This window comes from Pan paniscus, chromosome 16 (assembly GCF_029289425.2).
Source record: "Pan paniscus chromosome 16, NHGRI_mPanPan1-v2.0_pri, whole genome shotgun sequence".
NCBI lineage: Eukaryota > Metazoa > Chordata > Mammalia > Primates > Hominidae > Pan > Pan paniscus.
In genome coordinates this window covers 40,955,497-41,060,584 of record NC_073265.2, presented here as the reverse complement: position 1 = coordinate 41,060,584, position 105,088 = coordinate 40,955,497, and the positions used below count along the sequence as shown (strand labels likewise).

The 105,088-nt window shown below is 41.8% G+C and overlaps 2 protein-coding genes across 6 annotated transcripts; one reads left to right on the top strand and one right to left on the bottom strand.

The window, feature by feature from the left end:
* Window positions 1-7,310: 7,310 nt before the first annotated feature.
* TMOD2 (tropomodulin 2) lies at window positions 7,311-74,680 on the bottom strand. Of its 3 annotated transcripts, XM_034938755.3 has the most exons (11): window positions 74,500-74,680; window positions 73,010-73,251; window positions 59,646-59,840; window positions 57,787-57,943; window positions 52,533-52,655; window positions 49,403-49,489; window positions 45,251-45,381; window positions 43,589-43,696; window positions 25,302-25,445; window positions 17,152-17,296; window positions 7,311-15,253 (listed from the first exon to the last, which is right to left on the bottom strand). In XM_034938755.3, the coding sequence occupies exons 3-11, from the start codon at window positions 59,769-59,771 to the stop codon at window positions 15,219-15,221; spliced, it is 1,056 nt and encodes a 351-aa protein (XP_034794646.1). In that variant the 5' UTR covers window positions 59,772-59,840; window positions 73,010-73,251; window positions 74,500-74,680; the 3' UTR covers window positions 7,311-15,218. The 3 variants fall into 3 exon arrangements, with proteins under 3 accessions (XP_034794646.1, XP_034794645.1, XP_034794647.1); XM_034938754.3 differs by lacking the exon at window positions 73,010-73,251 and having other exon boundaries at window positions 74,500-74,640; XM_034938756.3 differs by lacking the exons at window positions 52,533-52,655; window positions 73,010-73,251 and having other exon boundaries at window positions 74,500-74,654.
* A 122-nt stretch (window positions 74,681-74,802) lies between these two features.
* Window positions 74,803-103,301, top strand: LYSMD2 (LysM domain containing 2). 3 transcript variants are annotated; one of them, XM_008953168.5, is made up of 3 exons: window positions 74,803-74,941; window positions 101,258-101,589; window positions 102,721-103,301. In XM_008953168.5, the coding sequence occupies exons 2-3, from the start codon at window positions 101,258-101,260 to the stop codon at window positions 102,761-102,763; spliced, it is 375 nt and encodes a 124-aa protein (XP_008951416.1). In that variant the 5' UTR covers window positions 74,803-74,941; the 3' UTR covers window positions 102,764-103,301. The 3 variants fall into 3 exon arrangements, with proteins under 3 accessions (XP_008951416.1, XP_014197006.2, XP_034794648.1); XM_014341520.4 differs by lacking the exon at window positions 74,803-74,941 and adding an exon at window positions 88,698-89,033; XM_034938757.4 differs by lacking the exon at window positions 74,803-74,941 and adding an exon at window positions 89,307-89,443.
* The last annotated feature ends 1,787 nt before the right edge of the window (window positions 103,302-105,088 follow it).

Here is a 105,088-nt window from a genome sequence, read left to right as displayed (position 1 = left end):
CCGCGCCTGGCCTCCTTGTATTATTTGAATTTTTTATAAACATTTATTGGCTCGAAAACAATATATTGTTTTTTCTAGGTTATCTAGCCAATGGATTCCTTCTTGATATTTGTAGTAATTGTCAGCTTATTTTCCTATTTGCTTAAAAGTCTTAAATAATTGTTTCTTTTTGTCTTTTACTAAATTCTTATTGATACATTATAATTGTACATATGCATGGGAGTACATGTGATATTTTGCTACATGATACAATGTGTAATAATCAAACAAGGGTAATTGGTCATCATCTCAAACATTGATTATTTCTTTGTGTTGAGAACATTTCAAATCTCTCCCAGCTATTTTGAAATATGCAATACATTATTGACAACTACAGTCACCCTACTGTGCTGTTGAACCACTAAAACTTATTCCAAGGGTATTTTTGTACCCGTTAACTAAACTCTCTTCATTTTTATCCTCCTTAAGTTTTTAATTTGTTTGTTTGTTTGTTTTTAGATGAAATCTCGCTCTGTTACCCAGGCTGGAGTGCAGTGATGCGATCTTGGCTCACTGCAACCTCTGCCTCCCGGGTTCAAGTGATTCTCCTGCCTCAGCCTCCCGAGTAGCTGGGACTACAGGCGTGCACCACCACGCCCAGCTAATTTTTTTGTATTTTTAGTAGACACAGGGTTTCACCATGTTGGTCAGGCTGATCTCAAACTACTGACTTCAAGTGACCCACCCACCATGACCTCCCAAAGTGCTAGGATTACATGTTTGAGCCATCGCACCCAACCAGTTCTTTAGAGAAGTTTTACAAGTGTTTACCCTTCAAAAAGCTTAAGGTTCTATAAAAATGTTATGAACCTTTCCTAAATTCCTGGCTTTTAAAGTGATGCATCCATAAGTGAGCCTAAGTACATAAAAGAAACTTGTGGTATCAGGAGGCTGGGCCAAAATGTGTGCATTACTAGAACATGAAAAGCACCATCAGGGGATTACTTTTTAAATTTCTTTTTCAGGTTGTTCATTCTTGGCATATAGAAATGCTACTGATTTTTATATGTCGACTTTGTTTCCTGCAACTTTACGGAATTTTTTTTATCAGTTCTAATAGTTGTGTGATGGCATCTTTAGGTGTTTCCAAATGTAAGATTATGTCGTCTGCAAACAAGGATAATTTGATTTCTTCTATTCTAATTTGGATGCTCTTTATTTATTTCTCTTGTCTGATTGCTCTAGCTAGGACTTCCAGTACTATGTTGAATAACAGTGGTGAAAGTGGGCATCCTTGTCTTGTTCCAGATCTTAGAGGAAAGAGTTAATTTTTTCCCATTCAGTATGAAACTATCTGTGGGTCTGTCACATATGGTTTTTATTATGTTGAGGTATGTTCCTTTTATACCCAGTTTTTTTTTTTTTTTTTTTTTGAGATGGAGTCTCGCTCTGTTGCCCAGACTGGAGTACAGTGGTGTGATCTCAGCTCACTGCAAGCTCCGCCTCCCAGGTTCACACCATTCTCCTGCCTCAGCCTCCCGAGTAGCTGGGACTACAGGTGCCTGCCACCACACCTGGCTAATTTTTTTGTATTTTTTAGTAGAGATGGGGTTTCACTGTGTTAGCCAGGATGGTCTCAATCTCCTGACCTCGTAATCCACCCACCTCGGCCTCCCAAAGTATACTCAGTTTTTTGAGGGTTTTTATTATGGAGGGACATTGAATTTTATCAATTTTTTTTTAGCATCAATTGAAATGACCATATGGTTTATGTCCTTCACTCTGTTGATATGGTGTGTCACATTGATTGATTTCTGGTGGGTTTTTTTTTTGTTTTTTGTTTTTGTTTGAGTGAGATTCTTGCTCAGTCACCCAGGTTGGAATGCAGTACCACAATCTTGGCTCATTGGAACTTCTACCTCCTAGGCTCAAGCGATTCTTTCACCTCAGCCTACTTAATAGCTGAGACCACGGGTGCACACCACCATGCCTGGCTAATTTTTTGTTTTTTGGTAGAGACAGGGTTCCACCTTGTTGTCCAGGCTCCCAAAGTGCTGGGATTACAGGCGTGAGCCACCACTCTTGGCCTGATTTGTGTATGTTGAACCATCCTTGCATTCCAGGGATAAATTTTACTTGGTCATGAAGAATGATCTTTTAAATGTCTTGTTGAATGCAGTTTGCTAGTATTTTGTTGAGGATTTTTGCATCAATATTCATCAGAGACACTGGTCTGTAATTTTCTTTTTTTGATGTGTCTTCGTCTAGTTTTAGTCTCAGGGTAATACTGGACTTGTAGAATGAGTTTGTATTCCCTTCTCTTCTATTATTTTGGAGCAGTTTGAGTAGAATTGGTATTAGTTCTTCTTTAAATGTTTGGTGGAATTCAGCAGTGAAGCCATCAGGTCTTGGGCTTTTCTTTACTGGAAGACTTTTTATTATGTCTTCAATCTCGTTACTTGTTATTGGTCTGGTCACACTTTGGATTTCTTCATGGTACAATCTTGATAGGTTTATGTGTCTAGGAATTTATTCATTTCCTCTAGGTTCCCAATTTATTTGCACATAGTTGCTCATAGTAGCTACTAATGATCCTTTGAATTTTTGTAGTATAAGTTGTAGTGTCTCCCTTTCCATTTCTGATTTTATTTATTTGGGTCTTCTTTTTTTTTCTTAGTCTGGGTAATGGTTTGTCAATTTTCCTAATCTTTTCAAAACACCAACTTTTTGTTTCATTGATCTTTTATGTTATTTTCTTCATTTCAGTTTCATTTATTTGTGCTCTGATCTTTATTATTTCTTTTCTTCTACTAATTTTGGGTTTGGCTTGCTCTTGTTTTTCTAGTCCTTTAAGATGCCTCATTATTTATTTGAAGTTTTTCTTCTTCTTTTGATGTAGACACTATAAACTTCCTTCTTGGTAATGCTTTCACTGTATCCCACAGGTTTTGGTATGTTCTGTTTCCATCATCATTTGTTTCAAGAAAATTTTTCAATTTTCCTTCTGATTTCTTTATTGACCCACTGGTCATTCAGGAGCATATTGTTTAATTTCCGTGTATTTGTATAGTTTCTAAAATTCTTCTTGCTATTGATTTTTAGTTTTATTCCATTGTGGTCAGAGAAGATGCCTGATATTATCACAATTTTTAAAAATATATTAAGACTTGTTTTGTGACAAAGCATCTATACCTGAGAATGATCCATATGCTGCGAAGAATGTGTATTCTACAGTTCTTGGATAAAATGTTCTGTAAATATCTCTTAGGTCCATTTGGCCTATAGAGCAGATTAAGTCCAATGTTTCTTTGTTGATTTTCTCTCTGGAAGATGGGTCCAATGCTGAAAGTGGGGTGTTGAAGTCCCCAGCTATTATTGCATTGAGGTCTCTCTCTCTCTCTTTCTCTTTAGTTCTAATAATATTTGCTTTGTATATCTGGGTGCTCCAGTACTGGGGGCACATGTATTTAAAACTGTTATATCCTCTTGCTGAATTGACCCCTTTATCATTATATAATGACCTTCTTTGTCTCTTCTTACAGTTTTGTCATGAACTCTATTTTGTCTGATATAAGTATAGTGACTTCTGTTCTTTTTTGGTTTCCATTAGCATGAAATATCTTTTTCCATCCCTTCATTTTCAGCCTATGTGTATCTTTAAAGGTAAAGTGTTACCTGTATGCAACAGATCAGTCAGTCTTTTTTAAAAATGTTATTCAGCCCAATAAAAAGATAGTATGTCTTTTTACTGGGGAGTTTAGTCCATTTATATTCAATGTTATTACTGTTAAGTAAGGACTTACTCCTGCCATTTTGTTGTTTTCTAGTTACTTTATGGTCTTCTCTTCCTTCTTTCCTTCCTTCCTGTCTTCCTTTTAGTGAAGGTGATTTTCTCTGGTGGCATGATTTAATTTATTGCTCCGTGTGTGTGTTTTTGTGTGTATCCACATTAAGCTTTTAATAAACTAAAACATCAAAGTCTTTCTCCACACAGATGGCAGTTGAGTTATATTCTCCTCATGCTACTTTTTAAGTTGATTTTTAAAATTAAAAGTAAAAAAGAGTACTATTACATCTATTAAATTTTATCCAATTAGATACAGACTTATATTTTGGCCTGTCCATATATTTTTGAACCTATCAAAGTATTCCTTGTCCCTCCCAGTGCCTATCAGCTGAACACCTCATCAGCGTTCTATCAGTATCACACACCGATCAACTGCTAAACAAGACATGTCTAGGAAAGAGCCTTGTGGTGGCTACTAAGACCTGGTCAAAATTAATCCATCCATTAGCATTTACTTATGATCAATTGTCTAAATCAGTCATTTAACTAGTTAGCCACATTGGGCCAGGTGCGGTGGCTCACGCCTGTAATCCCAGCACCTTGGGATGCCAAGATGGGCGGATCACCTAAAGTCAGGAGTTTGAGACCAGCCTGGCCTACATGGTGAAACCTCATCTCTACTAAAAATACAAAAATTAGACGGGCGTGGTGACAGGCGCCTGTAATCCTAGCTACTCAGGAGGCTGAGGCAGGAGAATCTCTTGAACCCAGGAGGCAGAGGTTGCAGTGAGCCGAGATGGCGCCACTGCACTCCAGCCTGGGTGCCAGAGTGAAACTCCACCCCAAAAAAAAAAAAAAAAAAATTCAAGATAACCGGTAAACCAGAAGAGATGCCAATAAAACAGGTGTAAACCAGACTCCATCTAAAAAAACAAAAACAAAAACAAAAAAACAAAAGAACAAAACTAGTTAGCCACTCTCTGTTACGTAGCCCGTATTTCTCAAGGATGCTGTGAGGCTTTGTCAAATGTCTTGCTGTAATCCAAACACAGTGTGTTTTTTGTCTTTGCTCTCAAGATTTCATATCAATTATTTTAAGTGAATCTGTGCTGGCTTTTAGAGGTCACTGCTTCACTTCCAACTGCTTACAAACCACTAAAGTGGAGAATACACTTTTCTAAAATTTTGCTCTGCATTTATATATCCAGTGGTCAACAGTTTGTAGAATCTCCTCCCCACCACCACACATTTTGAGTCATACGCCTGCCTGACTTTCCAACATAATCTCCCTTCTTAGATTGGTGGGGCCGGAAGCATAGCCCAATCTCATGCAAGCACACAAACTTCTAGTTCTAGTGAGGTCCTTGGATGTGTGGGACATTTGCCAGAGGCCATGGTATCTGATTGTGTTCCCCGACTGCTGGGAGTAGGCAGGCAGTGGGTTGGTAACCAGAGAAGAGGGGACACAGGGCACTACTTCTGAAAGCCATAAAAAAAGGCTATCAAGCTGAGAGAGGTTGGTCCATAACAAAGTCAAGTCTAACACAAAACAGATGTGAAATTCAAGGAGTCACTCCAGAAGCCAAATGGGCAAATCCAAAAGAGGATACCCACAAGGCAGAGCAAGCCTAAACAAGGGAAACATGAGGGAAATCACCAGGGCTGAGCTAATGAGAAGGTGGGTCAGGAGTAACACCTGCATCAGTTCTCTTATTTGTATTCAGTTCTTGGAGTGATGGGGGAGGGCCTGTGTGCTAGAGGGGAATGGTCAGTAGACATTTAAAAATGAGTAAGATTCACTCGATCCTGTTTAAATTCTTGACATTGTTGGCATAAAATGGAGAGCTTTGTTGGCGTTAATATCCATGTGATACAGGAGTGCTGGGAAGGGAAGAGTGTAGTCCCTTTAAATGATATGGAACAGGGTTAGGGAAGTGCTGGGCAGAGGTCAGTGTGGTCTCTGGCTAGGGGGTCCACCCCCACGGACCTAGGTGAGGACAGGCACTCCTGCCTTCCCGCCCAAATGTTGCATTTCCCAAGACCACCCTGGCCCGCCACACCCCCATCCTGGGCCTATAAAAACCTGAGACACTGGCAAGGCTGAGACACAGGCGGCTGGACTTAGGAGAGGGTTGGTGGAAGAAGATACAAGTGGCTGGCTGTAGATAGGCCACTGAGGAGAGCACATCGGAGGAATAATACACTGACATGCATCAGGCAGGCCATGCGGCCATCCACCAGTGGGATGAGGTGGAGTTTGGCCAGGGCAGTCGGAGGAGAGCCGGCCGAGCAGCCAGAACTCCAAGGGAAAACCATCTCCCTCTGGCTCACCCATCTGTGGAGAGCTACTTCCACTCAATACAAGTTTGCACTCATTCTCCAAGCCCACTTGTGATCCAATTCTTCCGGCACACCAAGGCAAGAACCCAGGATACAGAAAGCCCTCTGTCCTTGAGGCAAGGTAGTAAGTTCTAACTGAGTGGTTAACACAAGCCGCCTATAGACGGCAAACTAAGAAAGCATCCTGCAACACGCCCACTGGGGCTTCAGCTGTAAACATTCACCCATAGACGCTGCCGTGGGGTCAGAGCTCCACAGCCTGCCTGTCTGTATGCTCCCCTAGACATTTGAGCAGCGGGGCACTGAAGAAGCGAGCAACTCCCCCTGTCGCATGCCCTCCAAGGGGGACAAGGGAACATTTCCTGTTTCACATAGATATTTATTTAGGTTAGAATTTAAAAATTCTAAGTGCCGTCTATATCTCGGACACTGTTCTAAGTGTTTTTACACATTAATCTGCATAACAGTACTACCGTGAAAAATGCTATAATTGTTACGACTTTACAGATGAAGCTGGGGCTTGGTAATTTGCACAAATTCGTATAACTAATGGAAGTGAGATCTGAACCAGGCAGGTGTGACCCCAGGGTGCACACTTGTAACCACTCTATTCATTATAATCCAATAGGCTGAAAGGGAGAATCTTTTAAACAAAATAATTACTATACTTTCTTGTCCAAGAGAAGGTGTGAAACAGCAAATATAGAAATTAGACACTGGCCCTTTATGTTTCTCAGTTGAACCTTATCAGTCTAAACTGAAATCCAAGGGTCAAAGAGTTGGGACAGAGTTCAGCAGAAGGGCAGGAAGAACAGTTTTTCCTGTTTTTCCAGGGTCAAACCTTTACAACATAACTTCATCATTTTTAGTGTTCAGTATTACAAATTATCAGAAGAGCTTTAAAAAGAATAATAATGTAAATCCAAAGTTAGTGTAAAAAATTCAGGGTAAAATAGTCAACCTGTTTGGGCTTTCCGTATTCCTGTTCCCATTCATTCTAACAAATTTTTAACTATTTAGCCAAATGTGTTCATTTTTGTTCGATAACAAGTTATTTCTCTCTGTTATGGCTACTTGCAGTTGTCTTGTTTCTTCATAATAAGGGCATTTAATAGTTTTCTGCAAATGTGCTCATCTAAGAACATGATGCCAACCATTTGTTTTAAAGAAACACTGTCTAAAAATTAGCCATATAAAACCAGTCTTTACTTTTACTTTGAAAGGAAAGTTTATTAATTCCCAATGTTCTTTACATTTTCATTTGGAAATATCATTCCTGACAGAAATAGATACATTATACCTTCGAAAGCAGAAAGATCTTAATTAATTAAAACAGTTTACATTTACCTTAGCATTAGGTCTGGCTGGCTAATTTCAAAGGATTAAAAATTGCACCTATTTGGGCCAACTGGGGTCCTGAATAATTATCCAGGGTAAAAGTATAATATTTCATACTTTATACATTTTGCTTTATCACACATTTACTTTCCACACAGTGTTCAACTTCACATTTAAAAAGCAAATTAGTCTTTAATTCCCTAATGAATATAATAGTCTTGATTTGATTGAAGTTTCAAATGGAAAATAAAACTATGCGGAGTTTTCAATAACTGCTTAGCCCAATAAATGTTGCCAATAGAAGTTTAAACACTTGTTTAAACAGTTTGCAAAGTATTATTTCCTTTATTCTCTTCAAAACAACACAGACACACATAAAGTCACACATTACAGGCATCTGAACTGGTAAAATGTTACAGATTAGTGGCATGCAGGTATTTTACATTTTTAAGTGCAATGAAAAATGCTGCTTATTCATTTTGCTTGAATGGATGAAAACAACTAAAATAAATGCTTAATTAAAATATAACTATTCCATGTATATAAGGGTTTTTGTTTTTAAACCAAAGTGGCAGAGATAAGAATTTTAGGTCAGAATAACTTACTTCTTAACTGAAGATTGTCACTGGCAACATTTGGTACTAAAATAAAATTTCCTCAAAAAGCACATTTCCTATTGATCTCATTTCGCCATATGGCCGATTCCTATCTACTCACAGTTAGATTACCCACAGGAAGTTTTAAATCTTGGGCCAGCCTCTCTCAATTGCACAGTATACTTTTGATTGACTTCTCTCTTTTTCCCAGTCAATACTTACTTAGAAACACACACACACACACACATTTTAAATAGGAGCCTACAAAAAAATGCTGTGTTTACTATGCTCAGTTTCTTTCTTTGCCTTCCCTCTTCTTCCCCACTGGTTCTGAGGAGCAAGATAGTATATATTTTATTTTATTTTTTGAGATGGAGTTTCGTTCTTGTCACCCAGGCTGGAGTGCAGTGGTGTGATCTCGGCTCACTACAACCTCCACCTCCTGGGTTCAAGCGATTTTCCTGCCTCAGCCTCCCCAGTAGCTGGGATTACAGGCTCTTGCCACAGGGCCCAGCTAATTTCTGTATTTTTAGTAGAGACGGGGTTTCACCATGTTGGCCAGGCTGGTCTTGAACTCCTGACCTCAGGTGATCCACCCACCTTCGCCTCCCAAAGTGCTGGGATTACAGGCATAAGCCACTGGGCCCAGCCTAAATAGTATATATTTTTAAATATCCTTTCAGAAAAGGCCGCTCATCCAGAACTATTCTGAAGACAGTAAAGAACTGCTGAAGAGGAAGAAAAAACTGGCTGTGCAATAGTCAGACCTCCTCTGAACAAAGCCTCCTGGAGAGAAACAGCTGCAGTGGAGGCATTACTCACCCATGTTCAGAGGCAACGGAAACGATTTAGAATCACAAGCTTGTCAAGTATTGGAGCTGGAAGGGACCTTAGGGAGCATCGAATCTACTCACTTCATTTTACAGATGAAATGAAGACAAGATAGATGGAGAGTCTTGCCCAAAGTCACATATAGCTGGCATCCAAATCACTATTGTTTCTCAAAAATATCACATGGTGGCAAATGGAGCATAACTCTGTGGGGCTGGACGACAGCTAAATTCAAGCAACATTTGTTCATTAAGCACCTACTATGTACAAGGCACCTTACAAGATGGTACTGAAGATACAAAGATGGATGAGACACAGTCCTGCCTCCAAGGGCTTATGAAAGTCGTTGGAGGCCATGCTTCAAAACCTTTCTTAGCAGAAATATTACTGACCAGGGCTAAGGTTGCTGGTGATAACAAGGCAGCTGCTGCCCTGGAGAGGTGATCTCACAACAGGTGGCACTTTCTCCCCTTCACTATCTATCAGAACTAATGCCTGTTACTCAGCTGCTAGGCATTAAAATTCTTGAAACCCTAAGGACACTCTTCTCTCCTAGGCCTCCAGTCAAACCTGAAGTCTTAGCCTCTCCCACCCACAGCAATGACAGGAGGGCAGTAGCGCTCCAGACCCTCCCCTCAATTCTTAGTCAACTGTTTGCTTTCTCCCTTGTGCCCAGCCTAGGCCCTCTGCAAGGATTGACAATTTCCCAGGGTACTGTCAAAGTGACCCAGGAAGATGTCCTACCATATACATCGCTGGTATCTAACTTCCACTGCCCCATCAACCACCTCTCCCACCTCTACGTGGGAGCTGAAATAACTCCAGTCCCTGATGACCCACCCAAGCCTCAATTACCCATACTCCAAAAGATGAGGAAGATGTAATGGTTGGTTAGAATAAAACTGATTCAAGAGGCAGTGGAAAACAGTCATTTGATAATAAAACTGATCTCTCACATTTGTACGGCGCTTTCCAGTTTATATAGTGTTTTTATCCAGTTATCTGATTATATTCTTACCACAACTCTGTGAGGTAGTTAGTGAAGTATTATTCCCATTTTATAGCTGAAGAACCTTAGGCTTGAGAGACCAAGTGGTTTGCCCAAAGTTACCCAGCTAAGGAAGTGTGGAGCCAAGTGTCCAGGTTTCTTGACTCCAAATCCAGTGCTCTTCCCCCTATATAGTCTATAATTGGCAGGCAATTGAATGAATTGCCCATGATCATATACCTGCTAAGTGTTGGTGATGGGATTAGGTTTCAGTCTCCAAATCTGTTAGTACGGTGCCCCTTCACCATACCAACTAACTGGGCCAATGTGCTCAGAATGTCTACCATGGAAGAGATCAGAAGAACATCTAGTTAGTTAATTACTGTTTTCTATGTCTAGGTCATCAGTTCTCTCCTTCATCCTCCCCCAAGTCAACAATGTATCCCAACTGGCAAAGCCTCTAAAACATGCACTATTCCTAGAACAGAACCCAGAGTCAGGTTACAAATTTAAACTTGCAACTCCTCTTCCATTGGTCTACTGATTATTCAGTCATTGCTATTACAGACAGATGGGAAAGAGATAAGATGAGCAAATCTCAGTTCTGCCATTAAACAAATGTAAACCTTTAATTTCCATCATCCTTCCCCACCTCGGTCAGCAATTTGACTTCTTAACTCCTGAACTACAAAGTAAAATCCAATCTGATCTAGGGTTAGGGAGCAAGAAAGCAATGAATAATATCCCTGAAGTTCTTGGCGCTTTTCTCTGGCTAGTATATTACAACAGGAGGCCCTATCGTCTGATTTTCATCCAGTGGGCTCAGCTGGATGCTTCCAAGCACTCTCACACCTTTCCTTTGTGTGCATCTCAGTACTTTAGCTTTAGGATTGGTTGAGTAGCAGGGATATTTGAGATGAAAGCAATAAGAGGAGGTAAAGGGAAGCTGCGAGTGGAAGGCAGAGCTAGGACCTTTCCTCTTAGTTCTCTGCTCGTTAAAATGAAAACAGCTATTATTGCATCATTAGTGGAAGAGGGGAAGGAAGCTTCAGGATCATGACTTAAAACCTGACTCCAGAAACAGTTCTACTGAATACAGGTAACATAGCACAGAACCTAGTGTTCTCAACTTCCCGCCCTCTGCCCATTTTTGCTAATGCTATAAATACTTGAATTAAATATGGGATCTTCTTTGTAAAAAAGGCACTCAGTCTACTCCCCAATCTCAGAAACACATATAAAATTATATTAGTCCAGAATTTTTATGCTTCCTCTGTCTTCTTCGTAGTGCCTAGGAGGGGGCTGAGTACATCATATCTGTGAACAAGGAAATAGCTGCACATGTGTTTGTAAATTCCAAAGGGCTATCTTACACTTAAAGCATGCTGATGCTTAATATTGGTTTTAAGAATTTTCAGTTTGAGCATCTGAAATGTTCTCATGGCAGCTATTCGGAGGACATTGGTTTCCCTAATGCTGGTGCCCTGTCAGGGGCCATGTTTCTGTTGGAAGAGAAGCACCTGCTCTTTGGGCTGGTGTGCCAGTCTTCCCTTAGGGAAATTGGTTTGAGGAGTACAGGCACTGGGATGATTTCTGAGTTTTTAAATGAATGGGCTTTTATTGTAAGATGAACTGCATGCCCCTCCAGGTTGGTAATCTTCTAACCTGGGCCTGCAGCAACTTGGACAGGGACGAGGGAAGCAGGGCTGGGAGACAGCATCTCCCTCCAGTCAATTTTCCAGATGAAGCCAAATACCTCATTATGGTATTTGATGATCTTTATGTACAAAATATTTATATACAATGTGTCCTACAAAGATGGAAGAAAGGGGCTTCATCATGTTGATGAGGATGGAATGTTAAATACATTAGGCAAATGGATAGATTTGGTGCTAGAACAACTAAATGATTTCTAGGCTTCTAATATTTATTTCCTAAGAGTCATCCTCTACATAGCTATAAAATGTGGTGGTTGGTAACATAAACTGCAAAGCCTAGGGAGTAATTTCATATTTAACCTGGGCCTGCAGCAATTCTAAAAAGGACAAGGGAAGAGGACTGGGGAGAGAGCATCTCCCTTCAATCAGTTGTCCAGATGTAGCCAAATACCTAGTTAGATATCTGACAGTACACACACACATACACACACGACACTTATTTACATTATACCCTCCAAAGATGAAAGAAACTAAGTCATTTAATCATGCTGATGAGGATGAAAGAGCTTCCAGTTATACACTATAAGCAGATGGGGAGCTGCAGTGCTGAACTAATCATATGATTTCTAGACTTCTAAGGTTTTTCTCCTAAATGTCATCTACATATGCCATAATAGATGTTGGTGATACAAACCCACAAGTCCAGGTGAGTGATTTTACACTTAAAGTGGACCTGCACAACTCTAAAAGGGGGAGGGAGATAGGCCTGGGGAGAAGTTATCTCCCTTCAATCAGTTATCCAGATATTGCCAAATATCTCAACACAGTATCTGGCAAAACAAATCATAGAAAAATATTTTATATACATTATGCCCCATCACAATGGATAGCAAAGGATTAACTGTGCCCATGATCATGAAAGAGCTACCACTTCCACACTTTGGGCAGAGAGGGAGATGAAGTCCTAGGCTAATTAAATGATGGATAGGCTCCTCAAGTGTATGTTTTTCTAAGGGTTATCATCAATATTTGCACACTCATGGAAATGCCACCTTTCAAGCCACTTTAAAAACACAGGTAATAAGAAAACAAACTGATTAGTAAAAAACATTTGATTTCATAGACTCTGTTGCATGCAACCCAACTATTTTATAAGGTAAAAACAGTGCTATTATTTTTGATAATGTCCCATTATCTTGCTTTAATACTATCAACAACTGCTTGTACAAAAGAAACAGCCATGATTGAATTCTGATTTTTTTTTCTAGCTTTCTGCCAGAGTTTGCCAAGAACTGCTTTAGCCCCCAGCCCACAGCACTGTGGGGCTGCAAGGAATGCTCTATAGGGTCCAGGATTTTAAGAGTCAAGGCAAGAATGAGAGTAAGAAAAAAAAAAAAAAAAAAGGAAAAAGGCTTACTTGGAGAGGCAGGTCAGGGACTCAGCACTTAAACAGGTTTGTAACAAATCCAAAGAGGAGAAAAGACATCTAAGAGAAATGTTCTTCCCTTTGGCAACATGATAAGCAAAACATATGTATAAAAAAATGTATAATTTCACCCAGTGGTGTGCTGATGAATGTTTATCAACCAGCAATCTGGAGAGGGAGAAAACCCCAATTTCTTACATATTGCTAATTTCTGTGGTGTAAATATTTCTACCATGGCCAATTTCAAGCCACTGTAGTAACAAGAAGGTAGTGAACATGGAGTTGAGAGGATACGTTCAGTGGCATACTATTTGGTAATATTTCTACATACATACCTACTAGATGTAAATAATCTAAGAGGTTAGAAAATAGTAAAATGTAAGATTTTTGAGTACAGTATTTGTTACTTCTGTCCTTAATATAATTCATTCAGTTGTAAGTGCACATCATTTAATTTTAAATAATGGCTGTATTGAACAACCAGTTTGCAAAATTCTTGAAAATATAACAGTTGGCAAGCCTGTACAAGTTGACTCCAACACATCACACCTAAATGGGTGAAAGGGAAGGAAAAATCAGACTGAAAACCATAAAACATTATTTACTATGTTTTTTAAATAGATAAGGAGATGAAGCCATAAACTAATTAAAGGATTTTCAGGGGCCAAAGGTGTTAGAATATTCTGCTTATGGTGTTCTCAAACATTAAAAAAATTTCAAGATAATGAGATGTTTCAAAGGACTTCAGAGACACAGATGTGGGTACTTACAATACAGGTAAATGTTCAATTTTACAAGGGCTATCTTAAACAGATTCCATGTGTTTTACAAGCTAAATAGAATAATATATTAATTATTTTCCTATTCACTTGTTTTATTGCTACTAGGCAACTCAGGAACACTCAGCTACTAAACAAATTCTGGAATTTGTTTAGTAACAAATTACAGAGAAAAGAGGAAAAAAAAGACAATGAATTGGAAGAAAGGGAAGGGAGAAAGGAGGAATAGAGGGTGAGTTGCCTTGGGCAGTGTCAGAGTGTCACCAATCACAACCTCAGGCACTGACAGTTATCAGAGTTGTGAGCTTGAGCCAAAGGCTGCAGTCACCTGCTTCATTAGTTTAGCATTGCATTTTTACACCACTACATTGAAAGATTAATGCATACTACAATGCAACCATCTCGGTTGTACTTTCACAGGCTTTGTCCTTGAGATGACATGCATCTGGATAAATAATTCACATTTTTCTCCTGACGTTTGCAAATGTCTGGATGGATCATATACTGTGGACAAAAATCTAGATAATTAACCTGAATGTTTATATTTAATCCTGTGATCTTGTTACACTAAAGACAAAGCAATAAATGCTTCTAAAATTTGCCAAAAAAATGCAATCATCTGCATCAGACAGCCTTGATTAAGATACAATATTGTTGTTTTATTCAGGAATGTACTGTTTTAAAAGCTTCTCTCTTACTAAAATTTAGAAAATTTCTATCATGTTTGAAAAACTTTAAAACAGCTTTATAAATAGCCTTTAAAGTCATGTTAAAGATTCAATTTATGTTGAATAGTCAGTAAAAGTAGGTGTGTAATTCATTTTGCTACCTGTGAGTCTGGCTTGATGCTACATTTGTGGGTTAATAAATAGACTTCTTTGCTACTGTTTTAAAGTGTCATAATGTTGTCTTGCTTTATGAAGATGACACTACTGATCTCCAATCAACAGGGCATGTGCATTTACTGATTTTTCTGGAACTAAGAGAGAATTTGTGCTAAATTGGTCACATTTTCACATGCAGTGAAAGATTGGCAATACTAACTTCTTATGTGGTCAGTAGAACACTTCTGATGTATTTAGCCTAACTCAAAGCTATGCATGTAAACAGAGATAGGCCTCTATCATAATCACAGTTACAAACACATATTATTCACTAAATTCCTTTCAGTGATTAAAAAAACAAGTACATGTAAGAAAGCAAGACAACCCAATAAGAAAGTGGTTAAATTCATTTTCCATGTCGTCACTCTCTAAAATCTGCATCGGTCCATTTGTCAAGTTGCCAGAAGTGCCCATGAGCAAATAAAACAATTGTATATATTACAAAATCCAAGATAAATAAGTAGTGCTAAAAAAGAATAACAATTAAATTATTAGTTATGTGGTTAACGGAAATGAACGAACTTTGATAAAATGGTCCTGATGGGGAAGAAGAAGAGTTTTTGTTTTTCAATGGCCATACCACAGTGAAACTTCACTTCTCCTCAAGGAAGTTTACCTTCGGTCTGCTTCAACTCTCTTCTTACGAACTAGGTAAGAAAGAAAGGAACAAAAAGACAAATTGAAGGGATATTCCTTAAATTCCAGATAAACAACATTAATCACATAAGATGACAATCTCACACACTTGAGGATACAGTTATCTTAAATTTTAATACTTAACCATGACAATCAATGGAAATGATAAAATCATCCAGTGTCTGGTGGAATTTACATTTAAATACAGATATGTCTGATAGTTGGGTACTCGAGTGTTAGAACCTTTGAATTTCTATGGGATAGAAATTCCAGAAGAGACCCGTGAAACAGTGCACTTAGACTATTTTCATGGCCGTTTATCCACGGCACTTGCAACTCTGTCACCAACTGGCTTTAACTAACTCTTCAGGTTAACACAATCACAATCTTTTAATTCTGATTATGGGATGAAGTCTGGAAGGAGCTGCAAATAGTTCAAAGTTTCTAAAACTCTTCTAAATAAAAACTTCTAAATATCAACCTACAGGAAGATGTGATTCACTTGGCAAGCAAACTCAGAGATTAATGTTCTTTTAACCTGATGTTTAGAACCGAAGAAGTTGCCGAGACTGCCATTTCCCAGTTCCTGCAACCCTCTTCTTCCACCTTTCACTCTCCCAACTGCAAGCTCTCCTGGTCACTGGGAAGAGGGCCATTTGAACTTTCTTGGATTTGGCAAAAAGGTGCCCTGGCTGTGGTCTTGCTCTAACTCTCCACTTTAAATAGCCTAGCTCCTGCCTAGGCTCTTGCCCACAGTTGCTGCTTCTTGGACGTAGGCTGCCCTGTCCATTTTCTTCAGACCTCTCATTTTGCCTGTTTTCCTTTGGTCTCTATATTGTTTGGTTGTGGACCCAATGTGCTTTTCCTAGGTGCCTTCTGACTGCTGCTTCCACTCTTCCCCAAATCCCTATTTGCCTGTCTGTCCCTTGGCCTCACCCTGTGCACCCCCCAGGTAAGCACTGTCACGTGTCCAGCCAGCTTCCTGATGCCACACACTGCACCTTTCCTATGCCTCAGGGTCTTGGCAAAGCCTGTCTGGACAAGGAATTGGACACTAACCTTTATTTGCCCCTTCCCGTTCTAACCTTTAGCTTCTATCTTGCCCACTATCTGAGTCCTCCTTGAGGCCAGCACTGTACCTGGTGGAACGCCTTGCCCAGTTCCTCCATCCAAGATCTGGCATTCTGTCCCTGAACCTCAAACTGGGGATTGAAGCCTGCTATTGACTGACTGACCACTTGCCAAATGGATGTCTGCTCCTGGGTGTCCTTTTGCCAGGCTGCTCCAGGTGGCTGGGATATCCTCAGACCAAGCTTTCCCAGTTCCTTTCTTCTTTGCTATGGTTGATCAGGACATGCCCCACCTCATCCTAACAGAAGAAATGCCAGGGATCCTCAGCAACAAGTGGCCACACGAAAAACTGAAGGGGCTAACTGAAAAGGCGACCTGTGAGTTTAAACTTCATAATGTAGCTCCATGTTTATATCACATGTAAAGTGCCAAAGTATCAGACATATCCATATTTAGAACTAAGTACCAAAGCAGTCATAAGTCAAACATAATTTGGAATCTCAGTGTCCTTGTGCCCATTTTCTGGTGCAGATAAAAACAGAAGGAGATTACATGTAAGTAAAAGAGAAACAAATACACAAAAGAAATCAAGCAAAAATCAAAGACTGCCTGGAAAATAGAACAAACTTCTTTTTTGAGAAAATGCTATGATGAAACTTAACACTGCGAGGAGCACAAAGACTCCTATGACCATGTATTATAATAATGTGTCTTATATGAAGAAGTGAGTGACATCACAGGCCAGTGGAATGGTATCTGTGAGATGTTGCGTCTGAAGTGGAGAAGTGAATGCTCATGCTCTTCTAATTGTTAACAGCAAATATTATGGCTGAATTACCCAGGTCATTATTCTTTGTGATGGCAGCTGCCACCCTTGTTCGTGGCCCTTGCTTGGTAAACTGGTATCCAAACTTGAGGATCCTTGAATTCTCCTCCAGCATCTGGGCAATTTCCATCTCTACAGCTGTTCCCAACTGCTGCCTCTGGTTGCAGGTGCCGACACATGCACAGGATGACCAAGAAGGAAGAGGAAACAGTTACTTGCACAGGAAAAAGACAAGGCTACTTGCTGGACAAAAAGGCAAAGAGGCAAAGGTCTCAAACTGAAAGGGACAGCGTCACTTGAGATGTTTTCTCTCACAGTCATTTGAGTCCTGCTCCTTGTCTAGAAGCAAAATCCAACAGACAGATAGCTGAGTTTGCTGGTGTCCTGCAGCTGAAAAAAACTAAGCAAATTGTTTATGAAGGAAAGGATAATTCCAGAATTAAAATGAAAGCAAAACTAATATTTGGTGTTTTGAATTCATCCCAGTATCTGTGGTTTAAACAAAGGGTGTTTTAAAAAATAATGAAACTATTTTGTAGCAGCCAATCCAATTACTAAATTTTTATTTTATTTTTTACTTTTTACTTTGGGAATTCTTACTTATTGTGGTAAAATACACATAAAATTTTGCCATTTTAAAGTGCACAGTTCAGTGGCATATAGTACAATCACAATATTGTACAACCATTACCTTTATTCATTTCCAATACTTTTTCTTCTTTTTTATAAAATGTTTTTATTTTTGACTTTTGTGGATACATAGGTATATAATATTTATGGGGTACATGAGATATTATGACCCAGGCATACAATGCATAATAATCACATCAGGGTAAATGGGGTATCCATCACTTCAAGCATTTATCCTTTCTTTGTGTTACAATCAATCAAATTCTACTTTTTTATTTTAAAATGCACAATGTTATTGTTGACTATAGTAACTCTATTGTCACTGTGTTGTGTACACATTATATTTGTGCTATCAAATATAATTTTTTAATTCTGGGATCCATATCCAATGATAATTAAACATCTCAACCTATGGGCTGTTGTCTCTCAGCAGAATCTTGCTAGGTGATTCTGAGCAGCTTTATTGTGGTTTGAACCATCTACACATTTGGATGAAATCAGCAAACTCTGAAGGGGGTTCCTGGACTACAAAAAAATCTCCAACTTGTTTAAGTTGGTGGGAAGAGGTTTTTTTGTTTGAGACATAAACTAATGAAAAAATTAAAAATAGAGGTTTTTTTTTTTTTTTTTTTTAATAGGGAGGCCGGGCACCATGGCTCCTGCCTGTAATCCCAGCACTTTGGGAGGCCGAGGCAGATGGATCACTTGAGGTCAGGAGTTTGAGACCAGCCCGGGCAACATGGTGAAACCCCGTTTCTACTAAAAATACAAAAAATTTGCTGGGCATGGTGGCATGCAAATGTAGTCCCAGCTACTTGGGAGGCTGAGGCAGGAGAATCACTAGAATCTAGGAGGCGGAGGTTGCAGTGGGCCAAGATCGCGCCACTGCACTCCAGCCTGGGGACAGAGTGAGACCCTGTCTCAAAAAACAAAAACAAATGAGGTATGTAAATATGGGAATTTACAATTTAATTTAAGGGACAAAGTATATTTTTTCATAACACAGTCATCACATTTTAAAAAATAAGGCTAGGCTCAGTGGCTCACATGCCTGTAATCCCAGCACTTTGGAAGGCTGAGACGGGCGGATCATGAGGTCAGGTGTTCGAAACCAGCCTGGCCAATATGGCAAAACTCTGTCTCTACTAAAAGTACAAAAACTAGCTGGGTGCGGTGGCAGGCACCTGTAGTCCCAGCTACTCAGGAGGCTGAGGCAGGAGAATTGCTTGAACCTGGGAGGCGGAGGTTGCAGTGAGCTGAGATTGTGCCACTGCACTCCAGCCTGGGTGACAGAGTAGACTCCATCTCAAAAAAAAAAAAAAAAAAAAGTACAGGCTTGTTTAGAAAACACAAATTAAAATGTATATAAAATATGCAAGTCTCCTTACTCCAACATCCCCATTCCCCACAGAGAAAGCCAGATTGGCATGCAGTATGTAGTGTTCTAAACATTTTCTATGCATTCACGTATCTACACAATCACTTGTACATCTATGCTTTTTTTCACATTAATGGATTATACTAGCATATTGTTTTGAAGTGTGTTTTTATTTTTCATCTAACATTAAGGATATCTTTTCATGTTGGTAAATATACATTTACCTCATCCATATAAAGAACTATGCCAAATCCCATTGCAGTGATGGATCATAGTGTATTTAGCCAGGCCTTAGTGACTTACTGTTACATCACATTCTATTTCCACTATTCCAAACAAAACTGCAGTGAGCTTCCCTCCCCCAGTGCATCTTGGGGCATTTCTGCAAGTATGCCTGTAGGACAAATTATAGCTGGGTCAGATGGCAAGCATGTTTCGAATTCTGATATATTATTGACTTATTGTCAAAGGTTATGACAGCTTTTATTCTTGCTAACTGTACGAGTGTTACTGCTTTCCCTACCCTAGCCAAATAAGATACTACTAACCTTTTTAATCTTTGTCTATACAGTTGGTGAAAATTTATATTTCTTTTATATTTATTTACTGCCTTAATTTGCATTTGTCAAATGATGAATAAGAACAATGAATTTTCTTACAGGTTTATATTTCTTTTTTCTCAGGAACTACCAATCCATGCCATTTGCCCATTTTTCTATCAGCTTACGGTTCCTGTATTTTGAGTTTTTTAACTTGATTTGTAGGTTTCTTGTATGTTAGGAAATTAGCCCTTTGTCAAATGTGCTGAAAACATTTTGCTCTGTTTGTCTTTTGACTTTCTTTTTGATCACTATCAGGACTTTTCTTCATTTTCATATGGTCAAATTTATCAATCTTCTAGATATCATGTTTAGGAAGCCTCTCTACTCTTCCTGATTTCTTCCATTTGGTTTATGATTTAATATATTTTAATGTTTAAATCTTCATTTCATCTGGAATGAATTTTAACATAAGAATGAAGATAGGGCCAGGCATGGTGGCTCACACCTATAATCCCAGCACTTTGGGAGGCAGAGGCAGGTGGATCACTTGAGGTGAGGAGTTCGAGACCAACCTGGTGAACATGGTGAAATTCTGTCTCTACTAAAAATACACAAATTAGCAGGGGATGGTGGCACGCGCCTGTAATCCCAGCTGCTCGGGAGGCTGAGGCAGGAGAATCGCTTGAACCTGGGAGGCGGAGGTTGCAGTGAGCCGAGATGGCGCCATTGCACTCCAGCCTGGGTGACAGGAGTGAAACTCCACCTCAAAAAGAAAAAAAAAAAAAAAAAAAAAGAAGATATAGAGACCCAATTTAATTTTGTTCCAAAATGCTAGCAAATTATCCCACCATCTTTTATTTCATTCTTCCCTGATTTGAATATGCTTTATTGCTCTGCTAGTATATTTTTGTGCCAGTACCATACAATCTTGATTACTTTGTAATAAGTTAAAAACATATACCTTTTAAATTTGGAAAATTTAAGTATGGAGTGGATGAAGAAGAAAAGTTTATGGAGGAACTCTTGCATCCCAAGCAAGTTTAAGGCTTATCTCTTTGCTTCTCTCTTTCTTGTCATCCAGCAACCCCTCAAACGAGTCTCTCCTCAAGAACTTAACACAATGTGGTATTTCCAGTTAGACAATAATAATTATGGTAGAGATTAATGCTCTAAGCATTTTGAGTAAATGGGAGGGAGTGGCAGCAAAAAAGTAAGAGATGCTGACCTCAGAGTTTCATGAGCAACTTTAGCAAATGACATAGTTTAGAAGAGTGGGACCGTATCAAGGGATGAGCCCTGAGCTAAGGTTAGGGCTGCCACTACTACGGCTTGTGCCCCTGGAGCATTTGAGTCCTGGACTTGGATAACTTGCAGTGTTAATGCAGTGGTCAAAAGTTACCCCAAATCACCTATATTCCCAAGTATCTGAGTCCCTCCTCTCCAAGTAGCTGGCTATTTTCCTAGTAGTTTAAATTCTGCTCAGCATCCTTACAGCTGCTTTGTTTTGCAATAAAAGACAAATCCATACTTACTCATCCTTGATTTGAGTGTTCTATTTATATAGACATCAACTGTAATTTCTTTAGGGTTTTCTCTATTTTGTAATGAATCTTGGATGACATTCTGGCAAAGTAGTGAAACAGAAACACCAACTCTGCTTTTATATTAACTTAAACCATTAATATAATCTGGAATCAAAAATAGGAAATATTAATAATAGAATAATAGCTTTATTTTTTTTTTGAGGGGGAGGAAGGAGATGCTAATAGCTGTATAAAAGACATAGAAGCTGAAGAAAATTAAATTGGGGGGCATATAAAAAAGGGGAGGAATTAATGTAACATACACTATGTTTCTTCCTCAGCCTGCATCTTTTTTTGGATTTGAGGTCTTACATAAACCCAGGACAATAGATGGGCATCAAAATTTCTTATAATTTGGATATACAGTCTTTATATATACTTAAATTATCTAAGTATGTAGTGTATTAAATTATATAACTTTTATTATGTTATGTTATATTATATTATATATATATTTTAAAGATGAGGTCTTGCTATGTTGCCCAGGCTGGACTCGAACTCCTGGGCTCAAGGGATTCTCCTGCCTCAGCCTCCTAAGTAGCTGGGACTAGAGGCCCAGGCTCTTTTTATATTTTAAGTCACTAAACACAAAGGGGGAAAAATAGAAACAAATGTTTAAGCATATCTTCAAATCGCCTTCTGTGTTTTTCTAAGTGACCTCTTTTATCTACTCAAATTTATTTAGCAGTTCCCCATCTGTTTCTTTAATATGCATCACCGATTGTTCTTCCCATGGGGGCACCTGATTAAATCACTGCACATTGACCTGGAGCCTAGCCACAGCAGCCTGCCCCCAGTGGTGGATTCTCAGCAGGCCTTCGTTTTGGTGCAGCTGCCCATTGCTGTGCTGTTAAATTGGTCTTGGCTTCTGGTTCTGCCTGAGGAAACTGTCTTACAGATTATTTTATTTCAAACCCCTCATTAGATAGATAAGGAAACTGAGGTTACTTCTAACAGTCTATGAGTCAATGAACACAATTTGGATGCAAGACAAGTTTTGACCCCGAATTCCCTCATTTCTCAAGTAAAGCAAACAATTTTTTCCAATTCCTCTAGAAAATCTTTTCTTAGAGAGAGAGAGACAGGGTGAGGGTGTGTGTGTGTGTGTGTGTGTGTGTGTGTGTGTGTGTGTGAGAGAGAGAGAGAGAGAGAATGAATATACAGGGTCTAGCTCTGTTGTCCAAGGTGGAATGCAGTGACACATCCATAACTGACTGCAACCTGGAATTCCTGGGCTCAGGTGATCCTCCTGTCTCATTCTTGCAATGCATTGGGATTACAGGTGTGAGCCACCACACCCAGCCTCTCTAGAAAATCTTAATCCTCCTTGTCATATACAAATAAAGAGAAGCCAGGCTAGGCGTGGTGGGGCTCATGTCTGTAATCCCAGCACTTTGGGAGGCTGAGGCAGGAGGATGGCTTGAACCCAGGAGTTTGAGAACAACCTGGGAAATATAGTGAGACCCTGTCTCTACAAAAATTTAAAAATTAGCTGGGCATGGTAGTGTGTGCCTGTAGTCCCAGTTACTCAGAAGGCTGAAGTGGGAGGATCACTTGAGCCAGAGAGGTGGAGATTGCAGTGAGGCCACATTGCATCACTGTACTCTAGCCTGGGCCATAGAGTGAGACCTTGTCTCAAAACAAACAAACAAACAAAAAACAACAACAAAAAAAGAAATAAAGAGAAGCCATTTCAGAAGCAAAATGAAATACTAAAGTTGAAAAACTACACAAATCCATTCCTAGATGGCTGAGGAGGGGTGATGAGGTTGATTTAGAGGGGATTTTAGGGAGCAAATTCTTTGTACTTCAGGGTTTTTTTGTTTTTTTTTTTGAGACACGGTCTTGCTCTGTCACCCAGGCTGGAGTGCAGTGGCATGATCTTGGCTGACTGCAATCTCTGCCTCCTGGGTTCAAGTGATTCTCACGCCTCAGCCTCCCCAGTAGCTGGGATTATAGGCGTGTGCCACCACGCCTGGGTAATTTTTGGATTTTTTGGCAGATATGGGATTTCATCATGTTGGCCAGGCTGGTCTCAAATTCCTGACCCCAGGTGATCTGCCTGCCTCGGCCTCCCAAAGTGCTGGGATTACAGGCTGTACTTCAGGGTCTTCTTTATATGCATTGTCAAAAGCTGCTCTATTCTAAATTTTCACAATTCTAGCTCATTCTAGGCTAATTCTAACTCAATACTAGGCATAGAGTTGCCAGGTTTAGCAAATAAAAATACAAGACACCCAGTTAAGTTTGACTTTCTGATAAACAACAAATAATTTTTTTAGTATAATATAAGGTATTCCATATATTTGATGACACATGCTAAAATTTATACATCATTTATCTGAAAGCCAAATTTAACTGTATTTTATGTGGCAACCTTAGCTAGGTGGTATCTTGTAAGGAACTAGGGACAGAGTGTGTGATATTATTTCAGATATGGGGTTTCACAATGGCCTAAATCCGTAAACAAAGTTAAATATACTTTGGAACAGGGTATCCACTTCTGTGTTAGTTTCCCTGGAAATATTTACTAAGTGCCCACTTAGCTTCTTCCTGATATGAGTCTATTCAACAAATATCCCTGAGTGATCACTTCTGTTCTCTCCCTTCATATTTCTCTCTGGCTTGTTTCCTTACTCCCCCACACCCTGATGCCACTTTCTAATTTACTAGCAGCTGGACATATGCTAGGATACACAGCATCGAACTTCCTGAGTGTGCAGGGCCCTGTGTGGCACATCCCCTGGGGTGCTGCCTCCACATCTCTGTGTCTAGGAAAGCTGTTTTGTTGGCACATTCCTTCTGGCAGGATGAGAATGTAAAAGTTCCTCTCTCCTAGTGGGCTTTCTGTGTTCCCCTGGCAACAAACATCATTAGTCCAGGGCCAGAGGGCCTGCACTGAAAACAGTCTGCTTGTCCTGGTTAGCAAAGACAGAGAATAGAGCCTCCATAGGAACTGTTGATGGTTTCCAGGGTTAGGCAACAGTCCTGGATGGCACTCTGCGGCTTTATCAGATCTTGGAGGGTTTGGACCAGGAAATTTCCCAGAGATGGCCCCCAGACATGCAAAGGATGCTCTGAGCAGTCACTTCCCCAACTGTCTCTCCCACCATCCCACAGGGGAACGAATGCTCATACCACAAGTCTCCTTGGTCTCTCCTTTCCAAGGCCCTTTCTTTTCAAGATATAGTGTCTGGAACCCCATCACAGACCCTTCCCCATGGCCAGAGGAGCAGGGCTCTACATCATGGTTGATCACTGAGAGTTGCTGTCTGTGGGCAGGAGTTAGCTGAAGCCAGCAGAGCAACTTGGAAGGCACTGCAGGCTGATGCTGGGAAAAAGAGGTCGCCAGGCAGGAAGAGGTGGCTCTAGGGAAAAGCACCTTGCTTTGGCTGCAGATGGGAACCTGAGAAATGCTGTGGTCATGATCAATGAGACTGTGATCAGACCACAATCTCATGGGTGTGGCCTGCTACTCTAAGCCAGACCATCTTCTAGAACCCTGATTCCTTTAAATAGGCTCTCTGCAGCCAGCATCAGACTGCAGGAGCCTGCATCTGCTCTTTTGGTTCTAGAAGTCTTCAGCCAAGGAAAAGAAATCTGAATCTTTGGCCACGGCTACCCTGCTTTCTCTGTTAGCAACAGTCCCAGTGAGAAGCAAAAGTAAGGCTGGGATAGTACAGGGCAGAGATACATGCCAAAAGGCAACAATGATGAGACTGAATAAAGCAGCTGTCAACACCTCTGCCACCACCTCCTCGCTTTCTCTTCTGGAGCCTGACTAGCCTAGGGTTGTGGGGTAGATGGCTCTTTATGTCCCAGGCTGCCCCACTGTACATTGTTTGATTAGTAACATGCTCTTCTGCACATCCTCCATGGGCCAGAAATGGTTCTAAAACTTACAGGAAATCCAGTACATCAAATTGAGTCACACACAGAACTGTGTCTTTTAACTCATTCCTTGTGGCATTTCCCCCGCTCACTGCACACCCTGTGAGTTGGCTTTGCCTATTCTCTGGCCTTCCTTACCTGGTTGTCAATCTTGATTTCTGTCAAGGTGTCATTTTCTTTCAGTGCCTCTACCAGGGCCAGGATCCCAGTTCCAGTGATAAAATTGGATTCTATGTTTAGACTTGTCAAGGTCTTGTTTACTTTCAGCATGTCTGCAAAAGCCTTATGATGCAAAAAGAAAAAAAACTTAGAATTAAGTTAGAATTTCTAAAGATTAATTTACTAAACCCCTCACTCCCAAATTAAATACAGATGTTTTCTAGCACTTAAAGAAAACCTTCATCAAATCATACTTTCACCTCCAAGTAACAAAGATACAATTTAAAACCACAATTAAAATATTTCAGTCCAGCAGTCTAGACATAAATTTCATACTTGCAAAAACTATTTTTAAAAAAGATACTGACATAGGATTACAGATTTTTTTTTGTTAAGTAGAGACATTAAAAAAAAAACCACTACTGTTTTTTTTTTGAGAAAACACATTTTAACATTAGAAAAAAGGTAGAAAGGACATAATCCCAGAAAACCCAGTTTTTTTCCTTTACTATGAATTAATTTAAAAAAAAACTTTACCATTGACTAGCACTTGGAAACTAGTGATTTAGTTATATTATTTCAGATCATCTATAAATCAGAATTTTTAAAAAATAACTTTTGGAACAAAATCACCACTGAGGGTGGCAAACCCATGGGAGACTCCAGTTTGAGACAGCGGACTGCACATGTGCACCTGCCGGCTCTCTTTACTCCCAGAGTTTCCCACCACCAGGAAGAAATAATATAATTTTTAAGAGACTGGAATTCTCACAGTGCAAGAAAACAAAACAAAACAAAAGGCCATTATCTTGAGAAATTGCTGAAATACAGAAAATAGAAAGATTCACAGATAAATTAGCACAAGCAAGTTGTTGCCTGAGCTGCTAGAGATAGGTCCCATTTGGGGCAATTCCTTAAAGAACTGCCTTAGGAACAGATGGAACAGCTAGGGCAGATGGAGGGTACACTATCCCTCCCAGCACCTTCCAGGAAAAAGAGCAGCTGCCAGCACAATCAATGAAGTCTCCCAGGAAGAGCCTCTGGTGAAGGTGCTGCGACCTGTGACAGAAGCAGTGCGGAAACGGAGGCGCCTCCAGACCTTCACACCAGTACAGTGTAGGGGGAAAATGGGAAAGGCAGCTCTGCCAGGAATGAAGTACAGCATTCCCTGCAATCTGTGGTTTCAGTTACCTGCTGTCAACCGCAGTGGGAAAACGTTAAATGGACAACCCCAGAAATAAACAATTCATAAGTTTTAAATTGCATGCTGTTATGAGTGGTATGATGAAATCTTGTGGTCTATGTCGCCCAGGAGGTGAATCATCTCTTTGTCCAGCATCTCCGTGCTGTCCCTGCCTATGAACCAATGACACTGTCTGCTTTTGACATCCAACCATTGACATCGTCATGGCTGGATGAGCCAGGATCACCGGAGGCAGATGATCCTCCTTCTGACAAATGGTCAGAAGGGCAACAGTAGCCTAACGCAGTCCCCTTGCCTATGTCATTCACCTCACTTCATCTCATCATACAGGCATTTTACCATCTCATGTCATCACAAGAGGGAGGAGGATAGTACAGTAAGATATTTGAGAGAGACCATATTCACACAACTTCTATAACAGCATATTGTTATTATAATTGTTCTATTATTAGTTATTGTTATTAATCTCTTACTGTGCCTAGTTTAAAAATTAAACATTATTATAGGTATGTAGTATAGGAAAAGACATAGTACATATCGGGTTTGGTACTATCTGTGGTTTCAGGTATCCACTGAAACCTCTGCAGATAAGGGGACTACTATACATTAAAAGGTGCCCCTCCCAGAATGAAGTCCTCCTAACTGTAGCGATTGCAGGGGACTCTCAGGCTGCCTGTGAGCTCCTTATACACACACTGCAGAGAAGGTGGCAGGTCAGCACACCTGCTGCTGAAAAAAAGCTCTCACTCATACATTCAAAAAAGACTATTTGTCAGGCTTCTACTGTGCTCTAGCAGTAAGAGAAAACAAAAATCCTTGTCCTCAGAGAGGCTTATATTTGAGCAAGAGGGCAGAGTCAATAAATTAATAAATAAAATATATAGCTTATCAGATGGTGACAAATGGAGAAAAATAAAGGGGCCTCCTTTTTAAGGGAGAGGTCTGTTGGTAAAACAGATAGATACAACTGCAGGAGAAATGATCCTGGATTATACAAACCAACCTTGCTCTCCATTCAAAAATATAAACAGGGAACCAATAATTGCCAGACATTTTAAGAAAACCAACATCGAGCACTTTGGGAAGCCAAGGCAGACCGATCACGTGAGGTCAGGAGTTTGAGACCAGCCTGTCCAACATGGTGAAACCCCATCTCTACTAAAAATACAAAAAAAAGGGACACGGAGACCGGGCTGGAGCCAGACGAGCTGTCGGGTGGCGGCGCCGCAGCCATGGAGGGAGGCGGCGGCGGCGGCTTGGGTGGCTGCGCTGGGAGGCGGCGATGAGAGGCTCGCACGCCTCCAGCCCGGCCCCGGCCCCCCGGGACGGAGAGCCGAGCAGCCCCGGCTCTGGGCTACGGACTATGGGCGAATAGCTCTGACCACCCGGCGAAGCATGCCGCCTGCCTTGGCCTCCCAAAGTGCCGAGATTGCAGCCTCTGCCCGGCCGCCACCCCATCTGGGAAGTGAGGAGCGTCTCTGCCTGGCCGCCCATCATCTGGGACGTGAGGAGCCCCTCTGCCTGGCTACCCAGTCTGGAAAGTGAGGAGCGTCTCTGCCCGGCCGCCATGCCATCTAGGAAGTGAGGAGCGCCTCTTCCCGGCCACCATCCCATCTAGGAAGTGAGGAGCGTCTCTGCCCAGCCGCCCATCGTCTGAGATGTGGGGAGCGCCTCTGCCCCGCCACCCCGTCTGGGAAGTGAGGAGCGCCTCTACCCGGCCGCGACCCCGTCTGGGAGGTGAGGAGCGTCTCTGCCCAGCCGCCCCGTCTGAGAAGTGAGGAGACCCTCCGCCTGGCAACCACCCCATATGAGAAGTGAGGAGCCCCTCCGCCCGGCAGCCACCCCGTCTGGGAAGTGAGGAGCGTCTCTGCCCGGCAGCCACCCCATCCAGGAGGGAGGTGGGGGTCAGCCCCCACCAGGCCAGCCGCCCCGTCCGGGAGGGAGGTGGGGGGGTCAGCCCCCCACCCGGCCAGCCGCCCCGTCCGGGAGGGAGGTGGGGGGGGTCAGCCCCCCGCCCGGCCAGCCGCCCCGTCCGGGAGGGAGGTGGGGGGGTCAGCCCCCCGCCTGGCCAGCCACCCCGTCCGGGAGGGAGGTGGGGGGGGTCAGCCCCCTGCCCGGCCAGCCGCCCTGTCTGGGAGGTGAGGGGCGCCTCTGCCTGGCCGCCCCTACTGGGAAGTGAGGAGCCCCTCTGCCCAGCCAGCCGCCCCGTCCGGGAAGGAGGTGGGGGGGGTCAGCCCCCCGCCCGGCCAGCCACCCCGTCCGGGAGGGAGGTGGGGGGGTCAGCCCCCCACCTGGCCAGCCGCCCCATCCGGGAGGGAGGTGGGGGAGTCAGCCCCCTGCCCGGCCAGTCGCCCCGTCCGGGAGGGAGGTGGGGGGGTCAGCCCCCCGCCAGGCCAGCCGCCCCGACCGGGAGGGAGGTGGGGGGGTCAGCCCCCTGCCCGGCCAGCTGCCCCATCCGGGAGGTGAGGGGCGCCTCTGCCCAGCCGCCCCTACTGGGAAGTGAGGAGCCCCTCTGCCCGGCCAGCCGCCCCGTCCAGGAGGGAGGTGGGGGCGTCAGCCCCCCGCCAGGCCAACCGCCCCGACCCGGAGGGAGGTGGGGGGGTCAGCCCCCCGCCCGGCCAGCCGCCCCGTCCGGGAGGTGAGGGGCGCCTCTGCCCGGCCGCCCCTACTGGGAAGTGAGGAGCCCCTCTGCCCGGCCAGCCGCCCCGTCCGGGAGGGAGGTGGGGGGGTCAGCCCCCCTGCCCGGCCAGCCGCCCCGTCCGGGAGGTGAGGGGCGCCTCTGCCCGGCCGCCCCTACTGGGAAGTGAGGAGCCCCTCTGCCCGGCCAGCCGCCCGGTCCGGGAAGGAGGTGGGGGGGTCAGCCCCCCGCCCGGCCAGCCGCCCCATCCAAGAGGGAGGTGGGGGGGGTCAGCCCCCCGCCCCGCCAGCCGCCCCGTCCAGGAGGTGAGGGGCGCCTCTGCCCGGCCGCCCCTACTGGGAAGTGAGGAGCCCCTCTGCCCGGCCACCGCCCCGTCTGGGAGGTGTACCCAGCAGCTCATTGGGAATGGGCCATGATAACAATGGCGGTTTTGTGGAATAGAAGCGGGGGAAAGGCGGGGAAGGGATTGAGAGATCGGATGGTTGCCATGTCTGTGTAGAGGGAGGTAGACACGGGAGACTTTTCATTTTGTTCTGTACTAGGAAAAATTCTTCTGCCTTGTGATCCTGTTGATCGGTGACCTTACCCCCAACTCTGTGCTCTCTGAAACATGTGCTGTGTCCACTCAGGGTTAAATGGATTAAGGGTGGTGCAAGTTGTGCTTTGTTAAACAGATGCTTGAAGGCAGCATGCTCGTTAAGAGTCATCACCACTCCCTAATCTCAAGTACCCAGGGACACAAACACTACGGAAGGAAGACCAGAGACCTTTGTTCACTTGTTTATCTGCTGACCCTCCCTCCACTATTGTCCTATGACCCTGCCAAATCCCCCTCTGTGAGAAACACCCAAGAATGATCAATAAAATAAATAAATTTAAAAAAATAAAATAAAAAAAATAAAAAATAAAAAATAAAAATACAAAAAAAAAAAAAAAAAAGAAAACCAACATCATGAAAGAATAAAGTTGACCAAGCAGGTCAATATGCCATAGAAGAAACAGACACAAATTTAAAAATTCTAATTATGTATTATTTTCCTCCCTGCCCCACAAGAAAAAGAAAAGGAAAGAAAGAGAGAAAAAGTCGGGCGGGGGGTGGGGGGCGGCGCAGGGAGAGAGAGAAAAGAAAAACATTTTGAACATTTAAAAAAACTACATTGAAATAAAAGAAAATAATAGACATCTAGAATTACAAAATAAGCATGGCTGAAGACCAAGTTGGTGATCTAGAAGATAATACTGAGGATATTTCCAAGGATATACAGCAAAAAGATGAAGATAGAAACTATGAGAAAACCTTAAGAGATGTGGATGAAAGATGCAGAGATTCAACATTCATCTAAGAAGAGTTCCAGAAGGAGAAAGAAAGAAAGAAAGAAAACAGAAGGGAAGAAGTTATCAAATAATTAAGGAGGAAAAATAAATTTCCCAGAGATGAAGAAAGTTATGGATCTTTATCTGAAAGAAATAACTAGACACTCAGCAGAAAGAATAAAAAAAACTTTTTTTTTTTTTTTTTTTTGAGACAAAGTCTCACTTGACATGTTGCCCAGGCTGGAGTGCAGTGGCACTGTGTCGGCTCACTGTAACCTCCATCTCCTGGTGCAAGCAATTCTCCTGCCCCAGCCTCCCGAGTTGCTGGTACTACGGGCATGGGCCACCACGCCTGGCTAATTTTTTTTATATACTTGTAGTAGAGACGGGGTTTCACCATGTTGGCCAGGCTGGTCTCGAACTCCTGACCTCAGGTGATCCACTAGCCCTGGCCTCCCAAAGTGCTGGGATTACAGGCGTGAGCCACCGCACCCGGACCAAAATGACTCTTAAGTGAACAGACAAGTGAAATTTCAGAATTCCAAGAGGAAAGAGAGTACTAAAAATTTCTAGCAAGGAAAAATAAGTTACCTGCAAAGGATCAAAAATCAGGTCAGCACTAGTCACTAGATTGTAAGGCCCATGAGAATGGAGATTTATATTTATATAAGTCATATAATTGTAAATGCTGCTAATAGGTTAATTTTTGGAATCAATCTATATACAAACACAAAATATAATTACAGAAAATGTATAAAGCTCAAATGTGTGAAAATAATGGAATATCTACAGTTTGGAAGTGGAAGAGAAAGGAGGAATGGAAAATTAAGTATAGAACTATCCTCATCTTTTATAATAGAGAATAAAAAATTTTCTAAGATGATAAATGAAAAATATAAATTTCTGTATATTAGTGGTTTTCTACATTGACCACACATTAGAATGGCCTGGGAGCTTTAAAAAATTTACCCCAGATGAATTAAATCGGAATCTCTGAGGCTGTGGAATGGCCATCTGCATTTCTGAAGAGCTCTCCAGGTGAATAATGTGCAGTTAGGATTGACAACCACTTTTTTTTTCTTTTTTGGTGTAGAAACAGGTCTCTCTCTGTTGCCCAGGCTGGTCTCGAACTCCTGGCTTTAAGTGATCCTCCTGCCTCGGCCTCCCAAAGTGCTGGGATTACAGGCATGAGCCAGTAACCACTTTAATTAAAGTCATAAAGACAACAACTAGAAGAATGAAAAACAAACTGCTAATAGTGATTGCTTCTGGGGAGTAGAACAAAAAAGTTCTGAACTATTTTAATTGTTTTTACAGTGGAAAAGACAGGAAGAAGGAAGACGAGAAGTCCCAATATTGGATGAGAAGAGGGTTATTTAACCTCAGTATGACTGACACTTGGGGCCAAAGAATTCTTTGTTGTGGGAGGCTGTCCTGTGTATTGAAGGATATTTAGTAGTATCTCTGGCCTCTGAGACTCACTAGATGTCAATAGCACTCCTCCCCATCATGACAACCAGAAATATCTCCAGATGCTGCCTATTGTCCCCTGGAGGGCAAAATTGCCCTAGGTTGAGAACCACTGGACTAGAAGAATAATCCTGTATCTTGGTCAGGCAGTTGTTTGTACTGCAAAGAAAGCTCAACAATTTGGATTTACACTATCGCATACCATGTAAATTAAAGTGCATTTATTCTGTGCTAGGTCCTTAATTAAAATTAAATCTATACATTTTAATCTGATCACCAGAGAGGGATGCATCAGGACTTTCCTTTTGGACTCTCCAAGCTTTGGGATTTACTCTCATTATTAGAATAACAAAATGTCAGAGCAATTAGGCCTTTACAGAAAGTTGCAGGACCTCCTGGCGAGTTGCCAGGATCTTGCCAATTTCTTTTAAACTTGAGAAAACACTTTCTTTTGCTGAACAAAACAGGGGCGAGCCAGCCAAACACAATACTGGGCTGTAGGCCCAGGTTCACTTCAGTTCAGCAAATATTTGAGCATATTACATGTGCTGGGAATAATAACATTAGTAAAACAAAGACTAGATGTTTTAAATGTAATTGAAGTGGAGTAGAAATACATCTTTAAAGAGAAGGGTTTGCTGTCTGTACTTTATAGGATTGTATGGAAATGCAAATTTCTGCACTGGCCAAATGGTAGCCATGAGAAATGTGGCTACTGAGCCCTTGAAAACTGGCTAGTCTGATTTGAAATGTGCTGCAAACATAAAACGTACTGGATTTCAAAGATGTAGTATGAAAAAAAGAATGCAAAATACCTCATTATATTTTCAAATTACATTTTGGATATATTGGTTTAAATACAATATAGAGAGTCCCTGACTTACGATGGTTCCACTTTCCATTTTTGGAATTTACCATGATGTGAAAGTGATACTCATTCAGTATGCTCCTTGACTTATGATGAGGCTATGTTCAGATAAAGATCTTCAATTTACAATAGTTTTATCTGGACATAACCCCATTGTAAGTCAAGTAGCATCTATTTACTACTAAAATTAATTTTGTCTACTATGTATTTTTTTTTTAATGTGGCTACTAAATAATTTAAATTTATACATGGGGCTTCCATTTGTGGCTCATGTTTTATTTCTTTTTTTTTTTATACTTTAAGTTCTGGGTTACATGTGCAGAATGCGCAGTTTTGTTACATAGGTATACACGTGCCATGGTGGTTTGCTGCACCCATCAACCCATCACCTACATTAGGTATTTCTCCTAATGTTATCCCTCCTCTAGCACCCCACCCTCCACAGGCCCCGGTGTGTGATGTTCCCCTCCCTGTGTCCATGTGTTCTCATTGTTCAACTCCCACTTATCAGTGAGAACATGCGGTGTTTGGTTTTCTGATCTTGTGATGGTTTGCTGAGAATGATAGTTTCCAGCTTCACTCATGTCCCTGCAAAGGATATGAACTAATCCTTTTTTATGGCTGCATAGTATTCCATGGTATATATGTGCTACATTTTCTTTATCCAGTCTATCATTGATGGGCATTTGGCTTGGTTCCAAGTCTTTACTATTGTGAATAGTGCCGCGATAAACATATGTGTGCATGTGTCTTTATAGTAGAATGATTTATAATCCTTTGGGTATATGTCCAGTTATTAGATTGCTAGGTCAAATGGTATTTCTAGTTCTAGATCCTTCAGGAATTGCCACACTGTCTTCCACAATGGTTGAACTAATTTATACTCCCACCAACAGCGTAAAAGCGTTCCTATTTTTCCACAACCTCTCCAGCATCTGTTGTTTCCTGACTTTTTAATGATTGCCATTCTAACTGGCATGAGATGGTATCTCATTGTGGTTTTGATTTGCATTTCTCTGATGACCAGTGATGATGAGCATTTTTTCATATGTCTGTTGGCTGCATAAATGTCTTCTTTTGAGAAGTGTCTGTTCATATCCTTTGCCCATTTTTTGATGGGACTGTTTGCTTTTTTCTTGTAAATTTGTTTAAGTTCCTTGTCGATTCTGGATATTAGCCCTTTGTCAGATGGATAGATTGCAAATTTTTTTCTCTCATTCTGTAGGTTGCCTGTTCACTCTGATGATAATTTCTTTTGCTGTGCAGAACCTCTTCAGTTTAATTAGATCCCACTTGTCAATTTTGGCTTTTGTTGCGTTGCCATTGCTTTTGGTGTTTTAGACATAAAGTCTTTGCCCATGCCTATGTCCTGAATGGTATTGCCCAGGTTTTCTTCTAGGATTTTTGTGGTCCTAGGTCTTACATTTAAGTCTCTGATCCATCTTGAGTTTATTTTTGTATAAGCTGTAAGGAAAGGGTCCAGTTTCAGTTTTCTGCATATGGCTAGCCAGTTTTCCCCAGAGCATTTATTAAATAGGGAATCTTTTCCCCATTGCTTGTGTGTGTCAGGTTTGTCAAAGATCAGATGGTTGTAAATGTGTGGTGTTATTTCTGAGGCATCCGTTCTGTTCCGTTGGTCTATGTATCTGTTTTGGTACCAGTACCATGATGTTTTGGTTACTGTAGCCTTATAGTAAAGTTTGAAGTCAGGTAGCGTGATGCCTCCAGCTTTGTTCTTCTTGCCCAGGATTGTCTTGGCTATGCAGGCTCTTTTTTGGTTCCATATGAAGTTTAAAGTAGTTTTTTCCAATTCTGTGAAGAAAGTCAGCAGTAGCTGGATGGGGATAATGTTGAATCTACAAATTACTTTGGGCAGTGTGGCCATTTTCATGATATTGATTCTTCCTATCCATGAGCATGGAATGTTTTTTCATTTGTTTGTGTACTCTCTCTCTTATTTCCTTGAGCAGTGGTTTGTAGCTCTCCTTAAAGAGGTCCTTCACATCCCTTGTAAGTTCTATTCCTAGGTATTTTATTCTCTTTGTAGCAATTGTGAACGAGAGTTCACTCATGATTTGGCTCTCTGTTTGTTCTTGGTGTATAGAAATGTTTGTGATTTTTGCACATTGATTTTATATCCTGAGACTTTGCTGAAGTTGCTTATCAGCTTAAGGAGATTTTGGGCTGAGACTATGGGGTTTTCTAAATATACAATCATGTTATCTGCAAACAGAGACAACTTGACTTCCTCTATTCCTATTTGAATACCCTTTATTGCTTTCTGTTGCCTGATTGTCCTGGCCAGAACTTCCAATACTATGTTGAATAGGAGTGGTGAGAGAGGGCATCCTTGTCTTGTGCCAGTTTTCAAAGGGAATGCTTCCAGTTTTTGCCCATTCAGTATAATATTGGCTGTGGGTTTGTCATAAACAGCTCTTATTATGTTGAGATACGTTCCGTCAATACCTAGTTGATTGAGAGTTTTTAGCATGAAAGGCTGTTGAATTTTGTTGAAAGCCTTTTCTGCATCTATTGAGATAATCATGTGGTTTTTGTAGTTGGTTCTGTTTATGTGATGGATTATGTTTATTGATTTGCATATGTTGAACCACCCTTGCATCCCAGGGATGAAGGCGACTTGATCATAGTGGATAAGCTTTTTGATGTGCTGCTGGATTCGGTTTGCCAGTATTTTGTTGAGGATTTTCACATCAATGTTCATCATTACTGGCGTAAACATTCTCTCTTTTTGTTGTGTCTCTGCCAGGTTTTGGTAACAGGATGATGCTAGCCTCGTAAAATGAGTTAGGGAGAATTCCATCTTTTTCTATTGCTTGGAATAGTTTCAGAAGGAATGATACCAGCTCCTTTTTGTACCTCTGGTAGAATTCGGCTGTAAATCGGTCTGGTCCTGGACTCTTTTTGATTGGTAGGCTATTAATTATTACCTCAATTTCAGGACCTGTTATTGGTCTATTCAGAGATTCAACTTCTTCCTGGTTTAGTCTTGGGAGGGTGTATGTGTCCAGGAATTTATCCATTTTGTCTAGATTTTCTAGTTAATTTGCGTAGAGGTGTTTATAGTATTCTCTGATGATGGTTTGTATTTCTGTGGGATCAGTGGTGATATCCCCTTTATCATTTTTTATTGCGTCTATTTGATTCTTCTCTCTTTTCTTCTTTGTTAGTCTTGCTAGTGGTCTATCTATTTTGTTGATCTTTTCAAAAAACCAGCTCCTGGATTCATTGATTTTTTGAAGGGTTTTTTGTGTCTCTATCTCCTTCAGTTCTTCTCTGATCTTAGTTATTTCTTGTTTTCTGCTAGCTTTTGAATATGTTTGCTCTTGCTTCTCTAGTTCTTTTAATTGTGATGTTAGGGTGTCAATTTTAGATTTCTCCTGCTTTCTCTTGTGAGCATTTAGTGCTATAAATTTCCCTCTAAACACTGCTTTAAATGTGTCCCAGAGATTCTGGTACGCTGTGTCTTTGTTCTCATTGGTTTCAAAGGACATCTTTATTTCTGCCTTCATTTCGTTATTTACCCAGTAGTCTTTCAGGAGCAGGTTGTTCAGTTTCCATGTAGTTGTGCAGTTTTGAGTGAGTTCTTAATCCTGAGTTCTAATTTGGTTGCACTGTGGTCTGAGAGACAGTTTGTTGTGATTTCTGTTCTTTTACATTTGCTGAGGAGTGTTTTACTTCCAATTATGTGGTCAATTTTAGAATAAGTGCGATGTGGTGCTAAGAAGAATGTATATTCTGTTGATTTCGGGTGGAGAGTTCTGCAGATGTCTATTAGGTCCACTTGGTCCAGAGCTGAGTTCAAGTCCTGGATATCCGTGTTAATTTTCTGTCTCATTGATCTGTCTAATATTGACAGTGGGGTGTTAAAGTCTCCCATTATTATCGTGTGGGAGTCTAAGTCTCTTTCTAGGTCTCTAAGAACTTGCTTTATGAATCTGGGTGCTCCTGTATTGGGTGCATATATATTTAGCATAGTTAGCTCTTCTTGTTGAATTGATCCCTTTACCATTATGTAATGCCCTTCTTTGTCTCTTTTGATCTTTGTTAGTTTAAAGTCTGTTTTATCAGAGACCAGGATTGCAACCCCTGCTTTTTTTTACTTTCCATTTGCTTGGTAGATCTTCCTCCATCCCTTTATTTTGAGCCTATGTGCGTCTTTGTACGTGAGATGGGTCTCCTGGGTACAGCACACTGATGGGTCTTGACTCTTTATCCAATTTGCCAGTCTGTGTCTTTTAATTGGGGCATTTAGCCCATTTACATTTAAGGCTATTATTGTTATATGTGAATTTGATCCTGTCATTAAGATGCTAGCTGGTTATTTTGCCCATTAATTGATGTTTCTTCATAGCGTTGATGGTCTTTACAATTTGGCATGTTTTTGCAGTGGCTGGTACTGGTTGTTCCTATCCATGTTTAGTGCTTCCTTCAGGAGCTCTTGTAAGGCAGGCCTGGTGGTGACAAAATCTCTTAGCATTTGCTTGTCTGTAAAGGATTTTATTTCTCCTCCACTTAAGAAGCTTAGTTTGGCTGGATATGAAATTCTGGGTTGAAAATTCTTTTCTTTAAGAATGTTGAATATTGGCCCCCATTCTTCTGGCTTGAGAGATCCGCTGTTAGTCTGATGGACTTCCCTCTGTGGTTAACCCAACCTTTCTCTCTGGCTGCCCTTAACATTTTTTCCTTCATTTCAACCTTTGTGAATCTGACAATTATGTGTCTTGGGGTTGCTCTTCTCAAGGAGTATCTTTGTGGTGTTCTCTGTATTTCCTGAATTTGAAAATTGGCCTGCCTTGCTAGGTTACGGAAGTTCTCTTGGATAATATCCTGAAGAGTATTTTCTAACTTGGTTCCATTCTTCCTGTCACTTTCAGGTACACCAATCAAACGTAGATTTGGTCTTTTCACATAGTCCCATATTTCTTGGAGGCTTTGTTCGTTTCTTTTCACTTTTCTTTCTCTAATCTTGTCTTCTCACTTTACTCCATTAATTTGAACTTCAATCACTGATGTCCTTTCTTCCACTTGATCAAATCGGCTATTGAAGCTTGTGTATGCTTTACGAAGTTCTTGTACTGTGGTTTTCAGTTACAAAGTTCTTGTACTGTGGTTTTCAGCTCCATCAGGTTATTTAAGCTCTTCTCTACACTGATTATTCTATTTAGCCATTCGTCTAACCTTTTTTCAATGTTTTTCGCTTCCTTGCAATGGGTTAGAACACGCTCCTTTTGCTCAGAGAAGTTTGTTATTACCGACCTTCTGAAGCCTACTTCTGTCAACTCGTCAAACTCATTCTCTGTCCAGTTTTGTTCCCTTGCTGGTGAGCAATTGTGTTCCTTTGGAGAAGAGGCGTTCTGGTTTTGTGAATTTTCCGCCTTTCTGCTCTGGTTTTCTCCCCGTCTTTGTGGTTTTAGCTACCTTTGGTCTTTGATGTTGGTGACCTATGGATGGGGTTTTGGTGTGGATGTGCTTATTGTTGATGTTGATGCTATTCCGTTCTGTTAGTTTTCCTTCTAACAGACAGGCCTCTCAGCTGCACATCTGTTGGAGTTTGCTGGAGGTCCACTCCAGACCCTGTTTTCCTGGGTATCACCAGCAGAGGCTGCAGAAGAGCAAATATTGCTGTCTGATCCCTCCTCTGGAAGCTTTGTCCCAGAGGGACATCCACCTGTATGAGGTGTCTGTCGGCCCCTACTGGGAGGTGTCTCCCAGTCGGGCTACACGGGGGTCAGGGACGCACTTGCGGAGGCAGTCTGTCCGTTATCGGAGCTCGAACGCCATGCTGGGAGAAGCACTGCTCTCTTCAGAGCTGTCAGGCAGGGACGTTTAAGTCTGGAGAAGCTGTCTGCTGCCTTTTGTTCAGATATGCCCTGCCCCCAGAGGTGGAATCTAGAGAGGCAGTAGGCCTTCCTGAGCTGTGGTGGGCCCCGCCCAGTTCGAGCTTCCCTGCCGCTTTGTTTACACTGTGAGCATAGAAATGCCAACTCAAGCCTCAGCAATGGCAGATGCCCCTCCCCCCGCCAAGCTCTAGCATCCCAGGTGGATCTCAGACTGCTGTGCTAGCAGTGAGCAAGGCTCTGTGGGCGTGGGACCTGCCAAGCCAGGCACAGGAGGGAATCTCCTGGTCTGCTGGTTGCGAAGACTGTGGGAAAAGCGCGGTATTTGGGCAGGAGTTTACTGCTCCTCCAGATACAGTCACTCATGGCTTCTCTTGGCTAGGAAAGGGAAATCCCCCAACCCCAACCCCTTCCCGGGTGAGGCGATGCCCTGCCCTACTTCAGCTCACCCTCCACGGGCTGCACCCACTGTCCAACCAGTCCCAGTGAGATGAACCAGGTACCTCAGTTGGAAATGCAGAAATCACCCATCTTCTGCGTCGATCTCACTGGGAGCTGTAGACTAGAGCTGTTCCTATTCGGCCATCTTGGAAGTGACCTCTCACGTTTTATTTCCAATAGACAGTCCTGTCCTAAACTCTTGATTTTTATGTGGCATCATTGTAAATAACAGTAGCATTTTAAGTATATTGGGCCCTCTCATTGGCATTCAGTGGGGACAAATTCCATTTGAATGCTCAGTTGCTATAGATGTGGTTATATGAAAGTGCTTGGGGCACAGTAAACTAAACTCAATCACAGGTGACTTACATTTGCATCCTGGCTTGGCCACATGCGGTGTAATCTTAGTTCAGCATTCAACTTCTTTGAGTCTCAGTTGCCTCATCTGTAAAATGGCTTGTGTTCACCACAAACCCCAAAATATGTTTTCTGATTGAATGCAAAACAGCCTTAAATGGGGACATGTCTAAACGGATGCCAATCGCACAGGGCTTCACTGATTCTAAAAATATATCAGAATAATAATTTATAACATGAAAGCAGAATAAGGTTTGAGGTCCACAAATGTCATCCACCAAGAAATGCCTTTTTGTCGCATGTTTGAATGCTAAAAATGGAGACTTTCTGCCAGGACTCCCAATAAAACATCACCCAGGCACAGTGACAACGAAGAAAACCTTTCCTAAAATCATCACTTCTTTCCCTTGGTTCTGCCTCTCTCTTCTCAGCTTACCCTTGAGAAGGGGGGATTCGGGGAGTGAGGAGGGGAGGAGGGTGGTGTACCACATCTTAGAATTGGAATGAAGGACGAGGGAAAAATTTCTATTAGGAGTGATGCTCTTCAGAAAACAGTAGCAAAATCATATTTTGAAAACTCTATCCATATAAATGAATATATATGTATATATATGTATATCTTCCTGTGGTCCCTCTATTTTTTATAGACTGTACTATGACTATACCAAATAAATTAAAAATGTTTAAATTAAATGTTAAATTTAAAATGTTTTATTGATAAATAATAGTTGTACATATTTTTGGGGGTATATGTAATATTTTGATACCTTTATACAATGTGTTTGCGGTGATCAAATGGGAGTAATTGGAATAGCCATCACCTCAAAGGTTTATCTTTGTGTTGGGAACATTACAGTTCTTCTCTTCTAGCTATTTTGAAATTTATAATAAATTATTGAATACAAGAACTTATTCCTTCTAACTAACCGTATTTTTGTACCTCTTAACAGACTTCTCTTTGTCCCTACTCCCTTCCCTTCCCAGGCTTTAGTAACCACCATTCTACTCTTTACCTCCATGAGAATCACTTTTTTTTTTTAGCTCCTACATGTAAGTGAGAACATGCTATATTTATTTTTTTGTGCTTGGCTTGTTTCACTTAACACAATGACCTCCAATCCCATCCATGGTGCTGAAAATGACAGGATTTCATTCTTTTTTATGGCTGAATAATATTTCAGTGTGTATATATATACCACATTTTCTTCATCCATTCATCTTTTTTTTTTTTTTTTTTTTAAGACAGAGTCTCACTCTGTTGCCCAGGCTGGAGTGAAGTGGCACGATCTCTGCTCACTGCAAGCTCCACCTCCTGGGTTCACGCCATTCTCCTGCCTCAGTCTCCCGAGTAGCTGGGACTACAGGTGCCTGCCACCACACCCGGCTAATTTTTTGTATTTTTAGTACAGACGGGGTTTCACTGTGTTAGCCAGGATGGTCTGGATCTCCTGACCTTGTGATCTGCCCGCCTTGGCCTCCCAAAGTGCTGGGATTACAGGCGTGAGCCACCACACCCGGCATCCATTCATCTGTTGATGAACATTTAGGTTGATTCCATATCTTGACTGTTGTCAACAGTGCTGCAGTAAACACGGGAGGGCAGATATCTCTTCAATATACTGGTTTCCTTTCTCTTAGATATATACCCAGCAGTGGGATTGCTGGATCACATGTAGTTCTAATTTCAGTTTTTTGAGGAACCTCCATACTGTTTCCCATAATGGCTGTACTACTCTACATTCCTACCACCAGTATACAAGTGTTCCCCTTTCTCCACACCTTTGCCAACATTAGTTACCAAATAAAGTATTCTTTAAAAAGCAAGTTACAAAAGGTCAAATTTGCCTGAAAAGTGTTACCCAAAAAATCCAGCTCCTAGCGTAGTGCTTTTCACATGATAGGCATTTAACACATAGTTGTTGCATTAAAAACAGCATCAAAGTGATTATTATATTTGGAACTTATTTAATCCAGTTAGTAAGTTATTTATTTGGTTTAGAATAGGAGTTAGATTATTTACCAGTAGTGTTGAGAGTTGATTGTGAACTAACTCCAGCCCTGCAATTTTACTCAAAATAATATATTAAACAGAAGTGACAAATCATTTATTTATCCCTTTATTCATTTACATACAAAGTATATTGTGAATATTTTTGCTTTACTGAAAAAAATCTACTAAAAGGCAGAAATAGTACAAAATCATACAGAGATAAGAATCCTTAAACTGCTCATTTCACCTTACCAATTATCTAGTTCTGCCATCTTTCTATTTTAATGATAGGTTTCAAATTCAAAACTGCTTTCAATCTACGAATTTAGATATGTAATAACTGCTGGTAAAAACATTGATTTTTGTAGCCTGGTTCCTCTTTTACATGAGTGCTTATTTCAAGTTTGCTGTGATCACCATAGAAATATTCTCTATTGCTAGAGGTTGGAGGTTATGATCATTCATTTATTTAACAAGTACTTTTGAAACATCTATTCTGTGCCAGGACCATGATAGGTAGTCATTACTTTCATGTCATCTGTTTTAAATGCTATTTTAGATCTTCCAAAAGACATGTTACTTTAAATCAAACCATCAAGTCCAGACAACTTGCGTTTTTCTAACTCGATTCAAGGGCTGAGCATTAAATGCCATAGAACAACAGGCTGATGCCCAGGCTTTTGATAAGTCACATATTTTAGCAAATGTATGACAGCCAGGCATTGTGTGTAAATCTAGCATAGCTTGATGGTTAAGCTTCCTGGCTGTAGAACCAGAAAGACTTGGTAGTGAATTCTGGCTTTGCCATTTACTGGTTGTATTACCTTGGATAGCTTACTTAACCTCTCTGAAGCTGTTTTCTCATTTGTTAAAGTTGGAACTAATAATGGTATATACCTCATAGTATTACAGTGACAAATGGATGAGATGCTGCATGGAAAGCACGAAGATCAGTGCTGGCATTTACTAATTCCTCAATAAAGTAGCTATTAATAGGAGGAGTTACTAATTGGCTATTGATAGGAAGAATAAAAATCATGATAGTGATGGTATAAGTATTTACCTGGGACAAGGGGCTTCCTTATTTGGCTAAATTATCTAAAATGCATAGGAAGAATAGAACTTTTAGTTGGCTATTTTTCTTTTATCTATCTATCTATCTATCTATCTATCTATCTATCTATCTATCTATCTATCTATCATCTCGTTCTATTGCCCAGACTGGAGTGCAGAGGTGCAATCATAGCTCACTGCAGCCTAGAACTCCTGGGCTCAAGCAATTGTCTCACCTCAGCCTCCTAAGTCGCTGGGACCAGAGGTGTACGTTACCACACCTGGCTGGCTATTTTTTTCACATTCTGGTGTCAAACACAGAATGTTTCCTGATTTTGTTGTCTAAGACATTTTAGACACATATTAATCCATTTCAAAGATTAAAATATACTTTAATTTTTCTTTTCTTTTTTTTTTTTTGAGACAGAGTCTCCCTCTGTCGCCCAGGCTACAGTGCAGTGGCATGATCTCGGCTCACTGCAACCTCTGCCTCCCGGGTTCAAGTGATTCTTCTGCCTCAGTCTCCTAAGTAGCTGGGACTACAGGCGCATGCCACCATGCCCAGCTAGTTCTTGTATTTTTAGTAGAGATGGGGTTTCACCCTATTGGCCAGGCTGGTCTCGAACTCCTGACCTCATGATCCACCCACCTCGGCCTCTCAAAGTGCTGGGATTACAGGCGTGAACTACCGCGCCCAGCTACTTCAATATTTCTATAGATGCCTAATTCCTGAAGGGCTTTAGGGTCATAATATCCAATGACTGTAGATGCGAAAGTTTTAGAAAATGTATCCTAAGCACAGAACAAACTCTAAATATTCAGTTAGTTAAATGCCAAACTTATCTTGTTTCTTTCTCTGAAAACTGTAATGCTGACAAAATTCCAGATAACTTAAAGCATCTGACAGTTCAGTTCTGAAGTTTAACTACTGCATTGTAAATATAATTTTGCTCATTAACTGTGTAGAATGTAAGTTTTCCAGATCTAAAAAATTGTTAGCTAATGAAACAAAGTAAATAGAGCCTCCAGTGAATTAAATAACTTCATGTTATATTTCTAAGAATTTTACTCACAATGGCCACAGGGTCATTGCTGCGAGTTGCGGCCAGGCTGAACTTCTTCACGTGAGTGTTGGTCTCCAGAGCCTTTGCAAATTCCCTCAGGGTTGGAATTGGAATGTTCTAAGACAGAGAAGACATGGCTAGTTGATGAACCATTGTATGGCACACTCTTGCCAAGGTAAGAACCCACAACCTTTAAATACCAGATATGTGTAGATAAATACACGATATCCCTTCTAAATGAGGGTCATTACCTAGCCTTCAGCAACCAAGCTATCCTGAGCCAACAGCACCACTTAGTGTCCAATAGGGGAATCTAAACTACCACTATGGTACCTCTGAGTGTCGTCTTTCTGTTTTCCCTAACCAAGAAAGTATACACATACTATACTTCCCTCTTTTTATTTTTCACTCTGTATTCTAGCCAGACTGACGTATTTGCCACTGTTTTGATATACCACAGTCTTTCTCTTTTTCAGACCTTTATATATGCTTTCCCCTTAGCCTGGAAATTCCTTTTGTCCTTTTCTCTTTCAAGACTCAGATGTAATATCATCTCCTTTGTTTACTGGATCTCCTAGGTAGCATTAAAATTTTTCTTTCTTGCAATTCAATGACATTTGGTGGCTCACCACATCATGTTATAATTATCTGTTTAGTGTTTTTCTCCTAGTATAATTGTTTTCAGAGTAAAGACTGAATAAATCTTATTCATCTTTGTAGTCCTTTTTCTAGATCATTTAGCACAGTAATGACCACTGGGGAAGGAGACAATGTGGGGTGCAGTTAGAAGTGGAGAAGAGTCCTGGCTGCACTACAAGCTAACTCTATGATGTTAACAACTCTTTAAGTCCAACTAATAATTAAATGAGATAATAAATTCCAAGTATTTAGTAAAGGACATGGCACATAGTAAGTACTCAATAAAAGTTGGTTATTATTAAATGCTAAGAATTGGCCCCAAAAGAATAAACAAAAGAGACTTCAGGTAATGTTTACACACACACACACACACACACACACACACACACTCTCTCTCTCTCTCCTACTCTTTCCCTTTGAGAGTGGCATGACTTATTATCAAATTGAATAAAGTGGAAGTGACAACATGTGACTTCAGAAACCAGGTCATAACAGGTATTGTGGCTTCCTGCTTTCTCATCTTTCTGTCTTGGATCACTCGCTCTGGGGAGCCACATGGTGAGAAATGGAGGCCTCTTGCCAACAGCCGCATGAATCCGCCATCTTGGAATTGGATCCTCCTGCCCCAGGCAAGCCTGGTACTGCAGCCCTGGATGACAACTTCGCTACCACCTCATTTGAGACCCTGAGCCACACTATCCAGCTAGCCACTACCAGATTCCTGACACTGAAAAATTGTGTGTGAAATAATAAATGTCTGTTGTTTGAAGCCTCTAAGTTTTGGAGTAATTTGTTACTCAGCAATAGATATAACTAATGTACTATGCTTAACTCAGGTATGGTGATTCTTTTCAAATAATTATAGAAATCACTGTTTTCCAAAACCCACTTCTTTTGAATAGGATACCTTGACTCCAACTCAGTGACTACAAAGAACTGCAAACAGGTGTGAAAACAAGCAATAGGTCATCTCTGGTAAGTTTTCTGATCTCATGATAAATTAACTGACTGATGATAATCACAATGAAATACCTTAATGTTGTTGAGGTTGACTTCTTGCAAGCTAGGATCATTGGCTTTCATCTGCTGCAGGCTTATTTCCACATTTGTGGGATTTGGTGGTTCCTCAAATACTGGCTTTACTTTTTCACCTTTGACAACATCTAAAACACAAGTTTTCATTTTAAAAAATGCAAAGTCTCTCCTATCAAAATCAGTGGCGACTTCCCAAAAATGACATTTCTTTCATATGCTGATTCCAATAACACTTTAATAGCAATGACAGTAGGTGTATTCTCAGCTAAGCAAGCATGGGAGTGGTATAGCTATGAGTCACAGCTTGGAAGGCTGGTGTTTCTCAACTGCAATGAGAATTCCCTGGGGCTAACACTGCATGGACCCAAAGTTCAGGAAACCCTGCAGCAAACTCCAACTTTCAAAATATCCATGGGCCATTATTGCTGCTCCATATGGACATCTGTCAGACTATACTAACTAGACTACAGGATCTGAGATACAAATCAGACACCACAATAAGTCTTCATTTCCCAAACTTTAATACCCCTCTGGCCTCTTGATTATACCCTACCCTCCTCTGAGTTCTATTCTGGAGCTTTAGTTTTAAGGAAGGTATGGGGAGAGAAAGGGATAAAAAAGAAGAATGGAAGAATTCTCAAAAATAGTTAACAGAGACACAAAGGATTAATATCCCAATATACACAGAGCTCCTACAAATCAATAAGGTGACCCAATTAAAAATGAACCAATAATACGCTCAGAAGAATCTGTCACTCAACCAAAAAATATAAAAAGTAACTAAGCTCCAAAATAAAGAAATTAGCAAACAAGTGTGAAACGAGGTAACATTTGGAGTTGGCAACAATGTGGAGAAAAAAGCATCTTCGTACTTCTCTATAAGTGGGAATGTGATCTGATGCAAATGTTTTGGGAGAGTAATTTGGCATTATCTATCGCAATTTAAGATGTGCATGTTCTATGACCCAGCAATTCTATATCTAGAAGTCTTACCTACAAAAATAGCACAGATACATAAAGATATATATTCAAGGGTGTTCCCTGTTCCCTGATATATTACTTGTGACAGCAAAACATGATAAACAAAATGTCCATCAATATGAAAATGGGTAAATAAAGTATAGCATCATCACGTAACAACTCATTGTCTATTCATTAAAAGAATCTATTCAGGAGCCAGGCATGGTGGCTCACACCTATAATCCCAGCACTTTGGGGGACTGAAGCAAGAGAGTTTCTTGAGGCCGGGAGTTTCAGACCAGGCTGGGCAACATAGTGAGACCCAGCCTCTACAATAAATTTTAAAAATTAGCCAGGTGTAATGGTTCATGCCTGTAGTCCTAGCTGCTCAGGGGACTGAGGTGGGAGAATCCCTTGATCCCAGGAGTTTGAGGCTGCAGTGAGCCTTGGTAGTGACATTGGATTTCAGCCTGGGCAACAGAATGAGACCCTGTCTCAAAAAAAAAAAAAAGTATCTTCATTATCTATCCATTAAAAAAGTTATCTACTCATTTTGGGAGGCCGAGGTGGGCAGATCACAAGGTCAGGAGATCGAGACCATCCTGGCTAACAGGATGAAATCCCGTCTCTACTAAAAATACAAAAAAAAATTAGCCGGGCGTGGTGGTGGGTGCCTGTAGTCCCAGCTGCTGGGGAGGCTGAGGCAGAAGAATGGCATGAACCCGGTAGGCAGAGCTTGCAGTGAGCTGAGATCGTGCCACTGCACTCCAGCCTGGGCAACAGAGCGAGACTCTGTCTCAAAAAAAAAAAAAGTTATCTACTCATTAAAAGAATGAAGGAAACCTGTAAGTACTGATAAGAGGCCACAATTAGAAGACAAGTTAATATTTGTATGTGTACGTATAAACGTCAAGAAGGTTATGCACCAGATTGTTAATAGGAAACATTGTCAGAACGTTACCCTTTGATGCTGAAGCTAAAAAGGATGAGCATTTTTTATCCATATGCATAACAAGAAAGGCCAGACTAAGCAACATAGCAAGATCCTGTCTCTACAAAATAAAAATAAAAATAATTAACTGAGTGTGGTGGCATGCACCTGTAGTCCCAGCTACTCAGAAGGCTGAGTGGAAGGATTGCTTGAGTCCAGGAGCTGGAGGCTGCAATAAGTTATGATTGCACCATTGCACTCCAGCCTGGGCAACAGAGCAAGCCTCTATCTCAAAAAATAAAAAGAATATTGCTCATTGTGTGTCTAAATTACCACTATAAATAATATTTCATATATATGCTACTGAGATTAGAAAGCATCTCCCAAGTCTCTATTAAAGTGAATAAAATAAAATTAACCTAAGAAAAGCTGTAATCCTAAAAATTAGTTGGGTGTGGTGGCACATGCCTATAGTCCCAGCTACTCAAGAGTCTGAGGCAGGAGAATCGCTTGAACCCAGGAGGTGGAGGTTGCAGTGAGCAGAGATTGTGCCACTGCACTCCAGCCTGGGTGACAGAGCAAGACTCCGTCTCAAGAAAAAAAAAAAAAAAAAAAAAAAAAGCTGTAATTTTCTATGAGTTTTCAAAGCACATGGATCACACTGTACTGAAATGATCTGGTTATTGGTTCTTCCTTACCCTGGACAGATAAATTCCCTTGGGCAGGGACCATTTTCTTTTTTTTTTTTTTTCTTTTTAAAAATTTTTTTAATTTTTAATTTTTTATTATTATTATACTTTAAGTTCTAGGGTACATGTGCACAATGTGCAGGTTAGTTACATATGTATACATGTGCCATGCTGGTGTGCTGCACCCATTAACTCGTCATTTAGCATTAGGTATATCTCCTAATGCTATCCCTCCCCCCTCCCCCCACCCTACAACAGTCCCCAGAGTGTGATGTTCCCCTTCCTGTGTCCATGTGTTCTCATTGTTCAATTCCCATCTATGAGTGAGAAGATGTGGTGTTTGGTTTTTTGTCCTTGAGACAGTTTACTGAGAATGATGATTTCCAATTTCATCCATGTCCCTACAAAGGACATGAACTCATCATTTTTTATGGCTGCATAGTATTCCATGGTGTATATGTGCCACATTTTCTTAATCCAGTCTATCATTGTTGGACATTTGGCTTGGTTCCAAGTCTTTGCTATTGTGAATAGTGCCGCAATAAACATACGTGTGCATGTGTCTTGACAGCAGCATGATTTATAGTCCTTTGGGTATATACCCAGTAATGGGATGACTGGGTCAAATGGTATTTCTAGTTCTAGATCCCTGAAGAATTGCCACACTGACTTCCACAATGGTTGAACTAGTTTACAGTCCCACCAACAGTGTAAAGGTGTTCCTATTTCTCCACATCCTCTCCAGCACCTGTTGTTTCCTTGCATCCCAGGAATGAAGCCCACTTGATCATGGTGGATAAGCTTTTTGATGTGCTGCTGGATTTGGTTTGCCAGTATTTTATTGAGGATTTTTGCATCAATGTTCATCAAGGATATTGGTCTAAAATTCTCTTTTTTGGTTGTGGGGCAGGGACCATTTTCATCTTTGTACCTAAGCCTAGAACATTCCTGACACATAGTAGGTATTTAGTGGATGACTGATGAATGAATGAATAAAAAAGTCTAATTAATTGTACACGTCTATAGGAAACGTTGACATAGAAGATAGTGGTGTGGAATGTCCTGTGCACGTAAGTCCATGCCAGCTTGTCTTTCATGCCCTCTGAGGGAAGTGGGCATTCAAATTCTAATGACAAGCATCTATTATTGAGACAAAAAGACACTCAAATAGAGAAGGGAACTTATTTAAGCTACTATAGTTGATTAAAACATCCTTAGGAACATGAAACGCTGCATTTTGTGATGACCAAGCAGTCTTATATTGGCAATTTTTTTTCATGAATATGGATTATACCATTTAATGCAGACTCATATATCAACGATTTCATCTTCTGACTAAACAGACCTACCAAGAAAGTGTTCTGGGCAACACACACTGATTTGTACTAGTTTCACTGCCAGATGGAGCTCTCATTGTCAGCTGCTCTGTTCTGGTTTGATTGCTCAAAGCCCAGTGATCCTAGCAAAATGACAGAGTGTAAAGCCTGCAAGACTCAACAGGCCTCTCTCCTACCGGCAACTCTGGAGGCTCCAAAGCTTTACAAAACCACAGATTGCACATCAACTTACTTCTGACAGGTCCTTTGCCACCTTTATTATTGGCTGTTGCTTCATCGAACTTTGGATTGTTGAGCAAATTGTGTACTCCAAGGACAGCTAAAAACAGACAGTCAACAAATGAGCATTAAGTTTGGAGAAGCACATTAGGATGTCCACATTGTTAATTTGCCCCTTGAAGAACAATTCTTTACATCATCAAGATAAGTCCCTGAGTCCTCTTTCCTTGCACAGTGTGTGGTACATGTATAGCGTTAAATACACTTACAAAAACCTCCTTTCAAGACCACCAGTAATCTTCCTGTCTTTCTACATCTCCACATGTAGAATCATTTAGGATCTGAGGAACGGTGGCCTAGTTATGGCCACAATTTACCGAAAATCTGCCTAGACCTCCTAGTTAAATAGACTCAACCTTTCAGTTTTCTCATCTGTAAAATGAGAAGGTGGGACTGAGACTAAGGGTTTTTAAGGTCTAACATTATATAGATTACTGCATATATTTTTCCAGAGGCCTCTTTCAATGTCAGCCTCCTCATCTCTTAGTACCAAATATAATTGTCTCTAGAGCATGCCAGGGTGGGGAAAAAAAAGCAACATCAGCAAAGAAAAGGTCAGCTAAGCGTACTGAGATTTTCGGCTTCCTGTATTACACAGAACTTGCACCAGGAGGCAGCATAGAATGCAGGAAACAACACTGGGGAAGAATGAATGCGGGGCTGACTGAACCTGCAACTGCTATGCAGATTTCCCTTTGCTAATGAAATTCCAGGTGATATTGGCCACCTGAAGAAGGATCCCAGAAGGGATAATAATCTGTTGACAGGTGGCAGAGGAGTGCTTCTGAGATGCTTATCAGCTCTACTGTAAGCTACATATTGAAGGAGGGAGGCAGCTGGCACAGCACAAGGAAGGGCAAATGGTCAGAGCTAGCAAGGACCCGGTGAAGAGGGGGACTTGGGAGCAGTCAAGAATCCTGACTCTGACCACGTTAAACTGTGTGACTTGGGAAGTTGTTAAATGCCCGAGTCTCCGTTTCCTCATCTGTAAAACAGGGATAATAATTATACTTTATTACCAAGATTAAATGACTTTCTATGTGTCAGGCACTATTCTAAGTGCTTTACAAATTCTTGTTAAATAAATAAGAATTTGTCACTGTGGGCCGGGTGCAATGGCTCATGCCTGTAATTTCAGCACTTTGGGAGGCAGAGGTGGGCAGATCACGAGGTCAAGAAATCGAGACCATCCTGGCCAACATGGCGAAGCCCCGTCTCTACAAAAAATAGAAAAATTAGCTGGGCGTGGTGTAATCCCAGCTACTTGGGAGGCTGAGGCAGATTGCGCCACTGTACTCCAGCCTGGGTGACAGAATGAGACTCCGTCTCAAAAAAAAAAAAGAAAAAAAAAAAAGAATTTGTCACTGTGTCTCTGAGAAGGGGACAGGAGAAGGAGAAGGTGTCCCATTTGATAAACACTGAGGCCATACAACAAACATATCTTCTTGCTCTGGCCCTATGCTCACCAAGTAACTTCTAATTATAATTTGGCTCCCATTGCCAGGTTTTCATTTTTGTCTGTTATCAGTGAAATGGGCTAATGGATCAGTTCCCACCACTTTGCTCCAATCTGACTGCTTCTATATATACTGATAAGATCAAATTTCCAGTCCAGAGCTCCCACAGTTTAGGGCTGGGAACTACACTCTGGATGGTGACCACACTGACACCCAGCCAGTGTAAGAGGCACTGTTTTGCAGGTCAACTACCACTCCCTTGAAGAACTTTCTGTCTGCTCTCTATCTGCCACAATAACATGGGCAATATGCCGACACTCTTTCTTATCTAAAACTCAATGGCTGCCAGCCCATCTGCCCATGGGGCTGCTTTCAATCTTCCAGAAGGGCCCACCCTAAAGATGCTGCCAACAACCCCAGCCAGGCTTCCTTCTGAGTTCCTAGGGAACACAGGACGAGGGAGGGAAGCTGAGTAAGGATGAACGAGGACAGTTTTCTATTTGGATTCTCTCTCTGGTTTTACTGTATGAATTTCAGGATCTAGTATCTTCCAAATAATTGGTGTTTTTCTCTTTTTCCTTTCTCAAGGCATTACCTGGGAATTCAAGTTCAGCCCCGCATTCTCCCTCTGGGCAATTCTGGTAGAGACCATGAGGCAACCCCTGGGAGGAGCAGTAGCCATAACAGGATCCCTCCACAGCAACCCCAGGGCTAAGACCAGTGGGTGCAAAACACCTTCTTTACCAGGTGACGCCAGCGTCTCAACTCCTGCAGTGGTCAATATGGTCAATATTAAGTTCACAAACATGGGAACTTCCTGACATCATCACAGAAGGAATGAAAATGCAATTGAGGTGGCTGGTACATTTTAGAATAAGGCTGGTTCTCCTGGGAGGAAAGAGGTGATTATTCTATGTCTTCCAATGGAATAAAAATTCTTGCTAAAGCTGTGGACTGGTTTTTAAAGCACCTCTATCCTGTGGTCATCTAATAATCCTGTGTATGTAGAAGGAAGATCTAATGTATAAATCTACTGGTAGATGCAGAAAATCTTTCTTGAAGGCTGTATAAGACATGGGAGTGGGCCTAGGTAATTCAGGTCGAGAGACTTACTTTTCATTACACATTCTTTTGTACTCTTTGACCTTTTTCTAGCTGCATTTTAAATAATACTAATTATTATCATGTTGCTATTGTTAAGACTAGAAGGCTAATGGACTTCTTAGTGTTTTCTGAATCAAAACGGAACAATGACTGTGGGAAGAACAAGAACTTTATAGAAATGTTGTGATGATAAAATGCCAAATGTGAAAGCTCCTTAGAAAGCAAAAGAGCTGTTGTTTTATTCTTTAAATTCTCAACACTCCTTCATACTTGTTTGCTTTAATTTCTCACAGTAACTCTTGAGTTTTGTGAGATGGGTATTATTTGCTGCTGAAATAGAGCAAAATAACATTTGCGCAGAGAGGTTAAGTCACCTGCATCAAGACTTACAGCTCCATAATGCCTTGTGTCAACCTGCCATTCTCCTACCTAAGAGAAGCTCAAAGCCTGCTGCCATGGGTGCCAGTGCATGCTCGGAGGTCATAGAGCCAGACAGGAAAGTTCCCAGAGTTCAGGACTAACCTGCAAGATCATAGAGTTCGGTGTCAGAGGCACTGGCCAAAGCTTCTTCCAGTTCTGGGTCAAGGGTCACTTTTTCTTCTTTATGAGTTTCTATAGGCTTTTCTTTAGGGATAAAGACTCTCCCTTTAAATCAGAAGAAAAACAAAAATATTGAGTACTACTGCCTTATTGGTAGGGTAAGTAGACTGAGCAGAGAATGCAGTTCTGGCCATTGAGACCCATATAATTAAGCCAGTTCATATCCAACTGAGATTCCTGGATTGCCAGGATGGTACCAACATCAATAAGTCACTGTCAGAGGGAAGGAACACTGGAGGAGGAATCCTGCATTCTGCCACACAGAGATCTGAGACTACAGGCCTTAAACACAGAGGGAAATGGTGGCTTCTACCCCTCTCCTATTGGCAGTACTGCCCTTGGGTCTGGGCAGGAGAGGCCCTGCCCTGAGTCGTGCACTTTAGAGAACCCCATACTAGTCTTCCTGTGGCTGTACCTCTCCCCTCCAGGGGAGGAACCATGAGGCCAAAGGGATATGCCCATCCAGCATATAGGCCACTTTCTAGACCACACTTCAGGTACCTAGGACCCTGGAATGCCTTGCCCAAAGAGCCCTGAGCCTGCCTCTAGGGCCTCCACAAGCCCCTTCCCATGTCTATCCTCCAGAAGGCAGGTCACGCTGCTGGGTGTGTACCCTCAGGTCAAGGGGAGGCTATTTGTGGGGGAGCCTGGATGAAGCCTGGATATGTGGGCTTGGGTGTCCAACATGTGTGTTTGAGGCCCTGGCAGTGTGGGACAGATCAATATCCCTGCATGGAACTCTTGGAAGTCCAAGAATACTGGCCTTCTAGGTATATCTAAAGGAGGATACAACATATTTTAATGATTTGTTAGCTTTTAAATATTTGGAAAATGTGGCATGTAGGCTTCTATTTGTATACTTGCCTTGGACCCTGCAAATATTAGGAGCAGGTTCATCTAAACAGCACCAGGGGTTCCTGAGTAACAAACTGGCGATCCCCTGGAGCGCTCCCTCTAAATTGGGAATGCAGACAACTAGCATGCCATATCTGGGGTCAGATGGGCTAGTGTAGTGACCTGGGGACATAGCCACCTCTCTAGAGTCTCCAAAGCAGGCATGACTGTAAGGAAAAATCAGGGTCACTATACTCGGAGCTAGTGGGGTTCTGTGAGCAGCAAGGCATTCTGTGCTTCCCACAGATGCATCCTCTGCCACCATCTCCCATTTCATCCTATCAGCAAGATTCCATTTATTTTGTCCCCTGCTCACTTCTGAAGATGCTGATATCTATTCCCTAACTCCCAGCTCAAACTTCTGGACTGATGAAATAACATTGCTATACCCAGGAGGATGGCACAGTTCCTGCTCCTAACTTCGAGCCAGGCCAACACATCCACATCCCACACGTGCACCAGGGACATTCTAGAGCCATGATCGAAACACCCCAGAGCATTCATATTCCTTTCTAATTCTTCCCAGCTTTTGACTCTTGGTTTCTCTCTTTTTTGAAGCTGCTCTGACTTTTGGGGCATAATCTTTGAAATTGTTCTCTTCCATTTTGATCTGTAGAGTTCCCTAAAGGCTCATCTCACTCCAGTTTCAGCCCATTGGGACCCAAGTTCTCTCCAGGTCTCCTTCGCTAGCCTGGTTTATCCCACTCCTATGGGAAAGGAAAGGGTCCAACCCAAAGTCAATAACCCTCCTGCATGAGAACTCTCCAGGAGACTTCCCTGATTACAAGGTCTGTGTATTTCCTGTTTTACCATATTGTTAAATGGCTGGATAAGCAAATAGGAGTGTGTCAGAGCTGGGCACTCCAAAGACAGGAAAGAAAGGCACTGCTTGTCGTCAGTCTGGGGCATCTGGCAACAAGGTCGTTATCACTGACATGCATCCTACTTCCTGCCTTGGAATCACTTTAGCTGCCACATTTCTCAGAAAGAAGGAAAATACACTGGGAAACAAATTAGGAGGATGGCCAGAAGATAGAAAATGGAAAAAGAAATCAACTAATCAATAACATCTCAAATACTGGGGCTCATTTCAGACTTAACATTCCTAGCGTCTATGGCCTGAAACATTTTCTTTCTGGCCAAGATGATCTTAGGTCTAGAGTCAAAATAAGATTTCTTTCTTTCTTTCTTTGTTTTTAAAGACAGGGTCTCACTCCATCACCCAGGCTGGAGTGCAGTGGTGCAATCATAACTCACTGTAACCTTGACCTTCTGGGCTCAAGTAATCCTCCTGCCTTGGCCTCCCAAAGTGCTGGGATTACAGGCATGCCCAACCTAATATAGGATTTTCTAAGTTCCTCTTTCCTGCTACTAAACACGAAGTACACAGCTATTGGTATTCAGGAGAACTGCTGATGCAGATCCATTCCTGGAGGTCCAACCAAATAACAAGTTCTAAGCAAAACTCTGCACCAGAGTAAAATGTAGCCCAGGAACCTGAGGTGCGCCAGCACATAGTGTTCAGAACTGCGGTTGTGCAGCCTCTCTTGAGGACCTCATAGCAGCCTCCCGCTGCTCCTGGATGGTTCACTGGTCCTTCTGGGGCCCCTGCATACTCTTCACTCTGCTCTGCGGCTCTGATTAGAAAACTTGCTCCCTGCTCACTTTATTCAGTTGTGCTACTTCTCAACCTTCTCCTAAGCTACACTATGCAACCGTATACCCCTTTTATATCTCTATTACTCAGACAGCTCCTACGTTCCTAACTCCCCCACCAACCATCTGGAGATTAATCTTGATCATGAGATAATTTACCATAGCCACTCCTCAGACCTCTACACTAAGAACAAAAGATAACAGCTTTCAACTTATTATGCTGTCACTACTTGATGTTAATTGGGACTTTATTGAAGATTTGACATTATAATTTTTTTCACAATTAAATTAGTCCAATAGCAACTATGTTGCTATAGAAACAGATCCATATTTTCACAGCAATCCTTGATTATTTGCCTGGTTTGTCACTGTTCACTATTATTTATTTATTTATTATTTTTTTGGAGACAGGATCCACTTTATCACCCAGGCTGGAGTGCAGTGGCAGGATCATAGCTCATGGCAATCCTGAACTCCTGGATTCATGGGATCCTTCCACCTCAGCCTCCCAAAGTGCTGGGATTACAGGTGTGAGCCATTGCATGTGGCCCAATTTTACTTTCTTAATGACATTCTCAATGATGCGTGATCCACTGAATGTGCATAATACAGAGGGCAGCCTCGGCATTATGTGAGACAAGGCAGTAGCACTCTGCCTCATGTCAACTAGGAGCTGGATGCTCCTGCTCCTACTGCTGCAGTACAGATTTCTGAGATGCCATTCACTTGAACCCATGTTTATCAAGTGCCTCCCATGCCAGTTGCTGTGCCAGGATAAAAAAAAGACCCTATCACATGAAAATATGCAAAAACCAAAGTAAGTAAAGTGATGAACATTGTTACAGTGCTGTGAAAGCAATAAGCAGCTGTCATGAATAGAGAGAAGAGAGGTCAGAGAAAGCCTAAGGCCCTGAAATTTAAGCTGAGACCCTTACGATGTGAAAAATGGGGACAGGCGTCAGAAGGAAGAGTACATGAGAAGACCAGCCTGAGAGAGGAAAATAACTCAGCAGGTTCAGGGAAGTGAATGAAGACAGTGGGGGCTGAGGATTAGCAAGAGAAGGCCAGACGCAGGTAGAGAGCTGGATGGAGGCTATATCTACTTTAAAGACCACAGTAAGGATTTGAGACTTTAAGAAGGGAAATGCCAAGATTTGGTTTGTTTGTTTGTTTATTTATTTTGAGACAGGGTTCCACTCTGTTGCCCAAGCTGTAGTGCAGTGGCATGATCACGGCTCACTGCAGCTTTGACCTCCTGGGTTCAAGCAATCCTCCCATATCAGCTCCTAAGTAACTGGGAACACGGGTGCACCATCATGCTTGGCTAATTTTTGTATTTTTTTAGAGATGGGGTTTTGCCATGTTTCCCAGGCTGGTCTTGAACTCCTGGGCTCAAGTGATCCTCCTGCCTCAGCCTCCCAAAGTGCAGAAATTACAGGTGTGAGCCACTGCGCCCAGCCGACATGATCTGATTTGTATTATAAAAAGATTGTAGTTGCTGTGAGGTTATCGATAATTCCATTAGAATCTTTGGGCTCAAGTCACTGTCTATAGCTGGGGAAGCTCGACAGGCTATTGATAGTCACTCTTCCTCCCAAGGGGAGCACAGGGTCGGGAGCTAAGGAGGAGGGTTTCCTATTCTTGGCTCAGAGCTCAATCCTGGCATGGAAAAACAACTCCTTGCTTCTCACAGCCTTCCTAGCTCTGACATCCTGTTTCTCTCACTACAAGCTCCTTGAGGGCAGGGCAGGGTCTTGTTTGCCTGTGGTTCTAGCATCTGGCCACAAGCCTCTGCACAGAGGAGGCACTCAGTAGATGATGGATGCATGAATGACTGCACTAGACTTTAATGGTAGCCTCTAAGGTTAGGGATGCAGTGCTAGAGCCATCCTGGACATGGAGCAGAAGGCCTTGAGGGACTTCTGAAGTTGGTAAAGCACCAGGCTAAGAGAAACACACCAGTGCCTAGGAAACTCTCAGGCATGACACCGCCTCACATTTTCAAAACTTTCTTTGGGGTTCGAGATGTTTTCACTAAACTAATTTGAGAACCATCACACCATAAGCATTAGCCTACATATTTGATCATGTTTCTTTTTTCTTTCAATGTACTCTCCCCAACTCATCCTCCCCTGACTAATGGCATCCTATACCATAGCGATACATATACTACAACTGATGAACCATCATGGACACATCATTATCATCCAATGTCCACAGTTTCCATTAGGGTTCACTCTTGGTGTTACACATCTTATGGGTTTGGCCCAATGTAGAATGACATGTGTCTAGCAGCCATGATTCTTTTTAACACTGAATCCAGTTCATGGGCTTATTTCCCATTTCCGGGACAGTTCCCTTGCTTGACCCTCCACGACAATAAAATAAATACTGAATCTAGTTCATGGGCTTATTTCCCATTTCCCGGACAGTTCCCTTGCTTGACCCTCCACGACAATAAAATAAATACTGAATCCAGTTCATGGGCTTATTTCCCATGTCTGGGACAGTTTCCTTGCTTGACCCTCCACGACAATAAAATAAAAAGAGGTAATCTTAATTAAGAGTGCCTCCGTTCCAAAAAGAGAGAACCTCTGTTCCAAGATGCTCTGCCTGTGGTCCTTACCTTTCTTTTCTCCAGTGAAGGGCACAAAGTCCTCTCTGTCTTTCTGTTCCAAAGCCTCCTTCTCCAGGTACATGAGGAGGTGCTCGCGGTCAAAGGGGCCGGTGGCTGCCTTCTGTGTCTGGTCTTTCTGTCGAAATCCAGCTGGCAGCATGGCACTCTGACAAGAAAGAGGTGTGAGCAGGAAGGAAGATGTCTGCCGGCCTGTACTTTGCTACTTCCTCTTCCACCCCCACTCACTATGTGCTGGGGAAGCAGGAAGGATACCTACGCAGAATGTGCGCGTGAGCTGAGGGCTGGGGGCTCTGGGACGCCTCTGAGGCCCTACTTGTTATACTGTTCAGTGCTGAGAGGGGGCTCCCAATGAGCTCAAGTAGCGCATAGATGGCTAGAGCAGCCTCTGAGTTTCTGAAGCTGCCTCCTAAAACATGGAGGCAAAAGACCTCTTTCCTTGTAGATCATGCTTAGGTTTGGCTAGGGCTGCACCCAAGGTGCTCCCAGGCAGAAACATGAGACTCTAACAAGGAGCTGACATGGGGAACCCCTCTCCTGCAGAAGCAGTAAAGCTGATAAGTAAATACTGCGATGATGTTAATGCCTGCTTGATAAAGCTTTCAGATTCCTTCCTTAAGTTAAAAAAACAACAACAACAGAATATCTGTATTTTTAAAAGTAAATACCATATCCAAAGTATCTGACATATCAGAATACCATATACATAATTTTGTTTTAGTTAAATTTTTATTTATGGTAAAATCACTATTTTGAATGGCTCCGATTTTTTTTTTAACCGTAATTGACTTTTTATTTAAAAAATTACACGGAGCAATTTCCAGCATATCTTTTTTTATAAAAGCACTGCTAATTCTAAGTTTAAGATCATACCAGCAGGTCTGAAGAAAGTGCTTGCTAATCAAACAATATAACAAGCGACTTAGCTTTTCAAGAACTCATAAAAACATTAGAAACTCCATTGAAATGAACTTGGTATCATGATTATAGTCAGTCTAATCTATTCTTTATTATAAGTTCATCAAAGAGTTCACATTATTTGTGCATTTGAAAGAAATGAGATATTTTTAAAAATCTGCGTTTGGGGCCGGGTGTGGTGGCTTAGGCCTATAATCCCAGTACTTTGGGAGGCTGAGGTGGGCAGATCACCTGAGGTCAGGAATTCAAGACCAACATGGCCAACCTGGTGAAACCCCGTCTCTGCTAAAAATATAAAAATCAGCCAGGCATGGTGGCATGTGTCTATAATCCCAGCTACTTGGGAGGCTGAGGTAGGAGAATCGCTTGAATCTGGGAGGCAGAGGTTGCAGTGAGCCGAGATCTTGCCACGGCACTCCAGCCTGGGTGACAGAGTGAGACTGTCTCAAAAAAAAAAAAAAAAAAAAATTCTGCATTTGGGCCTAAAAACCTGGTTTAAATACCATCTCTGACACTTACCAGTGTGGAATCTTATATAAATTACCTCTCCATGTCTAGGGGTTAATAAAGTTTACCTCAAGGGCTTCTGTGCCCAGAGAAATATATGACTCAGAAAAAACTCAGTAAGATTTGCTCTCTTTTCCTCTTTCCTTCTTTTTGCCCTAAAGCAGACTAGTCCTTTCTCAACCAACGGAAAATATTTCCCCCCATTTACATTGGGCTGGTTTTTGAGAAATACATTTGCTGTATCACACTGTAGTGGCTATGAGGTTCTCTATGAATTTGTAAACACAGGTGACCCAGAACCAATCAGAGGAAGAAAAGAAAATGTGCATTCCAAGCTAAGGGATTTCTACCATTGTTTAAGGACCAAGCCATGCCATTTATCCATACTATCATTAACCACTCTGCTTCAGTTCCATGTCACTAACCTCAGGATCTAGGTCATCTAGAACATTTTCCAACTGTTTCAGTTCCTCTTCTGAGAGTTTGCCAAGAAGCTCATCTTCATCAATGTTCTTGTATTTCTCCAGCTCTTTTTGAAAGGGGAGTGCCATGGCTTCTTATAAGCCTTTCTCATGGGCCATGCACATTTAAATGGTCCAGTTTCCTGAGACTTCAGAATACTGTTAATAAAAAAGAAACACAATAAAAAAGAATCTCTGTTCTGTAAACAGGACTTATTAACAGGAGACAGAAGTATGCTTCCAATGGAGCCTACTGTATTGAATGAATAATTCAACAAAAAGGTAATATTCCCTTCATTTGCAGAGCAACCTGACAGCTTACAAAGTGTTTCCACATACTTCACTTATTTTGATCTTTACAACAATCCTGTGAGGAAGCCCGTGACGATATTATCATTCCCATTTTATAGATGACAATTCTGAGGTGAAAGTGGCCTAGTGCCTTGCTCGAGGTCACAGAGCTGGAATCAGAGTCCCGCCTTCTGATTCCCAGCATAGTGGGTGCTTTTCCATTATACTACTCTGCCTTCCCTGGCTCTCCATAGAAAAACAGGAGAGAACAATGCACTAATTGTAAGGCAGTTGTAAGAAGCATACTTGTGTCTTTTCAGGGAGAGAGTGATGTGAAGAATACAAAATGGGATTCATTCAGGAACAAGAGTTTGGAACGTCTATGTGAGAAAGCATTGTCCAGTAACTCCCCTGCAATTAAACTAAGTGCGATTCTAAAATCCTGGCCACATGATCACTCTCTCTATTTTTCTCCTTGCTTTGTTTTCCATTCTATTTCTAGTCCCATTTCCTTTTTGTTCTACGTATTCATTCTTTATACCCCCAGACCGTTCTTCTCTCAACCCTTATTTTTTATACCATCTCACTTCTAAATATTCACCCAAAATGCAATTTTTACTCAATCCCTTTCTCCTTGCAGAGGATTCTACAGATCTTCCTTAGAAAGATAATACGCATTCAGGAAACAGTAATGTACTTCACTGACTGTGTTTCTCCTTAGGAGGTATTACCACCAATCACATCTTTCAGGCCAATAAATATTTGTTATATACCTACTATTTGCCAGGCATAGTTCTAGCAAACAGAAATACAAAGATAAACAAGATATGCCCCCTTTCCCCAAGAAGATCACAGCTTAGTGAGACAGGCACACAAATAGCAATAATGTCATAAGTATTAGACGTAACGTATAAAGTAGGTTTAAAAACACATGAGGAGGCCGGGCACGTTGGCTCACACCTATAATCCCAGCACTTTGGGAGGCCAAGGCAGGTGGATCACCTGAGGTCAGGAGTTTGAGACCAGCCTGACCAATATGGTGAAACCCCATCTCTACTAAAAATACAAAAATTAGCTGGGTGTGGTGGCATGTGCCTGTAGTCCCAGCTAGTCGGGAGGCTGAGGCAGGAGAATTGCTTGAACCCGGGAGGCAGAGGTTGCAGTGCTGAGATGGCATCACTGCACTCCAGCCTGGGTGACAGAGTGAGACTCTGTCTCAAAAAAAAAAATTATATTTATCAAAATGCCCCCTCTCCCCAAGATCACAGCTTAGTGAGACTCTCACACAAACAGCAATAATGCCGTAAGTATTAGAAATAATGTAAAAAGTAGGTTTGAAAACACATGGGGAAATAATCACTGAGTAAGTGGGGGAAGTTTGAGGGGAAATTGTGAAAAAGAGGCTGTGTTTGAACATTGAAGGAAGAGGTCATAAGGTGGACATGAATGGGCAAGTGTCATTCTAGGAAAAGGGAACAGCACAAAGGGGTACAGGATAAGACAGTAAATGACATGCTGGTAGAGCAGGCGGCATGGCTACAGAGGGGGATTCATGGAGGAAGGGAGAGGAAAGAACTAAAGACGAGGATGGGACATCTGTGAAGGGCCTTCCTTCTGCGCCTTGCTAAGGGACGTGAACTTTATTCTGTTGGGAATGGCAAGCCACCACAGCTTCTTAAAGTAGGGGAGTGATCTGAGCACGCCAATCTTTTTTTATGAGTTCAAATCATAAGAATGAAGAATGAGTTGGCATGGAACGAGACTGGCTGCAGGTGGGCCTCTTAAGGGCTATTGGAATAGTGTTCCCTTTCCTTTGTGAATTCAACGGCTCACAATGTTCAGGTTTGTGGTTTCTGTGTCGATACCCCTTTCACATGCAATGCAACGCTCTTTTCCATTAGCTCACCTTCTTATTTATTAATTTAGAGATAGGGTCTCCCTCTGTTGCCCAGGCTGGAATGCAGTGGTACCATCTCGGCTCACTGCAACCTCCAGCTCCTGGGCTCAAGTGATCCTCCCACCTCAACCTCTGGAGTAGCTGGGATTACAAGTGTGCACCACCACGCCCGGGACTACAGGCATGTGCCACGATGCGTAGCTAATTTTTAATTTTTTTTTGTAGAGATGAGGTCTCCCAGCCCTCCTTTTTTTTTTTTTAAGCTTTAATGACTATATTCTAGTAAATAAACAAACAAAAATCCTACTAAAGTCAGAGAAACCAATTGGATCCTATACACTTTGTTCTGGTGCCAGCTACCACTAACTTACTGCATCACACAGGACAAGGATGGCATCTTCCAGGCCCTTATCCATCAAATGAATTGGTTGAAGCACCCTACTTAATGGATTCTAAAATGCATACTTTGCCACATTTAGCATTCTGAAATTGAGATGTGTCTTAGAATTGATGGTGTCCTACAATTACTGTTGTCCCAGCAGCAGTAAAAATGTACTTGTCATTGCTTGTATATACCTAAATATCAAAAGCACCAGCTTCAAAACTAGCAGAGTGGATGTAAAGGTCTTGGAAGGAAATCCCAGGGACAACTGTGGAATACTCTTTTAAAATTTAGAAAGCAGACAATCGTGGGGAGGTGACAATGCAGGTATGTTTAGCAGCACTCCCAAAGAGAGGTCCAGATTAGGATAGTTCCACATAATTACAGAGTGAGTTTAAGTGCCCAGTTCAATGGCTTTTAGTTTTAGTTTTGTTTTTTTTACAGATTTTTTAAATTACCACTCGATGGCACAGAGGAAATTATTATGTGGAAAAGAACCAGATATGGATAAGTAAAATAGTGATCTAAAATGCTGGACTCTGAGTGTGAAGAAGTTTTAAGAATATCAACTAATGAATGCATTTCACTTACATTTCCCCTTTTTATGTATGCACAGGACAGATATATGATTTTAAAAATCCACGTATATTCATAGCACATTTATTCGTAATTGCCAAAAATTGAAAACAATCTGAATGATAGTAAATGAATAAAAAACAAATTGTGACCAGGTGCAGTGGCTCACGCCTGTAGTCCCAATGTTTTAGGAGGCTGAGGCAGGAGGATTTCTTGAGCCCAGGAATTTGAGACCAGCCTGGGCAACACAGTGAGACCCCATTTCTACAATTTTTTTTTTTAAATTAGCTGGGCATGGTGGCACATGCCTGTAGTCCCAGTTATTCGGGAGGTTGGGGCGGGAGAATTGCTTCAGCCAGGAGGTCAAGGATGCAGTGAGCTATGATTGCACCACTGCACTCCAGCCTGGGCAACAGAGTAAGACCCTGTCCCTAAATAAATAAATAAAAATAAACAAATTGTCGTATATCCACATAATGGAATACTTCTCAGCAATAAAAGGGAATGAACTATTGATGTACACAAAAACATGGATGAACCTCAAAATAATTATAATGAGAGAAAGAAGACCAAAAAGAATGTATACTGCAGGATTCCATTTATCTAAAATTTTAGAACACATAAACTAATTTATATGACAGAAAGAAATCACAGTTGCTTAGGCATGGGAGAGAGGTGGGAGGGGCTGATGAGAGGAATGACATAGGGGCATGGGGAACCTTTTGGGGATGCTGCATATGTTTACTACCTTGATTGTGGTGATGGTTTCACACATACATGCATATATCAAACCTTATCAAACCGTACACTTGAAATATGTGCACTTTATTGTATGTCATTTACACTTCAGTAAAAAAGATTTCAAAAAACCTATGTGGAAGTCGAAAACAGCTCTTTCAATAAAGTAAAAATTATTATTATTTCTTGAGACACGGTCTCACTCTGTTGCCCAGGCTTGAGTTCAGTTGTATGTCATTACAACTCATTGCAGCCTTGACCTCCTGGGCTCAAGCGATTCTCCCACATCAGTCTCCTAAGTAGCTAGGACTACAGGTGTGCACCACCATGCCCGGCTATTTTTTTTTTTATTTTTTGAAGATACAGAATCTCACTATGTTGTCCAGGCTGGTCTCCAACTCCAGTCTTCAAACAATCCTCCCAGCCTGGCCTACCAAAGTGCTGGAATTACAGGTATGAGCCACTGTGCCCAGCCAAAAATTTGTTGTTGTTTTTTTTTTTTTGAGGCGGAGTCTCACACTCTCACCCAGGCTGGAGTGCAGTGGCGCAATCTCGGCTCACTGCAAGCTCCACCTCCCGGGTTCATGCCATTCTCCTGCCTCAGCCTCCCGAGTAGCTGGGACTACAGGTGCCCGCCACCACGCCCAGATAATTTTTTTTTGTATTTTTAGTAGAGGCAGGGTTTCACCGTGTTAGCCAGGATGGTCTCAATCTCCTGACCTCGTGATCTGCCCGTTTCGGCCTCCCAAAGTGCTGGGATTACAGGCATGAGCCACCGTGCCCGGCCAAAAATTTGTATTTTTAAGAAAACATGTTATATTTTGATTGCCAGCCTTTTTTTCTTAGTGATACATAAAATACTGGAGAGTTTTACAATCAGTGGTACCTTAGAGTTTATAAGATTCTATTTGATTTTTTTTTTTTTAAAGACAGGGTCTCACTCTGTTGCCCAGGCTGGCTTGATCATAGCTAACTGCAGCCTCCAATTACTGGGCTCAAATGATCTTCCTGCTTCAGTCCCTCGAGTAGCTGGGTCTACAGGTGCGTATCACCATGCCCAGCTAATTAAATTTTTTTTTTCTTTTTTGCAGAGATGAGGTCTTACTATATTGCCCAGGCTGGTCTTGAATTCCTGGGCTCAAGCAATCCTCCTGCCTCAGCCTCCCAAAGTGCTGGAATTACAGGCATGAGCCACAGTGCCCAGCCTCTATTTGGATTTCTATTGCTGGATTCTCTAACTAAACCTAAACTCCCAATTTTTCTCTAAACAGAGTTGCTGTCTAGATTAATCTACCAGTCAGACACTCCCAACACTCAGACCAGCTTCAGACTCTCCCACTTTTTTTTCTGAGTCCAGCCGGTCAGCACCTTCTGCAGGTCCTTATTGCACAACATTTTTCACACCACCCCTTCTTTTCACTCTTGTTTCAGCCTTTTGTTCCTTCATACCTGCACTACTCTGATTGCATCTTGAAAGATTTCTGTTTTTCCCTGTAAGCTACCCAGAACACTATAATTGGATCATTTTTCTCAACACTGCTAACAAGCCACTTCCCTGGTTAAGAACTTACAATGGCTCCCTCTTGTCCACAGAATGAAATCCAGACAATCTAGCTCCAAAGCTCCCATGATTTGGCTTTAACCTGCACTTCCTGTTTTCTCTCTCGTTACTTTCCTGGGGAGCCCACTTCAGCTAAAATGGCTTATTTGCTCTCTGTGGTAGGCAGAATCATGGCCACCTAAATATGTCCTCCTCCTATTCCTCACATCTATATGTTACTTTACATGGCAAAACAAATGAGTTGTGATTAGATTAAGGATTAAGGATTTTTTTTCTTTTTTTGAGACAGAGTTTTGCTGTTGTTGCCCAGGCTGGAGTGCAATGGCACGACCTCAGCTCACTGCAACCTCTACCTCCCGTGTTCAAGCAATTCTCCTGCCTCAGCCTCCAGAGTAGCTGCGATTACAGGCATGCACCACCATACCCAGCTAATTTTTTGTATTTTTAGCAGAGATGGGGTTTCACCATGTTGCCCAGGCTGGTCTTGAGCACCTGATCTCAAGTGATCCACTCACTTCGGCCTCCCAAAGTGCTGAGATTATAGGCGTGAGCCACCACGCCCAGCCCAGATTAAGGATTTAAAAATAGAAAGACCATTTTGGATGATCTAGGTGTGCCAATGTAATCCAAAGGACTCTTAAAAGATGGAAGAGGAAGGCAGAAGAGTCAGTGTCATGCAATTTTTTTGCTTTGAAGATGGTGGAAGGGGCCATGAGCCAAGGGATGTGGGCAGCCTCTGGAGGCTGGGAAGGGCAAGGACATGGATTCTCCCCTAGGGCCTTCAGAAAGGAATACAGTCCTGTGACACCTTGATTTTAGCCCAGTGACATGTGTTTCAGACTTCTAACTTCCACAAAAGTAAGAATAAATTTGTATTGTTTTAAGCCACTGGATTTATGCTAATTTGTTACAGCAGCAACAGGGAATGAACACACCCTCTTACCCAAATACTTCCATTTTCCAGGATGATAGTTCTGGCTGTCTTCTGTTTGCACCTCCACATCCACTCCCCTGCTGCTCTGTGCTCCAGGAAGATGATCTATTTAGACTGTATCAATGGGTTCCCTTTCTGTCTGGCTTCTGTTTGGCCCACAGGGGGCACTAGCAGGAAACTGGAGAGCAGGGGAGGGGGAGATTGGGTCCAGAAGGTCACATCTCCCAAGAGGCAGCCCTCTCCATACAGCTGCCTGCCCCTGGCTGGCCTCAGGCCTTGGGTGGTAAGGGGTCCTTGTGCAGCTGGTGCCAGAGTTCTGCCTTGTTGGATTCCCTAAATCCTCCCCCCATCTTTGTAAATAGCCTCTTTATTAAATTTTTCTCGAGTTACTCAGTTTGAGTGTATCCCCTGTTTCTTGTTGGGATGCTGGCTGATACATTAATATTACTTGGAATGCTGTTCTCTATTCTCATGGCCTATCTATGCGCTCTGCTCTTGAGACCTGGCTCAGATCCCAGTTCTGCAGGACCACAGAATGTCAGAGCTGAGAGAGTCCTTAAAGATTGCTCAATCCAGCAACATAGATGGTTTTTCTTCTATTTCTCTGACCATTTCTTTTTGGTCTCTTTTAGCAATTCTTCTTCCTCCACCTTAAATACTGGCATTCTTCAAGGTCTCATCTTATAAATTCTTCTATTTCCATACTACATATTCTCTCTGGAGGAACTCATCTGCCTCCAAAATTTTAATTATAATATATATCCAGGAGATTCCAAAATCTGTATCTTCATCCTAGACTTTTTTCCTGAGGGTTAGGCCCCTATATTTCCATCTGCCTAATCCACATCTCTCCTTGGCTGCCTCAGACACCTCAAATACGTCAGAAGTGCTCTCATCATCTTTCCTCCTCCAGAATCTCCCAATTCAGGAAATTGGCCGAAAAACCAGGGAGCCATCCTTAACATCTTCTCTCTCTCGTCTCTTTTCCAGCCATCAATCACCAAATCCTGTCCTTACCTAAACGTGTTGAGAATCCACCCACTTCACTCATCTGCATTGTCCACATTCAGCCCTATCCCTTCCTGATCCATTCGCCATACAAATGGCCAAAGTGAGCACAGAGTTAAACAACTCTTCTCTAGTTACTTAAAATCCTCCAGTGGCTTCTGCTGCCTTGAGGATAAGGTTCAAATTCAGTCTGTCTTCTGTCATCTTCATCAGCCTCATCCTGTGCTGCACTCCCCATCTCCTCCTGGCTCCAGCCTCCTGGCCCAATTCCAATGCCTGGATCATGCCTTATGTTGTTCTCTCTGCTCAGAACACTCTCACACCACTCCCCTCTGGCTGACTGCTGTCCTACTCATCCCCTGGTCTCATGCAAGCTTCTTTTCTTCAGGGAAGCCTTGTTTGGACCTGGAGATAAGGTCTGGGTCACTCCCCATCTCCATGCTACCCCTTTAATCACATCTGTTCTTGGCTTTATTACAACTACTTGCTTTATCTCTATTTTCCTTGCTAATCTCTGTGAGGGAGAGGGACTGTATGAGTTTTATTCACTGATAAAATCCTGACTCCCAGCACAGTTCTTGATCTGAAGTAGGTATCCAATAAATATTGTGTAACAAATGTCATGTGAAAGAAATGAGTTCAAATGAACCCGCAGGTACAGAGCTCCTTCCACTCTATCCACTGCTTCCTCTCCCTGTGATGGAGCTTTCTGAGATCATCTAAGCCCACAGAAGTTGCCCCTTCCTCTAAATTTGTATGCCTACATCACCAATTTGATGTATCTTGCTATCTTTTCATGTATGTTGCATGTATGGTTCTCTCTCCAGCTACACTACAAACTCCCAGAAAATAAGTGCCATGTCATACTTCAGTAGGAAAATACATTAATTAATTAAAATAACATGTTAATACTATGTAACAGTAGCTGTTAAAACAAATTGCCTATGTTGTGTCAATGTACCAGGGGATCTCAAAGTCAGAGGAGAAAAAAAAAACTTGCATCCTCCTGGAGCACAACTTTGATCTGAAGATTTGGGCAAAAGCTAGTTGTTATTATTATTATTATTATTATTAGAAATAGGGTCTCACTCTGTTCCCCAGGCTGGAGTGCAATGATGTGATCATAGCTCACTGCAGCCTTGTACTCCTGAGCTTAAGTGAACCTCTTGCCTCAATATTCCCCCCACCTCCCTTGACCCCAGCTGAGACTACAGGTATGTGCCACTATACTCAGCTAGTTTTTAAATTTTTTGTAGAGATAGGGTCTTGCTACATTGCCCAGGCTGTATTTTTTAAAAGCAAATATAGAAATACTGTGGAGAAGAATGCAGTATTCTCATAGCTTTTAAAGTCAAATCAAAGCTTTTCCAGCTCATGGCTGGTCTGCTTTTGCCCCCACCAAGGCTGCCCAAGGGCTCCCATTTGTCTTCCGTCCTGTTAGCAATGCTGCCGTGGGAAGTTAGCAAAGCACTGCTACAGCCTCCCCTCCAGTGGTGTGTCTGTCCCATGGCAAGCATTTAACATGCAATACGATGCTAATGTACATGCTGGAGTGAGGCAAATGCCCAACAAGGCTTCCAGGAGTCCTGGTGGGCAAGTACAGGAGCCAGTTAGGAAAACGGAAAATAGGATTAAAGACTTGAGCTGATGGAAGCATGACTTGGGCCCTTAAATAACTCTTCCTATTATCCAAATATACAAGCCTTGGGAAGGAAAATAAGGAGTATGGCTTTTTTTTTTTTTTTTGAGACGGAGTCTCGCTGTGTTGCCCAGGCTGGAGTGCAGTGGTGCGATCTCCGTTCACTGCAAGCTCTGCCTCCCGGGTTCACGCCATTCTCCTGCCTCAGCCTCCCGAGAAGCTGGGACTACAGGTGCCCACCACCACGCCCAGCTAATTTTTGTATTTTTAATAGAGACGGGGTTTCACCATGTTGGCCAGGCTGGTCTTGAGCTCCTGATCACAGGTGATCCACCTGCCTTGGCATCCCAAAGTGCTGGGATTACAGGCGTGAGCCACCACGCTCAGCCCTCTTCATTCTTTTTAATATGTCTTCAATATTTCATAATTTTAAACAACTAGTGCACCGATTTTCACCAGAACCAAATCCACATTTTCTAAAACTAGTAAATTAGAACAGAATCTGCATATCAATGTATCCTCCAACAAAACATGAATTTATCTTAGATATTTAATTCATTTCTGGCTGCTGGGCAAATACAACACAGCAACCGCCTGTTTTGTAATGTAGCTATTTGAAGATGGGCCAGTTAAGTTTGTTTTATTTTAAACAACTAAAAGACTTCTACATATTCTGGGAAATACTTGCAGAGGATGAAGGACAGAATGAGGCGGGATAAGGAGAAGTCTCAGTCAGAAATATGGTACGGCAATGGGAAGGAACAAGCTGAAAGAGGAAAGAGGAACAGATCTTACTAGAATGCAGAGCTCATATTTCCCAATCTTACAACACAAACTTGCCAAAGATTAAATCATACTTGAAAAACAAGGTGCCCACTAGTGACTGCTCCTGTCCAAGGTTAGAAGAACACAGAAGACTAAAAGCACGGGCCTTGGAGTTAACCAACCCAAGGTCTGATGGTGCAGATATGTGTGCAGTGACAACCTCTCCAAACCTCTGGTCCTTCCTCAGTAAAACACGCAAAGAACAGTGCTTATCTCAGAAGGCTGAGGTGACACTTAAGGTGACCATGTACATATTAGGCGCAGTGTCTAGCAAGCACAAGCCCTCAGTCAAAGCTATTTCTCTTTCGTCCTTGGTTGTGGAATAATCTCGTGTTTTAGGTGTTCTTTCCCTCTGTTTTCCCCATCAAGATCTGCTGAATATAAAGAGGCAAAACCTGTAAGAGCTGCGGGTCAGCATTGCCAGGTGTAGAAAGCCACCATAGTGTAAGCTAGCCAAGCTATGAGATAGATTTCCACCTGGGTAGGAAGTAGTCAAAAAGCCAAAAAGTCTTGCTGTCTGCCCAGCCTGCCTCTTGGTTTCTAATTCTCATGGCGGGTCCTATTTCCCGCTGTTGTCTTGTCCCTGTGTTTGGCCTTCTTTTCTGTTTTTAGAGGAGTTCCTGTTGCTTGACCTCTATTTATCTCCTTGCCTTCCACTTGGAGATCTGCGCCTTTCTGGTTTTTAACTGCCTGTTGCTTTTAACCATGTCCTTCCTCTTGCCTTTGGGAACTTACGGGCTTCTTCTAACTTCCTGATTGGCACTGGGTTTCCTGCTTTTTGTCCTTTGATTCATGTGCCCTCCTTTCTTCTGCTTGCTTATGTGGTCTTTGACTCACTCATCTTGTCTCTTTCTTTGGCATTTTATACCAGCTAGGTTTTGATCCAGGCTTTGTAATGACTTATGGATGCTGTGTGCACCCTGACTTGTGAGTGCTTACCTAGATGATGTGCAAAACATTTAGCAACTGGTATAGAAGGGACACTGCCCAGTCAGAATGGTTGTTTATCAACAATGAGGACAGTTGTCCCCATGCACACCACTTGAATAGCAGCCCAGCTCACTGGACTCCACACTCCTCTAACCACTCTGATGAGGGACCTCCTGGTCCTTTCTTAGGGCTTGTGCCCCAGCTTGTCTCCTTTCTCCTCATGTCCAGGCTTGGCATGGCTGGCCTTGTGCCCTGTTTCGTGAGCTCCTGCTACTCACAGTCCTGGAGTTGACTTTCTCATCCCCACCCTACCTAGCTCTCACCAGGGGAACCTAGGAATAGTGATGACACATGTGAAAGAGGTAATTAGTGGGGCAGCCTTGATGCCAAAACAGGATGGCAAATCATAAAAGCAGAAATAGCACGAAATCACAGCTTTAAGGAAGGTTGTGCTGAAACATGGGACCAAGGCCAAGGAACTCAAAATGGCTTTGGGAGGAAAGGTGGCTATTTCAGTCCATGGAAGAGACATAGCAGAAGAGCGCATCTCATTTTACACAACCACAAAGCCTTAAAGTTACGTAGAATTGACTTTTTGGTGCGCTGAAAATAAAAATGGTTCATAGTATACAACAAAGGACTAAGCAGGAGAATTTATGGGAAGAAAGTTGGGAAATTTAGGATGAAAAAGTAGACTGGGGTCAAACTGTTATGATCCATTAAAACCAGAAACTGAAATTTGAATTCTAATCTGTAGGTAATGTGAAGCATAAATACTTACAACTTACACATTTAATCATATGTCCTGACCTTTCACTCAAAAATGCATTAAAGGCAGTTTCTCAAAGGTGGTTCCATGTAACGATAGCCCCTCAAGATATTTTTCATTTTTTATTTTTGCACACAGTTTGGGAAACATTACATATCACATCCTATGGACATTCCCACCCCATTTACATCCCCATATACAATGATCATTAACCCATGAAAGGCTCTGAAAAGTCAAGAATAAACCAACTTGTCCAGCTTTGTTTAGTGTTTTCCACATCTGGCTAGGCAATTTCTTTTTCTTGTAACCCATTAACATTCTATGTATTTTGGGGAATACTGACTGAGAGATTCACAAATACACACAGACATTCATGCAAGTAAATATGTATACTTTAAATTAGTATTTTCATGTATACATAAACACATATAATCCAGGTAAAGCAAAAATATCTTTGCAGCAAGGGATTCCGTGTAAGAGATTAAGTGTTGTAAGAGTTGATTCTGTTTTCATGGTCTGGTAACAGGAAGTCTCTTCTGCACATGCCTTCTATGAACCTCTCTGAACCACTTAAAGTCTATAAGGAAAACATTTGGTTGTATATGATTTACACACAAGGGAATGAGAGGAAACCCCAAAACTTCTATCCTATCACAAAGCTAAATCATTTTTCCCCCAACACTACCCTAACCCAAAATAAAATGAACCACTGCCTATGTTCTCAAACTTCCTTACACACTGACACAGATCTCAGACACAGAGAGGAAAGGGACAGCACTTTCGGGATGGTTCTTGGGTAGGGCTAGAATTTCTTAGGTATGGGGAATTACTAATACTTTGAAGTTGAAGCTAGAGGATGGTGTATCTTAAGCATAAATGATTGAGAGTAGCCAAGATAAACCAAAAATGGGAACACCAACACCCCCCACCCCCCAACCACTCACACCTCCAACAGGTGATTTCAATTTTGGGAAGGTGAAGCCAAGAAATTCCCCACAAATTCACTGCAGCTGTTTGTCACGAACCACCCCCGTCTTCTACAACTCTTTCTCTTTATTTACTTATTTATTTTATTGACTTCCCCCATTTCTTAAAGTTCAAATCTATAGAAAAGTTAAAAGAATAGTACAATAAACATTTGTTTTCTTCTTGATTCACCAACCGTCATCATTCTGCCACATTTGCTACGTTCCTGAACTTGTTCTGCTACCCCTATCCTTTTTTTTTCTGACACAGCTGAAAGTTGCAGATGTCATGACACTTCACCTCCAATATCCACATCTCCAAAGAATAAGGATTGTCTGGTCTACGTAACCACAAGAATGAACTATTATTGCACCTAAGAAAATTAACACCAATTCCATAATATCATCTAACATGCAATCCATATTCAAACATCCCCAACTATCTCCAAATTGTCTTTTATAGTTTTTTTTTTCTCGTCTAGGATTCAAAGTTCACACATCCCAATTCACTATTGTATCACTTGAGTATTTTAACCTACAATAGTTGCTCCCATTTGCTCTGCCCCATCGCCAAGTCTTTTTGCAGGAACGCTAGAGGTGAAATTATGCCTCCTTATTGCTTCACAACGGGAGACTCACAGTAGATGCTGCTAAACTTGGTCATTTGGTTCCAGTGGTGACCTCCTAATTTCTCCATTGTAAGGACAAATTTTCCCAGAGTAACCTGTGGTGAGATACTTTGAAATAATATGAAAATCCTATTCCCCAACCACCTTTCACTCAAAGGTTTTGGACCAGTTGGTAAGTCCTTGCCTTATTCAACTGTTATGTCAGGTTTGCAGAGCGCCGAGTTCCTGATTCTCTCATTCCTTCTATTGCATATTTCTTTTTCAAACAATGATCCATCAGTACGCATCTTCTCTTTTCTGTGTATATACATTCTGGTTACTTCTTGCTGGGGCTTCCTCCCCGACCTCCATGCTGACCACATTTGACCACTCGTGCCCAGCCCTAGGGAGCCACTAATCCTTTATCTGCTGATCCCATTACTTCACCTTCAGCAAATTAAAGACAAAAACAAACCCCATCATTTTGTTGCCCACCAATGTACAGTACCTTACAAAAATTAAAATGATTGCAATGCGTATTTATTGGGTTAGACTGAAGAGAGTCGATTGAGAAAATCAGTTTTATCTTTAAAAAAAAATCAGATTGCTGAAGCTCTGAAAAATCTTTCCTCCTCACTAGGGCAGAGGCGCTTGTTGTCACAATTAGGCTTTTTGTAGTGCTGTTAAACAGAAACACTCTCATCTTTTCAGTTCCCTGAGAGGGGAGAATCTTGGAAGAACAGAGGTTTACAAATCATTTAGCCCAAACGCCCCTTTATATGCAGAGGCCCAGAGAGGTGGAGGGACTTGCCCAGGTCCCTCAGCTCCTGAATGGTCAAGCTAAGAGGAGAACCTGGTTTTTAAAACACCTCCCCCGATCTTCTTTTCATTCCCGTCCTAAATGCCTCGTGATTCAGATATGTAATGGACACAGACGAAGCTGCAGCAAGCACGGCCTCCTTCACTGCTAATTTGCATTGTGACGGCATCACCTTCCTACCTCTGAATACTCTAAAAATTCCCATTAGGAGCCTTTTATTACTGTTTTAAAAATCCACCTTCATTTCCGCAGGTCAACAGGGAACATTTAGGAAGCCTCAAGGGAGCACATACTACCATTACTTTAACCAGAAAAGTAATAATAATAATAAGGTTCTCGAGGATCCGCACGAGGCCGCTCACTGTGAGGCTGAAACGCCCTGCGAGTGACAGCTCCAGCGATCTCAGGAAAGACGCCGGCCAGTCCACCCCTCCCCATCGCCTGCTGAACGAGGCAGGGAGATGCATACCGCTCCAGGAGCTCATCAAACATGCACAGGAAGGGGAAAAGTGGGGGAACAAAGCCCGGAGTGGAAGAACACAGCCCCGCAGCCCGGGAGGACAGGAGACCGCGCCCTCCCCGCTGCGGCCCAGCGGGCTGCAGAGGCTGCGGCACCGCAGTGCGGGGCGCGGGACTCACACCCCGGCGGGCGCCTCCCGCCCGGGCGCAGCGCCTGGTCTCCCCGCGCAGCCGACCGGGCTGGGAGGCGAGAGGCGAGAGGCGGCCCGGCTCTGCACGCCCGCCCGGCCGAGCGCCCATGTCGCGGAGCATCCTCCCGCGGGCAGGGAGGGCACGGCGGCCACCGCGCTGCGGGCCCGGGGGCTGCAGACACCGGCTGTCCAGAACAGGCCCCACCCCCGCCCCGGGGCGCTCACCCGTCCGTGCGCTCATCCCGGAGCCGGCTGTGCTGGCCGTCAGTCCGTCAGCCCCGGTGGAGCGGGGCCGGGAGAACAGGGGCGGCGCCGTGGCCGGGGCGAGCGCGGCGATCAACAGGCGGCTCCCGGCCGGGCGCGGCGCCGGGGCGCGCGGCTGCAGCGGAGCAGGCTGGGAAGCGTAGTTCCCGGCTGAGCCTCGCCGCGGCCCCGCAGTCCCCCAGCCCCGCCCTTCCCAGACAGGTGTCCCCTCCCGGAATCGGGGTCTGAACCCCGCCACAGCTCTGCAGGGGAGGAAGCACCTGGGTCGGGGAGAAGCCTGGGCAGGCTCTTTGGAGACGCTCGGGGCTCCGGAGAGCGTGGATGGCAAAGGCTTTCAAGCCTGTGATGAGCATTCCTGTGAGCGAGCATCCTGACACGGAAGCCGCGTTGAGAGCGGTCTCAGGTACAGACCCCGCCCGCCCCAGGTTTTCCTGGCTGGGCGGGGGCGTGGGAGGAGAGAGTAGTTGGGTTGGCAGCCTAGGGAGGGAAGGAGGTAAGCGAGGTGGAGGTTAGCAAGGCTCTAGGGTGATGGCGTGAGGGGCTGGAGAGCCCAAGCGCAGTGGCGGCTTCACTGAGGTGAGACCGGACAACTTAGCCTGTCTGAGCCTTCGCGTCCTCATCTGTAAAACAGGCTTCAAGCTTGAAAAAGTGTTGTGAGGATTAAGCGACCCATAGCACTTAGGATCTGGCACTTAGTGCATACTCAGTGAAAGTTCCTTCCTTGGGGGTTCCGAGGGAGTTCTTGGGCCGGCAAAGTCCTATATGTCGTGCTAACCTAAAGATAGTTGGACCTCGTTGGGCTGGGTAAATGTTAAAATCCACTGGGTTTGTTAGTCGTTGAGCCCGTTCACTTCATCCCTGAATATACCCTGAGATGTTCTCTCTGCCAGGTTCTTGAGAGCTCCAAAGATAGAGAAAATAAAGTCAAGTTTCTGAAGCATGACAGCAGAGTGGGTGACATAGGACAAAGACCAACATTATGAAAATACATGGCATCTAGATTTACCTTCCAGAGGCCTTTTCTAATTAGATGTGATCTCTCTCTCCTTCTTGAACTTTTGCAGCATATTTTGAGCATAACCTTTGCTTATGGGACTTATCTTGGCAGTCTAAGGTTCACTGAGTTTTGCAAGTTGCTGCTATGCAGTGTTTCACATGATGGTGGGATTTGCATTCTGAGATGTGGTGGAGGAAAATGAACCAAAGGGATGGATGCAGCATGGCTGGTGTAATCTCTATATGAAATTCTAGGCAAAATGTGAAAAGAGGTGAAACAGCTTTATAGTCTGTCTGGCACGAGGTGTGCAGTAATCGTGTGGCCAAAAAAAAGTGCTGCAGAGGAAATTCCACATCTGAAAATGATAACACTGGTTTGCATTTATGAAAATACTTTCCTATTTGTGTTCTCATTTGATTTTTACAAGAACCCTTGTGAGACAGGCAGAGTGAAGGTATTTTTCCCCAATGATAGTTAATAAGAGGCACAGAGAGGTGATGTGACTTATTCAAGGTCATAGGGGTGGTCAGTAAGCCTGTCTTCTCTCCTTCCACTGTGGGCACCCCCAGCACTGTCTCCCTTTTGCACATTTCAAAATAGGGCCATACCTTCCCCAGCAGATGGGTTGAACCAGAAAGTAAAGTTAATCCTCTAAAACTCTGGGAACTAGCATGATGAACACTGGCACGCAGTGGCTGCTGACTGAGAGACCAGTGTTGTTTCTATGATCAATTGTGGTAATGGACTATATCCTGGGCCTCCTGTCAGAATGACAAATCTGAGCCAGAAAGAGTTAAATGAAATGGGGGTGTGACCAAATTACTTTAAGTCATGTTCCCGAGTTTTCCTGTACATTTGTTATTCCGAATGTCCTGTGTAACCGACAGGATGCCTTTGACTTTTTTATGTTGTACATTTGTTACAGTCATAGCCTTCTGTTAAATAAGAACAGGGCTGCTTACAGATCGAGCCAGCAGTTTTCCCAGAGAAAGCTGATAGTAGGCATATGCTGAAAATAATAAAGCAATTTCATTCATATTGGAAGAAAGAGTAGCAAAGGTGCTCAGTAGTGTACAGTATTTCTCTTTGGTTTCCCATGGTTCCGCACGAGGAAAATGGCTGCATGTGATGAAACGAATAGAGTATTCCTTCAGAAACTAGCCATGAAAGGAAGCAGACAGGGGAATGATTTAAGTTAAAGTCATGTTCGGCAGTCGAAGCAGAGATACAAGAGCTATCCTACAGCCCCAGAGCCATGCTCCAGGAGGATGCTGACACCAAAATAAAGTGAGTTGTGAAAAGAAACTTCTGATTAGTCTCTGTCTGTATGATGAGTGTTGGAAGCTGGAAGGTGTTAATAGATGAGTGAGGGAAGTAGAACATTTAACCTAATGTTAAAACTTAATGGAAAGATATTACCAGTTCCAGTCTGCTTAGCTCTTTAAATCTAATGCCTATGTCTTATCTTAAGGAAGAAAGGATGTCAATATGCCTATGACTTATCAGTTGAAACCCATGATCATTTCTGGACCATATCTTATAAGTTTAACTTTCCTACTTGCTTTTTAGAAGATGAAAATGTAAAATTGAAACAGAACTCCTGGAGCTGGAAGGGACCTTACATATCATCTTGTGTAGCCATTTCTTCCTGTAAATGAGGAAGCTGATATATTGACTGTAATTGTCAAATGGCAGAAAGGAAAAAAGTTCAACGTGGCAGTTATAATGAAGTATTTTAATTATTCACAGTGGAATATGTAGCACACCTCATTAGGAACAGGTAGTAGACACTGTTGGTTGTCTATTCAACATTCAGTCCACCCTCTTCTTCTTTATAGAAGCCTATATGGGTGTTTACACATTAGGAAAGGTGACCCTATTAGCCTTTGAGAGGTACACTCTCAAATCTATCATAGACAAGAGGAATAGAATCCTCTTAACTGGCCTGTAAGAGTTTAGGAGTGGACATGTGACCCAGTTCTGGCCATTGTAAAGAGATACGATGAATCTGGGTCGGCCATATTGTTGTTGAGTCAGTCATCAACCAGCCCCAGTGCTGCCCTTCTTCCGGATTTCTTGTTATATGAGATAATAAATAACCTTATTGTTGAGTCCATTTGAGATGGAGTTTTCTGTTACTTGAAGCTGAAAGCATCCTAAGAGTTAAAGATGAAATGTGAAAGTACATTCTTTGGATGGACTGAAAGACTGCTTCCTAGAGTTGATTAAAAACAACCACCACAAACCACAGGCAATGTGATGGGATATTATCATATAACAGATAACAACATGGGTTTTAACATCAGAGAGTTTGAACCCAGATATTTACTGGCACAATGACTATGGCCAAGTTTCTGTAACCTCCCTTAAGCCTCATTTTCTTCATCTTTTTTTTTTTTTTTTTTTTTGAGACGGAGTCTTGTTCTGTCACCAGGCTGGAGTGCAGTGGTGTGATCTTGGCTCACTGCAACCTCTGGGTTCAAGTGATTCCCCTGCCTCAGCCCCCTGAGTAGCTGGGACTACAGGTGCTGCCACTACACCTGGCTAATTCTTTGTATTTTAGTAGAGATGGGGTTTCACCATGTTGACCAGGATGGTGTCGATCTCCTGACCTTGTGATCCACCTGCCTCGGCCTCCCAAACTGCTGGGATCACAGGCATGAGCCTCATGCCCGGCCTTCTTCATCTCTTAAACTGAGGATAATAATACTTACCACATGGGGTTATTAGAAAGACTAACTGAGATAATTTGTGTCAAAGATGCTTCAAAGGATATGGTGGATGATAAAGACTAAAGGAGCAGTGACTATGTTGATGAATTATGAATTAAATCGTATGTGTAGTATAATTGACAGCAAACATCTAAAAGATAATTACTATGTAATCATGATCACGTTAAATGATACCACAGTGATGCGGTCAGCAAAATCCAAAATATAGGAAGCTCTACATGACAAACAACTGATTCTTCAATAAATAAATTGCAAGAAAAATAAAAGGAGAGAAAGCTTATAGATACACAGAAATTCAAGAGACAAATAACAAAATGTAATGTGTGATCTTAATTTGAGAAAGCAGCTGTTAAAAATTCACATTAATTGGACAATTAGGGAAAATGTGAACACAGAATATTTGATTATATTAAGGTCTGTTTTTTAAAATTATTATTATTATTATTATTTTGAGACAGAGATTTGCTCTTGTTGCCCAGGCTGGAGTGCAATGGCGTGATCTCGGCTCACCACAGCCTCCACCCCCTGGGTTCAAGCGATTCTCCTGCCTTAGCCTCCCAAGTAGCTGGGATTACAGGCATGCGCCACCACGCCTGGCTAATTTTGTATTTTTAGTAGAGATGGGGTTTCTCCATGTTGGTCAGGCTAGTCTCAAACTCCTGACCTCAGGTGATCCGCCTGCCTCAGCCTCCCAAAGTGCTGGCATTACAGTTTTTGTTGTTGTTGTTGTTGTTGTTGTTGTTGTTGGTTTTGAGACAGAGTCTTACTCTGTTGCCCAGGCTGGAGTGCAGTGGCGTGATCTCGGCTGACTGCAACCTCTGCCTCCCGGGTTCAAGCAATTCTCATGTCTAAGCCTCCCAAGTAGCTGGGACTACAGGCGTGTGCCACCAAGCCCGGATAATTTTCGTTTTTTTTTTTTTTTTTTTTTTTAGTAGAGACAGGGTTTCACCATGTTGGCTAGGCTGGTCACAAACACCTGACCTCAAGTGATCTGCCTGCCTTGGCTTCTCGAAGGGTTGGGATTACGGGCATGAGCCACCATGCCTGGACTAAGGTGTTATTTAAAAAAATTTTTGGATGTGACAACAGTATCATGATTATTTTTTTGAAGAGTCCTTACTTTTTGGAGCGATAAACTGATTATTTACCGAAGAAATAATATCAGGAATTTACTTTAAAAATTATCCAGTGTGGGAGACGGGGTAGAGTGGTGGGGTGGGGTATAGATGAAATGATTGGCCATGAGTTGATAATGGTTGAAGCTGAGTGTTGGAGCTTTATTAAACCATTCTCTCTCTTTCTCTCTCTCTAAATACAGTTATGTTAAGACATATTTCACATATCATAAACTCACCTTTTTAAAATGCACAGTTCAATGGTTTTTAGTATATTCACAGAGTTGTGTAACTATCTCCCAATCTATTATAACTTTAGAACGTTTTCAGAACTTCAGAAGAAACCACATACATGTTAGCACTCATTCCTCATTCCCCCTACACACCCAGACTCTGGCAATCACAAATTTATTTTTTGTCTTCTCTAGATTTGCGTATTCTGGATATTTCACGTAAATGGAATCATACAACATGTTGTCTTTTATGACTGGCTTCTTTCCCTAATTATAATATTTTTAGGGTTCATCCATGTTGTAATACACATTAGTACTTTATTCTTTTTTATGGCCAAATAGAATTCATTGCATGGATAGACCACATTTTGTTTATCTGTTCATCAGTGGATGGACATTTAGACTGCTTCCACATTTTTGCTGTTATGAATAATGTTGCTATGCACACTCATATACAAATTTTTGTACAGATATATTTTTATTTCTCTTGGGTATATATCTAGGAGTGCAATTACTTGTCATATGGTAACTTTATATGAAGCATTTTGAGGGACCACCAAACTGTTTTCCAAAGTAGCTGCACCATTTTACATTCTAACCAGCAATGGGTGAAAATTCCAATTTCTCCACATCCTTGCTAACACTCGTTAATGTCTTTTTTTTTTTTTTTATACTTTAAGTTTTAGGGTACATGTGCACATTGTGCAGGTTAGTTACATATGTATACATGTGCCATGCTGGTGCGCTGCACCCACTAACTCGTCATCTAGCATTAGGTATATCTCCCAATGCTATCCCTCCCCCCTCCCCCCTCGTTAATGTCTTTTTAAAATTATAGCCATCCTAGTGAATATGCAGTGGTATCTTATTGTGATTTTAATGATTTCCCTAGTGACTAATGATGTTGAACATTTTTTCATGTGCTTACTTGCCATTTTATATCTTCTTTGGAGAAATGTCTATTCAAATCCTTTGCCTATTTTATTTTTCAGTTGGACTATTTGTTTTATTGCTATTGATTTATAAAAGTTCTTTATATGTTCTAGACACAAGTGCCTTATCAGGTATGCGATTTGCAAATGTTTTCTCCCATTGTGTGTGTGTGTGTGTGGTGTGTGTTTTTAACTTTCTGGATGGTGGTCATTGGTAAACATCCCTTATTAGTTTGACGGAGTTCCTGTTTATTCCCACTTTGTTGAATGTTCTTATAACAAAAGGGTGCTGGATTTCATCAAAGACTTTTTCTGTGTCTGTTGAGAGGGTCCTGTGGGTTGTTTTTCCCTTTATTCTGTTAATATATTGTAATACATTGATTTTCAGGTGTTAAATTTACCATTAATTCCTGGGATAAATCCCAGTTGGTCATGGTATATAATCTTTCTACATGTTGCAAGGTTTAGCTTGCTAGTATTTTGTTGAGAATTTTTGTGTCTACATTCATAAGAAATATTGGTCTGTAGTTTTTTTTTCTTGTTACGTCTTTGGTTTTGGTACTAAGGTAATACTGGCACTATAAAATGAGTTAGAAAGTGTTCTATTTTTTGGAAGTGTTTGCAAAAGATTAATATTAGTTTTTCTTTAAATGTTTGGTATAAATCACCAATGAAGCTATCTAGGTCTTGGCTTTTCTTTGTTGGAGGTTTAAAAATGACAAAGTCAGTGTTTGCTTGTCCTATGTCTATTCAGATTGTGTATTTCTTCTTGAGTCAGTTTTGTTAGTTCATGTCTTTCTAGGAATTCATTCACTTTATTTAAGTTATCTAATTTGTTGTCACACAGTTGTTCATAACATTCTTTATTATTCTTTTTATTTCTCTAAGATCAATAGTAATATCTCCTTTTTTATTTCTGATTTTAGTAATTTGAATCTTCTCCTTTTTTTCTTGGTCAGTCTAGGTAAAGGTTTGTCAATTTTGTCGATCTTTTCAAAGAATACACTTTTGGATTTGTTGACTTTCTTGATTGTTTTTCTAGTCTCTATTTCATTTATCATAACTCAGATGGTTTAGCTGGTGAATTCTACCAAACATTTAAGGAAGAATGATATTAATTCTCCACAATCTCTTTCAGAAAACAGAAGCAGAGGAAACACTTCTTAACTAATTCTATAATGCCAGTTTTGCTCCAATATCAAAACCAGACAAAAATATTACAAGAAAAGAAAATTACAGGCCAGTATCTCTCATGAATACACATGTAAAAGTCCTCAACAAAATATTAAAAAATTGAATCCAACATTTTATAAAAAGAATTATACACCACAACCAAGTAGGATTAATTCCAGGTAAACAAGGCTGGTTCAACATTCAAAAAAATTAATTAATATAATCTATCACATCAACAGGCTAAAGAGGAAAAAAGTCATATGATTATATCAATAGATGCAGAAAAAACTTTTGACATAATTCAACATCCATTCATGCTAAAAAGTCCTCAGCAAACTGAGAACAGAGGGGTACTTCCTCAATTTGATAAAGAACATCTATGAAAAACTCTACAGTCAACATTATATTTAATGGTGAGAAGCTAGGTGCTTTTCCCCCAAGATTGGAAACAAGGTAAGGGTATCCCCTGCCACCCTCTATTCAACATTGTATTGGAAGTCCTAGCAGATGCAATAAGACAATAAGGGGGAAAAGGGATATACGGATTGAGAAGGAAGAAATAAAACTGTCTTTATTCACAGATAACATGATTATCTATGTAGAAAATCCCAAAGAATTGTCCAAAAAACTTCAAAACCCTCCTAAAACAAAAAAATCCAAACTCTGGAACAAATAACTGATAATAACAAGATTGTAGGATACAAGATTATTACAGAAAAAACAACTGCTTTCCTGTAATTGGAATTTGAAATTAAAAGCACAATGTCACTTACATTAGCACCAAAAAAAGAAAAAAGGAGACAGACAGAAACAAATAAATACTTAGGTATACATACAATATCTATGTGAGGAAAACAACAAAACTGATGAGAGAAATAAAAGAAGATATGAATAAATGGAGAGGTATTCCATGTTCACGGATAGGAAGGCTCAATATTGCTAGGATGTCACTTTTTCACAATTTGATCTATTGATTCAATGCAATCCCAGTCAAAATCACAAGTTACTTTGTGGATATTGACAAATTGATTCCAAAGTTTGTATGGAAAGGTAAATGGCTTAGAAATGCCAATGCAATACTGAAGAAGAACAAAGTCAGAGGACTTACCCAACTTTAAGACTTACTATAAAGCTACAGTAATAAAGACACTGTAGTATTCGTGAAACAATAGACAAATAGATCAATGGAACAGTATAGAATGTCCAGAAATAGACCCACACAAATATAGTTAGCTGATTCTTGACAAAGGAGCAGAGACAACTTAATAGAGAAAAAATAGTCTTTTCAGCAAATGTTGCTGAAATAACTAGACATCCACATGTAAAACAATGAATCTAAACACAGACCTTATACTGTTCACAAAAATTAACTCAAGATGAATCAGCCCGCTGGGTGCAGTGGTGCTTGCTTGTACTCCCAGCTACTCAAAAGACTGAGGTGGGAAGATGGTTTGACCCCAGGAATTTGAGACCAGACTGGGCAATATAGTGAGAACTCCATCTCAAAAAAAGGAGGGGGAAATCCATTGACCACAGAAGTAAATGTAAAACACAAAAACACAAAACCATAAAACTTCCAGAAAATAACATAGAATATCTAGGTTGTACTTTTATACACAACACCAAAGTATGATCCATGAAAGACAAAATAGAAGTCCTCAAGTTAGACATACGTATGTATGTATGTATGTATGTATGTATGTATGTATGTATGTATTTTTGAGTCAGAGTCTCACTGTGTCCCCCCGGCTGGAGTGCAGTGGGGCGATCATGGCTCACTGCAGCCTCGAACTCCTGGTCTCAAGTAATCTTCCCATCTCTGCCTTGTGAGTAGTTGAGACTACAGGCATGTGCCACCACAACTGGCTAAGTCTTTCTATTTTTTTGTAGAGACCAAAAAATATGACTATTTTGGCCAGGCTGGTCTCAAACTCCTGACCTCAAGGGATTCTCCTGCCTCAACCTCTTAAAGTGCTGGTATTACATGCATGAGCCACTGCACCCAGCAAGTTGGCCTTTATTGAAGTTAAAAACTCCTGCTCTGAGAAAGACCCTGTTAAAAAATTTAAAAGGCAAGCCACAGACTGGGAAACAATTATTTAAAAACTATGTATCTGCTAAAGGACTTACATTCAAAATATACAAAGAGCTCCCCCAAACTCAACATGATACATGTTACAACATGGATGAACCTTGAAAACATTATGTTAAGTAAAATAAGCCAGACACAAAAGGAAAAATATTGTATGCTTCCACTTATGAACTATCTAGAAGAGTCAAATTAATATGACCGAAAGTAGATTAGAAGTGATCAGGGACTGAGGAAGGCTGGAATGTGGTTATTGCTCAATGGTTAAAAATTTATTTTTGAATCCCAGCACTTTGGGAGGCCGAGGTGGGTAGATCACCTGACATCAGGAGTTCAAGACCAGCCTGGCCAACATGGCGAAACCCCATCTCTACTAAAAATACAAAAATTAGCTGGGCATGGCGGTGCAGGCCTGTAATCTTGGTGCAGCTACTAGGGAGGCTGAGGTATGAAAATCGATTGAACCCAGGAAGTGGAAGTTGCAGTGAGTGGAGATTGTGCCATTGCACTCCAGCCAGGGCGACAGAGTGAGACTCCGTCTCAAAAAGAAAAAAATTTCTTTTTGGAGTGATGACAAACTTTCGGAAATAGATAGTGGTGATAGTTGCATAACATTGTGAATATATATATATTATTTATATATATATTATATATATATTTAATTATTATTTTTATGAGATAGAATCTCCTTCTGTTGCCCAGGCTGGAGTGCAGTGTTGCGATCTCGGGTCACTGTAACCTCTGCCTCCCAGGTTCAAGCGATTCTTGTAGTTTTAGTAGAAATTAGCCAAACCAGGCTAATTTTTGTAGTTTTAGTAGAAATGGGGTTTCGCCATGTTGGCCAGGCTGGTCTTAAACTCCTGGCCTTAAGCGATTCACTTGCCTTGGCCTTCCAAAGTGCTGGAATAACAGGAGAGAACCACCACCCGGGCTGTGAATATATTTAATGTTACTGAATTGTAAGCTTAAAAATAGTTAAAATGGTGAATTTTATGTTATGTACATTTGTCACAATTCAAGAAATTAGTAATGTAATAAAATATGCAGAAAAGCATTGAATTATACACTTTAAATGGATGAATTATGTGAGGTGTGAATTATATGATTTTGGTATCTTGTTTAAAAAACCCTTTGCTATCCCAAGGTTATAAAAATATTGTTGCAAAACCATTAAAGTTTGCTTTTCCCAATTCTGTCTTTAATCAATCTATAATTGATTTTGATGTGTAGTATAAGACAGGGATCTAATTTCATCTTTTCTCACACAGAAAACGAATTGTTCCAGCAACATTTATTGAATATGTAACTTTATGTCTGCTATAGATTAAGTTCTCCAATATATGTGAATCTGTTTGCTGGCTTACTTCGTTGTCCCTTTGTTATGTTTTCCTGCCTCAGTACCAGTCCCACATTGCTTTAGTTCTCATAGTTTTAAGTCTTCATGGCTATAAGGGTAAGCCTCCTTCCTAATTCTTCTTCAGGAATGCCTTGGCCCTTGTTAGTGCTTTATCTTTCATATGAATGTCAGCATAACTCTGTCCTATCCTTTGAAGAATGCTATAGAGATTTTGTTTGGAATTTTAATGAATTTAACATTAGTTTGTAAAGAAAATATTTCCATTATTTTGGATTTCCCATTCACAAACATGGTATATCTCTGCTTTTATTTATATTTCTTTTATGTACTTCAAAAAAGTTTTATATTTTCCATACAAGACACACTTTTCTTTCTTTCTTTTATTTTTTATCTTTTTATTTATTACCATAAATTTTTTTTCTGCTCCTACTCCACCAGGAACAATTTTCTCTTGTTAAATTTATTCCTAGGTATTTTTGGTGGTATCTGGAATGTCATCTTTTTCACACTTATATGATTGAGTGATGCAATTGATGTTTGTATATTGATCTTGTATCTTTTAACTTTGGTGAACTCTCAATTGTTTGAACAGTTCCAATGTATTCATTATCTGTGTTGCCTATAAACATTTTAGTATTGCCTACTATCTGTAAATAACAGTTGATTTCTTTTCAATCTTCATTTCCTTTTCTTCTTTTTAAAATTGCCTTGGCAAAGACCTTCAAAACAATGTTAAATAGAGGCAGTAATAGGCTTCCTTTTCTTACCATTCCCTTCAAAGGAAATGCTTTTAATGTTTCATCTTTAATTGTGATGAACTTCTATGTTGTAGGTAGATACATATTAAAACAATTTTGAAGTTCTGGTTTAAGAAGGAAAACAATGAACATCTAATAACACCTCATGTAACTCAGTTCTTTTTTTTAAAACAAAAAAACAAAAAAAAAACAGGCCTGGCCAGGTGTGGTGGCTCAGGCCTGTAATCCCAGCACTTTGGAAGGCTGAGGCTGATGGATCACTTGAGGTCAGAAGTTTGAGAGAAGCCTGGCCAACATGATGAAACCCCACCTCTACTAAAAATACAAAAAATTAGGCGGGCATAGTGGCACATGCGTGTAGTCCCAGCTACTCAGGAGGCTGAGGCAGGAGAACTGCTTGAACCTGGGAGGCGGAGCTTGCAGTGAACTGAGATCACACCACTGCACTCCAACCTAGGCAACAGAGCAAGACTCTATCTCAAAACAAACAAACAAACAAACAAAGAAAACCCCAAAGCCAAACCAAAACAAAAATCCCCAGGGTCTCACTGTGTTGCTGAGGCTGGAGTGCAGTGGCATGATCTCTGCTTACTGCAGAGATCACCTACTGGGCTTAAGCAATCCTCCCACCTCAGTTTCCCAAGTAGCTGGGACTACAGGAGTATGCCACATGCTCGATTAAGTTTTGTATTTTTTGTAGAGATGGGTCTCACTACGTTGCCCAGGCTGGTCTTGAACTCCTGGGCTCAAGCTATCCTCCTTCCTTAGACTCCCAAAGTGCTGGAATGGGCCACTGTGCCTGGCTCAGTTCTTTAATCTTCAGATTAAAACTTCCAGTCATGCAGTAAACTTTTTCTTAGTGGAAAACATTATATGCTGTCTCATTCCTAGATTGTAAACTCTTTGAAGGAAGATACTTCTTTCTTGAAACATTACTAGATCTTGTCTGTATACTGAGACTCAGATTCTGCCTCTCTCTTGGGTCCTGAAGTGGACACACTGGATACCACCCAAAAGTTTATGCATGGCAGACTTATGCTGAACAATCTAAATTAGCATTCAGGATCTTTTTACTACACCTCAATTCAACCACTTGTAATTATGTATTTTTTTTTTAATTCCACTGAGCTAGGCACTGCTGGAGCTAAAAAGATGAGTAAGACCCAGTTATGCCTCCCAGGAGCATGTATTTGTTGGAGGAGATAAGACAAGCTCATGCATGTACATGCAAGTACAAACACAAAACACAGAGAGTTAAATACTAAACCAGAGGTATTAATACAAACCTCTTGGAGTTCAAAGAAGAAACAGTAACAGTTGGGCAGGTGGGAAAAAGGGACCATTGGGAAGAATTAGGAAAAATCTCATGGAGGATGTATCATTTGAGACAGACCTTAAAGATTTAAACAATGTAATAGAGGGTACTGGAAGAGTGTTACCATTGGAGGGAATAACATGCAAGGTATGAAAGTAGGAACAAGGAGGCCAGTTTCAGAGGCTCTGTTTGGCAGGAATATGTAGAGTATACAGAATGAGTTATAGATGCGGTATGGTCAGACCATCAATAATAAAAATAGAAGTAATAGCTTGAATGCCAATGTAGGTTTTTAGTAATGCTGTTGTCCCCAGAGAGCCATTGTAGGAGTTTTGAGTGGGATGGTGTTGTGGAAGCTTGCTCCTCTCCCATCCTTTCTCTCCTGAGCAATATTAGCTTTGCCTCTGTCCAGCACAGCAACATACCAAAACTTCAGCCAACGAATCAAACCCCCAGGCTCCGGACCTTCCTACAAGGTACCTCTTCTTGGAAAGCTGTCCAAAATAAAACAGAAACCAGGCACTAGATGCTAGTAAATGTGTACCCACTCTGTGTATAATACAGTGTGTTGAAAGGGTGTTCAAGAGTAGACGGTGTTCAAATGAAGAGTACAGATAGGAGGTCTTTGGTGGTTATAATATTAATAGCAATACGGGGCAGGGAGATGCGATTTCAGGGTGTCAAAGAATAAACTGACGAAGAGAAGATGAATGCAGACAGTAAATTCCAACTACTGAGCCTGGATAATGAATTGTATGTGGCCAGCCTTTCGAGGCAGACAGGACTTAAATTGGCACTAGTGTACAAAGTGTGAAACCCGAACAACTAGGGGGGTTATTTTGAGGCCACCCATTAGGCCTTAGAAGCACTATCCCTCCTAGTGCAATGTTGAAAGGACTGGACTCTGAGGCTGTTGAGATGGACCTGGAGAAGCTGTCTGTGTGTGTTTGATGATCTTAAGTTTTACTGTGACGTGGACTTTGAGGTCACTGGGGTGGGGGGAGGGAAGTACCCTTGGCATTGGCAGAGCTGGAAGGTCTGTGCAAGCTGGCTCCTGCTGGGGAATCAATAAAGGAGGCAGAGCAACGCTTTTATTTTTTTCGCCGTGGCCAGGGCAGGGTTCTGTCGGGGCTCTATCGCCAATGGAGCAGGGGTCCACCTGGGGCCTAGGACGCCTGCAGATAGCCCTCTCTTAGCCCCAACGGCCGCGAGCTTCAACGCTCCCCGGCTCCCTCGCTCTGCAGGGTCTTCCCGGTACCGGCAGGCCGCGGCGGGAGCTGCTTTCGCTCTTAACCTTGCAGGTGCGTGTGCCGCGGGCGCCCGGGGCAGGCAGGACGCAGAGGAGGAGGCGCCCGCCATGCCCGGCCTGCGGCTCCCCACCTCGGCTTCCCGTCCGCCGCCCCCGCGGAACGGCCTGCTGCAGCCCCTGTGAGGAGGAAGAGGCGGCGGCGGCGGCGGCGGAGGAGGAGGAGGCGCCGCCCCCTTGGCAAGCTCCCCGACCCGGCGGCCTCGGCAGGACCCATGGCGGATTCCTCGCCCGCACTGTCCCTGCGGGAAGGCGGCCCCCGCGCGCCGCGGCCCTCGGCCCCCTCGCCGCCGCCGCGCTCGCGCTCCGGCTCCGAGTCCGAGGAGGCCGAGCTGTCGCTGAGCCTGGCCCGCACCAAGACCCGCTCGTACGGCAGCACCGCCAGCGTGCGGGCGCCGCTGGGCGCCGGCGTCATCGAGCGCCATGTGGAGCACCGGGTCCGCGCGGGCGACACGCTGCAGGGCATCGCGCTCAAGTACGGTGTCACGGTGAGCAGGGCGCGCCGCCGCGGCCCGGGCTGGCAGCTCCCGCGCAGGAGGCGGTGCGGCTCGGGGTGCGGTGGGGGTGGGGGTGGGACTGCGGGTGGGGGTTTGGGGGATGGGGAGTCGCAGGGACGGCCGTGCGTCCCCGGGCGGCTCGGCTCCCAGGGCTCGCTCAGCGCGCGCTGCTGGCCACCGCAGTGGTCGCCAAAGCTGGTCCTGCAGCGGGAGGGGCGGACCGCCAGGGCTCCCTCCCTAGGTAGCTGCATCGAGTTCCCGGTGCCCCGCCCAGGCTCAGACTAGATCTGTCGCGTGAGGGAGGCCGAAGAGGACTAGGGCTTTGGCATCCCCGTGAACCACCTTCACCCAATTTGCAGGCCCCATCACACTACTCTATATTTACGCAAAGCCCAACTGAGGTGAATTTTGTTGTCTGTGAAAACAAGCTCCGTGATGAGTCAGGAATGGTGCAGTTGTTCCTACTGGGTGGTTCTGGTTCTATCGATTATGCTTCTTTATGTAGAAGTGAAATTACACCCTCTGGGCTCACTGGCAACCGCGAATGTGACACCTGTCGCTAAGCAGCAGCCAAGAACTGTGGTGTAGGTGAGCTGGAGGGCTGCGTTTATTACAGATTTATAAGTGTGCGTGTCTTGGGTGTATAGCATTACACCTCTGGGAAGAACATGGAAACCTGAGGGAACAAATTGTTTCATTAAAATTACTTATAATTAACTGTGAGCTATGTGATGGCCTTTTTACATTTGGGCTCTGTATCAGTTTTCAGTGTTCTTTCCTGAAGCACCTTAGACAGCAATGGGAAGAAAGAGGATCTTATCTATATCTTTCTCTTAAAGTGAAACTCTTTCTGGCCCTTTACCGAATGAAGGAGAATCAGTATGAAGGAGAATGTATTTTGCATATTTAAGCCGGTATATGTTTACCTATCAGGTCCTTCCATCTTTGAAATATTTTGAAAGGGACCTTGCTGTGCAGTCATGTATTGACTTTATCATGCCATGGAGAGCCCCATTCTGCCCTCTTGGGAGTTCTATACATGTGAACATAGAGCTACAATTCTCTATGTGCCTTAATGGGGCCTGGTTTGAGTCAGAGGCAGAGGAAAGCGAAGTTGGGAAATACCAGTAGCTACCCTCTGCTGAATGCCTCCTGTGTGGCAGGCATTGCATTTGTCTTGTTTCATCTTCATCTTATTTAACTTTCACAATAAGCCTAGGAGGTAGGTGTAATTAATCTTTTTACAGATGAGAAGATGGATGAGAGGTAAGGATATTTTCCAAGTATGATCATTCATTGAGACCAGCTTGAATTAACAGTGATAAAGCATTTGCTTTCCTCTAGATATTACTTTTGATATCCATCCTTATTTTTATCTTAGTCTTATCAGGAGCTCTCTCAGCATTCTGGCTACTGAAGGAGGACAGTCTTTTCTATCTGGTTTTCAGGCATCTTGCCTTACTAGGCTAGTGACAGCACCTAAAAATCTATGACGTGCAGAAGAGTGTTATTTCCCATGCTGTCTTCCCGTGCAATCTCTCTGTGACCCACAGCCGTCTGTGGTTTCACTTGAGTTGATTATAGATAACTCTTATACATCTGTTTACTGCAGTTTTCCACCTTTGATCAAATGCTTTCTAATCGCTGTTATGTCTAATATAGATCCTATTACTCATAACCTCATTACCCCTTTTTAAAATTAAAGTGTAGATCAGATTTTTCGTTGCTTTTATAAAGACTTTTGATTTTAAGATATTAAACACAAGTATAATGAATCAGGAACTATAACTGATAGTGACACATAGTTCATTACAGGGTTTCCCAACCTCAGCACTGTTGATGTTATAGACCAGATAACTCTTTGTTGTACGGGGTTGTCCTGTGCAGTGTAGAATATTTAGCAGCATCTCTGGCCTCTACCCACTAGATGCCAGTAGCACTCTCCCACCCCTATTCAGGCATTGCCAGATGTTCTCTAGAAGGCAAATTTACCCCTGGTTGAGGACCACTGGTTTATTACATGTATTTCTCATTACTTTGGGCCCTGGCTTATAGTTGATAAAATTTTTAGAGACTCCTCCACTGGTAATATAGAATCAGTGAAAGTGATAATACTTACCATAACAGTGAAGTGATATTCTTGTTTTAATATCTTCAGATTTTTTTTTTTTTTTTTTGAGACAGGGTCTCACTCTGTTACCCAGGCTGGAGTGCAGTGGCACTAACATGGCTCACTGCAGCCTCAGCTGCCGCCGCTCAAGTGATCTTCCCACCTCGGTCTCCTGAGGAGTTGGGACTACAGGCTCAAGCCACATGCCCAGCTAATTTTTGTATTTTTTGTAGAAATGGGGTCTCATTATGTTGCCCAGGCTGGTCTCAAACTCCTGGGCTCAAGCAATCCACCCACCTCAGCCTCCCAAAGTGCTGGGCCTACAGGTGTGAGCCACTGCACTGGTCTAATATCCGCAGATATTTATTAGGTTTACTCATTGTCAGATTTTAAGGTGGAAGCTAAAAAGGCAGAAAAATATTTTTCTTCTGACTGAACAGAAAGAAGTTGAGCAAATTAGGTTTCTGTTGTTGACTGGCAAGACCATCTACAACATATTTAAATGATTGTTTTAAAAGGTCGAAAATGAGATATTGGGGGCTTAGAGACTCAAGGCAGTGCACCTAGAAATTAAGTCAGTTCAGCAAACAGTTGACCTTAACATACCATGTCTGTCAATCTTGCACAGATGAGCAGAAACTCTCAGGAAAGCCTGTCTCTCCATGGCAGCTCCTCAGCCACCTAGCTGGGTGTCAGGCAGGACTTCAGTCCTTTGGTGGAAGACTGATTAAGAGCCAGTCGTAGTCTAGGTACAAGGAAGTTCCCAGAACAGAGACTCCAACAAGGGGGTGAAGATGGAGACCTGGTTGCCAGCCCTGGATTACAAGGGTAACAAGCTGGGAGCCATTTTCTGAAGTGGTGCTGAAGGGCTGGCAGCAGGGCATATCTCAGGATGTGAGAATAGATCCATGTTCCTCAAATTGGCCTGGGCAGGACAGGAATACTCTGGGGCAAACTAAAAATAAAGGATCCTAGCTGACATTGGATCTATGGGATTGGAATACCCAGAAAAGGAGTCTAGGAGTCTCTGTTTTGTTTGTTTGTTTGTTTTTGTTTTTGAGACAGAGGCTCACTTTGTCACCCTGGCTGGAGTGCAGTGGCGTGATCTTGGCTTACTGCAACCTCCGCCTCCCGGGTTCAAGCTATTCTCCTGCCTCAGCCTCTCGAGTAGCTGGGACTTTAAGCACACGCCACCATGCCCGGCTAGTTTTTGTATTTTTAGTAGAGATAGGGTTTCACTATGTTGGCCGGGCTGGTGTTCAACTCCTGACCTCATGATCTGCCCACCTTGGCCTCCCAAAGTGTTGGGATTACAAGCGTGAGCCACCGCATCTGGCCAGAGTCTCCATTTTTAACAAGCTTGGCTGCTTTGCTTGTTCCCAAAGCACTGTTCTTCCTTGGGGTTCTTGCACTTGCTGTTCCATCTGTCTTTCTCTAATAGCTGAATACAGGGCTAGCTTCATGGGCATGTGACCTGCGCAGTCACACAAGACCCCATGCTTAGAAGGGCCTCACACTTGGTTTAATGCTTTACTGTCATCTCTTGAAATTTTTAATAGTTTGTGAACAAGGGCCTCACATTTTCATATTTTTTTACTGGCCCTGGGCGAATGATGGAGCTGATTCTGGCTGAGTGATTTGTTCCCTCATTGCCTTCAAGTCTTTGCTTAAATATCTCATTCTTAAGGCCTTTTCTGCACACTCTATGTCAAATTGTAGCCTTTCTCCCCAGTCCCCCAGCGCTCCTCCCCAACTTCCCTGCCATGTTTTCCTAACAGTATTTATCATTCATCCAATTTTTTTTCTTTCCCTCAGAGCTACCTTTCTGGTGATACAATAGTGAGTAAATAAAAATCCATGTCCTCATAGAGCTTATATTTTAGTTAGTGGAGACAGTAAGTAGAAAAATAAAATGTATCTTATGTCAGATATTGATAAGCATAATGAAAAAAAAAAAACCAAGCAGGAGAGGGAGTTGGGGAGGGCTCGTGGAGATGGCTGGAATTTAAAATGGTGTGGCCAGGGAAGGCCTTGCTGAGAAGGAGGTAAGGGAGGGAGCTGTGCAGATATCTGGTGAAGAACATTCCAGGCAGAAGGAATAACCAGTGGTGCAAAGGCCTTGAGGTGAGAACATAATTGGCACCGTCCAGGAGTACCGTGGCTGGTGCTTAGAATGCAGGGGGGTATAGTTTGACTAGATCACTTTGGACCTTGAAGACCATTGTAAGGGCTTTGTCTTTTTCTCTGAGTTGGGATGCATTTAAGGGGTTTGAGCCGAAGAGTGACATAATCTGACTTGTGTATTAAAAGGATCACTCTGGCTGCTGCTTTAAAAATAGTTTGTAGGGAAGCTAGTACCAAGCAAGGAAACCAGATAAGATGGTGGCTTTTGCAATAATGCAGGTGGGAGAGGATAGCAGCTGGGACCAAAGCAGTAGAGAAGGAAGGAGGTGGTGAGATGTGGCTGGGGTCTGGATGATTTGCTGATATGCTGTAAATGTTCTGCTTGTTTATTTACTGTTTAGTTTGAATATCTCTCCCCTAGAGATGGGCCTGGGCATCCTGGGGATGGGAAAGAAGAATCTGGAGTTTCAAGAAGCTGGCTAGGCCTGACACCTGATGGACCCAAGTTCTTCTGCTAGTGACTTAGGAAAGATCATTATGACTCTTTCCTACCATCACCTTTTTAGTCATTAATAGCCATTAAAAACTGGCATTCATTATTTTCTTAACCAACTTCTATTGAGCCTGGTTGGTTTGAGGCCTTGGGCTAGATGCTGGGGCTAGAAGATAATACATGTTGTTCTCTTTTTATTCATGGTGAGTTTGTCAGCTACTGCTTTCTAGTAGTTTCTAGCTACTTGAGAAGCCAGAGAATTTGTTTCATTGATGTTTGTATCTTCTGTGGCTAGCCTGGAGCCTGGCATGTTGTGAGTTCTCCACATACATGTGGACTTCAGCCACAAGAGAGCTTGACTGGTATGAAATAGCCAGCCATGGAGCTGAGCAGACCCTGGAAGTCAGGATCCAGGGCAGGGGCTGAGTGAAGAGGTGCGGCCTGCTGAAGACTTGAACTGCAAGATTTGGTTTGAGGCTCATTCTCAAATCTGTAAAAGACTGCTGCCCTTGCTGGTGCTCAGTGTTCATCTCCTCCCCTCCACCAGCAGTGGGTCTTTACATGGAATGACATATCAGTTTAGGCTTGAGCAGCTCTACCAGAGGAAGAGGCATTTGAGGAAGTGGGTCTGGGAAACTGAAACTATTTGGGGTGGGTTGAGTAACTGTTAAATATAGTTCAAACCTCAGACGTAAACTTGCTTGGACTGGCATTCCCCTGGGTGTGTTTATCTCCACTGAGACATTAAGATTCCTTCCCCAACCCTGTATTCTAGATTTAGCTATTGCTTTTTCAGTGATCCTGGCTCCTCTCAGTTAGAGTCAAGCCTCTGGAGGAAATTGACCAGCTCTAGGCTGCCACCATGAATTTTTGTGCAGAAACCCTGGAGAAACCTCCAGAGAGCCATATAGAAACTGAAAGTGGAAAGGAGGCAGCCAAGTGGACCTATGATTTGCACAAACTTTTTCTTTTTTCTCTTTGCTTCCTCCAGGCAGCTTGCCTGTCTTTTTCCCTCTCCAGAGGCCACCTCACCCCGCAGTACCCTCAGTTACTTCCTAGCCAGTTTTATTCCCAGGATTTTCTCTTCCTCTGCCAATTAGCTGCTAAGCCAAGTTGTTGCTTAACGTTTCCCCTAACGAAAGTTACCTTGCTGAGAAAAGGTGAAATGATTGTCATTTTTAGGAGAATAAACATTGTGATTTAGAAACTCAGGTGCATGTAAATCTTTAGTGTTCATAACTTTAACCCCTGCTGCTGGTGGAGATTGCTGACCCTTGCTAGTTAAAGAGAAGATAACTATAAATAGAGCCACCAAAAGTGAGAGGTATGGCAAAGTAGCCTTTAGTCATTCGGGGTGTTTGTAGATTCTCATTATTTTTTTAAACACCTTTATTGAGGTTGTACACCACAAAATTCACCCATCTTAAGTGTACGATTCGATGACTTTAAGTAAATTTACAAAGTTGTGAGGCCATTATTGGAATTCAGTGGTAGAACAGTTTCATCACCCTGAAAAGATCCCCATGCCCATCCATTCCTCTCACTCTTTGTTTCCTTCTTCAGTCTCAGACTACCACCAATATGCTTTCTAATCTATAGATTTGCCTTTTGTGGACATTTGCCATAAATAGAATCTCATGTACTTTTCTGACAGTGTGGGGAAGAAAAAAAGCCTTTTTCTCATGAACACATAGCAATGGAGGGGTCTGGTCTCATTGCCATCAACGTCTAGAATGTAACAGGAGACAGATGTGGCGGTGAATCTTGGGAGAATCATTTAATATTGAAGTCTGTTTTCTGTAAACTAATAATCAAATGAGAGCTGTGTGCGTATATGAGAACATTCTGCAAGCCACACAGTGCTATGTACATGTTATTATGTATCCTGAGACATTTTTGGATGAGCTTATATCTTTTAAGGAATGGAGAGGAAGAAAAAGAAGTTTTGAGAATTGCATTCACTATTAGGTAGGTGGACTGATGATGCTGGCCCAAGATGGGAAGAGTTCTTGACCTTACTCAGCAGCCTGCTCTTAAGGTATCTTCTGGAGGGATGCTTTGTGAATTCCCTTCACAGGGGAATCATTGTATTTTATTTTATTTAAAAAAAATTTTTTTTGAGACAGGGTCTTGCTCTGTCACCTGACCTGGAGCGCAGTGGCGAGATCTTGGCTAACTACAGCCTTGACCTCTCAGGCTCAAGCGATTCTCCGGCCTCATCCTCCCGAGTAGCTGGAACTATGGGGGTGCACCACCACACCCAGCTAAATGTTTTGGGGGATACTTTTTGGTAGAGATGGAGTTTCATCATGTTACCTAGGCTGGTCTCAAACTCTTGGGCTCAAGCAATCCATCTGCCTTGGCCTCCCAAAGTTTTGGGACTACAGGCATGAGCCACCATGCCTGGCTGGGGAGTCATTTTCAGTACGTTGTTTTTAAGTTATTGATGGCAGTTGTTCTACCTAATTTCACCATAATTGAACTTGTGACCACCCTTTGGCTGTTACTTTCCTTATTCTATAAACTGTTTCTTAGTGACCAGACAGTAAATTTATATTTCATTGAGTTACACTATTCAATCTAGGTTAAGGGAGACTTTTGAAATGAAAGCATTTGATCAGTGTACCTCCCCACTCCCATTCATCCGTCCCTAAGAAACAGAGGATAGTCCTGCATCAGTTTGAAAGGACACATTTTCTAGTCTCAGCATTAATTGGATCTTAGGAAATGTTGAACAGAGGGTAGGTGGGAAAGCTATAGAGTTTTCCAGCTCTTCCTTGGATTGGATCATGACTTTTCTTAGCTTTATGTGAAGTGAAATTGCCAGAACAGTAGACCCAGCTACGTTCAGACAGAAGTATAAAACATACCAAAGGAGGCCAGGTGCGGTGGCTCACGCCTGTAATCCCAATACTTTGGGAGACCGAGGCAGGTGGATCACAAGGTCAGGAGATCAAGACCATCCTGGCTAACATGGCGAAAGCCCGTCTCTACTAAAAATACAAAAAATTAGCCAGGCATGGTGGCATGCACCTGTAATCCCAGCTACTTGGGAGGCTGAGGCAGGAGAATAGCTTAAACCCGGGAGGAAGAGGTTGCAGTGAGCCGAGATCGTGCCACTGCACTCCAGTCTGGGTGACAGAGTGAGACTGCATCTCAAAAACAATAAAAATAAATAAATAAAAAACATACCAAAGCAAAAGAAAACATCGTTTCACCATTTTGGATTTTTCAGTTTGTTGTCTGTGCTATGGCAGGTGCCTCTTTCTTGCTAATCCATTTTCTGCACCCAGCTGCTGAAGCAATCTTTAACTGTGATCAGATCATGTCACTCCCTGCCTTCACTCTCCAGTGGCTTCTCATCACATTTAAAATAAATTCCAAATTCCTTAACTTGGCACCCAAGGCCCTGCCTGGTTGGAATTTTGCTTATTACTCCCTACACTTTAGCCACGTGATTTTTTTCCTGCCCCGGGGCATTTGCTACTCCTTTTTCTAGATGGAATGCTTTTATTCCTGGCTCTTTGCATGTCTGATTTCATATTTCATCATGGGTAACAGAGTTTAGAGCCTATGCATTTGGCCTAAGCCATAGCTTGTAAAGAACAGGTTAAGATTTTCATTACCTTTTGAAAAACCTATTCAAAGCCTTTTGTGACATCTCAAAGCAGTGATGATATATTATGGTATTCATCTGGGCTTATCCATGTGAGATTTTCCCTATATATTCTTACTTTGGGGGAGAAACAATTTTTTTTTTTTGAGACGGAGTCTCGCTCTGTCACCCAGGTTGGAGCACAATGGCACAATCTCGGCTTACTGCAACCTCCGCCTCCCAGGTTCAAGCGATTCTTCTGCCTCAGCCTCCCTAGTAGCTGTGATTACAGGCGCCTGCCATCATGCCTGGCTAATTTTTGTATTTTTAGTAAAGATGGGGTTTCACCATGTTGGCTAGGCTGGTCTTGAACTCCTGACCTCAGGTTCCCAAAGTGCTGCCTCGGCCTCCCAAAGTGCTGGGATTACAGGAGTGAGCCACCGTGCCCGGCTGAGAAACAATATTTTATGGGAGAAAATTTCTACCTTCTTCCTTCTCATTTGCTGATTTTACATTAGAATCTGCCCTTACCTGTTGCTTTCTTACTTTTAATTAAATTTAATGATAATAATTGCTGACACCTTTGAGTACTTCTTGTGTGCCATATGTGTGTGTGTGTGTGTGTGTACTCCTGGAGTACAATGGTGTGATCTCGGCTCAGTGCAACCTCTGCCTCCCATGTTCAAGTGATTCTCATGCCTCAGGCTCCCGAGTAGCTGGAATTACAGACATGCGCCACCATGCCTGGCTAATTTTTGTATTTCTTTTTTTAGTAGAAATGAGGTTTTGCTATGTTGGTCAGGCTGGTCTCAAACTCCTGACCTTGGCCTCCCAAAGTGCTGGGATTACAGGCATGAGCCACTGCGCCCAGCCCATATGTTGTTCTAAATACTTTACATGAATTAATTCATTATGATATATGGAGAGGAAGGAACTGTTACTATCCTTACCTTACTGATAAGTAAACCGACAGGGAATGGTTAGAAAGTGGGAAAGCCAGGATGTGAACTCAGAAAGTATGGCCCCTGAACCCATGCTTCTGAGTACTATGCTGTATTAAACTCAAGTCTCAAATCTGCCCCTGTCCTTAGATTTATTCCCACCTTGTTGCTAACTGTGTCTGAATATCCCTGGTGTTCTTGACTCTGGCATCTCGTGTGTCATCTTATAGTCTAGACCATAAAGGTCCACATACATCTTAAATGCTTACTAATGACATTGAGATGAAGACAGTGGAGCCCCTGACTTTAGGAAGCTTGTGGACCAGTTATAGTGAGTCACTTGTGCAGCAGTATGTACAGAAGCCAGGGGGAGCCTTGCCCTTCACTGCCTGTGGACTCCCTGACTGCACACAGCCTCTGAGTCTGTCACCTTGTCTAGTCCTCTGTAGGCCCCTTGGCTGGCCTTGATGGCCCATTGTGCTCTGTATGATAGGTGTATCTGTCAGCATTGCAGCAGAATACAGATAACACTCTCAGAGGATGTGGCCGAAGAGAGTTTAATAAAGGGACATTTACTGAATGTGGGCATGGTTGAGGGAACCAACAAGGGAAGGTGAAGCACCCAGAGACTAGGAATAGCAGGGAGACATTACCCCTAGGCCTGAAGGGCCAAGGGAACACTGGCAAGATCTGGAGCCTTGGATCTGGGACTCCTGATAGGAACTCTCACCAGAGAGGAATGCAGCCACTGGTTATGGTAAGGTCGTTCTGCTGCTGTTTGAAAACCAACTGGAATTCCAAGGACAAGGGGACCTGGGTAATGCAGTTCTTAAAAAGTCAGCCTCCTAGGGTTTAGAATAAGCCCAAGAAGAGTGGAGGAATGGATTGGGAGGGGAGAGTGGGTTTGAAAGGAGAATAAGCAGCGCGACAGATAACTTACTACCCATTTCTGATTACTTCATCTTCCATGCCCACTCCTCTGACCTGTGTTAATTCATCCATCCATCCATCCTTCCATCCACCTGTCCATCCATCCTAAGCACTTAGTGTGTATGAGATCTTTGTCAGACCAGGAAGGCTATAGCAATAACCAGTTCTTGCCCTCAAAGAATTAATAGTGTACTCTTGCAGTTCCTAGCTCTGCTCAGCAGTTTGGATCCTGGTCCTATCTGTTTCTGACTTCCATCATTATTCCCAGGAAGCAATGACTATTAGCAGTCGTAGTCCCCTTCTGATAAGCATTTCAAAGGGCACTGTATCAGCTAGAGCTCTTTCAGCTACAAGTGACAGAAAACCTAACTCAAATTGGCCTAAACAAAAAACAAACTCCAAGTGGAGTTTAGTGGATCTTGGAACTGAGCATGTTCTGTCTTCAGGCTGTGATCTAGAAGTTCAAATGCTCACCTCTAAGATGACTCCAGTATCAGATTCCACAAGGTGCCAGGATGACTGCCAGCATCTCCAGCCTATCTCCTTCCAGCAGAAAGCAGTAGAGAACTCTCCCCTCGGCTACCGTCCTGCAGGAGTCTCTTTGCACGTCTGAATGATTCTGTCATGGGTCTGTGATCTATCACAAAAGCCTGTGATGCTCCCCAGGGCAGGAATGAGTCATATGCTCACTCTGGAGCCAGGGGAGGGCTTAGTGTCATTGGAAGCCTATGCACTAAGAGAGATAGAGCAGCTGGTTGCTTGGGGGCAAGATCTAGGGGTCCTAAAGGCGAAATAGCTTATACCTGAACCTGCTATGGGCAAAGTGTCCAAGTTATTACCCCTTTCAAACCTGAACTAGACCAGAGATACTTGGGATTTTTAGATTTTAATTTTGTCTCTAAAAGGCACCTGCCCATGTTTATGTTCTCTTTCTCCCCTTAAACTAGAAACGAGAACACAAAAGACCATCCTTTTTAAAAATCTCATTCCTTTAATGGAGTATCTTTAGAAGAAAAAAGAAAGCTTTACATGTACTATTTGCATGGAATCAGCTTATAACAAAGCAGGATGAACAGGGTCCACTTAGTTGACTGTTGTTTTTGCAGGCTTTTTGAAGTAGAAATACAATTTTTTTGTTTTTACTCAGAATTCATTTGGCATTAAAGGCTCCCCATAATGTGATTTCATTAGTTGTGTACTTTAATTCAGATGTTGTACGGACTTCGGAGTCAGACAAAAATCCCAGTTTAAACATTTAAAGAGCCATATGTACTTGGTCAAATCTACCATCTCTTTTGTGTTTTGATTTCTTCATCGCAAAGTGGAGAGCAGTAAGTACCATCCACTGCCAGACACTCTAATCACTACTTTCTCTCTCTCTTTCCATATAGATATATATGGGAATATATGTATAGAATGTACATATATTTTTATATATTCTCTCATATATATATATTTCCTTGATGTGAGTGAGTATATAAGCTCTCATTTAATCCTTGCAACAACCCTGTGAAAGGTAGATGGTACCTGTTTTACACATGAGGAGAAAGGATCAATGAGATAAGTAACAAGCTCATGTTCATACAGTAACTGTATTTACTAAGTACAGTTCTAGAGACATGGGAAGCACTTCATAAGTAAAACAGCAGCAATGGTAAGTTTAAAAAAATCAGATAATAGAAATGTTAAAACAAGAATGGAATTTATTAAGTGCTAAAAATTTTACATTTTTAAACTTCAGATGTTTAAGTCCACTGATATTAAAAGCTGCCTTGTAGTAGAAGTAGTATAATGGGGAAAAATTAGTCTGTCCTTTTTTAAAATTGGGAAACAATTCTCCAACATCTCTTGAAATAACTAGAGATATCTGGGGAGGTTACTAAACCTGAATGAAGAGTCTCAAATCTCAAGAAAGCATTGTGTACATTTTGCTTATGAATATTGGTAGTTCTGTATTGTATAATAAATCTTACTCCTTGACTTGGTTATATGTAACTCTGTGTCTCCTTTTTTATATTTTAGATGGAGCAGATTAAAAGGGCCAATAAACTGTTTACCAATGATTGTATATTTCTGAAGAAAACTTTGAACATTCCAGTTATATCAGAGAAGCCTTTGTTGTTTAATGGACTTAACTCCATTGATTCTCCAGAGAATGAAACTGCTGATAACAGTTTTTCTCAGGAAGAGGAGCCAGTGGTGGCCGGGGAAGACCTCCCTCCTCCCAGTCCTCAAGAATCTGATGTTCAGCCTGTGCAGCCTGAGGAAGTGTCAGCCAGAGATTTCCTGCAGAGACTTGACTTGCAGATTAAGTTATCAACACAGGCAGCCAAGAAGCTAAAAGAAGAGAGCAGGTAAGAATACCCTGGTACAAATGTCAAAGTCTAAGTAAATCACTATTAAGATGTCCTTGCTGGGCCAAATCTTTCTTTTCTCTTTTCTTTGCCTTTTCTTTTCTTTTCTTTCTTTCTGATTTTTTTTCTTTTTTTCTTAATTTCTTTCTTTCTTTCTTAATTTCTTCCTTTCTTAATTTCTTTCTTTTCTGCTTTAAAAACTGCATTTTAGTTCTAGAAAGGCATTTTTAGTATATAAACTCTAAACAGAGCTGCTGCCTGATGCACAAGGCTTTATCTGTTGCAGTGTTTTTATCTGTTATTTACTATAAAAAGTTTGCTTGTTTGCTTTAATAGCGTCACTGTCCAGCTAGCACTTCTGGATAGCAGCAAAATAAAAGTGTCTCTCTCACTGACACTTTCAAGAGAAGCAGTGTCATAGAAAATACTTGTAAAATATTGATAGTTGCAAAACTTGTCAAAGACATTGTCTGTTATTTGTTACTGGGTGTTTCCTACATAAGATCTCATGTGAACTTTTTTCTTTGTTTTTTAAATTTGATATTAGGGAAAATCTTTCTCCTATAGAATTGGTTTCTTTTTTCTTTATGATTTGATTTCAAAAAAGTACAGTCTACTGTGTTTCCTTTTTTGCTCTGGCTATTGGGAAGCTTGCAACTAAAATTGATACCTGTCTTCAACTCCTATAATATTTCTTATGATTAATACATTGGTTTCCTTCTCCTTTCCTTAGTCCTGATTTTTTAATTTCTATTTTATTAATCTTATTGTATATATGCCTTTTGTTGTTAGTACCTTAAATCCTTTTGGGAAAGAGGTAGAATATAGAAAATATAAACAAATATAAATATGAATATAATTTAGTATAGATTTAAAATATATGTAAATATAAGCAAATATAAAGAAATGAATGACATTATTTATTCTAATAACTGAGATACGAATAAAATGGAGATAGTAAGGTATGCCTTAAGTATTGGTATTTCATACAATTTTCTAGGCATGCACAATATTCTAAGTTGATATATTCCTTCTTTGGCAAGTGGATATTAAATTGTATAATAAGTTGATGTTTTAGTTTTCTGCATACAGTTCTAAACACTGATTTATGCTGTATTTATTTTCTTTCAGAGATGAAGAAAGTCCCTATGCAACTTCCCTCTATCACAGTTAGGTGATTTGGGGGCATAACTCTAACCAAAATTAAGATATGTTTGGACCATAAAGAATCCAACAACTGAAGATTCAAAAACATCCCTTCTGGATTCCTATAGTGTCCATCTTAAAATCATAACTAGGTAGTTCTACCTGCTGCAATTGCACTGAAGTGATTAGTTCCCTCTGGCTTTCTATAATTTTAAGTCTTTATTATGGCATGATGGCAAGGTTGTAGCCTAAAGCTCATCACTTTTGTAGGTGGTGTTAGTTTTTAGACTAGCTTTTATAAATACTAATTGACATAAAGCATCAAAGACTATTTATATATTTAGGCTAAAAATAATGTTTATCTCCTTATGCAATCCTGATTATGTGAAAATATGGTTGCTGTTTAAGTGATGCTGAATTTGCTGTGTGTTTATAACTTAAGTGCTATATATATATTTCGACATGTCTTACATATTCTCTATTAATATAAAGAACCAAATTTTGTCTGCTATTTTGTAAAAATAAACTACAAAAGCCTGAATGAGAAAATAAACTATGTTTTCAAACTTGAGTCTCCTTTTTTTTTAACAAATGAGAAAATAAAATTGACTTTTAAATTATACATTTAAATGGTGACAGCTCCTTCTTCACTTTAATGGTTTTTATTATTATAAATTCAATTTTGAAAAAAGTATTCATAATCTAAAAGCAAAACAATTATAATTACTAGTAATCTTGGCATTTTCATTGACCTAATGTGATTCAGATATGGTGAAAACATGGAATAAATCAAAAGAACAAATAATACCATAATCTGACATTATATTGCAGAATTCTAGTATAGATTTCATTGCTAAGTTACTTTATGAGTGTTTGGTAGTCCTGTACTTATTTGAATTGATTTTTATTCCCATAATTTAATTGGTCTTTATTATATGTATAGATTACAGTAGTACACTTTAAGCAATATATCACTTATAACTAAATATTGTTTTGGTCTCAATTTCTGTTCAACTGTTAGATTAAATAAATCTTTAGGCTCCCACAAAAATTCCTCATATCTACCCCATCCCAGCATAGCAAAAATACTTTCACTTTCTTCTTTTTGTTATTTTTTTCTTCTCTCTCTTTCTTTTATCTTCCCTCATTTTCTTTCCCCCTGTCTTGCTTCTCCAGGTCATCCATTAAGCAAGAAACAAGTGCCCTTAGGTGTTAATGTGTCAGAGCTTGCAGAATTAGAACTGCACATATCTAAGCCCTGAGGCTGAGCAACTGCTGCATCAATGGGCAACAGTAGCTGTCAGCCCCTGTCTTGCTGATTTTCTTGTTTGTTCCTAATATATATAATCCCTGTGTCTTGTCTTTTTTTTCTCATGTTATAGCATCTTTGAAATAGGGTACTCTCTTGATCATGCTTTGCTGTTTTCTTGTATTCACTACCTGAACTGTGGGGAGTTAGTTGGATGAAGAGAGACCTAAATGAAAAAAAATAAGGGAAGGAAAACAGGTATGTATGTAAGAAAAGGTTCAAACAAACATCTGTGGTGGCCTAGGAACCATTAAAAATGTAGAGTTATCATGCTATTTAACATAAAATGTTCTGAAATTTGAGAGTAATCCAAAAGACATAACATGAGCTCAAATTTGAAATTAAGACCACAATCTCAAAAACATTTTTTTTCTGAGTATTTTATTTTTGCCTAAGGTCTCTCTTAGCATTCTCTAGCCAAAACATTGGTCATCTTCAAGTTATTAGTAACTTGGAATTCTTTGTGGCCACAGTTAAACTATTCTGGACTGAGTACTTTAGTCCCTACCTTGCACATAGAATCACTGGAGTGGGCTGAGAGACAAGAAACTTACGTCCTATCCCAACTTTACCATTTCTTGGCCGCACGAGCTGGAGCGTATCCTGTGCTTTTGTTCCCTTTGTGAACCAGTTTCCTGTTTCATAAAACAGGACTGATGATGTTCCTTTTGTTTTGGTTATGGATAGGAGCTAATGAATGCCAATGTGCTTTGAGAACCACAATAAACTCCCTAAGTACATGTCTTATTTTTAAAAATACTGCATGTTTAGATACATTATAGAAAAGTGAATGGACAAAATGTTTTAGCCAGCGCCAGTTTATTGTCTGATGGACACGCAGCCTGTTTGGGTATGGCTGAATTAGAGTCAGTCATGTTATCAAAGATGACTCATGGAAACAGTCTGGTTCACTATGTTTTGGCAAGTGTTATTTGGGCAAAGGTGTTTTTAGTTCCCTCTCCCCACTCAACAGATGGGTACTGGCTTCTCTAGAACATACTGAGTTTAGTTCGTGTGTGTGTCAGGCTTTGGCTTTTGTTTGTT

Coding starts and splice junctions, on each gene's coding strand:
- TMOD2 (XM_034938755.3), bottom strand. CDS start 59,771: ATGGCACTCCCCTTTCAAAAAGAGCTGGAGAAATACAAGAACATTGAT. Junction 49,490..52,532: donor CGAACTCTATGATCTTGCAG/GTTAGTCCTGAA, acceptor GTCTGTTTTTAG/CTGTCCTTGGAGTACACAAT. Junction 45,382..49,402: donor TGGCAAAGGACCTGTCAGAA/GTAAGTTGATGT, acceptor CTTGTGTTTTAG/ATGTTGTCAAAGGTGAAAAA.
- LYSMD2 (XM_014341520.4), top strand. CDS start 88,761: ATGGCGGATTCCTCGCCCGCACTGTCCCTGCGGGAAGGCGGCCCCCGC. Junction 89,034..101,257: donor CGCTCAAGTACGGTGTCACG/GTGAGCAGGGCG, acceptor TTTATATTTTAG/ATGGAGCAGATTAAAAGGGC. Junction 101,590..102,720: donor AAGCTAAAAGAAGAGAGCAG/GTAAGAATACCC, acceptor ATTTTCTTTCAG/AGATGAAGAAAGTCCCTATG.